This window comes from Anolis sagrei, chromosome 3 (assembly GCF_037176765.1).
Source record: "Anolis sagrei isolate rAnoSag1 chromosome 3, rAnoSag1.mat, whole genome shotgun sequence".
NCBI classification, from domain to species: Eukaryota; Metazoa; Chordata; class Lepidosauria; order Squamata; family Dactyloidae; genus Anolis; species Anolis sagrei.
This window is the reverse complement of record NC_090023.1, coordinates 225608824-225753002: the sequence shown is the minus strand read 5'-3', so window position 1 is coordinate 225753002 and position 144179 is coordinate 225608824. Positions and strand designations below refer to the sequence as shown.

The following is a 144179-nucleotide window of genomic DNA, read 5'->3' as shown; positions in this document are numbered from 1 at the left end:
CTATATGGCTTAGGTCCAGGTTATTTGAATGTCTGTCTCTCAGATACATACAATGATCTGGGGAGGGTCTTTTTTCTGTCCCACCACTCGCTCAAGTGCGTTTGGTGGGAACAAGGGAGATAGTCTTTTTGGTGGCTGCTTGCAGACCTTGGAACTCCCTTCCCTGCTTAGCTTACCTTCCTCAAGCAGCTGAAGACATTTCTGTGCCAGCAGGCATTTGGGGGAGGATGAGAGGCATGCTGCTGTGGAGGTTGTGAGAATGGTCAGTTTTAAATGTGATTTTAATGGTGCATATTGTATTTTCACTGTATTTAAATTCTATATCCACACACCAATATTTAATTATTTTAATTTTTTTGTTTGCTTTATTTTACATTATCATTAGATTGTGTAGTTGTTAGCTGCCTTGAGTCCCCACAGGGAGAAAGGCGGGGTATAAATAAGGTAAATAATAATAGTAATAATAATAATAATAATAATAATGTAATACCTTTTGCATATGGTTATGCACAGTATGAAAATAATGTTCTGTGTAATGTGTGAATATACTATGGTAACTTCCAGCAATGAAATTAGAGTTGAGAAAAATTGCATCGTCAAGATACTATAATGTACATATCTGTTGTAATTGGAAGTGACAGGTGAAGCTTAGCTTGCTTTGAAGAAGCATCTGCTGGCATTGGAAGGAGCAAAGAGATATGTTTTAGCATATTTTACCTTCTTTGATGTCTTCAATTCCTATTTCAGTCCTAAACTGAAAAATCTTAGGGCTTCTAGTATAACTTCACATCTCTCATTCACTCTTGACTTCTCTCCTTGGAGAGGAAACCCCTTGGTTTTGTTCTCAAGAAGCTTGGAATAAAAAAAAGTTCTTTATCAATAATAATAATAATAATAATAATAAGCAATAATCCAGCGTTTCGCAACCTGAGGGTTGGGACTATGGGGGGGGGGGGGGGTTGTGAAGAGGTTTCAGAGGGGTCACCAAAGACCATCAAAAACATGTATTTTTGATGGTCTTAGGAACCCCTTTAGCAGAGAAGGCTGAAGATTTCTCCTCCTGTCCTCTTCCATTTGGAAACAGATGGCAAATCCTCCCACCAAAAGCCCTCCTCCGCCATGATTGGCTGGCCTCTCAGCCAAGGGGAGGGCTGCTTCTGAGACTTTGAGCGGGAAGAGAAGAGCAGGCGTACTCAGCGCACGACAGCGTGGTGCACATACATAGGTGAAGGAGAGTGTGCACGGCTGGAGGGAGGCTCGTGCCAGTGAGTCCTTTCAAGGCATGGACATTCTGTGTGGGAAATTTGGCCCAATTCTAGCGTTGGTGGGATTCAGGATGCTCTTTGATAGTAGGTGAACTATAAATCCCAGCAACTACAACTCCCAAATGTCATTTTCCCCAAACTCCACCAGTGTTCACATTTGGGAATATTAAGTATTCGTGCCAAGTTTGGTCAAGATCTATCCTTGTTTTAGTCCATAGTGCTCTCTGGATGTAGGTGAACTACAACTCCAAAACTCAAAATCAATGCTGACCAAACCCTTCCTGTATTTTCTGTTGGCCATGGGAGTTCTGTGTAACAAGTTTGATTCGATTCCATTGCTAGTGAAGTTCAGAGTGCTCTTTGATTGTAGGTGAATTATAAATCCCAGCAACTACAACTCCCAAATGATAAAATCAATCCTCCTGAACCCCACCAGTATTCTAATTTGGGCATATTGGGTATTTGTGCCAAATTTAGTCCAGTGAATGAAAATACACCCTGAATGTCAGATATTTATATTACGATTCAAAACAGTAGCAAAATTGCAGTTATGAAGTAGCAACAAAAATAATTTTATGGTTGGGGGGAGGGGGTCACCACAACATGAGGAAATGTATTAAGGTGTCGCAGCATTAGAAACACTGTAATCATAAGGAAATGTGACTATACTTTCATTTTTGAGCTCAGAAACCAATTACAAGCAACTTGTTGTTTGTAACAGTTACTGATAAGCCCTTCTTCAACCAGACTGTGGAGATAGAGGAATATAACTTGCCTAGAGCTCAGTATAGCTTCTGTCAACATCTTGTCAACATTTTCTCTTGACAATTAGACCACCTGCATTGCCAGAAAGAGAAGGAGAAATAAAGAAGGAGGAAGAGGAGAGAATTAAAATTAATCTAACGTGAGAATTTAAAAGCAAGAAGTTGCAGTTATTGCCCTTTATGGATTTTGTAAAAAAGAGTCTACATACTCTTAAAGTTGCCACATGTTAAACCATGTAAGACATCAAAACAGAAACTAAAGTAGATTACAAAGACCAAATTGCATGAGTGTCCCCTGTGACACACAGTTTAACCATTCAAACCAGTTTTTCCCTCACCACCTCACCATCAGCATTCCAGCTAAACATTAAGAAGAAAAAAAAAAGATGAGATGAGTATGCTACGGAAACACTCAAGAACTGAACTGTCCCCATTTTTATATTTGGCATTCCCACATCCACAGTTCTCCATAGTCTTAATGTTGTTTATCAGTCTCTTCCAGTACTTTCATTTGTTAGATGAGGCCATTGCTTCTTGGAAATTGATGTGACTCTTATGGCTTAAGTTTTTTTAAAAAAAAAAACTTTAAAATAACAGTCTTGTTGGAGGAATTGAATGCAACATTGGTGAAAATATCTTCTCCTTCTAGTCTGTAATGTGTATTTTAGTGGTTTAGTAAGCATTCGCTGGAAAATATTTCCAAAATATCAATATGATATTGCTCTATGTAAAAAACAAAAAAACAAAAACCACATGCCGATGAGATCACGAGGGGCTTTCAGAAGGAATTTTATAGCAGACTCGTGCCATGATTTAATTTTTTCCTAGAAGCTTTGGCATGTAACACTAGAGAATGGTAAAAAGCTGAAAAATACAAGAACTAAGATGACTACATCTGGAGGAAATTTACATTCCCATCCATGACCTACTTTAGCCAAATTATGCAGATGGAAGGTGATGCACAGCCTGATTCTATACATGTTTGCTCAGAAAGAATTCCTACTGTGTCCAATGAAATTAATTCTCAGATAAACATCAATGCGATTGTAGGTCTAGTCCCATAATTTCAGTTCTAAAGTTAGACCCAACATTTTGATTTGCAAATTGATTTTTTTAGCACTTTGTGGCTTGTGACAACCCTAAGGCAAATCTATAATGTGTTTTCCCCTTTGAGAGAGAGAGAGTGAGTGAGAATTGCCCACAGAGAGAACTGCCCATGGTCACCTAGTGTGTTTTCATGGCCTAGTGGGGATTCAAACCCTGCTTTTCAGAGTCGGAGTCCAACACTTGAACTACTAGTTTTCCAAAACCAGTATGAAAATACCCCTTTCGGGCTAATGAAGTCAATACCTTTACAGACTTTGGTAAAATAATGCATCAATTGGTAAAGGAAAGAATTTGTTGGAAGCTATGGTCATTTTTAGATTTGGTCATTCTTATTTTTGTTACAGGTCTAGTATTTCTCCAAATCAGGACCTGTCATCCTTCTGAGTCTTAACTACAGTCTTCTTATCAGTACTAACACAACTAGATGCTTCTCAGAAAGCTTGTGATACAAGATATGACACACTGAAAGGATTTTCCTTGTGTCTATCCTGCCACTCATTTCATCCAAGACAATGTCAAATAATGGGATGTTAAAAGGCTGCTAATTCTAGGGCAGTAAATAGAAGACAGACAATACCAGCAACATTCCTTTCCAGTGTGTGTTTATAGCCTAACAAGCAGGGAAATGGGAAAGAGAAAGAAATGACAAGTTTCAACTTGACTGCTTCTGTATCTGCACTTTATAGTCTAGGACTAGTGAGTGATTTAATTGTCCAGCATTCTATATGGGAGGGGAGATTATAGTGGAGGGTTCTTTAAATGCTGTACTGCTGGAACTACAATAATCATTCCTAGCAAAGAGGAGTCCGCATCGAAATGTCTATGCTATTTTACGAGTCATTTGCAAACACTTGTGCTTTATTCATAATTGTAATACCACAAATCTAACACCACTCATAATTGCCTGAGAGCTTGTTAGTTTTCCCATTCCCATGTCCACCTTCCCACCTTCCTAATAATAATAAACTTTATTTATACTCTGCCACCATCACCCAGAAGGATTTGGGTGGCTCACAAAGCACTCAAAGGTGCAAACACACAAAATACAAAAAGTGCAAAGACAGTAACAGAAAAACAATAACAACCAACATAAACATCACCCCCCCCCCCCCCGGTTAAGATCAGTAAAATGCAACAATAGCTGCAGGAATAAAACCAATACAATCAATATCAGACTCATAAAGTGCATTTGTATTCATGGTATTGTCTCTTATCAGAGGAGTTTCTGAGAAGGTTTCCTGTATTTTCCTGGCCTCCCATCTAACCTACAGAAATATGTTTTGACATAGTAAAATAGAAGCCAGTGGGAAAACACCTTGGATGGCAAACTGGTGGATTTTTCACTCAAGGCATTTCTGTAGGGAAGCTGACACACACAATTTCAGAGACTCGTGCTTTTTCTCCCAGCATAGACAAACTATACCTGTGAGATGAATCTTATATTTGCCAAGTTAAGAGCACATTGACTTGTTCAGATTAAAAGAAAAGTATTGTGTTAAAGGATTCCTATCAGCTGTAAGAGTTCATGTTTCCGTGGGGAAACTATTCCACCATTATTTCGTGGGTTTCATGAAACTTCTCTTCCTGTATTCCCTTTGCCAAATGATAAGACCTTTCATGCTCTAAATCTTTTCACAGAAGCACATTCCAATTTTAACACCCGCAATCTGAGTAACATTTTCTAGCTTCCAAGAATGCCACTTCTGCAAAACAAAACCACTTACATAGCTGTAAGATGAGGCACAGACCAAGAGAGACAAGATCTTAATTGTTCCTGGTGTAAAATTACTCCATCTCTAAGGTTTTTTTTTCTTTTCACCAAAAAATGCAACCACAGCAGCATGAAGGTTTTGTGGGATACCTTAAGGTTCTGTCATACAATGAAGTGGTGTTATTCATGTCTCAGGGGATGGGACCACAGTCATGGAGGTCAGGAATGAAACCATGCTGGGATTTTGGAAACTGAAAACCAATTGACCTTGTTCTTTCCAATACTATGGTTTTATGACTCTGTGGCCATGTCCAGCCTCACTCTGGGAGATAGGCAGTCACCAGAATCATAAACGTATGGCACTTTCCAAAAGGAACTGACAGAAAGAAAAAAGAATAGTTGAATCTATAAAGTATAGATCAGTGGGGAAGTTGGAAAAATAAATCAGCAAAATGTTAATCTGTATGTCAGAGAACACTCATTCTTTGAGTCCATTGTGTGATTCCGCTGTCCCATTCTCAGTTCAGAGGTCTGATTGAGGATTTGCAGGGTGATTTATAGGGATTTGTCATGCATAGACCCTCTGATGTATGTTTACATTTGGTCATGCGTACTATGTCTGGATTGCAGTGGTCCAGCCAAAGGAGATAAGGGATGAACCTCCAGGTTGGACCTCCAAATCCCCTGCAACATTGTAGTGGATTCTGGACTGTGTTCTTTAGGTTTGCTCCCATCATGCTAAAAGTAGTAAGAATATGCTGCTTCCAGTAAAGGCAATTTATTGTTAAACAAACAGTAAACATTTATGATGTGAACATAAGCATTTATGAAGTGCATTATAGATTATTTCTGTGTCCCAGTTGTGGTATGTTTGCCACTTGTTGAGACTCACTGTCATATATCAAACAAATTGTTACATTGTTGCCGGATAAGTGATTGTACTATAAGGAAGGGGAGCCTCTTCTTCAATTTCATAGGAATGGACTGGCATTAGTACAACAATCTTTATGCTTGAGATTGAAGGTCTATAGCTGATATAGAGCTTAAAAGCCAACCATGATGTAAGGAACCATGATATCAGTTCTTTAGGCTGTGACTCTCAGGGCCCTTCCACACAGCCATATAACCCAGAATATCAAGGAGAAAAACCCACAATATCTGCTTTGAACTGGGATATATGGCATTGTGAACTCGGATAACCTAGGGCCCTTCCACACAGCCATATAATCCAGAATATCAAGGCAGAAAGTCCCACAATATCTGCTTTGAACTGTGTTATCTGAGTCCACATTGCCATATATCCCAGTCCAAAGCAGAAAATGTGGGATTTATTCAGCTGTGTGGAAGGGGCCCCAAGGACCTTCCACAAAGCACTGTATCTCAGAATATCAGGGCAGAAAATCCCACAACATCCACTTTGAACTAGGTTACCTGAGTCCACACTCAGATGTGGGGGTTTTATTGCATTTATTTTCTGGGATATAGGGCTGTGTAGAAGGACCCCCAGCTCAAAGCAGATATTTTGGGCTATTCTGCCTTGATATTCCGGGTTATATGGCTGTGTGGAAGGACCCTGGGTGCAAGGTATCTTTCAAATTAATTTTAGGTTCAGATCACAGTAAACCATCTCAATGAGATTATTCTGCAGTTACTCTTGTTTCCTTTCACAATTGCATTTCCTCCTGTATGGTAATTTATTTTCTTGCTCCATTTTCACAAGGGTATGAGACAAATGATGCCCTTTGAGGCACATCTCCTGGTCATGAAGCACAAAGGAAGAGTTTTCCATTCCAGAATTCGAGATAGAATTTATCTAAAAAACTGAGCTTTAGCACATCCTGCAGCTGGGTGGTAGTCATCTGATAAGGGCAAAGGCACCTGCAGGCATGAAGCTGAAGCTGTGTGAAGAGAAAACCCCCTCCGCTTTCACAGTTCATGCTTCTGAGATAAAAGGGCTTTGCTAATTGAAACAGGAAGAAAATATCCCCCCCCCCCCACACACACACACAAAACTCTCATTTCTCAAGATGCAGATGAATTAGCTCACAACCTTGTTTATTTCTCTTTTTTCTTGATATAGTGGTTCATCCCTTTGAGGTTAATACAATGACATTTAAAGTATAAGTGACACCCTCACTCAAGCATTCACAGAGAGGTCTACTTGTTGATCGCCTTTAAGTTGTGATTCTGTGCAATAGCATGTATGTATGTACTTTACTTTCAAATTACTTGGTGATGCAGTGGGTTAAACCATTGTGTTGGCAGGATTGAAGACTAAGAGACCAGAGGTTCAAATCCGGGGAGAGCGCAGATGAGCTCCCTCTATCAGCTCCAGCTCTCAATTCAGGGACATGAAAGAAGCTCCCCACAAGGATGGTAAAACATAAAAAAAACCCAAAACCAAAAATATCCAGGTTTCCCCTGGGCAGCGTCCATGCAGACGGACAATTCTCTCACACTAGAAGCGACTTGCAGTTTCTCAAATCTCTCCTGACATGAAAAAAAAATCTGTTGACTGATGGCAATCCCATAAATTTCATAGAGTTTTCTAAGGCCCCTTTCATACAGCTGTATAAAGTCCACATTGAACTGTAAATTATGAGAGGCAATTTAGAGGAGGGATAGCTGTTTCTTTGCACACTCAGACAAGATATTTAGAGCAACAGTTTAGACACAGCTGTATACAATCCACATTAAACTGGATTGTAAGGCAGTGTGGACTCACATATCCCAGTTCAAAGCAGATATTGTGGATTGTCTGCCTTGATATTCCAGTTTATATGATTGCGCTGAAGGGCCCATAGATGGGGGGAAAGAAGGAAGAGGAGGGATTGAGTGTGTGACTGCTTCTCTCTGTCTGGCAGCCATATGCTTGTTATGGTGCAGTTATGCAGTGGGTAGGAGAGTACAGACAGGGTAGTTAACCTAGAATTATGATGCTCAGCCATGGGGAAAATCAGACCACATTTTTCAGTGACACTATAAATAACAACATGTCAATGACAAATAATCCAGAGAGTTAATTCCTGGATTGCTGTATCAAGTCCAGTTGAGTTATCAGATTAATGAATAACTGGCCCACATGAATGACTGAAAGAAATAATGTAGTTCTCCCTAGGCATGGAATTATAGCTCAAAAGGAAGAAAATCCCCCGACAAATAGAACCACAGTTTCAATCTACCACCACCAAAAAGAAAAAGAAAAAAGAAGAGAGAGCAGGAAATAAATACGGGGTCAAGTAATGTGAGTAGATGTTCTCATCCACAGACTACACATCAAATCATAAAATATGCACAGAAGGAATTAAGCATGAGTACAGGATGAGATACAAAAAATGAGCTAGTTCACAGCACCGCCAAATCCTGGTCTTGAGTCTCCATTTTCATGGGTCATCTCTTGTTGGGAGAAAAGGATGCAAATTCTACAATGTAGTTCTACAGCTCATTTCCACCTCAGTCTACTGGGAGAGGTGTATAAGATATAAGGAGGAGGAAAAGACTATGTGCAAATCTTGGCTCAGTTAGTAGAGCACCAGCTTGCTTCCATTTGCATGATACGGCTGTTAATACTGTTTTTATTGTTTTAATTAATGTTCTATTTATTGTTTTAATTGTTGTTATATTGTTGTTATATGTAGTGGCATCGAATTGTTGCAAAATGTATGCTGTCCTGAGTCCACCTTCGGGGGTTGAGAAGGATGGGGTACAAATACTGGAAATAAATAAATAAATAAATAAATAATTATTTTCTTGTTGCTAACTGCAAAGACTTGCAGCAGTGGTGGTTGATTTCTCCCATCCCATCATGGGCTAACCTGGGCTCATCCTCCATTCTGCGCTGCGTCCACTTCTGGCTAGTAGCAAGTGGGCTAAATCAAAATGTTCCTTATTCTGTCTCCCTAAATAAGTGGGAAAGAACAATCCCTTCATTTCATCTTGATCTGGGTACAGTTATTTAAGATTTCTGTCCAAACGTATTTCCCCCCCCCCCCCCCCTCAATCATTGTGTGTGAACAAATGACAAGCTGTGATCAACTGTTCTGGGCATTCAATGCATGAGAGTATATGGTCTTAATGGCATCGCCGGGGACTGCCCCTAGGTCTCAGATTTTGGCCTGGAAACCTCAGGGGCTGGAATAATTCTGAACTGATAACCCTATCTGCAGATGAAGCACACAACAAATTTTAATTCTCTAAGTATGGTATTGCTGTATTGTCGAAGGCTTTCATGGCTGGAATCACTGGGTTGTTGTAGGTTTTTCGGGCTATATGGCCATGTTCTAGAAGCATTCTCTCCTGACATTTCACCTGCATCTATGGCAGGCATCCTCAGAGGTTGTGAGGACCTCACAACTTCTGAGGATGCCTGCCATAGATGCAGGTGAAATGTAAGGAGAGAATGCTTCTAGAACATGGCTATATAGTCCAAAAAACCTATAACAACCTATGGTATTTCTGTTGTTTTCTGTCATCGTATTGTGTTTTTCCTGCATAGCAGGGGTTTATAATAGATAGCTTATGCGATATCTTCCAGATCTATGATTCTAAGCAAAAGATTAAACACTGCTACTTTAAATTGGCTAGAAGTTTTATTGAAAACCCAGCACACCAGGCCAGAAATCTCCCCATCTCCACATTCATAGATGGTTCTCCCACATCTCTGTGTGAAGTCCTTTTGCAAGGCGCTACTTCTCATGGAATGTTTCCTGTCCTGCCGTGCCAGGACAGATTGTTCCTGTATTTCATCCAGAGGGTTGCTGGAATGGTTTTTGCCTCCAAGGAGCAGATCCTGGAGAAATTCAACTCATTGCTTTGGTTCACTGCTAGAGCACTAATAAATAAATAGCACACAAACATCCTTCCCTGTGCTGCATGTGAAAAATATTTACCACTAATGATGTTTTTTATATAAGGGCCCTCCTTTCTTTGCTTTCTACAGATGGTGAAAGTTTGTTGTGTGCGTTCGGGACATATCCGATTTCTGGTGATCCTAAAGTTTCAGAGGGTCGCTAAAGACAATATGAAAACATATATTTGTCTCCCAACCCTCGAAGTAAAGGACACACAAATAAAAACACAACAACCAAAGCATTGGGTTCAAATTGGGCAACTTTTATTTATCGTTACCTATTTAAATATCTAAACTAACTTAAAGGGGGTGCCTGGAACTGGTATAACAAAAACCCAGGTAGACTCTCTACCGATCTTAACAACAATTTACGGGCGAAGCACCTGGGTTTCCTGGTAACAACCTCGGACCACCACGTAAGGGAAATGAGTGAGGAGTCTCTCTTTTAAAGATCTTGGATCCTAACTCCTCCCATTTCAGGCCATTTTATTTCACTTCACCTTTTAACAACAACAGTAGGTGAGTGTTTAACTTCATGGCCTATCACCCCTTAAGGGGGTGCCTTAGGTGCACACCGACTAACAGGATTTTCCTAACTATTTAACGCCACGGATTGGGGGCAAATGTCTATTTCGCCCCCATCCCCCACCAATTCTCCCAACACCCCCTGTATACCCTGACGTAAATCTGCCAGAAACTGCTGGTTGCCCGTTTCGGAGAGGTGCACTCCATCTACTCGATAGAAACCTTGTTGTTCACGAGTGATGTCTGTGTGCTCGATGTAATAGCCTCTCTGACGAATCATGAACATTCGCATGGCCCTATTGACCCTTTTCCTAGCTTTTTCAAGCTTACGCACGTCACCTCCTCCCAACCACTTACGACGTGGTATGATGGCCGACCATGCAATGTGTACTTCGGGCCACGCTCGCCAAATTTTTTTAATATCGGCTCGCGCTTGCAGGAATAGTGCCTTTCCCGTCAACAAGCCCAGATCGTTACCACCGAGGTGGATAACGAGAACATCAGGAGGTGGCCCGCTCCTGGCCCTAAATAACAGCGGGCACAATCCGTACCATCGCAGGCCTCTCACGCCTCTCCATTCGATCGTCGCAATGGAAGACAGGCCCAAATGCTGGCCATAGGCAGTCTTAAGGGCCTCTCTTTCCGCCCAGAAGACGAAGCTGTGTCCACAAACCAGGACTCTTCTCCTATGCGCCAGCCCAACGTTACCTGCAACGATAACAATAACTATATTGAGCATGGACGAATGTAGCCTTTGAAGGCATTGGATCGCCATCGCCCCACAGCTTTAACTGCTTCCTTGTCATATCCCATTGCTGCTGCCGCTGAGGCCGCGCCAATCCTGAAGGAGTGCGTGCCAAATTTCAGGTGTCCCATCCCCAATGTGTCTAATGCCCTAGATGTAACTGACCAAAACTGGTATTTGGTCAGAGGTGTTCCGTCTTGGTGACAAAACAAATAGGTTCCCTCGGAGCCCCTTAGCGTTGCGAATTGCCGCATGGCTTGTACTGGGCATAAATCGTCATCCCCACACCTTTGTAAGCTAACTATTTGACCCTTCGACCCCTGGTCCGTCTTTGACATTCTGATTCTGATGTTAATCTTTTCCTGGAAAACCATGACATCTGAAACCAGCAAAGCACGGTGTGAGGTATCAGTCTTGGCCATCGACACCAATTCACTCACACGAAGGGCTGCAAAAAAGGCCGTCAATGCGGCCGCGTGAAACAGCGCCTGCTCGTAGGGGGAAGTGCATATGCGTGGCCAAATTTGTTTAAGTCCTTTTAAAATTGCGGGTGTCAGGGGCTGCCGATCGTCCTTTGGATGACCGCTGTGCCTAGCCCACCCTGTTAGAATTTTATGGATCCGGAAGTCATCAGTGGGGTCATTGAGTCCCTGAGACTTAAACCAGTATGCCAGCGCTGCCAACTTTGTTCTAATGGTCCGTGGAGTCAAGCCCCTTCTTTTGTGGTACACACAGAACTGGGCAATGTGCTCGTGTGGCACTGGCATGATTTCTGGTAACTTGTAATACTGCCTGAAATCTAGAAATTCTTGTATAGCCCTGGTATACGACCTCCTAGAACTGGGTGCTAATGCCATCGTAATACCTAATGCCGCCTCGTCGTTCCAGCCTTCCAGAGATGGTCTGGCATCCGCTCCGGCTGAACGTCCGCGGCGGGTGCCAACTGTCTGAACCGCTCCATCTGAAAGCGAGACAAAGCGTCAGCCAAGGTATTGTCTAAGCCCGCAATGTGGAATGCACGAAACAATATATTGAGATTTAAACACTGTAAAACAAATTGACGAATGGCATTCATAACCCTAGGTGATTTAGATGTAAGGGTATTAATGACCTGAACTGTGGCCATATTGTCGCACCAAAAGTGCACTGTGGAATTTGCAAAGCTTTCGCCCCAAAGGGAGACTGCCACTAAAATAGGAAAAAATTCCAAAAAGGTTAAATCTGATGTAATTTTTAACCTATGCCAGTCATCGGGCCACCTCTCGGCGCACCAATGACCATTGAAATATACTCCGAAACCTATAGCTCCTGATGCGTCCGATGAGACTTTTAAGGCATCTTTGATCATCAACTCCTGCCGCCAAAACGAAATTCCGTTAAAATGGCGCAGGAATTGCAACCAAATGCGCAAATCGGCTTTTATAGCTAGGGTAACTCTAATGTGGTGGTGTGGAGCCGATGCGCCCGAAATGGCATCGCAAAGCCTGCGAAGAAATGCTCGACCAGGAGCTATTACTTTGCAGGCGAAATTTAAATGTCCTATTATTTGTTGGAATTCCCTTAGCGTTGACTTATGTTTTGACAGAAATTGTTGTATCCTGACGATCAATCCTTCGACCTTTTCACATGGCAACCTGGAGAATTGATTCACTGTGTCTAATTCAATCCCCAAGAAGGTCAATACCGTCTGAGGGCCTTCAGTTTTCTCTTCAGCCAAGGGCACTCCCAAGGAGTAGGCCAGCTGCTGAAAAGCGTGCAACAGGGCGCCGCAGTCTCCTGATCCTCCTTTTCCTACGAAAAGAAAGTCGTCCAAATAGTGTACGACTCCCTTAAGGCCTGCCTTTGTCTTAACTGCCCATTCAAGGAATGTACTAAACGTTTCAAACGCAGCGCATGACACTGCACACCCCATAGGCAGAGCTCGATCCATGTAGAACAGCCCTTGAAACTGAAATCCCAGCAACTCAAAGTCGGCTGGATGAACCGGGAGCAGCCTGAATGCTGATTTAATGTCGCACTTGGCCAACTCTGCTCCCGTCCCATATTGCCGCAACAATCGCACCGCCGCGTCAAAAGACGTATAACTCACGGAGCATTGTTCATCAGGAATGGCGTCGTTCACCGATTCACCCTTGGGATAAGACAAATGGTGAATGAGGCGGTATTCCCCGGCAGCCTTTTTGGGCACTATTCCCAATGGGGAAACTCTAAAGTGGGGCGTGGGCGGTTCCGGGAAAGGTCCGAGGACCCTCCCCTCTCTTACTTCTTTGTCTATCTTCTGTTTCACTATTGCCTCTAAACCTATGACTGATTTCAAGTTGGGGGACAAACATGCTAAACGCGGCCCAAGCGCCGGGATACGAAAACCGTGGGAAAAACCTTGAAGCAAATAAGCGGCAGCAGTTCTATTGGGATATGTTTTTAACCATTCACTCAAAGGGGCCAGCTTAATTGGGCTGGGGCCCTTTTGGAATATTGGTCTGAGCCGGATTCTTTCTTGTGAACTGTGTATCTCCTGAATTAGGTCTGTTCGGCTTTCTTTTGAAACAGGTTTTGGCTGAGTGATTCCCCTGGCATATAGTGCAGGCATGTTGAAACTTGCAGTTTTTTCTTGTGCAAGATCCCCGAGCCGCATAATCCCAGCACATAAGCTTTCTTCCCTGCGGCTGTTGTGCTGGGCCGCCTTGCCGAAAGGGCTGAATTGCCTTAGCGTTTTGGATCGTATGGCCACTGTCAGCCTTCTCACCAGACACCGATCTGGTTGTATTCATCACCTCCATCCAGAGTTGACTATCAATAAGATCCCAACGCTTGTCAGGCTTTGTGGCGGCCTCAGTACGAAAACGGCTGTCATAAATGAGCCAGGCTTGACCTGTATAATTGACATATGCCCCATATATTATATTCTGGTACTTAAACAGGGACTTAGCCCTGTATGGATGAGCCTCAACTATTAACGATGCATAAATCGTGTAGCAGGCTATCCAGTTTTTCCAGTTATGTTCTACTCTTCTCTTTTTTATTTTTTCTTTGCGGTCCTCATCTAAATCCTCTTTTTCTTTTTTATCCAACTCCCTAAAGTATAGGGAGAAAATGTCTATATACTCATTTCTTAAAATTTTGTCAATGGTTTTCTGTGACAAATGGGCTCCCAAAGAAGCCGACGCCGCTGTGGCGATTACTGGCAGTACCCATTTGTCAGTTCCCCAGTATTGATTGTCTTCACCTGTTCTAGCCGTCTCTAATGTTATTGGAGTCACCGTGGCCTGTTGAGGTCCGGCCTTAACGCTCGGAACTCCTATTTTGGCTGAAGCCGCCTCGGCTGAGCTCAATGATGTGTTTTGTGTCTGGTTTAGTCCCCAAGGCCAAACCAGTGTGGTGGTATTACCTGATGATGTAGACGGTCCATCCAAGGCGCCGCGTTGAATGGATGTCTGGCTTGACCCCGGTGTTTCAGGTATGACCGTTGTTGTCAAACGGGCTGGGACCCCCGCCTCGGTTGGCCTGCAGATAGCCGTTGATGCTTCGTTCTCCGGCTGCGGTTCCGCCACGGATATTTGAGCCTGCGTTGGGACCAGCGCCGGCCCGGGCGCGGTTGTCACTGCTGAGTCAGCCCCTGTTCCACGCTCGTCTCCCTCTGGAGGCTGAATAACGGTCGGGGCCGGTGAACCATCTCTCCTCTGTCTGGATTCAGCTTGTTCGGCTTGTTCTCCTTCGGGTCTCACAACTCCTCGACCTGACTCTAGGGAAGACATACGAGATAACAAGTTCTTAAAAATAAGCTTTCTGCTGGCCCGGCGTGCCGGGCGAGGCCCCGCATCCCGTGTTTGGAGCCCCCTTTCCCTCTCGAACTTGTCCATTCTGGCTATCAGCGCGTCCAGGTCCTCGGCCGAAACGCCCTCCTCCTCCGATGATGTATCTAATGGAGGAGGGGGGCGTTTTGCCGAAGTCTTCTTGGCGGGCCCCTTTCCTTTGGGACCGCCCACGTTCTTCTTCGGCGGCATCCTGTAAGAGAATTAATGACAGGTTTGTCACTATAGGAGGTTTTATGCTGCAATGCTTATTGATGTACTCATATTTGTATAAATCTTTTTTATTTTTTTTTTATTTTTATTTTTTTATTTTTTTTTTATTTTTTTATTTTTTTATATTATTCGGAAAGCTGGAGCTAACACTGGGAGCTCACCCACGTGTTTAATTACGAAGCTTGCCGCCTGAACGTCCAATTTTTTCCGTCATCTCAACCTAAAGCCTGCTTTTTTAAGCGTGTTCCAATTAACTTGTGACATTCTTATTCACAAACAAAATTTTTTTTTTTTAATAAGACAGTTGAAGCTTACACGGGGAGCTCACTCGGAAGCTAGAATGTGAATTTTTTTTATTTTTTTTTTTATTATTATTATTATTATTATTATTTTTATATTATTCGGAAAGCTGGAGCTAACACTGGGAGCTCACCCACGTGTTTAATTACGAAGCTTGCCGCCTGAACGTCCAATTTTTTCCGTCATCTCAACCTAAAGCCTGCTTTTTTAAGCGTGTTCCAATTAACTTGTGACATTCTTATTCACAAACAATTTTTTTTTTTTATAATAAAACAGTTGAAGCTTACACGGGGAGCTCACTCGGGAGCTAGAATGTGAATTTTTTTTTATTATTATTATTATTATTTATTTATTTTTTTTTTTTAATATATATTATTCGGAAAGCTGGAGCTAACACTGGGAGCTCACCCACGTGTTTAATTACGAAGCTTGCCGCCTGAACGTCCAATTTTTTTCGTCATCTCAACCTAAAGCCTGCTTTTTTAAGCGTGTTCCAATTAACTTGTGACATTCTTATTCACAAACAAATTTTTTTTTTTTTTATTTTTTTATATATATATATATATAATAAAACAGTTGAAGCTTACACGGGGAGCTCACTCGGAAGCTAGAATGTGAATTTTTTTTTTTTTTTTTTTATAAAAACAGTTGAAGCTTACGCGGGGAGCTCGCTCGGCAGCTAGAATGTGAATTTTTTTTTTTTTTTTTTTTTTTATAAAAACAGTTGAAGCTTACGCGGGGAGCTCGCGCGGCAGCTAGAATGTGAAATCTATATATATATATATATATATATATTATTATTTTTTATTTTTTATTTATTTAAAACAGTTGAAGCTTACGCGGGGAGCTCGCTCAGAAGCTAGAATGTGAATTTTTTTTTTTTTTTTTTATAAAAACAGTTGAAGCTTACGCGGGGAGCTCGCGCGGCAGCTAGAATGTGAAATCTATATATATATATATATATATATTATTATTTTTTATTTATTTAAAACAGTTGAAGCTTACGCGGGGAGCTCGCTCAGAAGCTAGAATGTGAAATCTTTTTTTTATTTATTTCCAAAACAGTTGAAGCTTACGCAGAGAGCTCACCCGGAAGCTAGATTGTGCAGTCTGTGGCTTGAATGGCCGTATTTATTATTTCCATTATTATTAGCATATCCTAAATGCGCACCCGCATCAGCTTCACGCTGAGCATATAAATAAATACCTTGAATAAATTGAATTCACAGGGGGGGGGGGTTCGACGTGTGGCTTCGTAGCCACCATCACCCACCATTTTGGCGATTCCCCATAGGTTGTCTAGTTCGACCGACCTTTACAATGGCCAGCCCTGCGCCTCACAAAATGGCGCCTGTTCATAAATGAGGCTTGTACCAGGCGCCGCGTGACCCAAAAGCCACGTGCGGCCCTGGAAAAAGCCGCGCTGCAATTGTTATGCAGCAGCTCTCATGCAAGCCCGCGCACGAGCCGTCACGTGACCACTTCGAAGCTGCAATACGCGGCCTCCCAAAGACCCCCGACGCATCTCTCCGGGGGCCGGATGGCGCCAACATAGAGCATAATAGCGGAGAGGCTGCTCCTCGCCATTGTGAAATCAAGCCGAAGGCTGGTGGCGGCGGCAACAAAGCGGCGCGTGGGAAGACTTTTTAAGTAAGGAGGGGGGGAGGGGAGGTAAGGGTTACACCCTGGAGCCCACTACCCCCAGCCGTGGGCCCACCTATCACTCCCCCTCCCACCGGAGGGAAGAGAGGGGCGGCGAGAAACCCCTCTGTTCCCCCAAGGGCCCCTCTACCGACCTGCCTTCTGAAAATGGATTCTTCTTTTAATAATTTCCTTCTTCTTTTCTTCTTGGCAGCAACGTCTAGTTGGCTGCCTCTTCTGGCTTCTCTCTTCCCTCTTCCGACTTGGCTCTTCTGGCTTCTCTCTTCGCTTTTCCCTCTTCACTGGGCCCGTCTTCTCAGCCCAGCTTCCAGGCACGTCTTCTCCGTTCAGCTTCCAGACTCGGAATGAGTCTGGGTGGGGGCTGGCTTGCTCGTTAAGCCCCGCCCCCAGTCCTCTGGAAGGTTCCATTGGAACCTCCCCTTGCCACGAGGGAGGCAGACAAATCATTTTCTCCCTCCCCATTTCACGGGGAGGGGAAATTTAATTCTGATGGTCTTAGGAACCCCTTTGGTAGAAAAGGCTGAAGATCGCTCCACCTGTCCTTCTCTTCCTTTTTGGAAACAGATGGAAAATCCTCCCACCAAAAGTCCTCCTCCACTGTGATTGGCCAGCCTCTCAGCCAAGGGGAGGGCTGTTTCTGAGACTCAAGCGGGGAGGGAAGAGCAAGCGTGCTCAGTGCATGGCAGCGTGGTGTGAATGTGTGGGCGAGGGAGAGTGTGCGAGGCTGGGGGGAGGCTCACACTAGCGAGTCTCTTCAAGGCATGGGGGCTCTGTGTGGGAAGTTTGGCCCAATTCTATTGTTGGCGGGGTTTAGAGTGCTCTTTGATTGTAGGTGAACTATAAATCCTAGCAACTACAACTCCCAAATGTCAAGGTCTATTTCTCCCAAACTCCACCCGTGTTCTCATCTGGTCATTTTGGGTAAAGTTTTGCTTATCCAACATAAATAGCCTAGCAGAACGTTGGATAAGCGAAAATGTTGAATAATAAGGTGGGATTAAGGGAAAGCCTATTAAACGTCTAATTACATTATGATTTTACAAATTAAGCAACAAAACATCATGTTTTACAACAAATTGACATAAAAATAGTTAAATACACAGTAATGTTATGTAGTAGTACTGTATTTATGAATTTAGCACCACAGCAGACAAGGGTTCTTTCTTTCTTCCACCCTGGACATTATTCTGGGCATTAGGCTAACTGCATTGGATAAGGTTGGATAACCAAGAATCTACTGTATATGGCCACGTGTGTGTCTATAATTTATGTATGCAAATATTCTAATCTCGTATCAAAGCTAATTAGCTTTGACTACAAAGCTGCATTATACCTTTGCTGTAATGGATTTTACCTATGGACCCACTGCCAGTACACTGATCTTGTAAGACAATCCTACTCAGACAACGAGGGATCACCTAAGTTAGCCTCAGTTAACCCCAGGCCCTTTCCTACATTGGGTTTGGATCAATTTTAGACATTAGGGTGAGCAATGCGATATAGGGCAGTTCCTAAATATAGCTGATAACATGCAGCATCCCTTCCAGGTCTCTTGCCTTTCTGGAGTGTCTGCCCATTCTTTAGTGCAAGGAAAGGCTGAACTTAAGAAACAAGGAGTGGTGATATTAGGTGGTAATTTTTGCTACCCCTTCCAAGACCTTTTGGAACATTTACTTCCACTATATGGAACTGGGGACAATTAACTGGACTAGTGGGTGCCTCCCAGTCCAGGAAGTTATGCCCTATCAAAAAAACACATGCACTTAGAGTTATTTCCTGCTCCTTTCCATGGCCTGCCATTCCAATCTATTTATTTCATATCCTGCACTTTTACAAAGCAAAATCAGCATGCCACCCAATTCAAGGCAGGGGGAAAAACCATTCAAGGATTTATTAGGTGACAAGCATAAATCACACAATATTCTAGGGTCGCAATCTTATCTTTATGCTGCTGCATCATATCGTATTATGCTGCATCATATCTTTATGCTGCTGCTCAGCACTCTCCTAGAATGCTCTTAAGTTTACCAGTTATTTATTTATTTATTTATATTTGGTTTAGGAGACATATTTGGCGTAGCTATACTGACTGTGTAACAAAATGCAGCCAAATCCACAATCCACACAAGTGATACCTTTATTAGGCCAAGTCAAAGGTACAAAATGCATGATGCAAGCTTTTGAAACTTCACTGCCTTCTTCATTAAGCAAAGAAGTTTAAAACATCATAAAGGCCAAAAAGAGGACCGGCCTCTGCCTTTACTGATATCCCTTCAGACCGTCTTAACTGACGTCAGAAGTAGAATTTGAGACAAAATGTAGGTCCATGACCCTAACATCATAATTTTTTCTTCTCCTGTATGCTTTTTAACTCTTTTGCCTGATGATGAAGCCAGTGGAATTCCTAATGGTGTATTTTGTGCATTTGTGGTTGGCCCAATAAAAGTATTGCTGTTTTGTGAAGTTTGGATGTTGTGTCTTCCAGAGGAAGGACTCCCATGATATACTGGCTAGTACTAATATGAATTGTAGTACAGTCATGTCTCCAATGCCACACTTTCATCACATCGATTTTAATATTTTGTTTATGGAGTACTCTCATTCCATGGCACTCTTGTATCTGAAGGCATCTACATCTCTGATGCAAAAAAGTGTTTTGATTCAGTATCTATAGCATTCCTCCCCCAAGCCCCCCCCCCCTTTTTTTTTGGAAAACTAGGAATCTCCATAGCATTTTGGAAGTGTTACCCTTTTGGGGATTAATTAGTATTCACATTATTTGGAATAATCATAATTTTGTTGTAAAGTATGATTTTCCTAAGAATTAAATTCTTGTATTGTCGAAGGCTTTCATGGCCGGAATCACTCAGTTCTTGTGGGTTTTTTTGGGCTATATGGCCATGTTCTAGAGGCATTTCTCCTGACGTTTCGCCTGCATCTATGGCAGGCTTCCTCAGACCTCTGAGGAAGCCTGCCATAGATGCAGGCGAAACGTCAGGAGAAATGCCTCTAGAACATGGCCATATAGCCCAAAAAAACCCACAAGAACTGAATTAAATTCTTGTTTGAGTGAATCTTCTCCTTAGTGGTAAATATCCACTAGTATTCATACAAGGCAAATTAGGCTTCTTAGTTGTTAGACTGATGTACCTGGTTATCTCTCTGAACTGTTAGGAACAAAGATATGCCAATGCACAAAATATATAGCAGATCTTCAGAACTGTTACATATAATATATTATTTTTAAATCATGCTCTCAAGAGACCAAAAATAAGTCATACAGACTAACACTCTCTTCAGTCTAGTACATTACTGAACATTGACTCAATATAGGCTGACTACTCACTGCAGCATAATGACACTACCAATTGCATACTGTACTGACTGACTTCTAAACTGTACTGTACTGATACAAACTCTAACACATACTGCACTGTCTTCTAAAATGGAGTCTCAGTCTGAATAGTCCCAGATCTGGTCACATGGTCTGTAGTCCCTCCCACAACTTAAAACAACATAGAGTTCAGAGAAAACTACATACTAACTCGCATATATATAGAGAGGGGGGGGAGGGAGATATAGTAAGCAATCACAATTATATACATAGCAAATGACTAGTATAGGAGGCTTGTAGAAGTTTGCTATTTCCAATACCCTTCATCTTCTTTGGCTATTAATATATGAGTTTTGAAGGCTCATCTCTTAATGTTGGGGTGAAAGCTGAGTTCTGTGTGCAGTTTGAGATTTTAAATGAAAAGCATGGGGTGAACACAGAAACAAGGACTTCTTCTCTCCCTTCTGGGTAAGAATAAGCTGCTTTGTCTGCATAACATTCCAGAGCAGTAACCTGAATGTGAGAGATGCAGGGAATGTACCCAGTGAGGCTGTTTACTCCCTCGGGACATGGCTGGTCCGTGTTTCAAAAACATTTACACACTAGTAATGAGCTATGAAGCCTCAGGAATACTGCACTAGATACAACGGTCACAACTTTTCTGAGTGTAGTTTTTCATCTGGCATTCATCTTTTTCCTTTGCTTTTTGTGGGAAAGTACAAAGCTGTGTAAATCAAGGAAAGAGTCTTGGTTCCAACAGATGTTACTGGACTACTGCGGGCACCTTTCTATGCCTGTTCTGCTAAGAGTTGCCAAGCAATGAAATAATTTAGGTTGCTTAATCATTAGTCTTTTAACTGGTCAACTTTATGACATTCAGACGAATTTATGTTTATACAATCTTTTTCTTGAGATACCTTCCCAAATGAGACATTTCAAGGCAATTTTTTTCAGAAAGCACAGGGAGATCCACTATGGCAGTGGTTCTCAAGCTGTGGGTCCCCATATATTTTGGCCTACAATTCCCAGAAATCCTAGCAGCCAGTTTACCAGTTTACTGCTAGGATTTTTGGTAGTTGAAGGCCAAATCATCTGGGGACCCACAAGTTGAGAACCACTGCACTACAGTATTTACATAGAGCTTGGGGTGTTCAAATCCATTGGCTAGATAACAAGAAAATAGTTTAACCCTAAATTTGTGCCCATATTCAAATGTGTTTCTCCTTATCAGATTCACCTTAAGCTTATTTTTCCATCTTTGGCTAAATTAAAAGTTTCAGGAAACAATACTTTTTCTTCTATCAGAGCAAGACTACAATCTTATACACTGCAGGTAAGAATAAGATGATCCTCCAGATATTGTTGGACAGCACATCCCAGCTGCTGTAGTCGGCAAAACTAATGTTGAGAAATGCTAACAGTTGTAACTTAGCAATGCCCTTGCATTGTTCTCTTCTATGCTATCAAAAAAGTCCTTATGAACACAGTAAGATTTACCTCTGGGTAGACATGTACGTAAATTATTGCACCATGAAGACGGTTACCATGTGTCCATCTATATAAATAAAAATGTAATGTTTGTTTATGGGATTAACATAACTCAAAAACCACTGGACAAATTGACACCAAATTTGGACAGAATACACCTAACAACCCAATGAGTGACCATCACTCAAAAAATTGATTTTGTCATTTGGGAGTTGTAGATGCTGGGAGTTATAGTACACTTACAATCAAAGAGCATTCTGAACTCCATTAACGATGGAATTGAACCAAACTTGGCACACAGAACTCCCAAGACCAAGAGAAAACAGTAGTAGGGTTTGGTGAGCATTGACCTTGAGTTTTGGAGTTATAGTTTACCTACACCTAGAGAGCACTGTGGACTCAAACAATGATGGATCTGGACCAAACTTGGCATGAATACTCCATATGCCCAAATTTGAACACAGATGGAGATTAGGAGAAATAGACCCTGACATTTGGGAGTTGAAGTTATTGCGATTTATCGTTTACCTACAATCTTAGAGCATTCTGAACCCCACCAATGATAGAATTGGACCAAATGTTTCACATAGAACCCCCATGACCAACGGAAAATACTGTGTTTTCAGTGGTCTTTGGCAACCTTTCTGACACCCCCTCGTGACTCCCCCAGGGGTCCCAACCCACAGGTTGAGAAGTGCTGCCTTAAGGCCATCCAGTCCAACTCCCTTCACTAGGACAAGAAAACATAACCAAAGCCCTTCTAATAAAGCGTCAACCAGCCATAGATATAGAAAGATATATATGATTCACACACACACACACACACACACATGTATATGACAGATATAGTATAGATTAGAAAGGGACCCCTAAAGTAGGACAATTATATGTTGCATGTTCCAGAGTAGGCAAACCAGACAATCTCTACATCAACACTGACAAAGAAACAACAAGAAATACTGTTTACCCACAAGCATAAAGAAATTACATATATTAGAAACAAACACTTTCTCGTTACTTTATTTTCCAGATCACCAGACCGGGCCACAGGAATGCGTGGCAGGGGATGGCTAGTTATTTATAAGGGTGCCCCATCTGAAAACTGGAAAACTTTTCATTTTACACAGACTGAACAAGGTGCCAAAAATCTGGTATTTGAAGGTGTATGGGCCCTTCCTAAATACAGCCGCATGTGCATCACATAACTGATGAATGTGAGCAATGTTTTACTGAGAAATATGCAGCTAAGTTATTTGAAATCATTGTTTTCACTGGGTATTTAGAAAGAACATTAACTTGTAACTATCTTCTTCCTGACTTTCAATCCTGCATTGTTGTAACATGCACAGATATCTATAACAACAATTACAAAAACTGTAGATTGCAAATCACAATTTCTATATTCTAAGAATTTCTACATTGTGTTAACAAAGTATTGAAAAATTATCTTCCAATTATAAACAGTCTTTAATTAATCGTGTGAAATTTCAATCCTGCATATCATGGATTTTGGCTGAGTCTCATTACTAAAGGTAAATGCATTTTGTAGGCAAACACAATCTTGCAGGTAGTTGCTTCAGGAATCTCTCACTATGGGGTTTTAGATAGATGGCTATCCCAATGGACTATTGATAGCTATCAAGGAAATCTAGGCCACTTTTAGAGTGGGTGTTTACTGTGCACCTTTTTAAATTCTGATTTTATTTGGCATTCATACAGCAACATTTTCATTATACACACACACACACACACATTTATATCTTGTTATATATATCTATATATCTTGTTAGGGACCCCTGGTGGCACAGAGAGTTAAACTGCTGAGCTGCTGAACTTGCTAATCAAAAGATTGGCTGTTCAAATCCAAAGATCAGGGTGAGTTCTCACTGTTGGCCCCAGCTTCTACCAACCTAGCCATTTGAAAACATGAAAATGTGAGTAAATCAATAGGTACCATTTCAGTGAAAAGGTAATGGCGCTCCATGCAGTCATGTTGGTCACATGACTTTGGACACTGGCTTTTCGGCTTAGAAATTGAGATGAGCCCCCCCCCCCCCCCAGGGTCAGACACAATTAGACTACATGTCAAGGGGAAACCTTTACCTTACTATATATCTTGTTGTTTTCCTATACTGTTTCTGAATTTTTTCTAACTGCTAAATACTCAGATGCAGATACTTATAGCATTGCTCTTCTATTTTTAAGAGAAGTCGTTTTGCCATAGACATATCAGATATGTAAGTATCTCAGGAAGGTAAACCTATCATAACTTAGTACCCATTCATTATAACCTTTGAGAGGGTTGCCATCTCACAAGCGCAATTAGTGGGGACAAGAGACAGGGCCTTCTCAGTGGTGCCCCCTTGGCTGTGGAACTCCCTCACTTCCTAAAGACCAGGAAGGCAGGCCCCATCCTTCCCAGTCTTTAGAAAAAAGCTTAAGACCTGGCTTTGTATGTAGGCATTTGGCAAATAAGATATTACGGGATTAGACTTCAGTAGAATGAATAATGACTATGGATTTTGGGAAATGACTATGGATAAGTATGAGAGCTAGACTCAGCACTTTATATGGGTTTTAATCTGCTTTATTGATTATGTGTTTTAATTGTTCATTTTATAATTTGATGGGTTGTGTTTTATTGTGATAGCCACGCGGCATTGCATTTTGCTGGAGTTCTTAAAGCCGCCTTGAGTCCCCTGCGGTGTGAGAAAGGCGGAGTAAAAATGAAGAAAGTAAATAAATAAAAAATTATGATCTATCTCTGTTAATTTTTTAAAAGTTGATATTTTAATTGAAGCTAAAATATTCTCCCCAACTATATAAATATCAATGGAATAAGATTACAGAATGTTTTGGAGAACTCTTAAATCACCAATTTACCATAATCCCTGAACTCAAGGTCAATATGGGAGCAATTAATAAGTATGTGGATTCAGTGAAAAAGAACTTAAAAACTTATAACAAGACAACAATCATGCTTAAATAACAAAATGCTCATTTTTTGTTTTTGTTTTAAGAAGAGTTGAAATGTTTAGTCCCATTTATTGGACTTCCCTTCTCCCAAAACAACAATATCAGCCTCAGTTGTAAAGAGGGAATATTATTGGACAATCATTGGGAGGGGGCAATGTCCCTAAGAGCATGAACATGACATGATTTGCATTTCAAATTGAAATTTATAATAAAGGAGTAATGATTAATTAATGGTATCAAGATGCTAACAGTTATTCTCAACCTGTGGGTTCCCAGTTTTTTTGGCCCACAACTCCCAGAAATCCAAGCCAGTTTACCAGCTGTTAGGATTTCTGGGAGTTGAAGGCCAAAACATCTGGGGACCCACAGGTTGAGGACCACTGTGCTAGAAGCTAGCCATTCAAAAGAAATTTTAAAAAACAATAGTGTACTGTACAACTATCCATAAAGAAGCATATTTCTCTCTCTCTTTACTGGGCATGCCAGAAGAGCATTCATGCTCCTTATTTACAATCTGTCTTCCCATCACACACTCATGTTTTTCTATAAAATGAATTTCCCAGACTACTGATTAAGTTTATAGCTCATGCTAATCCACCCAGTCTTTATATTCTTTTGTGACGATCTAAGGCAGGTATGAGTAATTCTTGGAAGAAAGTGCTGTATGTCAACACAGAGACATAAAAAGAGGTTCAAACAGGGGTAGATAAGTTAAATAAGCACAAGACTTAGAGTTCTTGGAGCGTACCAAAATAAGGCTGAGAAAAAAGGGAAGGGGATCTGAGAACATTACGGATTTATGTTGTGCCCAGCTATTGCATCTCTGTCCAAAATTACAGGAACATGTCACTACTTTATGAGAAATTCAGGATAGTGCTAAATACTCTTTTTGAGATATTTTTCCATAGCTGCCATTATTTCATAGATGAAAATCAGGACATTCAAGATGACAAATGTTATTAATGTGGAAGAGGAGATGCTGCAGCAGTTTGCTTTTGCTTGAGTCTATTGCAGTGTTTCTTAACCTGTGGGCCATGGACCACCAGTGGGCCGCAAGGGCAAAGATCTGGTCCATGAGCCTCCTTTCTTTTTATTATATTTTATTTCATTTATTTTATTTCTGCTCCTTTCACACTGCCTGCCACTCCTTCCCTGTTGCTGACCAACCCCGATCCCGTGGATAGACCACGTCAGCTCTAGATAATTAAATATGGTTTTCTGTGGGTGAACAGATGGTAACTACTGGATGGCATATGTTGTGTATCAGAAACTAGAGCTGATATGGTCTATCGAATGCAATTTTCTGAATCAGCACCCCAAATGACCAAACCAAATCTAAAATTGACCAAAAACTGATTCGTAACCCTTTAGGTACTAATGTTGGAGAGTTGGTCAAAATAGTCTCTGGTCAAAGTGGTCCCTAGTCAAAAAAAGGTTGGAAACCACTGGTCTATTGCAAAGGGGAAGATTGTGATCTCTCCCCTCTCCGGATGAGTTAATTGAGTGAAAATGTCTTTTGTACTTCAAACTTAATTTGTACTATCTAAAATAAGCTGAGAACAAAAGGAGAAAGTGGGAGGAGAGAGAAACTGACATTTTAAATGCAGCTGAAAGAACCAGATGACAAATCACAAGTGTTGTAAGGAAATAGCTTTTCCTGTATCTGAAATGAAGTGTGTAAGAAATAATGCATTTCGGCCAATACTGCTTATGAGAGCTGACCTCGTACTTCAGATCTGCCATTGTAACCAGTAAATAACAATGCATCACCTTATCTCTTCCTGCATCTCACACTTTCGATCAAAAGAGTTGTGTCACCCAGATATGAGGAAAAGGTTCTGGTGAGGAAGAATCTGTTTTCAAACAAAGAGAAAGGCATTTTAAAGATGGATCAGAGAGGAAGCAGGTTATTCAGCTTGGTTCAGCCCTCAGGGATTTAATACTGAGACTGCACCTGAATGAGGGGGAACAGGTCATTTCAGAGTGTCATCTTCTGCAAAGGATGTTTACTTAGGTGAGCAGTATAAACTGTAGTAACCAGTTTCTCCTTTTTCTGTCCGTCCACCCCATGGTATCCTATCATGAACATAACTAAATGCGAGTCAACTTTACAATCTGTGCAATGTACTAACTTTTCAATTACTTGAGTAGTATGCAGCTTCCTTATCTTTCTCGCCATCTTCATTCTACACTTTAGTGAAGAAGTGGGATTGGAAGTAAGCAAAACAAGATTCATTCTTCTGACTTTGCAGGAAAACATCTGGCGGTCTCTGTTTGCCTGGGCTTGGCCCTATGTAAGCCGCCCCAAGTCCCTTCAGGGAGATGGAGGCAATAAAGTAGAAAAATAAAGTTCTTCCTTTTCTTCTCCTTCTCCTTCTCCTTCTCCTTCTCCTTCTCCTTCTCCTTCTCCTTCTCCTTCTCCTTCTCCTTCTCCTTCTCCTTCTCCTTCTCCTTCTCCTTCTCCTTCTCCTTCTCCTTCTTCTTCTCCCTGAAGAGATGGTCCTCAAGTAGCCTTCCTAGAATTAGAAGATACGTTTCAAGACCCAGGTAGAGACTTGCTGTTATACTGAAAATAGTCATTGCAGCAGATCTTGTGGAGATTAAAGAAGGGTATGCTTTCAGGACAAGTTAGGATAAGTGGGGCCAGTTTCATTTTCTCACGGGACACAATAGTCCTGGGCCTGTTTTTTGTGAAGTTTTTTTTTGCTTATGAATATGTTATTCTGTTTTCCAAGATATTTTAAAAAATAATGTTAGCCGAAAGACTGTTACATGCAGCACTGTTCCCCATATTTAAGCCTCCTTCTGCTCATAATCAAGACATAAGTGAATATGTTTTCTAGCAGAAGATGATCATGTCTTCATAATGGATTTGTGGGACATGGACAGATCTCTCCATCATCCCAAAGTAATCTGAGGAGAGCTACAGACATTGTTTTAATTATGTTCCTCTTTGCATAGTTTTAGGGAAAGTCAGAGATGCCCTGTTTTATTTATCTTTTGTAATGCTAGTGTTGAATGTTATTGCCTTGAGCCACAAATCAGTGCACCAGGCTGTACATATACACATGGCCAAAAGCAAGAATTAGTGTACTCTCTGTGGTGGAACAAATGGCTATATCTGAATAAAAGAGGCCCAGAAAGTAGAATACATGGAGAAAATGGGATCCAAATGCCAGGAGCCTGAGAAATACTGCCCTGTGGCAACACTCAGTTTACCAATTCCACCCCCTCTATGCTTCAGACCTTATCACTTAATTTCCCCTTTCCCACTCGGTTCTCCCTTTGATCTCTTAACACCTCTCAAATTGTAGCCTTCCAGCTAGTTAGAGTCTGCCTCTGATATTCTCTTTCCTGTTTCCTACTCCCAACTTCCCTATCTTTATTTCACAATGATCAATCACTTACAGCTCACTGCCTGCTTTCAGACAGCTGGCAAATCCTGTAAAAAAGAAAGAAGGTACAGGTAAAGCATTCCTTATATGGAATTTCAAAATCCAAAATACTCTGAAATCCAAAATGAAGCACATGAGTAGCTAAGATGGTTATAACTTTCCTTTCTGGTGATTCAATGTACAGAAATCTGGCTTCATGCACATTTTTTAAAAAAAAAAACATGAAATTACTTTCAGACAATGTTTATGAAATGCAAATTAATTTTGTCTTTAAGCTTGGGTCCTGTCTGCAAAATCTCATGATGTATAGGCAAGTATTTCCAAATCCTCCTCCCCAAATCCAAAATCTAAAACACTTTGGCTCCAAACCTTTTGGATAAGGGATACTTACTTACACCTGCTTTTGTTTTCATACTATACATCATGTCAGCTTGCCATTTTATTTAAATGCCTTATCATGCATGTAGGAAGCAGACCATTAGTGTTCATGTTTAGTAAATGGGCGAAGGTTGCTGAACCATATTGGAGACTCTTTGTCCTTATACTTTCTCTTGACCAGGGTGTCTTGTAGCTTCAGATCTGTGAAGGAACCAAAGTTGCTTTTACACTGTACGGTTATAGAACTATAATGCTTTTTAAATTGTTGTGGAAACATCACATAGAATCCTGGGGCTTGTAACATGATGAAATGCTTGGTTCCTGTACTGGGATGGACAATCACTTCACAGAGATTGGCCCCATTCATGATTTTTTGCCTAATTTTACACATTTGCAAAATGCTGACATTTCTCTTATAATTGTTTTTTTTTTCTACTGAGGAAGATAATGATGCTGGAGGAAATGGAAGGAAAAAGGAAGAGGGGCCAACCAAGAGCAAGATGGATGGATGATGTCCTTGAAGTGACTAGTTTGACCTTGAAGGAGCTGGGGGTGGCGACTGCCGACAGGGAGCTCTGGTATAGGCTGGTCCATGAGGTCACAAAGAGTCGGAAGTGACTGAACGAATGGACAACAACAAACTGGCAATAATGTATGTTTCTCCTGTAGAATCTCCATCAGAAATATTTCTAGTATTTATTATAATTTCTGTCCCAGTAGATGTCTCTATCAGTAATATTTCTAGTCCTTATAGTTCCTCTCATAATAGACACTGCTTGGTTGTGCTCTTCCCATTGCTGCTCTTGACCAGGACTTTTTCCACTCATGACCTCTTTATGCCTGAGCAATTTTGTTGTGATGATAGGTATATAAGTATATAAAATGGGTTTTGAAATCAAACATTTACTGATAATCAGTATTTGCAAGGCTTGCTAAAAAGGCTAGTTTACCTAAATGTTGTTGCTAAAAGATTTGTGTCTAGGTGGCATTCAAAAACCTTTTACTGTTGCCAATTTTTTGTGACCCAACATTGAGCTAAGGAGACCCCATTTGGGGTCTAAACAACCAGCTTTCGAACATTTGCTGTGTTCTTCCACAATTGGAAAACCTTACAATAGTATTTATACTGAGCTGCATATTGCAGTGTTATACTGATTTTTACAAAACCATCTGGCAGTGTTTCCAGATCAAATATACAGTAGCAGCCACCATGAGTGTTGAACTGTAATATCTTATAGATAGGTAATCAAAGCCTGGAAAACCCACTCCAAATGAGTTACAGTGTAGAAGGGGAGTGCTATATCTCTCCTATGTATTATTATTTTTGCTGATAAATCCATTCATTCATCTATTCTCATACTTCCTCCCACTTTCATACACACCATTTTATATATTATCATGGTAGACAAGTGAATGACATTCTGGCTCACAGTCTTGTTTATGAAAAGGGGTCTGGCCCATTAAAAGTTACTTTTACTAGGTGAGCAGGAACTCTTTTGCTTTTGGATACATGTGTAAAACACATGCACACAGTAGGACATGCAAACATTCCACACATACCGAAGGATCCATGGGATTATCATTCTCCAAACAGCCTAGAGAAAAATATTTTGAACATATGGCAGCAATGGAAAAAAAGAGCGGTTTTACCAGCTCATCTGTGCTATTAAAGAGAGACTGAACCACTAGTTACCTGAGAGAAAGAAAAAATGACCCATATCCCTTTGAATTCCAAGAAATTGCTATTAACGTCATTTGAAGACCACACATTTTTCTGGCTAATTTGATGGGGATTTGTATTGCCTTAGTTCCTTAATGACTCAGTGGGTGGTCACTGCTGTGTAAGCCCTTAGGATCTTCTAAAGCCTATTGATGTCAGTGAAAACATCAACGTTTTTACATTAGGACAGCATTCCAACTCTGTGCAGATGGCTGGACACTTGCTACTGCCTTGACTGTTATCTTCAACATAGAGAGTAAAGCTCTACCTTTGGGAAGGAGCAATGCACAAAAACTCAGTCCCAACAGTGTTGTTTGACATTAATGCCTTTTTCTCAGTGATCAGGACTGCCAGTATTTTTTCTCACAGAGAGCTTGTGTATTTAACAGCTGCCCGAGGCAGATGTTATTTATTTATTTAGAGCATTTTTATCATGCTTTTCAGCTGAAAAGGCTCCCAGAGCAACTTGAGTATAGCCAAGTTTTTTTTAAATAGCCCTCGCTCACAGACCAATAGTGTAAACCATAACATACAACAACACAACACCAACAATGACAAGAAAAAAGTAAGAAAATAGGGCGAAATGCATTTCAGCAGGGAATGTGGAAATGTGGCTTCTTGTTTAATCAAATGCAGCTTCCGGAAGTTGAGCAAAGAAGAAGCCTTTGCTGTTGTTACATTTCCATTTCAGAGAAAAGACTGAGACTGCAAACAATATTGGCGTAATTTCTCTTAAGAGCAGAAGGCATCTTAGGTTTTTTGTTCATCCTGTTGCGTCAGGAATGCTTACAGATATATTGCAAATTTTTCATAGATCTCCTAATGGATCCCAGTACTGTTGAACCATATTTTGGCTGGAATGTCTGCCTAAACCCTTGGAGGCATCAGATTTTAGTTGATCTTGGATGCTAAGGGAGAGCGACAGTGATTATGAGGTGCTACAAGTTATATTAAATGTAAGACAACTCTTTAATAAGGTTTCCATGAATCCAATTTGACTCAAAGTAACATAATAATCTCATCATCGTCATCATTTTCATCATGTCAGAAGTGAATTGAGAATATACTGCAAGTTGCTTCTGGTGTGAGAGAATTGGCCATCTGCAAGGATGTTGCCCAAGGGACGCCCAGATGTGTTACTTCCTGTGGGAGCCTTCTCTCATGTCCCTACGTGGGAAGCTGGGGCTGACAGATGGGAGCTCACCTAATTTTCAGATTATTATTATTATTATTATTATTATTATTATTATTATTATTACGATAATATGCATAAATGGAAAACTCCAGGTACAAGTCTTTATTCATCTTTGAATTTCACTATCAGACTAACCAATTCCACAAGCTGCCCTGTGTCCCCCCAGACAGATAGGGCAGGAAAGAAATAAAGTTTTAGTTTCTTCCTTACTTACAAGGTTGTTGTGAAGACAAAATGAGCAGAATTGGTAGAGAAACTTCACATACTGCCCTGAGCTCATTTGAAGAGGAGTGCAGTGAAGAAACAATAAAGAAAATGGACATGTTCCCCTAGGACTTTAAGGGAATGGAGAAGTAAATGCTGCTTTCTTTTAGAGGACTTCACAAATATACCTGAAGATAACATGAAAATAGATGGAATTCATTGCACCTTTCTCCCAGGTAAATGGAATAGAGTAGATGACTGGGAAAAGGTTACAGCGTGTTACTCATCATCTATCCGAGAAAGCTATGCACACATCTGTTGCAATAATGCCAGGGGCCAGATTTGGCTTTTTTCCTGAACAAACCTAAAACACAAGCTGAACATGCAAAACCAGTTTGACCTGAGACTGACAGGCTAGAAGAGAAAAGTTGCACCATGGATATAAATGGCCCTGTAATGCCTTCTAACACTCTCCCTCAATGAAACTATGGCTACCACCTGTATATCCTCTTCTACTACTAAATATTCTCTTTAGTTGTTTTCATGTGGGCCTTCGAGTAGTTTCTGACATAGGGAAGACCTAAGGCAATTCTATAATGGGTTTTCTTTGCAAGATTATTCAAAGAGGGTTTGCCATTGTCTTCCACTGAGGTTGAGTGTAAACTTGCCCAAGATCACCCAGTAGCTTTCCATGGCTGAATGGGGATCTGAACCCATGCCTCTCAAGAGTCTAATGCTCAAACCACTATTCCTAAGTCACTGGGGAGCAAATAGTACATAGTAATGCACACCCTTTACCAGTATGTATTGGACATGTTTTGCCATATCTTATTGGCAAAGTGTCTATGGGAGCAGGGAGACTCAATCCTTTTGTGTGCACAGCAAATAACAAACGTTGTTGTCTTTAGTTACTAGCTTTTCATCTTAAGAACAGACCAGCATCTCGAGCTCTGAGAATTATCTGGGAAGGAATCCCACTGGAGCATTGCAGCACACCCAAATACCTGGGAGTTACCCTGGACTGTGATCTGACCTACAAGAAGCACTGCTTGAATATCAAGCAAAAAGTGGGTGCTATAAACAATATCATACGAAAGCTGATTGGCACAACCTGGGGATCACAACCAGACACAGTGAAGACATCTGCCCTTGTGCTGTGCTACTCTGCTGCTGAGTTTGCATGCCCAGTGTGGAACACATCTCATCATGCTAAAACAGTGGATGTGGCTCTTAATGAGACATGCTGCATTATCACAGGATGTCTATACCCTACACCACTGGAGAAATTATACTGTTTAGCCAGTATTGCACCACCTGACATCCACCAGAAAGTAGCAGCCAATAATGAAAGACCAAGGCAGTGACATCTCCGGCCCATCACCTGTTCAGATATCAGTCAGCATGCCAATGCCTTAAATCAAGAAATAGTTTTCTAAGATCTACAGAAATACTTTCAGGAATATCTCAGCAAACAAGAGTCCAAAAGTGACAGGCTGAAATCTGGAACCTCAACTCATGGCTGATACCGAATGAGAAACTCTGCCTGGCCACATAGGAGACTGGGTGATTTGGAAGGTGCTGAACAGACTGTGTTCTGGCACCACGAGATGCAGTTCCAACCTTAAGAAATGGGGCTACAAAATGGAGTCCACAACATGCGAGTGTGGAAAAGTGCAAACCACAGACTACGTATTACAATGCAGTCTGAGCCCTGCCGTGTGCCCAATGGAGGACCTTCTTATAGCAACACCAGAGGCAATCCAAGTGGCCAGCTACTGGTCAATGGAAATTTAGTATAATGCCAAGTTTTCTAAACTTCGTGTTTTTTAAATACATTATAACTGTATCCTCGGTTCACTTCTGATATGATAAATAAAAGTTACTAGATTGTGCTGAATTTAGGGTGCACCTACATTATAGAATTCATGCAGTTTGACATCAGTTTAACTGCAATGTATTATTTTATCATTTAAACCAGTCTCGTGTTTTCAGTTAGTAAAAATCACACTGTTATGCCATTTATATTAACGTAAATCAAAAAGTATGCCGAGTCAAAATATGATGGAAGATGTCAAACTTCAGGATTTTGGTGCTAGATAACAATTCGTCCCATTTTAAAATGTCCCTTTAGGAAGGACTTTAGGTTCTGTATCTGGTGCTCACTGGGGTGAGTCTGCACTGTAGAATGAAAATGGTCTAACACCATTTAGACTGCCAAGATCCAATGCTATGGAATCCTGGGAGTTGTAGTTTGGCGAGAAACCAGCACTTTTTGGCAGAGAAGGCTAATCAACTTGTAAAACTACAATTCCTGTACTCCATAGTCCTGAGCCATGGTAGTTAAAGTGGTATCAAACTGCATTCATTTTACAGCGTTGATCAGGCATGGGCAAACTTTGGCCTTCCAGGTGTTTTGGACTCCAACTCCCACAATTCCTAACAGCCTCAGGCCCTTTCCTTTCCCCCCTCAACCGCTTAAGCGGCTGAGGGGGAAAAGGAAAGGGCCTGAGGCTGTTAGGAATTGTGGGAGTTGGAGTTCAAAATTTGCCCATGCAAAAAATTTTGCCCAAAGTTTGCCCATGCCTGGTGTAGATGCACTCTGGGGCATTAATATCCAAATTTAGAGTTTCTGGAAGAGTCGTGTCACTTAAAGTGGTGTCAAACAGCATTAAATGTGCACTGTAGGTGCATCCTAGGACAGTGATATCTGAGTTTGGAGTTTCTGGAAGATCAAGGACCCATTTTAGCCCGCTTTAGGGTCCCAGTGCTTAAATTATTCTCTAAGCCATGCTTGTGCCCCTTGGATAAGCTTTTATTTTCCTCGCTCCTTTTAGAAAGAGAGAGCTGTTCCTGCCCCAGTGAGGCCTGGCTGGCGATGCTGACATTCCTCTGCCTCTGTTTGTTGCTCTCCTCGTGGCCGGTTTCCATGGCGAACCAGATTCCATGCGAGCTGGCAGCCGGCCTAGCAAAACCCCATCATACCTCAAGGTCTCCTTGGAAAAGTACCTCCCCCTTCCAAAGAAAGCACCAAATAAATAAATAGAGAGAGAGAGAGAATAAACACACACCCCTGCCTTCCCCACTAGGAGAAACATGCCATCATATTTCTTCCTCCCTCTTTTTGACATTGTGTACTGGGAGTGAGGTAGCATGTTGATTGTTGTTAAGTTTTAGGGCAACAAGTACCAACAGCTCACTCCCCTGTTCCCTGGCGTATACCCCAAAAAATTACCACATCGCACTGATATTTCAACGTTAGCAAATACTCCAGATGGTCCACATTAAAATTCCAATGCCGTCTCATTTGCTGACACCAGGCTTGCTCCTTAAACAATCTCTTAAATAGAACATATCTGAACATTACCAGTGGCCATGCCGCCTTGAGTACCTGTATCAAGAAAATAGACAGGATAAAAATAAAGATATACTTAAATGTGGATGAAAGAAATCAGTGGCAGAGAAAGGGCTTTTCACACTATATAAAAGTAAAGGTTTCCCATGATGTTAAGCCTAGTCATGTCTGACTCTGGGGGTTGGTGCTGATCTCCATTTCTAATCCGAAGAGCCGGCATTGTTCGTAGACTCCTCCAAGGTCATGTGGCCAGCAAGAATGCATGAAGCATTGTTACCTTCCTGCAGAAGCAGTACCTATTGATCTACTCAACCTTTGCATGTTTTTGAACTGCTAGATTGGCAGAAGCTGGGGCTAACAGCAGGAGCTCACCCGGTCCCCAGATTCGAACTGGTAACCTTTTGGTCAGCAAGTTCAGCAGCTCAGTGGTTTAACCTGCTGCACCACCAGGGGACCCTTCACACTACATAGAGTGCACTTTTAACTGATGCAGTTCTATCTTGGGGTTTGCAATTTAGGGAAGAATATTTGGAATTATCACCTTGAATGTTCTCGTGTCTCACCAAACTACAAATCCCAAGGTTTTATAATAGATCCGAATGGAAATTAAGGTGGTAACATAGTGCTACACGAGTGCCATGTGAAAAGAAGGAAAAGGAGTTGGGACTATTTCCATTTCCTTGCTTGAATTCAACATTTCCCTGTTTATATTATGGATAGAAATTAGGAGTACAGGTTGAGACTCTGTTATCCAAAATGCTTAGGGTTAGAAATATTTTTTATCCTCCCCTATTTTGGAATGTATGTATTTGCATGCACAGTAGAGTCTCACTTATCCAACATAAACAGGCTGTCAGAAATGTTGGATAATAAGGAGGGATTATGGAAGCACCTATTAAACATCAAATTACATTATGGTTTTACAAATTAAGTACTAAAACATCGTGTTTTACAACAAATTGACAGAAAAAGTAGTTCAATACACCGAAACATTATGTAGTAATTACTGTATTTACAAATTTAGTACCAAAACATCACAAAGTATTGAAACATCTGTGGATCCGGGCAGGTAGCAGACTGCGTTGAATAATACAGAACATTGGATGAGCAAAGATTGGATAAGTGAGACTCTCCTATAAGTACATTATGAAATATCTTTGAGGTAGGGCCCATGTTTCAACACAAAATCAGTTTATGTTTCATATATGCCTTCCTATACAAATAGCTAGAAGGCTATTTTATACACAGTGTTTCTAAATGAAACACAGGTTGTGTACACTGTATCATCAGAAAACAAAAGAATTTCAGGATTTCAGGGAAGAGATACTTTACTTGGATCTGAATTGTATTTAACTTTGTTACATTATATCCATTTCCTCCAGCTCAATTTGAAGCCAATGGTCTTGGAATGTATGATCTATAAAACACTGTAAATAAATAGATTCCCATCTTAGCTTGGAATTAGGGTTGTCCCACATTTGATATCATCTACCATATTTTCACATTGCCTTGGTGTATGTTGTTAAACTAGTTTTTCCCCAATCTTTTTACCTTGAAGGGACATTTGAAATAATTTTCACATCTCAGGGAACTCCTGCATAGAAATTATTATATCTACAGCAAACACACACACACTCCCCCAGTTATGACTTCTCACACCACCATAAGGTTATGGAGTACTCAGGATGAGAAACCCTGTACCAAACAAGCAGAGTGAAGGGAATTTTTTGTGTTCTTTTCTTGTAAAGTGCCATGTAAAGTGATGGGACCACATAGCTGAAGATGATGAGGATGGTGATGAGAATGATGGTGATTATGACAACCAGCATGGTGTAGTGGTGTAAGTGTTGTCTTAGAACTCTGGAGACCAAGGTACAAATCCTCAGCTATGGAAATCAAGTGTATGACCTTGGATAAATCACACTCTCTCAGCCTCAAAGGAAGACAAAGGAAACTCCCTATGAACATAACTTGTCAGGAACACTCTGTGACAGATTTATCCTTATGGTGACCATATGTTGGAAGCAACTTGAAGACACACAGCAACAAAAGTAACCTCCCATTTCTCTGCATGTTTGATGGGTGACTATCCCTTTCTTTCCCTTTGTAGTTTCCTACTAAGGTTAATGTCTTGATCATAGGATCACAGAATCATAGAGTTGGAAGAGATCATGAAGGCCATCCAGTCCAACCCCATCCTGTCATGCAAGGAACACACAATCAAAGTACCCAACAGATAGCCATCCAACCTCTGCTTAAAAACCTCCAGAGAAGGAGACTCTACTATGCTCTGAGGCTATGCTGCCACTGATGAACAGCTCTTACCATCCTAACGTTTAGATGGAATCTTTTCCCCCCTACAATTTTAATCCATTACTCTGTGTCCTAATCTCCATCTTCTCAATGTAACATCCTTTCAGATATTTAAACATGGCTATTTTGTCCCCTCCTAGTCTTCTTTTTTCCAAGCCAAACATATTTGGTTCCCTCAGCCATTCCTCATAGGGCTTGGCTTGATAGACCACTGTTTTACTACCATAATTCTGAAATATTATTAGCTGGGAAGGGAATATTGTTAAAAAAGAGAATGGGAGACAAACTGTATAAAGATCCACAGGAAGAGCAATGTATGTTATCATCTTCTGTGCTAAAATCTAGGAAACCACATTAATGAATATATTATACAGAGTTATTATTTAGACTTTGTAGTACCTCTACCACTACCACTCGTTGCCATCCATAATCTTGAAGAAGTCAAGTTAGTATTTAACTAGAGATCTTTAGAAAACATGGTCATCACCTCATTTAAAAATAAAATAACAGGGAGTGTGTTTTCTTTCAAACTTTATCTGCTGAGATGGGAAGCTAGGTTCCTGCAGAGACTTAACTTACAGGTAAAGGATTCAATCTGCTATTGATATATTTTACCACTTATTTTTTATTATGGAAATATTGGAATGTATGGCACAACTTTACCTGCTTTCCTCAGCATGAATTTAAGTTATAGTTATATGTAATAATTACTTATTATGATGTCTTTGTTTTATTGTATGTTAGCATTGAATTTTTGTCATTGGGATGTTGCAAACTGCCTTGAGTGAGAAAGGAGGTATATAAATACAGTAAATAAAATAAATAAGTAAACCCGCTTCCACCCAGAATGCAAATTAGAAAATAAAAATGGGAACAGTAATATTAAGAGAAAATATTTTGTTACCTTGATTATTTACAATTGTTTTATTAAAGAATGTTGTTCTACTTTTGCAATGTACACAGCAGCTCACAGAAGTAAGAAGATGGCCAAGAGGGATGAACTTGTTTGCTTCAGTCCAGAAAACCTCTTAATTTTGGGCACTTGCTTCAATACTGAGAATTTTACTTATTTATTTTATTTACTGTATTTATATACCTCCTTTCTCACTCAAGGCAGTTTGCAACATCCCAATGACAAAAATTCAATGCTAACATACAATAAAACAAAGACATCATAATAAGTAATTATTACATATAACTATAATATTTAGGGCTTTTCATGATGTAATTATTTTTTCTGTAAGATTTCCTTTTTTTTTTTTTTAGGGGAGGCCAGTTCAAGTGTAGAACAAAAATGAGACCCTTTCTCCTCGTGCACTCTTCTCTCTCCCCAGCCACTCAGATGTAAAGACAAATCATAATTTTTCATTATACTCAACCAGGAAAAGTGCTATTTCCATTATATCTGAAGAGGAGGGGGAAAAAGTAAGACTATATGAGAGGGAGGAAATGTGTAAACCAGAGCACAAACTTATTAACATATGTTAATTAATAGGTCCAATGTTTGTTTGTTTTTAAATACATGCTGGGGGGCGGGGGGGATCATTCACAGGTTAGAAAACCAGTGTATTCTGCCTTGAATCATCAAAGCATTAATAATTATTATATCTGAGCTGGATCTACAGTTCCTCTTTCATGAATGAAAACAAAAAAGATAAGGTTTAGGCTTCTTCTTAAGGAAGGAAGTAATTTCTGCCACAACCATTAATTTGCATATAATGCTGGAGGCTTCCAAAATACCCCAGATACATTTTCAACAAGATATAGACCAGAGTCTATAGCAGGATGGAAGTAAGATCAAAAACTGCTTCCCCCGTTTTCTCCAGCAGCACTGCCTTGCAAATTGAATTCCACCTGCAGGAACTCTGGATCCCATCCAAACCCTATATGGCTAGAATATCTGAAAGACTGTTTCCTCTATATATGAACTTACCTAAGATTGAGACTCCAGGACATGTCTTACCACCAAGAAGCTAGTCTGGTGAACACGTAAGACAAAACTTTCTCTATAGTAGCATCAACTATGAAAGAGGAGTCAAGCTAACTCCATCGTTACAGAGCAAGTGGACAAATCTGTATTGTTTTGCATGGCATTTGGGTACAAAACCAGTTTTAGATTTAGCGTTTGGGATTGTTTTAATTCTTTGGCTTTAAATACTGGTTTTAAAATGTATAATTGGCTCATGGATAATGTTTTCGTCTGGGGTATGTCTCATTGGGAGCTTTGGCTTTCTTGACTTTCGCCCTACACATGTTTGAATAGCTGAGAGGAAATAAGCCAGAGGTAAAAATCATGGGGACCTTCTGTAGCCCTGTACAGAGCCCTGTACCCCTCACCATTTGATATCGTGGCTGAAGGGCTATATGATCCCCGCCTCTGCCATAAACAAACATCTCCAATAATAATTATAAATAATTTTTAAAGATTGTTAGATTTTTATACAAGAGATATACATGTATGGGTGTATTCCCCCATTCTCCAGCAGAACAAACCACCCAGTATTCCAAAATATCTTTATCTCACCTGAATCCTTTCCAAAATTGTGTCAGGAAGTGATATTGTATTACTTCCTCCCACAATTTTGAGGACTTTGTGGTTTCTGTGTGAGGGCTGTAGGGGACACAGAGGGACTTTAGGGAATAGCCCACTAGCCCACCCCAGCTTCGAGTAACTCTGTTGGTAAGCTAATGTTTGGTTCAAGTTCAGCATGCCAGAACTGCTTCCATTCCTCTCTCTCTATTGACATATGATTGGTCAGTAGTTATAGTTCATAGAAAATGTCAGAGCCTTGTTTGGTCCACAAATCATATTGGATCACCATCTATGGCTGCTAGATCTCAGGGTCAAGTTTGACTTTGTTTTCATGAGTTGTCTCCAGGTGGGTGACAAAGACACAAATTCCTTTGTTTTGGTGGATATATCTCCGGGGAAGAGAAAGGGTCTGAGTGCAAATCTCCAAGTCAGCTAGCCATACAGTAGTTTGCTACAATTTACAAGGATCTTTGTTGATGAAACTTGCAAAAATTCTCCAGGGGATATATATCTTTAATTGACCCCCTCCTTCCTTGCCAGTCACTGTGGCACCAGGGCTCACCGTCAACTATGCTCTGCATCCAACTTCTGGCTAGAAGTAAGTAGGCTAGGTCATGTGTCATCTCCCGGAGAAAGAGTCATTCCTTCATCTCACTTTGATTTGGGAACAGCCCTTTAGCTAAGATATGTTCTCATTTTCAAGTGAGCCAAATGTAGTTCTCAGGACCTGGGACAATTCTGAATTGGCAACTCTATCATTACGATGTTAACAGGAGACTGCAGATAAACTTAGTTCTTTGGGACATGCAGATATAAGGCACATGGAACAATACACACAATTTTGGCTTACATTCCTGTGTTTTAGTCCTTTATACACTTGTAAAACATTTGATGTGCACCTGACAACATATATTGGGGATTTTAATCTCAAGTGATTGTGAGGACCGATCAACAAAAAGATGGGAGTTCACTAGAAGACCTTTTCCTTCTTGCTCTTGGACATGAGCCCAGCTGCAGCTGTTCAGTTGTTGCCTAACAGTACTATTGTCCTACAGGGCTTAGAAGACAAGATGGACATAGACAGCAGAGGCGTGAAAGAGAAGTTGTCTTCCAGTGGTTTGGTACAAATAATCTTGTGTTGCTATATTACAACAAACTTCTCAAGTTAAGCCAACACCACAATTTTCTTTCCCCAAAGCATTATACTTAAGGACTTTTCCAAATCTTAAATGGTTATACTCACTCTTAAAAATATTACTGTGGACAATAGCACACAGCAATAGATTTTGATTGGAATTGGCCAAATGTCTGACTGACAACTAGAATCTCTGATAGACATCTAGGCTCTTCTAAGATATCCATAAACTTCTTTTCTTTTTCTCCACTTCAGTATTAAAAGGCTCTTGTAGACAGTAATTTTCTTGCCATATATCCGTCTGCAGTTTTCCATATTCTGGTGGCCTGCAACTCCCATCTTTGATATTTCTGATTTGAAAATTTAAGTTGGGAAATCAAATATCAGAAATTGCCTTATATAATACAGGGTTAGTCAAAATGCATAGGCCAATCTGCCATTCAATTGAATGGCAGATTGGCCTATGCATTTTGACTAACCCTGTATTTCTATTTGCACCAAGGCCTGCATTATATAGACTTCACACACTATGCACTACACATTTGCAAATGAAGCCTATTTATATTTATAAAATCAGTTTCAGCCATAAATAGGCTGTTCCTCCCGAAAGCACAGCTAGCGGCATGTCTAAATGTACATATTGAAGTATGACTCCCTAACAGGAAAATAGGACTAACAGCATAAGAATTAGTTTTTATGTAAAGAGAGCTTTATTGCCTCCTATAAAGATAGCCAGAAGCATTGTTTGGGACAGAAAACCAATTTCTTTAAACATTTATGTAAGCTTTCTTATGGTATGCTTCCTAGAGGAATCAGAAGGGACTGAAAGTTTACGTTACTTTCACTGCCAATGTCCAACCCCATCCATTGCTTAAACTGAAAGGTGAAGAGATTAATTTGATTTATGGCTAACCCACATAAATTGAACTGTCAAGTTAGTTCTATTATGTAACACCTTACCTGCATATCCACTAACTGGTCAGTATGATTAAATCAGTGGCAGCATTGTTCAACGTTACTATATATTTGATACATCGGAGGAAAATTACTCCATACTATAACTGACTTGAAGAGATTTGATGACAGGAAACATGGCAGATACTGCAAATGCCTGTTTGTTCCTCATGGTTGGGACTGCCATCCATCGTTGCTTGGGTTCCTGGCAATGTAATCCATCTCTATCCTGGGGGAAAAATTCAATTGTTCTTCTTTGAAGACAAGATACGAGGGATATCCAGAAAGTAAGGTTACAAGATTTTTTTTAAATACAAAGAATGAATGTATTTTAATAAAACTTAAATGGATTATAGCATAGATATTACATTATTTTCCCACATAATCACCATTAAGTTCAATACATTTTGTCTTCTGTATGACAAGTTTTTTTTTTATGCCGGTGTCATAGAAGTCTCCTGCCTTTTTCAGCTAGTTTTCAGCTAGTTTGTCACTTCAATTTTCACCTCGTTGTCATTGGAAAAGTGTTTTCCACCCAGATGTTCCTTCAACTTACTGAACAGATGATAGTCACTGGGTGCAAAATTGGGACTGTGAGAGGGGTGGCTTAAAACATCCCAACCAAATGAAGACAACAACTCTTGTGTTGCATGAGCGGTGTGCAAATGCACACTGTCATGGAGACAGACAGAAGGGAATGAGGATGGTCATCTCTAACCTTCAGCACAATGCCAGCCGATGAGCTACTGACTGGCACTGCTCGTTCGCTTCCGCTGGCTTTTTTTTTAAACCTCTCCTGTGCTTATATTGATCCAGAAAAGGCAAAAAATATGATGAAAATGCTTCCAAGATCTCATGCCCTCTTTGGATATTTTGGGCCAATTAGTTTTTCTTGTAAAAATTGTTTATGACTGGGGGCCAAAAGATGATGGAAATTCCCTCCATAGCTTCATGGTGGAAATGTCCTCCATACCCTCTAGAATGCATACAGGTGCATTCTGGGAAAAAAATTGTTTTTTTTTTTTTAAAATACATTGATCCATGAGATGGCACTTTTTTCCACTCCCAATTTAAACATGTGTTACCATACAGGTCAGAAATTCAAGGTAAGATATTATCTGTTCGTATGTATATACTTTTCTTCAGACAAATCATGGGATGACATGTTTCACTGGAAAAGACAATAACCACATTATAAATTGATTCCAAAAGGAAGGATGTCTGAGTTTGCAAAACGTAGGACAGGGCTATGGATGACTTGGGCTCTGTACCACCTAGTCCTAAATGCATATTGAAGCAGCATTTCTCACGATGTGAGGACAAGGGCTGGGGACCCTCTCAGCCCGCATTAGAACCGAAATGCCTCCGAGATGTCATATTGACTTAGACTCAAAGCAAGGCACAGGGTAACAAAACCAAGCTCCTGGAAAAGAAGACTACAGAATATGTCTGTTAAAATAAGAATAGTCCTGGGAGGACAATGTTTTATTAAAGCTGCATCCAAATTTTAGCACAGCTAAGCACACATTACAATTTTCCACTATTATATAAATGGCAAAGTATGTTGCATGCCTTAACAGCAGCCACAAATCCCCAAAGAACCTTCGGCATGTGGAAGGCTTGTAGGTCCCCAGCATGGTTTTCAACTATTTTCCCTGACAACTACTCCCTAGTGGTATAAAGCAAAATATTTCTGACGTCCATTAGAAATGGAAAAAGCAGCAGAATGAAGGGTTTGAGGACAGGGGAAAACATAAAAGCCTTTTTGACAGTAGTAAACTGTTTGTGAATGTTTTTGAATTGTGGTCTTATGTGCCAATCTTTTTTTTAAAACCCTAGACTTCTCTCGAACCCAACCTAGACTAATAGATGGTAATTATGTAAAAATTAATAATTAGTTCTAATGTCACTTATTTGAGAACAAGAGCATAATGTATTTCTAAACTAATGAGTAAAAAACTGAGTGATGTTTCTTTATTGGTGAAACTCTTAAAGTTTTCTTATCTTTGGACTTAAAGGCTATTTTTAGAGGCATTTCAAATTTATTTCCTTTTCTCATGAGTCCTAGGGGTTTCTTTCTCAAACGATCTTCTTTTATGTGCCAAATGCATCATGTTAAAGAAGTAATGCAGCTTCTTCTATCATCTTAAACCCAGCTTCTACATCTTTGCTCTGAAACCCTCTACTGTCATACCCACTAAAGTCAGTTTTAACACCCATGCCTGATGAAGAAGTCTGTAAGATTTGAAAATATGTGCCATGTATTTTGTATCTTTTGGTTTGTCCAGAAAGATACCATTGCAATGTCTTTTTAGGATGTTGCTCATATTTAATATTCTTCCTTGGAACTCTCCTCTAAGCTTATCAGCCTCCAGGAGAGTAGGAAAGAATTTAGGATACTGGAGAAAATCAGTGATTAGAGAGAAACTATAAACCTTATTATGCAGGTTGATATGTAATATGTAGTACCCTCAACTCATCTACTAAACAATCAATAAAAGATAATCAGATACGGCTTTGACCCAGCAAGCTTAATTTCCTGTGAAATCAAAAAGAAGTGGAAAAATACCCCCTAGCAAATAACCCTGAAAGTTCTGATAATGTGATCTTAATTGTTTATAAGCTTACCAAAAGTTGTTCATATTCAGGTAAATTGTGGTACTTTTGCAACCTCTGCTGGACAATTCAAAGAAGTGTTTGAGAACATGAACAGCCTAAGAAGCAGTAGTTGGATAGTAATAAATGACTGCACAGCACCCTCTGCTGCATTTCAAGTTATTGCTCTGCCTAAGCTTACAGCCCCCACCAATGGCACTATCTTCCAACAATGGTGGGATTGAGTGCCCCTGTGAGGCAAGGTTATCTTGATGGCAACAGTGCAGCTGATAACATCTCCCATGTCAGACAGGCTTTTGCTGAGGAGCCAGATGAACTGTCCCAAACAACTATTGATGGCAGCAACAGTACTGTGTGTTTTGGGTGGGAGGATGACACTGGTCAAAGATCTCTCAGAGAAAATGGCAGCTAAGATTTGTTTGTAATGTGTAGAAGGAGGCACAGAAAAGCCCCTTTGAATGGATTTTATAACAAAACTTCTATGACGAGACAACCCAAAATGTGAAGGAAGAGATGGTGCTAGAAGATGAAAGTCTTAGGTCAGATGGTACTCATGGAGTGAACAGGATACAACAGAAGACAACCATTAGTAGCACTGTGGCTAATGATGCAACTGGACTCAAGTAAAAAGAATGTTCAACTGTTGACATATTTAGAGGTAAAAGGAAAATTCCAGTTTGCACAACACATATTATAGGAACATGGAAGGTAGGAAACATGAACCAGGAGGAAGTAAACATAGTAAAACAAGAAATGGAATGTACAGGTATTTACTGCTCATTTAACAGAACACTGTCAAAACCCAGAAACAACTGAAATGGAACACCCTACATTGTGTTTTCCTGCTCAATTTGTTGAATATTGATTCAATTTTATTCTAATAAATGATAAAAGAGAGGATCATGTGTAGTAACTGAATGCATTTTAATCCCATCTTTTCTCAGCCACAGTAAAATACAATTATCCTAAATAATCAAGTCTGTTATAAGTATACATAGGACACATGATGTCAGAGTTGTTCAAATTTTGTGGGTTTAGTTTACATGGGCTGTCAAATACAGAAAAACAAAACCAAGCTGTCGGATGTTCATTTGAAATAACATACATTTTATTTTGTTAAACAATGTAAGTGCCACTGCAACTCATTTAAAGAGAAACTTGACACTTCAGGAGGATTCTAGGAGAGGCATTTTATTTTTTCTTCCCAGAAAAGGTAATCAAGGGAATCCAGAAGTATCAAGGCCTCAAACAGTGCCATCCGGTGGCATAAGTCATAATATGACTTTCAATTCCATTGGCAACAGGATCACCATGTAACTGTACAAAAGAACTCATTTTTTAACAGAGCAATGGGTTTGCAAACTCTACTATACAATCTAGTCCAGAGAGATTAAGTAAAATGTCTTATTTTTCTTCTGAAGTATCAATCAGCAGTGTAGAATAAATTTGAGACTTCTACGAATAAAAGAGGGAAATACTAATGGTAAAGATAAATTCTGGCCTTAATGTAAACATAATATAAAATGGAGTCAAGCACACAACTTATCCCTGTAAATGTTTTTATCCAAATCAAGACACAGAAGCAGTTTGGTTAAATAGATGCAAATTATATCTGTAATAAGCCCCCAGTGGTGCAATGAGTTAAACCCTTGTGCTGGCAAGACTGAAGACCAACAGGTTGGAGGTTTGAATCCAGGGAGAGCGCAGGTGAGCTCCCTCTGTCAACTCCAGCTCCCCACACAGGGACATGAGAGAAGCCTCTACACAGATGGTAAAACATCAAAACATCTGGGTGTCCACTGGGCAATGTCCTTGCAGAAAGCCAATTCATTCCCAACAGAAGCGACTTGCAGTTTATCAAGTAACTCCTGACACGAAAAAAAATTTTTTTTTGTAATTCTGTTTTATTTATTAGCCTTGAATAGAAATCTGTCTGTGTCTTGGTACCAATTTTTGCCAAAGCGGATTGCTTTTTAAATTTATCCTAGATATTGGCCTATCATAGCAAGTTGATGGTTACAGATAGAAGAAAGACAAAGCAAAGGAGAAATGTAAATGATGTAGCGTAAGATCTCTGAGACTATGGAATTAAACTGTCTTCTCTCTTTTAATACATCTCTTGCATATAGTCTGGAAGTAAAAAAAGGCGGTTAAAATCTTACTCTGGGATAGGAAGTTTAAGATTTAATTTTTGGAGTATTTTACCTCCAACAAAAGGAAAACAGTTTCACTTGGCAAGTTTTACCTATTCACACAAAAATAAATTAAAAATGAAATTCAAATGCCAAACTGAGCTGACAACTACCACCTAGTTTGGTCATTGTTTAATATTCCTGTGATCAGACTTCAGCTTTGTGGTTCATAGCAAAGAGCATAATAGTAATATATATTATTAAAAATGGATACCTGGAGCGTTTTTAGTGTGTGCCAATTGTGATATCCTTTAAGCATTGATAGGAATTGCGTCAGTAGCAAAGGACCTATGACAATAATTTCTTGTGATTTAAGCCTAGACATTTTCCACATACACCTTCCTTCCATAGCAAAGAAGGCTGAAAAGAACAATAAGAAATACATTTGCAGAGAAATTGCTGCACGAGACATTGACAATAGACTAGTTTCCTGTTGGAGGAATATTCTCATGAAGATATTGCAAAGCCAAGTCAGACCATTTCATTTCTTGTTCTTTTACTGATTCTGTTGTTCCACCATTGTCTTGCTCTGGTTCAGGAAGCTCATTCTGGGTGCAGAAATATATTAAAACTGTTTTAAAATGCTGAGAAAAACATCTTTGCACTGATGAACATAGGAACACATAGAACAAAATAATCACAAACAAAGAAAATCTTTTGAGTAAACATTCTTAGAATTCATCTGCAGTGGCTTGCTGACAAAAGTTCTATATGTACACACACAGTAATCTTGAAAGCCACTATGCATTTCTTATGAGATGTAGTGAGAAGTAAAATGCGCCGATCTGGGAATGAAACTGAAATAGATCTAGGCTCTACTTATGAACTATCCACACGTTCATTCATCTGCACTGCCACTACGGTTTTGTTTTGGTTAATTTATTAAGGTTTTTTAGTTTTTTTAAAGATTATTTATCTTTGAAATTTCGATGTCACCTTTCTCACAGCATGGGAAATACGGTGGTTTACAATATTAGAACTTATTGTTGCAATAAGCACTGGGAGCGGTTTGGACGAATGGTAAAATATATGGTTGTAAATAAAAAGGATGGGGAATATCAATTCAGAGTCATACCTGGAATATTTACTTACCAATGGGATTGCCACATCTTCATACGGTAATTTATCTTCTCTCCATGCATCGTCAATCAAATCTAGGATCCTCCCATCCCTCTGTACCTCACTGTCCATCTTTGCTTTAAAGAGAATGAATAAGATTTGTGGTGCATAGCATTGATGTTTTACTGCCTCATGTACAGAGGAAGAAGTGTTGGAGGCTACAGACAATGCCGTTGTTGTTGTTGTTGTCCTTTTTTGGTCAAAACATATTTAGCTTCTTGTGCTCCTATTTTTATCAGTTTTATACTAATTTATGCAATGCTTTTGATACAAAATAAAAATAAATGTTTTACTAGTCGTTTATCTTTCTGGAATGTGTCCAGAGGAGGGTGACTAAAATGATCAAGTCTGGAGACCATGAACTGGGCCTTCAGAAGTGAATTTATTTATTTATTTATTTCCGGTATTTCTATCCCATTCCTTCTCAACCCGCAAAGGGGAACTCAGGACAGCTTACATCTGGCAGCAATTCAATGCCACTACATATAACACAGCAATAGAATAACAATTAAAACAATAAGTAAAACATTCATTAAAACAGTAAAAAACAGTATTAATAGCCGTAACATCGTTCCAGTCAATTCCATATCCAATTCCATGTCCAAAGTGCTATCTATGCCTGTTGTCCAAAAGCCTGGTCCCAGAACCACAACTTCCATTTCTTCCTAAATGACAGGAGGGATGGAGCAGATCTTACCTCAGTGGGAAGCGAGTTCCATTGATAGGGGGCCACAGCCGAGAAGGCCCTGTCTCTTGTTCCCTCCAGACATATTTGTGACGTTGGCGGGAGCAAGAGCAGGGCCTCCCCGGATGATCTTAAACTGAGAGGCGGGACGTAGAGGGAGATGTGTTCGGACAAGTAAGCTGGGCCAGAACCGTATAGGGCTTTATAGGTCAAAACCAGCACTTTGTATTGAGCTCGGAGAACATTGTACTCTGAATTATCTCCTCCAGCGGCTTCATGTAGAAGTGAAGACTGAGAGAAGACATGATCACCATATTTAAATATTTGAAAAGATGCTATAAGGAAGAGGGAGCAGGATTGTTTTCTGCTGCCCTGGAGAATAGGACTTGGAGCTGTGGGTTCAAATTACAGTAGAGGTTATTTTACATAAACATTAAAAAGAATTTCCTGACTGTTAAGAGCTGTTCAGCAGTGGAACTCTCTGCCTCGGAGTGTAGTGGAAGCTTCTTCATTGGAGGCTCTTAAACAGAGGCTGAATGGTCATCTGTTGGGGGTATTTTGATTGTGCTTTTCCTGCATGGCAAGAGTTTAGACTAGGTGGTCCATGCGGTCTTTCCAACTCTATGATTCTCCTAAATACATTCCTTCATAGGAACTCATGGTTATGTAAATGAAACATACATGGAAAAAGCTTATTATAGATTCCTGGGAAATACCAACACTATCTTTCATCTCCATTTTTATATGCTTTCCATTTTTTCGACGAGTTACCATCTATAAAGATGTCTGCCCCGTTGTTCCATATGTGGTAAGTTTACTTAGGGTCTTTGGTGGCAGTATCAAAAACTTTTTGTGAATACAGATTTTTGATTCCCGCAGATCCCTCCCTATTTATTACGAGAATGATACCAATAAGATAATTCCACTGAGTAGTAGCCTTACAGGGTGGCTCATAAGGAATAGAATCATAGAATCATAGAGTTGGAAGAGACCTCGTGGGCCATCCAGTGCAACCCCCTTGCCAAGAAGTAGGAATATTACATTCAAAGCACCCCCGACTGGTCATCCAACCTCTGTTTAAAAGCTTCCAAAGAAGGGGCCTCCACCAGACTCCGGGGCAGAGAGTTCCACTGCTGAATGGCTCTCACAGTCAGGAAGTTCTTCCTAATGTTCAGATTTATTTACTTATTTATTTATCGTGTCAGTATCAACCAAACAATTGTATTACATTTTTAACAAACTTTTAACAAACAGACAAAACAAAGTTTGCAAGCTTGGTAGCTGATTAAATGTCCTTTGACCAGTAGCTGGCCACTTGGACTGCCTCTGGTGTTGCTGCAAGGAGGTCCTCCATTGTGCATGTGGCGGGGCTCAGGTTGCATTGCAGCAGGTGGTCTGTGGTTTACTCTTCTCCACACTCGCATGTCGTGGATTCCACTTTGTAGCCCCATTTCTTAAGATTGACTCTGCATCTTGTGGTGCCAGAACACAGTCTGTTCAGCGCCTACCAAGTCGCCCAGTTTTCTGTGTGCCCAGGGGGGAGTCTCTCATTTGGTATCAGCCATTGATTGAGGTTCTGGGTTTGAGCCTGCCACTTTTGGACTCTCGCTTGCTGAGGTGTTCCAGCGAGTGTCTGTAGATCTTAGAAAACTATGTCTTGATTTAAGTCGTTGACGTGCTGGCTGATACCCAAACAAGGGATGAGCTGGAGATGTTCAGATGGAATCTCCTTTCTTGTAGTTTTAAGCCATAATTCCATGTCCTAGTCTCCAGAGCAGCAGAAAACAAGCTTGCTCCCTTCTCCCTATGACTTCCTCACACGTATTTATACATGGCTATCATGTCTCCTCTCAGACTTTTCGTCTTCAGGCTAAAGATGCCCAGCTCTTTAAGCCACTCCTCATAGGACTTGTTCTCCAGACCCTTGATCATTTTAGTCGCCCTCCTCTGGACACATTCCAGCTTGTCAATATCTACATATCTACAATAAACTACTGTGTTTCATCTCACTGGTCATCCAGCCTCTGTTTAAAAGCTTCTAAAGGAGCCTCCACCACACTCCGGGGCAGAGAGTTCCATTGCTGAACGGCTCTCACAGTCAGGAAGTTCTTCCTAATGTTCAGATGGAATCTCCTTTCTTGTAGTTTGAAGTCATTGTTCCGCATCCTAGTCTCCAGAGCAGCAGAAAACAAGCTTTCTCCCTCCTCTCTATGACTTCCTCTCACGTATTTATACATGGCTTTCATGTCTCCTCTCAGACTTTTCGTCTTCAGGCTAAAGAAGCCCAGCTCTTTAAGCTGCTCCTCATAGGGCTTGTTCTCCAGACCCTTGATCATTTTAGTCGCCCTCCTCTGGACACATTCCAGCTTGTCAAGATCTCTCTTGAATTGTGGTGCCCAGAATTGGACACACTATTCCAGGTGTAGTCTAACCAAGGCAGAATAGAGCATGGGTAGCATGATTAGAAATAGAAAACATAGGACTGGTACATCTGAGCACTTAACTATTACAGTTAATTGATGTCAAGCTGCATTTACACAAGGCATAGGGAAACTTGGGCCCTCCAGGTGTTTTGGACTTCAACTCCCACAATTCCTAACAGCCTCAGGCCCTTTCCTTTCCCCCCTCAGAAGCTTAAGCGAAGGAAGGGGCCTGAGGCTGTTAGGAATTGTGGGAGTTGAAGTCCAAAACACCTGGAGGGCCCAAGTTTCCCCATGCCTTGTGTAAATGCATCCTGACTTCCCTATGTGGATACTTGTGGCCACTTGCCTGCCTATGGATTTTTCAAAGGAAGGAAAAGGTAACTTGTGGAGCAAGCACTTCCCACCCTCTCACCTGAAGCGCCTCAACACCACTGGCCTCTCAACCTCAGGAACAGAGGACGTGACGTCACAGGCGGCCACTCTAGGCGGCGGTAACCACAGAGAGACAGAAGCGGCGGCGAAGGGGCGGGGCTCCAAGTCCGCCCCCAAACACTATCAACGGGGCTTCTTAGACCGCACGTAACGGATGAAGGAGTCGGTTGCAGCTTCCGGTGTCTGCCAGAGCGTGAACGGAAGTGAGGCACTTGTGTTGAGAGACTCTTTTTTCTCTCTCTCTCTCTCTCTCTCTCCTCCTGAGAAATTTGAATCTTCATTCCCTCGCTCTGGAGTGTCTCTCTCCTGCGTCTTTCCCTCTCTATGAAAAAGGGAGCCATTGCCCCACAATGAGCTCCTCCTCTCTTCCTAATGGGAGCTCCAGTCTTTCATCTCACTGACCACAAGGACAACTTTGAACTTATTTCAAAAGGGAGGGGGAGAGAGGGTTATTTCCAGGCCTAAATCCATATTGTTAACCGCAACCCAAAATATACCAGTGGGAATTTGGTAAGTCTGCATTTATTCAGTTGTTTAGTTACACAAATGCAACCACACTGACAAATTAATACTGTTGGATACCACTTTAAACTGCCTGGCTCAATGCTGTGTAATCTTGGGAGTTGTAGTTTGACAAGGTATTTGGCCTTATCTGCCACAGAGTGATGATGCCTCACTAAACTTGGGAAGTCAGATCTGGCCACAGTGGTCTACGCTCTTGTTACATCCCGAATAGATTACTGCAACACACTCTACGTGGGGTGGCCTTTGAATATTGTTCGGAAACTTCAACTAGTCCAGTGGGCGGCAGACAGATTACTCCCCAGAGCGTCATACAGGGAGCATACCACCCCTCTGTTATGTCAGCTCCACTGGCTGCCAATCCAGTTCCGAGCATAACTCAAAGACCTCACCTCTGAGGATGCTTGCCATAGATGCAGGCGAAACGTCAGGAGAAATGCCTCTAGAACATGGCCATATAGCCCGAAAAAACCCACAAGAACTGAGTGATTCCAGCCATGAAAGCCTTCGACAATACATAACTCAAAGTGCTGGTTTTGACCTACAAAACCCTATACGGTTCCGGCCCAGCGTATCTGTCTGAATGCATCTCCTTCTACGTCCCGCTTTGAAGTTTGAGATCTTCTGGGGAGGCCCTGCTCTCGGCTCCACCTCTATCACAAATGAGATTGGTGGGGACGAGGAGCAGGGCCTTCTCGGTGGTGGCCCCTCACCAGTGGAATTCACTTCCTGGGGAAATTAGGTCATCGACATCCCTCCTCTCCTTTAGAAGGAAGCTAAAAACATGGACGTGGGACCAGGCCTTTGGGTGATCTGGCAGATAGACAAAGGACAACAATGACTGGAATGGATAGGATTTGACAATGTGGAATGAATTTATGGATTCCCGAAAAGCTGATGAGTTCTCAGGAAGTACTAACCAGGCCCCCTCTGCTTGAGCAATAACAGATTGTGTACTACGGGTTGAATATCCCGTATCTGAAGTACTTGGGCCCAGAAGTGTTTGGAATTTTAGGATACTTGCATACACATAATGGGGCATCTTTCAGGTGGAACCCAAATCTAAACATAAAATTAATTTACATTTCGTACACACCTTATTCACATGGCCCAAAGGTGATTTTATGTACAGTATTTTTAGTAATTTTTTTAATAGAACAAACTTTGTATATTAAACCACCAGAAGGCAAAAGGCCACAGTATCTCAGCCACCCATGTGAATAGGTTTTGGTTTTGGAGTATTTCAGAATTCCAGTTCCAGAGAAGGGATTCTTACCTGATGATATGTCGGTTTTGAAATAAAACAAACCTACAGTTGAATACAAATGCTTAGAATCAAACTATTCTGCAGTTCTCTCCAGATATGGAGAAAAGCCAATTCGACTTTTCAAATAAAGACATTTAGTGATTGCAATGTAGACTTAACTTTGTATTTAGTCCATATGAAAATATAATATTATATAATTTCTTCAGAAGCATGCACATGTCTTCATGTACTGTGAATTGATTTGTACAGCGTATTTTATGTGTTCAAGGTCTAACTGTATAAAGATAGGAGGAACTTTGTGGTGATATTAAGGAATAATAAGTAGATGTGATGCATTGTATTAGTAATTGGGGCTAAGTAGCACTTATTTATTTAATCTGAAACCTACCTGTTGTGTATTTATTTATGACATTGATTTGAATTCAGGAAATGACATTCACTTAAGAGTAGGAGCACTGTACAGGTTGAGAAAAACTCACCATTGAGGAATGGGCAAATTCAGTAGGCAACAGTAAAAGCTGCAGTCTGCGGAATACAATGATGCACAACTCAGTGCATTATTGAATACCCAATCCAGTTCTCCCCAAACTTTTTGTGATAATTGGATTTTAAAAAAAAATTGGCTTGTTGTGAAAACAGTGGAGAGCCCTTTTCCCCATGATAACTCTTTCAGGAGTGAATTTCCAATCCAAGGGGTACATTTCTCTCATTTCCTCTTGTCTCTCCCCCATCCTTAACTATGAGTCATTAGTAAGTCGGATGTTTGTAACTCGGGGACTGCCTGTATTTGAATTGGATGCAGAATCATAGTAATTAATCTATGATTTGTCTGTTAATGTGTGAATATTGACATAAACACTGGTATGATATTACATATATCTACTTCTTAATTCATGGAGGACCCAGATCATTTATGTTACCATTGAAATCAGTGCAGTGGGTTTTTAAATGTATTTTTTCTGCACCTATCCATGTTATGAAATGATCAAGACTTAGATCAGGTTGGTCAGTATGGGCAGGAGTCTTGATTTTGGTCTGAGAATTGTAATGTGAAATCAGTGCTGGGTTTGTTGCGATAGTGTGGTGGTATTAATACAAAGCTGCCACTTCTAGAGATCCCCAAAAACAGTAGTGGGGTTTTTTAATTGCCCAACCAACTTTGGATGCAGTGGCTTTGAAGAGGTTTTTTTTGGAGGCGGATAGATGTTGAGAGCTACACAAAAGGGAAATGAAAACCAAACTGACAAGTGAATCTTTTTTATTTCCATGTGCTTTGTAAATAAAATGTTTGTTGGTTTTTAATATGCTGTACCGTAAATGTGAGCTACTTATAACTCAAAACAGAAGGAGATAAACTAGACATCCTCAAACAGTGGACCTCCAGCTGTTTGGGCCTCCAATTCTCAGAATTCCTGACCATTGAACAAGCTGGCTAGGGCATCTGGGAGTTGAAGGCCCAAATGGCTGGAGGGCTGCGTTTTGAGGTCACCTGAGAAAAATTATAGTGGCTATGAAAGAATTTTATGAAAACTGCAATTCTATAAAAACCTAAGGCACACCATTGCTAGTAACATCACACACTGGCCGAATGGGGAGATGTGTGGGCAACACAGGATGGAGGCACACATTTTAGCTGCGTTCTATATCTGTTCTATCCATTATTGTGCTTTTATCAACCGGCAGCTTAATATTTACCCCCAAACCTGGCACAAATAATATCAGCTAAAGACAGTAAGGGATATTAATTACTTGTTGCCTACGTGTAAAGCCGCCTTGAGTCTCCTTTGAGGTGGGAAGGGTGGGGTACAAATATGGTAGATAAATTAAATTGCTACACTTTTGTTGTTAATTGGTCCTCTGGTGGCACCAACCTAGCAGTTCAAAAACATGCAAATGTGAGTAGATCAATAAATACCACTTCTGCAGGAAGGTAACGGCACACTATGCAGTCATGCTGGCTACATGACCTTGGAGGTGTCTATGGACAACGCCGGCTCTTTGGCTTAGAAATAGAGATGAGCACCACCCCTGGAGTTGGACACCAGTAGACTTAATATCAGGGAAATATTTTATCTTTACCTTACAATTTTGTTGACAGGTCACAAATATGAGCCTGGTGTCAAGTGAACTCCAGGTATTGTTAAATTGCAATTTCCAGCAGTCCTAGCTGGTATAGGCACTTGCAGTAGGTCTAACCAGCACAGCCAACAGTGAGAAAAGCTGGGTGTTTCAGTATAATGTGAAGGGCAACACAATTTCTATTCTTGGAGGAAGTCAGCACTCAGTTATAATAAACCCCAACCAATATTTAACATTTAGCATGGGAGAACATAACATAGCAGGCATTTATTTCTCCCTGGTTCCACTCCTTGTTTATACTCAGTGGTCGTTCCTGAATGGCTGTTGGTCCCCGAATGATTGGCAGCAGATTCCTGGCAAGTTTTCAGAAAAGAAACAATTGTATTCAGTAGGCACAATGATGAAAAAAGTATTTGCAAGTCCCCCACATCAGATAGTTTGAGAAACATCGATGTACGTATGAGATAGGAAACGGAGAAACAGTACTAGGCACGAAACAACCCAGCTTCACAACCCAGTGGGAAACCTGAGGAGGTTGCTAACTGCTATGAGACCCAGTGGGGTTCAATCTCCTCTGTATTTCCTAGCTCTCCCCCTTGTGGAGACTTGCTATTTTTAGTGCATTTCTGTGACTGCTTTATACTCCGAGGTGAAACAGTGTTTCCTTTGGCTGATATTGAAACAGTGTTCCCCACAACTACTTGGTTTACTCCTTTTTGCAGAAGGGCTGTATGTGCTGTTTGCGCTTTATTGCCCAGGCAGCTGTGTGTGTTGTGAGTTGTGTGGGCTAACCTTCCTCTACGAACCAGTATGGTGTTGTTAATTAAGCATTGAATATGACTCCAGTCCTTGCTTAGCCATGGAAAGCCACTGGATAGCCTTAGGCAAGTCACATGCTGTCAACCACAGAGGAGGAGACAAGGGCATCTTCTCTGCTTTTAAACAAGCTTTGCCAAGAGAACCCCATGACTGTTTTACCTTAAGGTTGTCATCGGTCGGAAATGACTAGAAGGCATCACCACCAACAAACCTTCCTCCCCTGCCCTAAAACAGTGATTATATAAAGAACAAGGAGTTCATAATACTTGCAAGTAAAGGTGCCTAAAAACTTTTAGTAGGAGGGCCATTGCCTTTGCTTTATTGGCGCTGACCCTTTTATTATTTTTCTGACTTAACAATTGCTACTTTGTGGGGACAAAAGTGAGCCAGAAAAACAATGGTTCTGTTTGGACTATCTAAGTATTAAACACTGGAATGAAGCTTTCAGGTAATTTTAATTTTGGATAGTTGATCAAACAATGACTATTTGATATTCAGATTGTGCATATCTAGACAAATTTGTGTAGAGTCCACGTCAGCAACTCAAGATTGATTCATACTGCTTAAGAATTGTTTTTCTGTGAATTGAGCAAGCAGGTTTGCAAGATCCCTACTCCAGAGAACCTAAGGTAGGGAGCTGAGTGCTTCACATATACCTTTGTTTTGTGCAATGGTTTCCATACTGAATGTAGAATAAAGGGAGATCAAATCAAGCTTCTAAAAGTAGAAGCTTGTAGAACTCTTATCCTATCTGAAAGTACTCAACCATGGACATCTAAATGCATGAAGCAGCCCCTAATATATCAATATTGTAGCAAAAGCTTTTTTTAAAAAAACATGGAATGTTTTAATGCTGTCATTCATACACATGCACACACACACAGTAGTTCATTATTCTAGAAAGATATTTTTCCCATTGGAGATACGTAAGTAAAAAAGGCAATCTTTGACTTAAAAAAGAGTATTTAATAATATAAGAATATTTTTATTCAATGACATCTAGTTCACAATATTGAATCAGTCCATTAAGATGGACACATAGAGCGGATGCATATCTAAACCTTATTCTACATAGATTTCTGGCATCTCCATAATAACTGTTCTCACAAAGCAAAAGTGGGCATAGGTGTAGCAAAATAATGTTTCTTTTCACCTATTTATCTGGTATGCCTGTTTTTGGATATTGCTGTAATGTAATTTCCTTTATTTTATTGATCTAAAACAATGCTAGACACTTGCCTAAAATACTCACAACATTCTGGAATGATTCGAATGATAACTCTGGTTTGCTTTCATGTGATTTATTTTTGTATTTATAACCTGTCCAATGTTCAGCTGTAAATTTATTGAAGTGACAACTAATCCCTCCATCCTTATTGTAAATTGTGTAATTCTTCACCTTCTTTTTCCTTTTCTCAGTTGTCAGACAACTCACACATGCCGCAGTCACCTAAAGTGGGATTGGGCATAGTGATGAATTGCTGTGGCATAACCTTTTGCTTTGTTTGTTTTTTCAGCTACCCCAAAGGATGTGATTTCAGAATGGAGGCATTGCTAGAAATAATGCAAAAGCAAGGACAAGGCAGGTATGTGTAAACCAATTCTTAGTAATGATATTCAAACACATACAAAGATTGCCTTGTACAAGGGCTTCATGTGACAGCTTCTGCTTTCTAGCCAATTCAACATTTTCTTTTAACATTCATTGTACATGCAGTGTCTCTTTCTCTGGAATGATGTGAAAGCATAGTCCTTTTAAAAATGTGTATGCTCAGGTTCATATTGCTATTCTGAGAGAAAACCCATACCCACAATCTTTTAACTGTTGTTATCAAGCTCCTTTTTCTTACATAAAATTCTCCAAAATTTGGATTTTCATTTGATACCAGTTTTTCATTTTTTAATTTCTGACCCCAGTTTTAGCTAAGGCCTAAACCTGTACTGTAATTTAGTAGCACTTCAGTTTCTTTAGTCTTTTCCAGATACTCAGTATTGTTTGCTGTGCGTTTCAGTACATATATTCATACACTTTGGTAAAACCACAAATGCAAGGGTTGCTTTGAAAGTTGTCAAAGTTGTACCTTGAAAAGTTGCTATAAATAATAGGCTGATTTGATTATGGGGAGACTTATGGAGCTTACTTTTCTTCATATCATATTTAGTGGAAATTACTAAAGATAAGTGTGCTTAGGAGTCAGTCCTATATATCTCTTTATTATTTCTTACCTTATGCAGTTCTGATGATTGGCAGATCACTACCAAGACACAATTTTTTTTGCTTCAAAAGTGCAAGGAGCGCAGAGAGACAAGTGGGAGGTCTTGTATTACCAAACACTACCATTAACATTTGCAGCATCTAATAAACAGTGTCTATTTGCGTTTCGAGTAAGGGTTCAGTTGTCTTGGACAGAACAGATTTAAAAGCTTCCCTCATATTTCCCTCATATTTATTGGCTATATTTCTGGAAGTGCCAGAGTCTAAACAAAGAACTAGTCAAGGCATTCATGAGATTGGGAAGTTACCTAGCTTCCCATAAATACTTTTACCCCTTCCCCCTGATTGTGTAAGTGTCTCTCATTTATCTAGTACCAATGAATGAGAAAGCAAAATGCTAAGGATGTTTATGATGTATCAGTGGTCTCTATATATAAAAGTTAAAGTATGTTTGTTGATTGATTGGTTGGTTTGTACTAGAAATGCTTCTACATGGCGTGATGGATCTGGTCCAAACTTGGCAAATGTACCCTTCATTATCCAACTTAAAATAATTGAGGCGTTTGAACTAAAAAGACCATCCCTTTTGGGGGAAAAAAGAAATCAGATTGGCTATTGCTAAGTGTAATGGCCCTCTGTTATATGACTGGGAGGGAAGTGAAGCAGATTGGCTGTTGCTAAGTGATGTGTGTGAGAGGAAGGAAGGAAGCAAGGAAGGAAAGACTGGAAGAGAAAGGAAGGGAAGAAAGAATGATTAACTGGAGGGAGGAAAGAAAAACAAGGGAAGATGAAGAAAGAGAAAGGAAGAAAGGAAGGAAGAGGGGGAGGTATATGAGAGAAATCAAGAGAAAAGGGGAAGAAATGGAAGAAAAAAGAGTGGGAGAAGATGTATGAGGGAAAAGAAGGAAGAAAAGAGAGAACCATAAACAAAATGCAAGCCCAGGCAATACCAAGTATATACTAGTAGATGTATCCATTAAATCTATTTGTCCTAACAACTCTCAATCTAAATGATATAATCATGCTTTGGGAAGAATTACTTAATGGTAAGTGATGCTCTTAGTACTTGAAATGTCCTATATTCCATGATTAGCTTCCTCTAACATTTCCAGGTCAGATTGCAGAAGCCTCAGGAGAACTGATATTAGTCACTGTTGACAATAGTTGACCAGACAGATATTGTTGTGATATGTATAAAGATGCACCTTCTATATTAAAACAAATATTTAATTTTAGCCTGATTGTGACTTATTCCCAGTTCCTTTGGCATGAAAGTGAACAATGCAACTATAAAGTTAACTTCTTCAAAAGTATTTTCCCCCTCCAGAATAGCTGTCAGATTGTCAAAAGTGTGTGGACACTCTGGAGAAAATGAGAAATTTCAATCTCTTAACCTATTGATTTCCATTCCTTTTTAACCTTTTGTATTTGGCAGACAAATTAGAAAGGATAAAGATCAGCAAGACCTTCTCTCTAGGGTTCCATCTTGAATTTCTTAGCATTGTCTCTGGTCTAGCATCTTGCAAAGTTCCAAAGAAGTTAACTGGGCAAGTTTAATTGACTTCTGTGCCATAGCGGAATCCAAAATATCTGGGGAGCCAACTCTTAACAGTGGATGGCTAATGTTTTTTGCCTCTTTATTGTGGTGTCATTCATGCTGTTCTGTCTGAGAACATGCCAGTGTATATGGTTTAAATTCTGTTTTCTGAGTTGAGAGAGATTGTGTATTGTGGCGTGTGAAACTTAAGTCTAAATCCAAAAAGGAGAGCTGTGCGCTAAATATTCTTTTCTATTTTCCACCAGTTGTGCAGTGGTAGTGCATTCATATTGTTTGTGAAAATGCTGTCATTTGCACAAATAGTTGTATAACTGATTAAACTGCACTGGACTTTTCTTCTGCACCTACTCTGAAACTACTTATGCTTCAAATACGATTAGAAACTGTCCATAGTGTAAAAAAATATGTGTTTTGCTTTAGAATTAAAATAAACAATAAAAAACCCTCCAAGACATGTTGAATATTCCCAGATTTGAAGTATAGTTGTATTCATGATTGTAGTTACTAATTTAGTTATGGTAATATTTTCAGTTTGTTGAGAAGCTCTTAGATTTTAACTTAATCTTGTTCTAATTCACAGTAAGATGCTTTGAACCTCATCTTGAGATAAAAGCAAGGTATAAATTCAGTAAATAAATAAATAAATGGTAAATACAAATGTTGTTTGCATTTCAAGTTTATACAAGCATTCAGCTTGGGCATTAATTCACTAGGTAACTTTCAATGACTGTGATAGTATACTAAATGCAGAATCCTGGCTATATGTTAATAATCCATTATGCTCAAAAGGGTGAAACTGTTCCCTGAGGAGCTGCATGTAGTTGCTCCTAAAAATGGTATCCTGACACCTCTTTCTCTAAAAGCATTGTGCTTCCAGTTTAACTCGCAGAGCTGGGGTGGGGAGAGAAGGGAAACAATCTTACTTTTAAGTTCTACATTTTACAGCATATTGCTTTGCTGTGGTTTTATAGGAAGGGTGTCAAAGTCTTTTTCACTGAGGGCCACATCATCCTTATGGGCCATTTATAATTATCAGAATGTATAAATGTAACTATGTTGCCCTGGCATTGAAAGCCTTGCGGGCCACAAAATGATCTTATGTTTGACACATGTGTTGGCTTAATTTCTTGTTCTGAATAGTGAACTCGACCAGCTGAGCAATTTAATTTGATTTACATTTTAAAGAAGCTAAAAGAGAAATAAATCAAAGAGTGTAAAGTTAGAAGTAACTTCTCCATATGTCTGAATGATGTACTACTGAAACAATATACTTAGGATGTGAAAGGGCTTTCAGAATTATCTAAGCATTTAAAATTACTGGTAGCTAATGCCAGGTAATTTTGATTGATTTAACATTAAATTACATGACATGTATTTAAATATATCGTTTTGATTGACATTTGTTTTCTTAGCTTTTGTTATTTTTCAAACTTTTAACTTTCATTGTTTCTAATTTTGTTTTATTTTATGTCATTTACAATAAAGAAAAGCTTTATGTTACTGAATGTTATTGTGTACCTCCAAGACATTTGTGGCTTATGGTGAACCTATTACAGGGTTTTCTTGACAAGATTTGTTCAGAAGGTGTTTTCCTTTCTCTGAGGCTGAGAGGGTGTGACCTGGCCAAGGTCACCCAATGAGTTTTCATTGAGTGGAGATTTGAACCTTGGCCTCTGTAGAGTTATATTTTAGTTCTCACACCACTACTGTATGCTGTTTCACTTAATACAGGATTCTGAATTTCATATTTGCATATTGTGGCAAAGCCACAGTATGTCCAAATTATACTACCCTGCTGCCGTACATACTCTTTCTATTCTTACTTTTTGTATAATGAAACACCTTTTGACCTTTAAAATTAAACTTGTTTTTTGACTGTAGAGGATTGCTGACTTCATGTGAGGCTGAACTACAGGAGTTAATGAAGCAGATAGATATCATGGTGGCTCATAAGAAAGCTGAATGGGAAAGCCAAACTCAGGCACTAGAGTCTTGCTTGGATATCCGAGAGCAAGAATTGGCAGCTGTCAAGAATACACTGGAAGAGAAACACAAAGAGGTAATTTGGGGTTTTGTTATCTTTCCCACCTTGAGCCTGTTTAATACTATGTCATTGCAAGAGTTCTAAATTCATATATTAGTTTTTTTCAAAACCGAGTCATTGATAGGAACAATTGTGAAGAAGGATAACAAACAATCAATGGAGTGTGACAACTTGCTGCAGTTTGACAATTGTGCAAACAGAATGTAAATCATATTCACCCTGGAAATGACCGAAGGAGTTCCAGTAGAATAATAATCTCAGTATCCTTCAAATTGAAACTTCTAAAGGGCTTGAGTCTTTACCCGGCTCCAGAAGTGATATTAGATTTGGCATCAGGTGAGCGTCTCTAAAGACATCATTCCATAAAGGGGCACAACTACATAAATAGCTCTAACCATGGTCACTGCTCAGTTTGATTCCAAGATTAGTGGGACTCCTAGCAGGACTGTCTGAACTTATTAGGTAGGTTCACATCAAAAAAGGTCTCAAGTCATTTTTGGCCTTAAAAAATTGAATTGGTTGGAAATTTGGAAACAGACTGAAAGCTAGTCTGAGAATTGGCAGCTAGTCTCAGACAGTAGTTCTGCCTTTATACTGGTACAAGTTGATGTTTCCTGCAGCATTCAAGAGTTCTATGTGTAAATCATTACACATGTTACTACAATATAAATAAGACTATTCCAGCTATGTCTGTTCAGGGAGAGTTACAGCTGGTATACTGTGAAAGCTGGAGAACAGTGCTCTGGGCCTGCCTGGATAGTGTTTGTTTCTAAAATATCCCCAGCCTGTGAACCTGAATCTTTTAAGGGCAAGTGGTCCTATCTAAAATAGGCTGGATTTCTGAAACCAGATGAAGTAGACACCAGAAGTCTATCCATCTAATGTGGGTTACGTTTCAGTTTATTAGCCCACATTCTGTCCAGTACTGACTCTAAAATCATTTCAGCAACTCTGCAAAGCAAAAGGAAAAGTAGTATTGGATGTCATTAGCAGACCCCTACATTAGACTGTTAATCTGGAAAGATATCATGTCTCATGGTATGTAAATGTTCAGAAAGGTCCAAAAAAAAAATTACATATACACTCTCCCCTTTCCCCTTAGCGTAGTTGTACCACCAGGCTGTTATAGCAGTGGTTCTCAACCTGTGGGTCATAGAATCAAAGAGTTGGAAGAGACCTCATGGGCCATCCAGTCCAACCCCCTGCCAAGAAGCAGGAATGTTGCATTCAAATCACCCCTGACAGATGGCCATCCAGCCTCTGTTTAAAAGCTTCCAAAGAAGGAGCCTCCACCACACTCCGGAGCAGAGAGTTCCACTGCTGAACGTCTCTCACAGTCAGGAAGTTCTTCCTCGTGTTCAGATGGAATCTCCTCTCCTTTAGTTTGAAGCCATTGTTCTGCATCCTAGTCTCCAAGGAAGCAGAAAACAAGCTTGCTCCCTCCTCCCTGTGGCTTCCTCTCACATATTTATACATGGCTATCATATCTCCTCTCAGTCTTCTCTTCTTCAGGCTAAACATGCCCAGCTCCTTAAGCCGCTCCTCATAGGGCTTGTTCTCCAGACCCTTGATCATTTTAGTCGCCCTCTTCTGGACACATTCCAGCTTGTTAATATCTCTCTTGAATTGTGGTGCCCAGAATTGGACACAATATTCCAGGTGTGGTCTAACCAAAGCGGAATAGAAGGGTAGCATTACTTCCCTAGATCTAGACACTATGCTCCTATTGATGCAGGCCAAAATCCCATTGGCTTTTTTTGCCGCCACATCACATTGTTGGCTCATGTTTAACTTGTTGTCCACGAGGACTCCAAGATCTTTTTCACACGTACTGCTCCACAGATGTTTTGATGTTCAACTCCCAGAAATCCCAACATCTAGTAAACTTGCTGGGATTTCTGAGAGTTGTAGGCCAAAACACCTGGGGACCAGGTTGAGAACCACTGTGTTAGAGCAATAGAGGCTATTTTTTGTTGGAACAAATTTTAAAACCAGGATGAAATGGATCCAAACAATAAGCAGTGTTATCCAAAAGAGTCTGAAATTGCTCAACAACAACCTACTTTCGCATCTTTAGCAGGATAAGATTGCAGTGATCTGAATAGTTGATAGTGTCCTCAGGCTTGGGGGTATGTGGGGCTTCTCTGCAGAGTGGCCTGTCTCTGAACTGAGTAATCACCAGACATACCTGGGCATGAACTTTCTTTATGAACAGATAATGGCTGTGGAAACTAGCTTAATTTGTTTCCCTCTATATGGCATAATCTGTTTGAACATTTGCATTTGTTTTATTATCATTGTATAGAGTTGACATATTCTGAAAATTATTATTCTAGTTCCTTATCCGAGTATAATATTTTCTTACTTGTAGCAGATTATAAACAAGAAAATATTATATAGTCTAAATGTAATGACTGCCTCCTTAAGGGAGCATGAGTAATTTCTAGGAGAGGCAAAGCTTGTTCCAGTACCTTTCCTTTGCTCCTGAACTGGAAAGGGTTATGTGAACCAGTATCTTAGGCCAAGAAGGAGACAATAAGATGTACTCTTTTCCTTTCTTTTTTTAGTTTGTGATCACACACTAACATTTTTCCAGTTGCATGAGTTTTGATATTATGGATGCTCATAAAGCAGTTTTGTTTCTGTTGTAAATATTTTTTATCCCTGTACTTCGTGAGCCTGAAAGCATATCACGACTTTTGCTCCATCCCTTCTCACGCTGATCAGCCAAATCACCCACACAGCTTATTCATTTTTATAGTCTTCAGTTGTATTTGAAGCAGCTGAAATCCTTTAATTCTTTGAAGTGACAGGTTCACTATATTACAGCTACTGAGGATTAGCTACTGAGGATAATAATGAGACCAACAGAGGGGACAACCTACAGCTCTTATTCTAATTTCATGCAGTTGTAGCAGAGCCCAGAAGAAAAGAAGGTGGATGGGAAGGAGAACACTGAAGTAGAAAAAAACTAAGGCAAACAATGGAATTGATAGACGCAGTCTTATGAGTTTAGATATCAGGCAGAAGAAGGATGTCTTCCCTTCAGCAGCTTGTTGGGGAGAAAGGGGCTTGTTTTAGTTTTAGCTCCTGGAAGATGATGTGACACTTAATGAGAAAAAGTATCCCATCTCCTGTGTAGAGAATCCTGTCTTTTTGGTGCTAAATGGAGTGATTTTGACATTGTCAGAACTGTCTTGCATTGTCTTTTCCTTCATCAATTAAGGTTTTCCTTTAAGATTGTTTATATTGTTGAACTAATGTGTTTTGATGGCTTTCAGATTGAGAGGCTGTGCCAGAGACTTGAAGGGATGGAACAGCTGAATCATGATATGACTATGGAGTATGAACAGGAGTTAAGCAAAGTCCAAGAAGAGGTGAGCTTCTATTAAGCTGTATATGAAATATTTCAATATCTCACATAATTTTTTGTGTATGTCCAGAGATTTTGCAGTGACAGATTCCACCATCCACAGCAAACATTTTTCCCCACTTTATACAAGGAACACAATTTTACTACACCATTGTTCATTAATAATACTTGAGCATCCATAGATTTTAGTATCCTTGGGGAGTGTGGAGACTAGAACCAAACCTCAGTGGATACCAAGGGTCCACTGTACTACTGACAGCAGTGGCAAACTGAGAAATGGTTAGAGATGGAACATTAGAAGTTTTGCAACATCCATAAGTTCTTCCTAAAAACTTTAACTATCCTTATTTAATTGTTACAGAATCCAGACAGATAATTTGAAATCACTGCAATTAGTCAATGACTATACCATTTCAACTGGCATAAGGAAGAAGCATTCCTTCGGTGTATAATTACAGTAGGGCATAAAGGAGTCTTGTTGATACACAAATATTTTGCTGATACGCAATTGCAATCTTTCTCTGTATGTTTGTATATGTTTTATATACAGAGGAAAGTAAAATTGAAATGAAAGGCAAGTGGTATTGACAACGCAGTGTTCAATACATATGTTGACTTATTGGTAAAATGAACCTATTTAAGGTTTTCTAATGATAGAATATTTGGTTGCACAAACACAGCCTTTGATATTGAATATGTAGTTCATTTATGACAACAGGACAGGTATTGCTTGAACACTTCATGTTTTTTTAACTCATCCTTTTCATAGTCTGCTTTAGAAACAAGTTTTGCTTCAGGATAAATTAACCCATATCTTTCTTTGTGAAAGTTGCATCTGTGGTTTAGTGAGCTTTGCTGTTTGTAGCTTGAAGCTTAAATCCATTATGTCATCCTTCAGCTGATAAGAAACTGCACTTTGCAGTTCAGTCTTCTATTTGATGGAGCTAATATGCTATTGCAATGGCCACTGAGTTCCTTTTACAAAATCATTTAATAGCTTCAGATATCTTGTCTGCCTGGTTGGGTTGGTGGAAGGAAAAAAGCTCAGGTCAGAGAAATAGTAGCTGTTGATCGAGCATGAACAAGGGTTTTCATTAGGCTAGCAGTCCTTCCAAATCATAGCTGATAGATTGTGTTGCTTACACCGTGGAAGTTTTTTGTATATTGTTTATGTTGGGAAACAAATGCATATTCTCCTCTTTGGCCTGGCAACATGGCATTTGTAGAATATATAGGGCCTGCACTTGATTATTTAGAAATAGGTCCTGCTGTATTGAATGTGGCACAAGTAATTGTGCTGCAGATGGATTGTAATCTAAATCTGACTTTAAAAATCTTTGTTAAGAGAATAAGGGACAAAACAACTTGATGTACTGCAATATTTCATTGTAAGGTCTTGAATGCTGTGAAAGCAGTTTATGTTTGGCCTTCCTTTTTTGTCCTGCTTTCTTCTTACTTGTCAGCTGCTATAAGTTAAATGCCATAAGAGACTAGTAATGCATTAACCTTTTCCCTCTAGAGAGTTGGTTCAAGTCCTGCTTTCAGTAGGTTATAAATAACATTACTTTTGCGCTCTTGCAAGCTGGAGACATCTATCTGTATTTTTACAAGTCTTTTCATTACAGCATGAATAATGGTGCTTCTTTAGAAGGTGCCCCTGATGCATTTGTAAGGAGTTTGCCAACCATGATTGAATTGCAGTGGAAGATCTCTGCAAAGATTGGAAGCTATTATGACAACAGTATGACTAGCATGACTGTTAACCTCCTTCAGGAAGGCTGAAGAAAGTTAGTAGTTCAGGGGGCATAACAATAGAAGGCAGTCTCCAAATATAGCACTATTAACATGCATTGCATAATGAAAATATATCAATACTCCATTGTATATTAGTACAAGGCAACATTGTATGTTTCTCCTCTTTCTCCTCAAACCTTCTGATGCCCATCTCATTTCTTTTCTTTCCCAGATGCAATTCATTGGCTAATTTAGCTTCTGAAATGCAGTTTTTATAAAAATCTAGTTGCTGTGTGGTAATCTCTTGTTTATAAAATACTTTTGTAAATTCCCAAGGCCTAATTAAGACAAAAATGGCCTTAATTGGCCTCTTAGAAGTTGACAATCGCTAGATTAAATGCAATATTAGTTCAGTTTAGAGTTAGACCCATTGAAAAATGGAACTTGTTAATCACAAACTATTCCAGTCCCTCTGATTTCAGGAAGTCACTTTGAGGTAGAATAAATAATTAGATTTAACTCTTTGTAGTGTTTTTCATTGAGAAGGACTACCTTCTTTTCTTTATTATTGTGATTGATATTTTAACTTCATTGAAAATTCCAAATAAAATGCAGAAATTCTCTATTAGAAACATATCACACAGTATGGCTATAAGAGTATTTCGTATATGTCCACTGGCTGCCGATAAGCTGCCAGGCCCAATTCAAGGTGTAGGTTATGACCTATAAAGCCATAAATGGTTCAAGCCACACCTACTTCCATGATCGCCTCTCCCCCTATGAACCAGTGCAGACTCTTAGACCTTCCGAGGAGGTCCTTCTCTCGCTCCCACCACCGTCTCAAGTGTGGTTGGTGGGGACGAGAGAGAGGGCGTTCTTAGTGGTGCCCCCCCCACACTTTTGGAATGCCCTCCCCAGAGGGTTAAGACAAGCTCCGTTTCTAGTTTTCTCCTGAAAGGACCTGAAGACCAGGTGGTTCCAGCAGGCTTTTGACAATGATTAGCCCTAGGTCCTATCCTGGCCAAAAGTTAGGTCCCCGCATTGCACTCTACCCACTTCCCTGTCCTTCTGCTGCCTCATTGCCCTTGATCTTTGGAATTTGCCCAAGTCCTTTGGAAAGCATCAAGTTAGAAAGTGCCATTTTCTTCAAACGCTCTGGATACTAATAGTCCCAGGCACAAACGCCCTGGACACAAATAGCCCCAGGCACTACCCTGACCATTAGTTAAGGCCCTGTTCTACACTCTACCCACTTCCCCGGCCCTATATCTCCCATTGGCCCAGCTCTCTCATCTGTGTGCCTCAGGCCTTGAAAATAAATAGCTCCATGTCCCGCCCTGACCATCATGCGGGATCATGCTTGCACTTTATCCACTCCTCTGGCCCTAGTTTACCTCCTTATATTAGTCCAGCCTTCCCATGGTTATTGAGACCTGCTCTCGGATTTTGGTCATTGGGAACTGAACTTGCCCAATGGAATTAGCACTGAACTGGTTTTTATTTTAAATATGTATGACTGTTTTATAGTACTATGTCTTTGTTTATAATGATTATTTGTATATTTGTGTCTGTAATTGCAATGTTTGACCTATGCTGGAAACTGCTCTGAGTCCTCTTGGGGAGATAGAGTGGTATACAAATAAAAGTTTATTATTTATATTATACCCATAAAATGTGGTTTAAACCTTTTATCTTCAAACGTATCAAATTAGAGATTAATAAACTAAATTTTCCATTACTTCTGTTATAGTTATAATTCTTCTAGCATTTAATTGGATATATGTGATAAATTTGGACTTTCAGTTATTAGGATGCCTGTGTCTGTAAGCCTTTAGGTTAACATAAATTGCCTTGCTTTGTTTGCAGCTAGCCAGACTAAAGAGGAGTTATGAGAAATTGCTGAAGAAACAATTGAAAGAAGCTAGGCTGACTTCCAAGAGCCAAGAAAATGATCAATCTGATGTAAGCATGCTGACCAAGAAATTAGAGGTAAGTGAATATAATATAGTTCTGGCCATCTTTTATAAAATTTTAGTAGCTCCAAATAGTTGACTGGATTGGAAAAATCTCAAGATTATTTATTTACTTGCAGCTATGGCTATAAGAGTATTTTTCAAGAATAAATCCCATTTAGCTTAATGGTGGTTTATTTCTGCAAAGGTTTATGTAGAATGTGTAGAATGGTGTCTCATAAGAGCTCATCAAGACATCCCCCTTTTTATTTTTGTTTACATTTCATCCTTTGCCTAAGGATTGAACTTTGCTATCCTTCTGTGTGCGCGCGTGTGTATGCACTGTTTAGGGACTTGTGTCTACAACTTCCTCTATGAATGGAGGAAAACACTTGGTATGAAGAATATTCTACATTATGCCAGGTTGTATGGAGATAGTAGCTCTTCCACTGAGCCACTAAATTTTATGTGAAGCAACCAGGAAGCTGAATTCTAATTATAAACAATATGTGGAAAAATTATTTATTATCTGCACCCAGTCACTGCACTGTTTTTAGTTAAAGATTAATTGAAAATTAACTGATATGGGTATATTTTTGGAATCTATCCACTGGAAGCTAGCTTAATCAGAAATAGTATTACAAACTATTACAAACATTGTCCCCTGTGACATCAGCGCCCCTCCCCCAACACCAACGGCCACTCTGGTGCCAGAATAAAGAAGGGGAGCCGGGAGGACATTGCCATCTTGTCCCCTGTGACATCAGCGCCCGTCCTCCAACACCAACGGCCACGCTGGGGCCAGAATTGTTTTTATACTATGTCTTGAATTTTGTTGTTCCTATGTTGTACACCGCTGTGAGTCGCCCCTGGACTGAGAACAGCGGTATATAAGCAAAGTAAATAAATAAATAAATAAATAAATAAACTATATTTAATGTACCTGTGGCACTTAGTTACATTCCGCAAAGCAATAATAACAAGACTGAATATATTACTCAGTTGGGAATACAGTACAACTTCCCTATCTAAAGGTTATACATTCCTGAATTTAGCTTGGGAACAGGAAACCATGAAAAATTGCTAACCCTATAGAAATGAACAACTTACACTAAAAATATCAGAGTTGCCCTTGAGGATCTAGAAAATTCCTAGACAGATACCCTCTCAAGGAATTTTCTGGGTCATCCAGAGTGACTGGTAATGTCTGGTGGAAGTATGTTATAGAATTGCCTGGAGAAGACACATTTTATTGGATGTGGGTAGGTGAAACCACAGGAGTCACATATTAATGTGATATGCCTGCAACAGAAGCATTGCCAATGAGTAAAAAAGTATGCTCATATTTGGAACATAGTATATTTTTCAACTAAATAGATAGCTAATGACAATTTTCTCTACAGGAGTTCCGCCAAAAATCTCTAGATTGGGAGACGCAGCGTTTGCATTACCAACAACATGTGGCATCACTGGAAGCCCAGAGGAAGGCGTTAGCTGAGCAGTCTGAACTCTTTCAGGTTGGGTCAGTGGATGTTTGAAAAGCAGGGGAAAGGGCTTAGAGAAATATTCTGGGTCCTAGTATAGATCATGGTACAATTGAAATAATCCTGATCCAAAAATCAAAATGTATTTATTGATTAGAAATCACTTTACCTTTAATAATCAACAAGGGAAAGGCTGTAAAATGGCTCTTGTAACAAAATTGCATAGTGTAAAAATGTTAAAACTGTAGCTCTTAGGTGTGAGAAAACACTTAAGTAGCGCTTTTACAAATGGTGTGTTACCTACAAAGGTGTATCTGGTGAGATAACCAGATCAGTGTAAATTAATAGTTTTTTCATTTGTGTCTCTTTAAGCAGGAGAGCAAAACTTCTACTGTTCTTGACAAATTAATCTGTTCATTGCAGTAGTTCTGCCCTGGCTAAGTTTAACTGACTAGATGCCAACTGTGAAGAAGCTTGCTCAATCACAGCTGATGCTGATAAGAAGCTCTTGCTAGGAGCTTTGCATTTAATGAACTCCAGAGTTTCTATCAAGTCTAAGTTCTGCATGGCAGAAGTTGACAGTGATGGAATTGGAATTGACACTGATGGGAGCTTTGGAAAAGGTAGATGCTGGCAGATTTTCTTGGACCGAGCAATATACTTTTTGAAACAAATTCCTCGTTGCAGCTGTGCCTGTATTCATAATGGTTTACCTTCTAGCAGGTAGACTTTCTTGGAGTGTTGGCTGGCATGCTTTGTCTGTCACAGCAAGCAAAAAGGGAAATGGCATTTTGATTTAATATATTTGAAAGAAGATGTGCAATTGTCCTATGCATGTTGACTTGGGAGGATTATTTCTTCGTATGCCACAAACTTGGATCGTTTTGGGGAAAATCTGCTCCTCTGAATGTGGTATATACATGACTAGAGTAGATTCTATCTCTGCAGCCGCCTTGAGAAAGGCAAGGAGAAAAGCAGAATAAAAATAGAAAAAATAAATTAGAAAATAGACACTGCTCCAGGGGATGATGATACCTGCATCAGATTCTGGTGTGTCAGAAAAGGCGGAATTCTTGTTCATAACTGGAATGTTGTTCCTATTTTAAATATATTTTGAGGGTGTAATTTTTGTAGAATCTATATTGGATTTTATATCCTCTATGTCAGTTACAGTAATCATCCTACCAGAGTACAAAATTTATTTGATAGCCTTTACTGCAATTGGAAAAATGGCTCTAGCAAATTCCAAGATGCTTGTTTCCATCAATGTAATATAATGTTAAATAGTACTAAAAGTGGACTAAAATAAAATGTTCTTATTGTTCATTCACATGCCTTTAGTAATGCGAGTTTCTTTTTCCTGATCCCCTAAGTGCTCCCATGTGCACTGGTGTCAAAATGGTGTATATTACTTTACTGGGTACCAAGGCCGTATCAGCCTTCTATGCTCTGTTCAGTTTTAACTGCTTCCTCAAAGCCCAGGATTGTTGTGTTTCTCAGTTTTCTTGTTAAGCTGATACTGTGAGGAAAAACTGTAAACTTGTGAAGAAGCAATGGCAATTAAGGAATGTGGCATGTAATATTCCCCTGCCATTTACAACATGTTCTACTACTTTTAAAAGATGCACCTAATTTGAGTGTGTGAAACTATAATTGCTGAACAGTGTGGCTCATAGCATCATATCTTGTATTCTTAAACAGGTTTCTTGGAATCAGTCTAGTCGGTTGGTCAGTTTAGTCAATGAGTTTGTTTAAACATAAAACTACTTAGACTGTAGAAGGCCAGCAGTTTCCAAATTTCTAACAGTCCCAGCTAGGTAAATTTCATTCTTGTTGTTAAAGGTGTCCCTCTTTTGAAAAGTAAAGGTGGATTATTAATCAGATGCTCTACTGTATATTATGAAGCCCAGCACTAGAGTCAGATCCTTAGCCCAGAACTGTTGAAGAAGTCAGGGACTCATCGCTGTCATGCTCTGCTTTGAAGGCATTTCTGAGACTTAACAGCTACAGAGAGGAGAACATGTACTTCTCCCTTCAGTCATAATCTACATACTTTCAGGTTGCTCAAATCACCTCCATATGTAATACTGCAATTTTAGAACTTCTCTCTGAAAGAACTGAGATATTGGAATCTTGGACTGATAGTTGACCTCAAAAAGTGTCTCTTTCTTGATCTCTTTCTTGATCTAGTAGAATGGGATTTTAGATGGCAACATTAATAGCCAAAGATATACATTAAACATATACAATCTTGTGATTTTGAGAATTTAGTGATGTCTTCTCATCTCTGCACTGGAAGCAAATCCTAGAAATGTTATCTATCACAGTGGAAAACGTGATGGTGTAAAGTGCAACATTTGTTGCACTTTATTTGTGTTCTTTTACACATTGCTTAATTCTCAATGGGTAAGTGTACTGTGTGTTACAGGCTCAGTTGTCCAGTCGGAAGCAAATGCTTGAGTCTGTTGAACTGGCAAGCAAATCTGAAATCCATCATTTAACCAGCAAATTGGAAATAGCCAATGATACTCTCTGTGCCAATGAACTGGAAATGAAGCGACTGAATATGAGAGTAGATGCTTTGACTGCTACCAACAAGAAGATTTTGGAAGAACAGCAAAGTCTCACAGAGGAATTGAAACTTTCCCAGCACTCACTGGAGGTCTGTGGCTGAATTGCTTGGAAGCAAAGTCATGTACAGCTTGTAAGAGAAGTGGGCTGACAAGTCATTAATTAAATGGGCTTTCTGCCAGCTTTGTGCTCAGCAAAGATGGTTCAAGATGTGGAACAATAGTAGGGAGGGGTTGTTCCTAGTCATCCTCTGTTTGGCATGCTTGCTTGACAATACTGTTATTATCTTAATTTCATTTATTATGAAATTAAGTGCATTTTGCTGTTATAACGTTTTAATTGAATATGTTATATGATGTTTTTAATGATTGTTTTGTGATTTTATTGTTGGAAACCAGCCCAAGTCCTCCGATAGAGGGGAGAAGACCGGTATACAAAATTGCTAAATAAAATAAATAAATAAATATATCACTGTAACAGTAACTTTTGCTGTGCTTCTTGAAGGTTCTGAAGGATGAAAAGATGGAACTCAGGGCCACTCTTTTGTCTCAGGAGGACTTCATTAATAGCTTACAGGTTCATCATGAAGAGTTACAGCAGGAGGTATTCAGGTTATCTGGAATGCTGCGATCTAAAGAAGCTCACCTCTGGTAAGCCTCTTGACATTAGAACCTACCTAAATTATTACTTATACTTGGGCATTCTTCTCTCCCTAGGACAAGTCTGACATGCATTTTCTGTTCCACCTGAAGGCCTTCGACAAGGTCCACAATGACCTTCTGGCAAACAAAGTAGTCAAATGTGGATTAGGCAAAACTACGTTTTGGTGGATCTGTAATTGGTTAAACGAATGAACCCAAAGGGTGCTCACCAATGCTTCCTCCTCACCCTGGAAAGAAGTGACGGGTGGAGTGTAACAAGATTCCGTCCTGGTCCTGATCCTGTTCAACATTTTTATTAATGACTTAGATGAAGGGTTTGAAGGCATGATCATCAAGTTTGCAGACAACACCAAATTGGGAGGGATAGCCAATACTCCAGAAGACAGGAGCAGAATCCAAAATAATCTTAACAGATTAGAGTAGTGGTTCCCAACCTTTTTTTTTTAACCAGGGACCACTTGATCAGGGATCACTCCCCAATATTAGTACCAAAAGGATTATGGATGAGTTTTTGGTCAACTTTAGATTTGGTTTGGTTATTTGGGGTGCTGATTCAGAAAATTGCATTGGATAGACCACATCAGCTCTAGTGTCTGATACAGAACATATGCCATGGCCAGCAACAGGAAAGGAGTGGCAGGCAGTACAAGAGGAGCGAAAATAAAATAAATAAATAAAGGGAAAGGAGGTATGCGGACCAGATTTTCGTCCTCGCAGCCCACTGGTGGTCCGCAGCCCACAGGTTAAGAACCACTGGATTAGAGAGATGGGCCAAAACTAACAAAATGAAGTTCAACAGTGAGAAATGCAAGATACTCCACTTAGGCAGAAAAATGAAATGCAAAGATATGGAATGGGGGACGCCAATTGAAGGGAGATTTTGACAAGCTGGAATGTATCCAGAGAAGGGTGACTAAAATGATCAAGGGTCTGGAGAACAAGACCTATGAGGAGAGGCTTAAAGAGCTGGGCATGTTTAGCCTGCAGAAGAGAAGATTGAGAGGAGACATGATGAGGGCCATGTATAAATATGTGAGGGGAAGTCACAGGGAGAAGGGAGCAAGCTTGTTTTCTGCTGCCTTGGAGATTAGGACGTGGAACAATGGCTTCAAACTACACAAAAGGAGATTCTAGCTGAACATTAGGAAGAACTTCCCAACCATGAGAGCTGTTCAGCAGTGGAACCCTCTGCCCTGGAGTGTGGTGGAGGCCCCTCCTTTGGAGGCTTTTAAACAGAGGCTGGATGGCCATCCGTCAGGTGTACTTTGAATGTGATTTTCCTGCTTCTTGGCAGGGGGTTGGACTGGATGGCCCATGAAGTCTCTTCCAACTCTAGGGTTCTATGAAATCAAGAATATATGGTCGCCTGTCTCTAAAAGTTAAATAATGAATCTTGTAAATTCCCTATGAAGGGCCCCTTCTCTTCTGAGAATTCTTTCAGAAGAATAACACATACATTTGCTAATGTAGTATACCACTAGTTGTTTCAGTATTGCTAATCCTACTTCTCTTGATTTAAAATTATTAAATCAACACATGCATGAGTTTTGAATCACACTTTTTGAGAGTACATTGTTACTCTGAGTTTTTACTGCTGTCCAGTGGAACATGGGACAAATGACTCAACTCTTCCTTAGTGCTTTTGAGCATCTAGTTGGTTGTTCCCTTCCCGTCTTGTTTTGGTAGGCAGCTTGACACCAACAAGGTCTCTCACCTGAGGAATGATGGATGAAGTATTGTCTCTGATATGATGCTGAGCTTGGAGCACTTGGGGAGTGTCCAAAGTCTAACACAGAGAGCAGGGTGGGCCCTTCCTCCTCAGCTTTAATTTTGGGGAGTGAGGCAAAGGCTCTTTTTTGGTACATTTGAATTTCTCTCCCACAGCATTGGAGATGACTATCACACAAACTCTAACAAGCAAACCTCTGTCTCCTGCGATTATATGACCCACTTTAAAGTAGCCAACCAAAGTATCATTAAAATAATCTCAGCTTTCTGTGTGATTACAAGAATTTTTTACAAATTTTGTAGCAGAGTAGAACAAACCATAATGGTCTTCCAAGTTTTAAATGCAAAGAATGTCCAAATTGTTAGTGTCCTGCATTGTAATACCACAATGGCTTATAACATACTTTGTTTTTATCCATTTATTGTTTTAGCTTGGGATCTACAAAAGCAAAGGGCAACCAGTCAGATGACCAACTAATGGAAAAGAGCTGGGAACTACAGCTGACTGAAGAGCGCCTCTATCAGGCCGATGTGGAAATGAAAAAGGCAAGAATTTCCTTTTGAAAATAAATAAGTGGTGTGGATGGTAATTTATGAAATTAAACTGGAGAATTATAGCAATTTGTTACAGAAGCTTAGATATAAACTGGTCATGTCATAGATTACTAAAGATGAGATACAAAGTAAACTAAAAATTACACAGACTTGCTTTGTATCTTGTCTTCTGATCTCCAGAGCACCTATTTGAAAATACTCTCTCCTGAAATTAGAGGACCTTGCTGTATTTCATGTAGGTATGAACAAACTGGGAAAACTTGCAGAATTTCAGAAGAATTAAGTGAATGCAAAGAGCTGTGAGTTGACTCTAACTCAGCATTGGTGTTAGAAATGAGTCAGACTCCTCCCTACACCCATGTGCAGTGAAACATAAATAGGAAAAAAAAAACACTAGCTTCCAAATCTGGTTGGAATAAAGGATTGTTACAGTTGTTTGTGTCAATGTAGGATAGTGACGGTCTTCCTTAACTACTCAGTCCTTCCTTTCAAACCCCTTCAAGTATGTTGGAGAAGAGTAATTTGTGGGTTCTGTATACAAGATGTGAGCAGGATTCTGAACTGGTGAAATGAAAGAAATGTATAGCAACAGAAGGTGACATCATATGTCTAAAAGACAATTTATATTGTTATTCTTTAATAAATGTTTTTGTATTTCTGTCCGGGATCCCTGTGTCTCCATTCATCCAGTAACAACTAGCGAGGCAGAGGAGTGGCCAGATATAAGTGGACACATTTATTTGAGATAATAAAATAATTATCTGATTTGAATCAGTTGTGTTGAGAAAGATGGGATATAAATTCAATGGATGGATAAAAATAAAAATACAGGTACTCAGTGCTTAGATTTGCATATAACAGTAAGTCAAGTTGATGGCTGTTGAAGTCTGATCTATTGTTTCATCAGAATCATATTCCTACAAACAAATCATAATTTGTTAACCTCTAGATTTGGGCTGGTGTTTAAATCATTATCTGATTTTATGTCCAAACCTAGCAATAAGGCTTAATCATAGAATCACAGAATTGGAAGAGACCCTGTATGCCATCCAGTCCAACCCCTACCTAGAAGCAGGAAAATCACATTCAAAGCACCCGCAACAGATGGTCATCCAGCTTCTATTTAAAAGTCTCCAAAGAAGGAGATTCCACTACAGTCCGATGCAGAGAGTTGCACTGCTGAATTGCTCTAACAGTCAGGAAGTTCTTCCTAATGTTCAGGTGGAATCTCCTTTCTTGTAGTTTGAAGCCATTGTTCCGCATCCTGGTCTCCAGGGCAGCAGAAAACAAGCTTGCTTGTCCATGACTTCTTTCCATAACTACCCGACTTGAGGCTGAACCTGACAAGGGGAATAAGAAGCAATCAAATCACAGATAGGCAAGCCTATGTGATTAGTTAATTTTCCATTAATTCATGGCTAATACAAGAACTCAAAGACAGCATACAGCATGGCTTGCCATGAGTTGTAAATGCAGAAATTGCTGTGAGAAGTAAAAATATATAATGCAAATCACAGGAAACAAGATTCACCAACAAACTGTTGTTTGCTGAAATGTCAGCGCGCCTTGAATGGAGGCAGTCCCATTTCTCCTTTCCTTTCCTGTGCTTATTTTTATTTTATTTGCCATATTTATATCCCGTCCTTCTCACCCTGTAGGGGACTCAAAGGAGCTGACATATATTGGCAGCAATTTGATGCCATATGGCCATACATAGTAAAATCAACATATACATTAAAACAACCATTAAAACATATCGAACCTTAAAACCACTTATTTAAAATCACATAATCCAATATCATAGTCCTAGGCTATGCTTGATATCAGAAGAAACTTCTGATTTCATAAACCAGTTTCCAGATGCCACAGAAAACTGTTGCAGTAGCAACAAGAGATCTCGTGTAGGCAGAGGTATAGAGGAAAGACAGAATGCTGGTACCTCTTCTTTGTTCATTTTCAACAAATGCATAGGGGCTAAAGCACCCCTCGCTTCTAAGACACCATCATTGTAAGATGCACACCAATATCAGTACCAGCAACAACAAGAAATACCTAACATGCACTTGTGATTCTAGGACATGCCCTGTTTTTAGAGATGTTTATATGGGGGGAAAAGTATCTTAGAATTGAAGAATTATCTTCACAGTCTATATTCATGTATAGCTTACATATAAAACCTAATCTGGGAGGTAGCTATCTTTCTCAGCTCTTAACATTTGAACATTCTTCTGGCATTTTCTGGCAATGTTCTAAAAATATGGAGTAGGTTTCCCTCAGAGCCTATAGAGCTTATTTAGGAAACATGGAGGACGTGGGGTATAGAGGTCCAGGGAGGGAGAGCCTTGGAGCCTTCCTCCCCTTGTATGCCTTAAGTACAGAATTCTTATTCATGTATGGATTTGAATAAGATTGTAGGCTACTTCATTAGCTCTATGAAGTATTTCCAGTATTTCTCTCCCCCCCCCCCCCCCAATCATTCTCTTTCTCACACCTTCAGAGTACAGCATAGTTGTACTGATGAAGTCAACCATGGTCCAGAAAAGTTCCTGTTTATGTTATCACAGGACTGTATTCTTTCTACTAGGATACTTTCATTGTGTTTAGATTTTTAATGATCATGACATTCTTACCAAAATTCTAGTTTCATTTCAAAAACCATTGTCTGTTTCACTGCTATTTCTCTGTGCACATTAAGGACAAGTTCCTATTCTGTTCCTTTAATGCCAGTACTAGTTTTGTTCCTGATATCCATAGACCTTCAAGAATGTATTTCATCAGTATAATTTGTACTTTGTTGTATTTGAACCCTTTTGTTTGACAGAAAATTGTAGAAGCCCATTAATAGTCATGTAACTTCTGTTTAAAAATGTCAGAATATGGCTTTAAAAATGTCAGTGTGTCAGTCCATTTATAGCAAGCTCACCATTTCATATGAATGAGTTGATGATGCAACTAAATACAACCATCCAAATGTGTGGAAGATAAAAAAAATATATACACTGCCTTCTGACAGAAGCATTATGCTGTTTTTTGTTGCTAAATGTATTCTGCTGCAGAGTAGGATTTGATAGTGAGGATACTCTGGAACACATGCTTCCAGGGAGCCTTGTATCGGTCTGTGAAACTACATCCAATTTCCTTTCTGAAGTGTTAACCTATAAATTTATATACTGGTATGTCCAACTGAAGGAGAAACTATTACAGAAGGAACGAAGTCATAACTTGAAATTGTAGGGAGTGAAGCATCACTGCAGTGTTAACCTAAAAAATCATATATGTTTTTGTTCAGCTAAAGGAGCAACTGTTGCACAAGGAACAAAGTTATAACTTTGAATTGGAGGGAATGAAACAGGAGGTTGCCCAGCTAGCAAGGGAACTGCAGCAGCGCGACATCACAATCGCCTCATCTAGCGGTTCTGCTTTGAGCTTGGAGCAACAGTTAAAAACAGAAATTGAAAAAGGAGAGCGGAAAGCAGTGGAGCACAGGGTAAAATGACTGCTATACCTTGAAATGTTTTGATGTATACAGTTAGAAACCATGGAATTCAGATTAATGATGCATGACATCTTTTGTTTGCTTGCGTTTTTGCTGATCCAGCTTCCTTATTCTTGTATTGTATGTTCAAATTCAGCTATGTGGGTTAAAAACTTGCTGAGATGAAAGTTGAGATTTTTGCACTTGAACTGATTTATGAGCTGAACAATACATGCCTTTGTAAAAGGCATACACCCAAAAGGATATATGTATCTGCTCTATACCAATGATTAGAAAAATCAGATGATAACTTTTTTTAACCTGTTCCTTCAGGCTATCCATGCTCAGTTGGAAACGCTCAGACAAGAAAATCAGCACCTCTCTGAAATGCTGCAAAAGGTAGCGTCTGGCATATTCATTCCATTGTTATGTATTCTGTGCTATCTCTCTGAATGGTGCTTGCTTCTGTATTTTGAACTGGCAAGTGTTATCATTCATGTATTTGTATAAAGTTGAAAATGGTATGATTTTCTTCTGAAATTGCTAGGTCAAGGTGCTAAATGTGTGTGTTTAAGTTAAAAGGCTTGGTGGGACTCAAATGATATTATCTGGGTTTATGTTGCAGTAAGCATTTTAAATTTAGGAATAAAAAAGTGACAAGACTGCATTTCCAGATAGACTGAAGGAGAATATGCTTATTATCTTTTTCTGTGACCACTAGGTGTCAGTGCAAGTAATCTTACTGAAACTTAGTGAAGAATACTGCTACAAAACATTGTTACAAAAAGAGGCATGCATGCCACTTGACACTGTAGTTCATTTGAACCACTATACATAGTCATGTAGATAATGTGTAGTGTTGTCATTGTTGCAGGCCTCCAAGTCATTTCTGACTTATGGGGACCCTACAGAAAACCCATCATAGGGTTTTCCTAGTAATATTTATTTAGAGAGGTTTGCCTTTGCCTTCTCCTAAAGCAGTGTTTCCCAGCCTTTTTTGACTAGGGACCACTTTGACCAAGGACCACTTTAACCAGGGACTACTTTGACCAGGGACCACTCTCTAACATTAGTACCAAGAGTGTTACAAATCAGTTTTTGGTCAACTTTAGATTCAGTTTGGTTATTTAGAGTGCTGATTCAGAAAATTGCATTGGACAGACCACATCAACTCTAGTTTCTGATACAGAATATATGCCATCCAGTAGTCACCATCTGCTCGCCCACAGAAAACCATATTTAATAATCTAGACCTGATGTGGTCTATCCAAGGGGATGGGGCTGGTCAGTGACAGGGAAGGAGTGGCAGGTGGTGTGAAAGGAGCAGAAACATAATAAAATAAAGAGAAAGAAGGCTCACGGACCAGATTTTCGTCCTCGCAGCCCAGTGGTGATCCGTGGCCCACAGGTTAAGAACTACTGCCCTCAAGCAAGAAAGAATTTCCATGGCCAAGTGAGGATTTGGACCCTGGTCTCCAGAACTGTAGTTCAGTGTGCAAAGTACTACACCACACTGGCTCTGGATTGGCATACCTTATATTACGTTGGTTCAAGTCTCAGAAGACGACTGGGATGTAGTAAAGCTCCTGGCAGTGGGGATTTTGAATCCTGGGCTATTGTATAGCCAGCAACATTGTTATGAAGACACCGTGAAGCTCTAGTGAAAAATGTTGATCACATGACTAAATGCATCTTAACAGTTTCTTCTCATTATTGGAACAATTCCTGTTGCAATTAGACTTTGATAGACATGGATTATATGAACATGGGATCAGTCTGGATTTTTCAAATTCAACTGGCCAGGCAGGATTTCTAGTTTGGATGCTCATGTATGCATCTGGTGAGGGGAGCTAGAGAGAAATCCACAAACCCAGTGTCCCTCTCTGTAGCTGCATAGAGGACAGAGAGACTCATGTCCAAAACTTCCCATGTGTGGAAAAGTGTTCTCCATAGAAGCATAGGATCACAGAATTGGAAGAGACACCAAGGGCTACCCAGTCCAACCCCTTGCCATGCAGGAACACAGAAGCAACCCCCCTACAGATGGCCATCAAGCCTCTGCTTAAAAACCTCCAGAGAAGGAGATCCTACCATGCTCTACTGTCTACTTTGTGGTCCACATATGTTTTATCTCCAAGTGCAGTGAGCATAGACTTTGCATTATGAAATCCTAACATGGGAAATATATTGTCAGTCTTGTAAGCTAATTATAATTTGGGGGGGGGGGGGGAGAGCAGTGAGATGGGGAAGAGGTTAGTTGCCTGAGTTACATTGCTTTACAAATTTAATCATTAATCCTAATTAAAAACACAGAACTTCAAAAGGGAATGCTGTTGCTCAAAGCTTCAAAGCAGGCCTTCCTTAAGCTCTGATTTGTATTCCTGCATGTGGTCAGTTTTGTTTCTAATAGGATCTTGGACACGTTGTTCTAGAAGAGTCAGTCTCAGCTGGTTATTTAAGCTTTGTTCTGCAACTCTCCGATGCACTAATCACACAGTAATTTTAAATGAATTGAATGTTAGGAGGTTTTGGGTATACCCATCTGAAGGCTGGCATTCCCATTGGTTCGGGTGTAAATAGTGTGCTTTACAGCTGGAACTCATTTAATGTGACTGACGTTTAAGTGGTCACAAATTGGTCTTGAAGTTCACACCCAATTGAGACGAATGAGGAAAGTTTGTACCTCTGTAGGTTTGATTAGTTCAGTCTGTCAAGATCTAGGCTGGTTCAGATGTTTTCTGATTGATTTGCCCTCTGGAGGGATTTTTTTCCTAGTAGGAGGCTTGGAAAGTATACCACTTCAATCTACAATACAGAGCTACATTTTAGGGAGACTTAGACTTATAAAATGAACAAGACAGTACTAACAAAAGCATTTTGACATTAAGGTAAGAAACACACCTGTAGCAGAACTCCAGGAAAGTTATACCAAGGCCCTAAATAAAGTGGAGTCTGAGAAGCAGCAACTACAGAAGGAACTAGCAGAAACCAGAGCTCTCTTGCAGAACTCATCTCAAATCTCCCAAGACCAGTATGATAGTATTGTAAAGGAGTTGCAGCATCAGGTGATTGAGCTAAAGAATAAAGACAGCAGGTAAGAACCTATATAAGTTTGGAAACTGAGGCAGCTTTCTGAAATGAACAGACACCAAGAAATACTGCTGCATTCTAAAATACTTTATTATATTGTGATTTTAAGTACTTCTCAGATTGTTATTCTTTGATTGTAAATGAAATCTGCTTCAGCATTCATTTGATGCTGTGTTTATCAAAGCAAATTAGAAGGAAATGCTTCCTTCTGATGGATACTGCTTCTGTGTTTACTGATAGTGGTCATATCAGGATATACAATGATTTTTTTCTTTGGATATGTGTCTTTCTGTTTTTGCCTGGGCCATGTGTTGAGCACCGAAAACAGCCAGTTTGGTACATTGTCAAACATTATTTGATATTTGCACCTGAAAAGAGCTTGTGTTTTCGGATCTGACCTACTGTTTCTGATCATCATTTAGAAAAATGCAAGAGCTACAGTGCAAGCATGAGGAAGAAGTAAGACTTCTCCAGGTTAGATTTGAAAAGGCTGTTCAGCACTATGCAGAGGAAATCCAGAAGATGCAACAATTATCAGCCAAAGTCTCTCCTTCTAGTCCAGCCATTGAACTCTCACCTCCTATCAGTAGGAGCCATTCTGTGGAATCTCTATCCTATAGTCCTCTACTGAGATCGGATAACTTGCCACATGGAAACAAGGAATTTACTTGCGATGCAGCAAACTACTATGAGAAAGAACTTTTGCCTTTGGTAAGCATTATAAAATAAAGAATGTTCTATCTGACCTCATCATATGTTGAAATTTGTGTTTTTACTTGAGTAACCTGTTCAAAAAGATTTTCACCATTCAGGCCACAAAACCTCTTTTCACTTGAAGGCTGTAGAGCTTCCTTGATTTGACACTTGATGGCAGTAGATGCTGACTAGTGGGCATAGAAAAGGATAACCCAAGTTTGGTTGACAACACTTTCCTTCACATAGACCAGTAATTTCTGTGCAGGGCTAGACTTACCTTTTCCTTTTCAAGAGCTGCTAACGTCAAATGCATGAAGCCATGGAAAATCACTTCTCCAATGTTTCTAGAGGGTCTGCAAGCATCCATATGCCATAGTAAGATGTACCTGTGTAACACTAGCAGCTAACATTCTGCCGCAACCTCTTCTGTGGAAGAGTAGGCTTACTTTGGAGCCATTTGTTGTGTTAGATATTCTTCCTGTGCACATGTAGATAGTGCAAGGGTTGCATATACTGTAGATTAGGGCTTCTTAAATTTTTTTCACTCACAATCTCTTTCCACCTGAGAATTTTTAATGTGGCACTAGTCATATAGGTATATAAAATAGGTATTATAAAATTACTGATAATAAATCAGCATTTGCAAGGCTTGTTAAACAAGGGTTTTTTTCGTGCAGTGGATCTGCATTTCCTGCAGATCCACTGTAAACACGGTTCATTGTTGCTAACTGATTTGTGTAAATGTATGGTGTTCAAAAATCTTTCCCTGCTGAAATTTTTTTCATGACCCCAACACTGACCTAAAGGAACCCCATTTGGGGTTGGGAACACCTGTTTAAAAGACAGTGCAGTAGATAATTGTGTGGATATGAATACGGGCACGTGAATATAGAGTCAGTGTGGGTCTCATAATTCTTATGACAACTGCATCATATATGTTACACAAAAGTTGAGTGATTAGACTAAAATTGTTGTAAATTAATGAATGCATGATCTTATTATTTTATGTTCAGCAAGTATTGCAAGGCAGGGTAGTTGGGGTATCAACCATTTTTGTCCTAAAGCTAAGTGTGTGTATGGATGTAGTGGATTGCTTTGATGTTGTATCTTATGATACATTCTTATGGCACATGCATCTCTGCAATAGATCCAAAAGAGGCAGAATGTGTCTCCTTATTCCATGAGTTTGTACATACAGCTCATGTATCCCTGAGTTGTCAGTTGTGCAGCTCTCATAGCCAATTAGCACTGAAAAGGGCCCTCTGCTCTTGGCAGCTTCTAGAACAAGTTTTGGATTGGAACAGGTTCTCCCTTCAGCTGTTAAGAAGGAATATGTATTCATTTATTAGAGATAAGGGGCATTCAAAAGACATTTAAAATTTTAATATTAGAAGCAGGATATACATGAGTGATATTTGCGTGCCTCACTGTCATTGCTTTGGTGCTTACATCTGAGTGCACATGCATAGAATTGAAATGTGGTTTTCAGGCATTATGGGGGGAATATTGAAAGTTGTGGGCCTTTACTTTTGCAGAGGTTAGGGGTGCAGTGGGGAGTGATGACTTGTCTTTCCTCTCTCCTCCTGAGGACAGAACTGCCATGTGAATGTTCACACGGCAGATCCATCTTTGGGAATTGGGTGTACTGTGAGTGAGAATCCCTCACCTCTTCACCACCTCCTGAGAATGGGGCTGCTCTGTGAATATCCACACAGCTGTTCTGCCTTTGGAAAGTAGGGGCGGCTGTCCAAGATGGTGAATAATCACAACCGTGTATTGTCGAAGATTTTCACAGCCAGAATCACTGGGAAGTTGTGTGGTTTCCAGCTGTATGGCTGTGTTCTAGCAGCATTTTCTATTGACATTTTGCCTGTATCTGTGGCTAACATTTCTGAAGAGCTGGCACCTTTTTTTCCACCTCCACCTCCTGTTTGCACAAGCCTGGAAATAATGTAGCCACCAATATAATAAAAATTATGCATGTTCTGCACTCCAGTAGCATTTCACCTTAGTTTTGGAAGAAAATTGAGTTCTGGTTGGAATTACCTTGGTAATATTTTTTATCCCTGCATTGCATCATTTGCTGAAAAGATGCTGTGCTGTGTAGATGTGTCAATATATCATGAACTGGTGTTGTCTAGTGTTACTGCTTAAGAATAAAATAGAATTAAGGCCAGATATTTTTGGTTCCTGAGTACTGTTCAATATATGTATATTTTCTTTTCAGAGCCCCCATCACATTGCAAACCTTGGGGCCGTTGTTGCCAAGTTTTTCAAAGAAGAAGAAAAACGAACTTACCATATTGTGGAATCCATAGATGCACATATTGAGGAACTGAAAAGAGAGAGTGAAAAAACAGTGCAACAGTTTGTGCACCAAAAGTGACATTGCTTCATTTCCAATGGATTGGAGAATTTGCTTAATTTAAGCTGCTTTCGACAAAGGGCATGAAGTGGTTATCATTCAGGGAGCACCAAGGAATTCAGTAGTAGGCTTCCTCTTTCTTTGTGCTATGTTTTCAGTGATCATGAAATTGCGATAATGACACTTGGGACAAAACATGGCAGCAACTGCACTACTCCAGAAAGCCTTATTTGCCTTAAATGTGTCCTGCAGTCCTTGAGCATGCAGTGACCTTCAAATGGGAATGATATAGCCAGCTCTATCAAGAAGAATGTAAAGTTTATTTTATGAATACATGCAAAGAAATAAAATGAGAAATATACCTGTTATCCTCCTTTTATATCTCTATAAACTATGCTGTTAACCATTTTAACATATTACTTTCTCCTTTCCAAGCTGCTCACTTTATTAACTGGTGTGAGAAAGTGGCGCATAGTATTGCTGGCCTTCTAGTTTTTATGTTATGTAGGTGAGTATTTCCCATGTCAGTCTTACTTGCATATCAAATACGAAATTAATCATTGGGGTTCAGGTTTATTACTGAGTTGTTTTCATGGCTGTTGGAGATGAAGTACAATCAAATCGCCATTACATAAAAAGAGAGGCATTTTCTTATTGAAGAGAGGTTAGTTCTAAAGGTGAATCTCATTGTTAAGTGGTAAACATCTTTACGTGACAGCAATTTCATTTGGCAGATGCCTTATGAAGTATTGAGCAGGTGTTCATAGCAATAAGAACATATTTAAGAGGCTGGTCAGTGTACTATACTGCCTTTAATTTTTTTAAAAACTTAAGCAAGAAATGAAGATCTTAAAAACATGTCCTTGGACAAAAACCAAGAAGCCAGACAGTGTTCTTCCATATGCACAACTTGTCCTTTCTGCCTTTTACTTGGTAAAACACTACACATTTCTAATAAGATTTCTGACTTTTGAACAGCCAGATTTAAATTCTTGTTTTTAGTGAAAGTAAAAATAAAGGATTTATTAGACTTGCACTAGTTGAATCTTTGACTTATCAGTCTCATACAGACCTTTAATCTTTAACTTTCCCTTTCAGAAACATCTGCTTCTTTGGGTTGCTGTGAGTTTTCTGGGCTGTATGGCCATGTTCCAGAAGCATTCTCTCCTGACATTTCACCCACATCTGTGGCAGGTACACTCAGAGGTTGAGGGGTCTGTTGGAAACTAGGCAAGTGAGGTTTATATATTTGTGGAATGTCCAAGGCAGGAAAAAAAAGACCTTTTGTCTGTTTCAGGTAAGCGTGAATGTTTCAGTTGGCCACCTTGGACATTCCACAGATATATAAACCTCATTTGTCTAGTTTCCAACAGACCCCTTAACTTCTGAGGATGCCTGCCATAGATGTGGGCAAAACATCAGGAGAGAATGCTTCTGGAACATGGCCATACACAGAAAACTCACAACAACTCAGTGATTCCAGCCATAAAAGCCTTCAATAACACATCTGCATCTTGTCACATGGCCCACCACATGATCCATTCTGTGTTGCTTTCCACATGAGAAAAAAGCCTCTATTTTGGCCCCTTTTCAAAAAGCCCTGGCCTCATGTGCTTTTCCTCTCCTATCCATAATGGTATTAATGCTCATGTCCCCATTCTGGATAGTGAATTTGAGAATATCTCATCTAGCTCAAGGACAAGGTGTCTGTGAACTCTTAGGAGACAGCAGTTGTTAGAGTTTCATTAACAGCCATTCCACCGCCTGCAAAGGCTTCTTACCACCTTCATTTTTGTAATTGTAAAAAACTTAAAATGTCCCCCTCCCTCCTCTAAGGGACTTGGGAGCAATTCTGCCATTTTCATCCCAATGGTAAAGTATAGCGAGTACAGCCTTCTGAGAACTGCGGAGGGGTGTATGGGGCCCCCAGGCTTCAGAAAGTTGCCTATCATGACTTCCATTTTGATTGAAGCAGTGGCTTCATGAGTACATCAGTACATATAATCTTAGCATGCATTTGCTATAGTATCCATGCAATCCTTTTCTGAGATTGCTAATGCTTGTGTTTGCATTGTAATGCTTGTTTTTAATGGCTTCATGCCACTCTTCTCCAGCACTTTACCCTAATTTTGATGGGCCATATGAAAACAAGCTCAGCATGAAGAAATGTGAAAAGGACATTTTGATTTATGCTGTTCCATCTGGATGGTAAATAATCCATGTCAAAATGCATACAGCCTTTTATTTAGTTGAAAACTAGTTGTTCTCTATATTCAACAAAATGAATACATGCTACTACTTCTTATGAGAGTAGATGTGTATAGAAGGAAGCATGTTCCTTTTACGTTGAGCAACTCATTACAGAGTCACATCCTAAAAGCCAGGATGAGTGCAAAGGAATACTATTGCAATGCACTCTACGTGGGACTACACTTGAAGACAGCTCGGAAACTCCAACTGGTTCAACGCTCAGCAGCCAGATTAATAACCGGGGCAAATTAGAGGGAGCGGTCAACTCCCTTGTTTAAGGAGCTCCGTTGGCTGCCATTTTCCAGTCCCAATTAAAGGTACAGGTCATCATCTATAAAGCCCTAAATGGTTTGGGACCCGCCTACCTTTGTGTCCGCATCTCCTTCCACAAACCTGCCCAATCTCTTCGATCTTCGGGGGAGGCCCTCCTTTCGCCCCTTCCTTTATCACAGGCCCAATTTGTGGGAACGAGGGAAAGAGCCTTCTCCTCTGTGGCCCCCCGACTCTAGAATTCTTTGCCCGGTGAGATTAGGCAAGCCCCCACTCTAGCAACCTTCATGAAGGATCTCAAAACCTGGCTTTTCCGATGCGCCTTTGGAGAGTGACCTTTTACAACTTCTTTTGTTTGCTCCCCCAAAATGTTTTGTCCCCATACTGTACTCCCCCCTGCCTGTTTGAAGGCCTGTCTCCACTACTCCGTTTCCAATGAGTTTCTCCCTCACAAATATTTCCGTTCCATTTCTATCTCATCCTGTGTTTTTATCATTTTATCTTGTACATGTGGCTCGCTCATTGTGATTGTGATTTATTTCTCACTGTATTTTTTGTACTGTTTTATTGCATTCTTATGTTTTATTTATTTTATTGAGATGTTTATTCTGTGTTTTTGGTTTTATTCTGTTGTAATGCACTACTGGGCTTGGCCTCATGTCTCCTTTGGGGAGATGGTGGTGGGGTATAAATAAAGATGATGATGATGATGATTAAAGGAAGAGCTTTCCTTAAGCGACACACCTAGGTTGTGCGGATTGTTTTCCTTGAGATTAATTTTTGCTGCACTAAAAGGGGCAATACCCAAGTCATGGGATGGGCAAATAGACTTGCTACAGTCTCCTGAGAGGACACAATATTAATATGTTGGAACCAAATTGGCAAGATCTTGTGGCACTTTAAAGATGAATATATTATAGTATAAGTTTTCATGGACCAGAGTTGCATATTGTGCAGACTTGAAAGTTTAAGCTGTTACAAATTTGTTAGCTTTGAAGGTACTGCAATGCAACGTTGGTTTCAACACAAATAATTAAAAGTGCTTCTAGTTATACATTTAGAATAGTGTTGTGATTTGTTATTATGAAGATGAAATATTAAGACAGCAGAAACAGATCTTTTTTGTTACTGGTGGACAGACAAGATAAAACTGAAGAAGCGCTGAAAGACTAGTGAAGAGAGAGAAGTACATATATCAGCGACAGTCTTGACCTTCTGACAATATTCCCCTGATGCCTGTTGTTGCGTGTCAAACATTTAGAGATATGCCCTGTCATTTCTATGACTAGTTTGTTTCTACATTGTGTGAGACAACTGTGTCATATTGGGTACAGATTCTGTTAAGGCAGCACTGAGATTGTCCCACAAAGCAATTCATTTTCTGACTGGTGTACCAACCGTTATTTCTATCATATAATCTCATCAGATTTTACTTGCACTATGTAGATGCAAGATTTACTTCCAGTACGTTAGCAATCCCAATTGGGGAGGAAACATATTGCCATGTATAATGTTCTGCAGTTGATGGTGGTTGGTGGTTGCAGACCTAGCAGTTGGTGATGGAAGGGGTTAATGTAAGCCTTAGTTCTAAAGGACCGAGTAATCTGTAAGTAAGAGTTTATCAAGTGAAACAATTAAGGGTGGAGGCATGCAAGAGAGAGATTGCAGTGGGTGTTACTGGATATAAGGAGCTAGCCTGGGGATTGATCTTTGGAGAAAAGTATATGTCTTATTTTTGGCTGTGAATGCTGCTGGTTTCCCCCCAGGTTTGTGGATTTTTGGTATCCTGACCTGTCTCCTGAACTCTTGGAACCCTGGAACCTTGAATCTCTAGACTGGCTATTGACTGCAGTATAGACTCTTGAACCTTGGACTTTACTCATTGAACTCTTGGCATTTGACTGCTGGACAGGACTGAACCTTTTTCACTATGGTGTTCTCTTGAACCTGCATCAGAATTTGTTATCAGTCTTTGCTTTGTATTCTGTGGCTGAGTGCTATCTTTATGTTTTATATTTTGGACTATGAAAACAGCCAGACAGTAAGTATTGCTTTAATTAAACAGCTTGACACCAGCTGGGTGTTTGTTTTGGTTCACCTCTGCCTGCATACTGGCAGAGACCTGGCAGCGTGACACATATGTTTCATTATAAATGTGTGCCCTGCCATTAAATATAAACTATTTTTGCATGAATTTGAATTACTGTAAAAGACATCGTTTTATCAATTTTGGTTAAACCCAGCAAGAATGTCATGTATACAGTCATGGCATACACCATAATTTCCTTAGATGTTATCATCTTTGACTTTTAACATGTCAAAGATGTCAGAACCTAAACACTATAGGTGTGCATTTTTTTCATTTGTCCTCGTAAGTCGTATCAAATTTGTTAAATTTGTCCTTATGAGGTGATAGTTGATATGTGGGCATGGCCTGCGCCAAAAATTTAAGAATCTAAACTTACCCCATACTTTTCTGTTTCGGTTTTGTAAATCTCGGAAGGCTCCCAAAGTCAGTTTCATATTCAGTGCAAGGAAGCAGAGCTGAAAGCAAAGCCACAAAGGCTGCCTTAGTGCCTTGCATTTCCTCTGTAAATTAATGGAGTCTCACTATTAGGAGCGGGGGAAAAGAGAGTCAGCATTTGCTGGGAACAGCATAGAACTCTGGGAAATGTAGTTTGGGAAGGGAGGAGCCCTATGCCAGAGAATTCAAAAGGCCATGCTTTAAACTACATTTCCCAGAATGCAGTGAAGTGCTCAGCATCAGAGAAATTTGCCCCTTCTTTGTCAACCAGAGTTCCAATCAATTTAATATTCTGCACTATGATTTTTGTTCCTGTGTTATAAATGTCATTTCCTAATTGGTTCTATCATAAAAAAAACATGGCAAAATCTTTTTCTTTGTGTGAGAGACATCGGTTATAGCACATTTTGCTATCCAGTCCACCAATTTAACATCGCCATCCACCCATTTAACAAAGTTTTTTGGTGTGACAACAAAGTTCCCGGTGTAGTGCCACTACTTTCAAAGTAAGGACTACACAATTGAACAGGAAATAGTATTTTAAAGCTAGGAACATATTTACTTTATTATAAAAAATGTTATTTATATAAACTTTGAAAATTTCCCCAAAATCCATGGATAGGTGAAACATTCTGAAATTTGGTGGGCTAAGAGTGGTAAATGTGTTCTACCATTTTAGTGAGTTTCACTCGAATAGCTGTAAAAATGAAGGAAAAGGGACCCCCTGAAGTTTCCCCAATTATAGTAATTATGCACAATTACTATAACGAAATAGTAACCCCATTTTGTTAGTCCCGTTACAGCAATGAATTTTTCACTAAGTACTTTTGAAACACTTTAGAAACAAAACGCCAGTGCCCCCAGTTTTGTAATGACTTTTGAACTATTTTTGATGGATCACACATGCCTACTAAACACTCGTCTTTAAGATAATCTTAGGCACCATTATGCCATTCCTAAGAACCTAATCTACCCTCAGACAATTATGTAGTGTTGAGAAGACAAGTATTCGATTCTGGGTCACTTCCCATCAAAAGTTTCACTTGAAACAGCCTTAAAGTTAACCAATAACTGGTCTGTTATAATTTTTCAAATGTGTTTGCACTCATATCAAATCCAAAAAGATATAAAAGTAAATATTCTTCTTCATGCCTGTTTCCAGCTGTTATGGGATTACAGGAAACAAACAGGGCCAGCTAACACTTTCCAACAAGGGATTCCCCCAGGCAGGAAGCAGCCAGGCTCTGAAGCTGCAAGGCCATTCAATGCGAATCAAGGTGGCCAGTTGCAAAATTCACACTTGTCTCAAGCTAACAGGAGTTCTTTCTCCCACCCTGGATATTCCACAGATATATAAACCCCACTTGCCTTGTTTCCAACACACCTCCCAACCTCTGAGGATGCCTGCCATAGATGTGGGGGAAACATCAGGAAAGAATGTGTCTGGAACATGGCCATACAGCCCAGAAAACTCACTGTAACCCTGTAATGTGATTGCTCACTGTGTTCCTTAATACTGAGGAAACACTGATTTATTCTCAGAAAGGGAGTTGTTGTGACAGAAGTGCCAAGAACCTGAGACCATTTTATATTTTGGCAGGTCAACCTGCTCGTTCCAAATGGACAGCAATCTGAGCAGTTGGCACATAGAGATTTTAATTTATGCTCTTTGCTCCCCCTTCTATATTAGGTATAAAAATAGTAGGTGTGGGTGATCAAGGACAATTTAAATAAATAGGAAGATATGTGTGGCTCATGGGCTGCATCATCAGATTTCTCTTGAGTGGCCTAATATGTGTTGAGACTGTAAATATGCATGTTTCAGAGGTGGAGGAAGGTTGTTTATCCTGGAGGGTGATGACAAAGCTACTGCAGACTTCTGAGGCCCTTTTATCCGTGGCTGCAGGGTTTCCATGCCTTCATCTATGCCTTGAGAATGTCGAACATCCCTTTGGAATAATCAGTTGGCCTGAACAGTTTTATAATTAATGAAGCTGGAGGGGATTTTTTTTCTTTGAACTGAACATTTTAATAACTCCAAAGAGTTTCTTTTTTCCCTCCCTCCCTTTGCAAGACTGAGCCAGATGTGATCTTTTTAATTTACATGCTTGCTTTAAAAAATCTTTTGGAAACCAGTTTGTAATATGTTAGTAGATTTAGCTAGTAGTCTGGAGAAAGTTTAAGGATTTCACTGTGGCTAATCTTTGATAATACTTTTCCCTCAGGACATAGAAGATGGCATCTAACAGCTGAGATTGTCACTACAATCCTTCGAGTTGTCCTGCACCAAGCAACATCTTTCTGCTTCATAAAATATAGTATGGTTCAGACCAGAGAGATAGTATTGTAGTTTGCATTTTGTGAAATTGTTATTCCAGCATGCTTGTCAGTCTATACACCAAAGCTTCTTAACCTGGGGATGGGGACCCCTGAGGGAGGCGCAAGGGGGTGTCAGAGGGGTTACCAAAGACCATCAAAAACACACAATATTTTCTGTTGGTCATGGGGGTTCTGTGTGGGAAGTTTAGCCCAGTTCTATTGTTGGTGGGGTCCAGAATGCTCTTTGATTGTAGGTGAACTATAAATCCCAACAACTACAACTCCTAAATTTCAAAGTCTATTTCCCCCCAAACTCCACCAGTGTTCACATTTGGGCATATTGAGTATTTGTGACACTTTTGGTTCAGATCCATCATTGTTTGAGTCCACAGTGCTCTCTGGATGTAGGTGAACTACAACTCCAAAACTCGAGGTCAATGCCCACCAAAGACTGTGACAGCATCTTGTGCCAACAAGATGCAACTTTGGCAGTAATTTTGGGGTGTTGGTCAGGCAAAATATAATCCACATAAAACAGTGTTTCTCAACCTGGGGGTCAGGACTCATGGGGGGGGGGGGCTGAGGGGGTGTCAGAGGGGTCACCAAAGACCATAAGAAAGCACAGTATTTTCTGTTGGTCATGGGAGTTCTGTGTGCCAAGTTTGGTTCAATTCCATCATTGGAGAAGTTCAGAATGCTCTTTGATTGTAGGTAAACTATAAATCCCAGCAACTGCAACTCCCAAATGACAAAATCAATTCTCCCCAACGCCACCAGTATTCAAATTTGGGCGTATCGGGTATTTGTGCCAAATTTGATCCAGTGAATGAAAATACATCCTGCGTATCAGATATTTACATGACGAATCATAACAGTAGCAAAATTACAGTTATGAAGTAGCAATGAAAAGAATTATATGGTTGGGGGTCACCACAACATGAGAAACTGTATTAAGGGGTCACGGCATTAGGAAGGTTGAGAAACACTGGTATACACAATAATGGTCTGGAAGAGCATCAGCACACTGAAAATGAATCATGACACGATGGAGGTGATGTAAGTAAATGGTATCATTTCTTGGAAATGGGTATTTCTCCCACTGTGAATAGGATTGTACTCCTTAAAGAAAAGTGTGGGACTAGATTTCAGCATTGCCCTTGCAGGCTCAGGTGGGTTTGGTGTCGTGAAATAATACCTTTGCTATTAGGTGGATTTGTTGCCGACAGCCATTTCTGGACAATTCTAGCCCCAGTGATTCACTCTCTAGTAATCTGGTTGAATTACTGATATGCATTTGCTACGTGAATCTGCTCTAGAAGATGTTTGATAGGTTTATTATTTAGCTGCTCCAGTAGGAAGAAGGCAGGTAGATGAATGTTTTCAATTAACAGCCCTTACACATTGGGGCCTTGGGGGGGGGGGGGGATTTAATGATCCAGTAGAGATGTGAATAGTGTCTAATACAATAATGGTAACATTTGGCATAAAGAGTTTTGAAAGCCCTTCACAAGGCACTTATGCGCTTGTAATCTGGTCATTACTATTTTCCCTGTATTGCTGATGGGGCTGAGAGATAAGATAGTTTGCCAAGCTTCCTAGCAAGTTTATGTCAGGTGCAAAATTTTAATCATGATTTTCCTGATTTGTTGTACAGTTACTTCACTATTGCTAACGCCATTACATACTATAAAATGAAGAGGTCAGGAGAAAGGGGATTTTGAGGGTTTTTTTTTCATCCTCAGTGGTAAGAGTCACCTGATGGCATGGACAGACTATATATATATATAGCTAGGTTGACCACTGGAAAAGGAAGCATTTCTTGCACAATATAATGCATGTATAACAGTGGTTCTTCCTAAGGCCATGACCCCTTAATAGAGTTTTGCATGTTGTGGTAACCGCTGACAATAAATTAATTTTATTGCTACTTCATAACTGTACTTTTGCTACTGCTATGAATCATCATGTAAATATCTGACATGCAATATTTATTTTCATTCATTGGACCAAATTTGGCACAAATGCCCAATATGCCTAAATTTGAATACTGGTGGAGTTGGTGGGGCGGGGGGGGGGGGGGAGGTTTTTGTCATTTGGGAGTTGTAGTTGCTGTGATTTATAGTTCACCTACAATCAAAGATCATTCTGAACTCCATCAACAATGGTATTGACCTTGAATTTTGGAGTTGTAGTTCACCTACCTCCAGAATGCACTGGACTCAAACAGTGATGGATATAGACCAAACTTGGCACGAATACTCAATATGCCTAAATGCGAACACTGGTGGAGTTTGGGAAAAATAGACCTTGACATTTGGGAATTGTAGTTGCTGCGATTTAAAGTTAACATACAATCAAAGAGCACTCTGAACCCAGCCCACAGTCGATCTGCACCAAACTTGGCACACTACCTACATGGCCAACAATGAATAGTGGGGGGGGGGGGGGGGGGAAAGGGGGCTGTTTTTGAATTCTGGAAGTTGTACTTCACCAACACCAAAAAGAAAAAGGACAAGTGGAGAGATCTTCAGCCTTCTCTGCCTAAAGGGTTCAGAAATATGTGTTTTCTGATGGTCTTTGGCAACTCTCCCGACCCTCAAGTTGAGAAACATGGATGCATAGGATTAATTAAAAGATGATACAGCAATTTGATTCCTAAGCATTAGAAAGAGATGAGATAAATTCCCATTAAGTACAAGTCTTCGCTGTGACAACTTGAATAGAACCTCCATGATTGGAAGAAATGGTATTTTGAATAACAGCCTTTACTATAATCTAATGGTGAACTCCTCCTTTATCCTTGCATACTTTGTGAAAACCCAGAGACTAACTCAAAATAGATGAAAGAAAGTAGGATTAATGTGTTGCCGAAGGCTTTCATGGCTGGAACCACTAGGTTGCTGTGAGTTTTCTGGGCTGTATGGCCATGTTCCAGAAGCATTCTCTCCTGACGTTTCACCCACATCTATGGCAAGCATCCTCAGAGGTTGTGAGGTATGTTGGAAACTAGGCAAGTGAGGTTTATATATCTGTGGAATGTCCAGGGTGGGACAAAGAACTCTTTGTCTGTTTGAGGCAAATGTGAATGTTACAATTGGCCACCTTGATTAACATTGAATGGCCTTGCAGCTTCAAAGACTGGCTGCTTCCTGTCTAGGTGAATCTTTTGTTGGGACGTGTTAGCTACTCTTGATTGTTTCATGTATGGAATTCCCCTGCTTTTTGAGTGTTGATATTTATTTACTGTCAGATGTTTTATTTTCGGAAATGAGTAATTTTGTCTGCCTTTCTTGCTCCCAGCATTTATAATGGTCATTCATTTCTCCTTTTGAATCCCACATTCCCTCTCAAGATATCATGATGTTTTCCACTTCACCATCCTCTTCCCCATCTTTGTTTTGCAACGTTTGTCCTAATAAAAAGAGCTGGAGCTCTCAATAGCTTTCACACAGTTTTGTGGCTTTCTCAGTGGCCTAATAAAGGTGTTACGCTGTTATAGATTATGGGTTTCTTTTTGTCTTGTTGGCAAAACAGCTTTAAAAAACAGTTAATGATAGTCCACCCTGAAGCAATTTCAGTTGCTGGGGCTCCTATCTCTGTTCCATTTCAGTAAATGGGTGAAGATGGGGAAAGGTTCTCACTGGAAATATTTTAGAGGATGTGATATATTTAGCCCAGTTCTATGGATATTATTTTTTCATTTAGAACAGTGAGCTATAGAGAATGATTCATAGTCATGTCCACTTTCATCCGCGTTGAATAGCTGTAACAGCTAGCATTGTACTTCCATTTCAATATTGCCAGAAACAAACACTAACACATTTTGAGCTTACTCACCACGAAATGTGGGGAGGACATCGGGATGCTATGGGCTTCATTTTAGGAGTGGGCATACTTCAGATTTAGAGCCAATTCAAGTTCCCTCCAGCATATTCAGTGATAAAAGGCATGTTAACTGCCTTACACATCTTATGACGGAAGTGAGTACACTATAGTATATATATTTAAAATGTATCTGCCACTCTTCCAAGCTGTGGAACAACATTTTGGGCACTTTTCTTGTATAAATGCCTATAGTTTTGAAAATCCAGCCACACTATCATTTGGGGAAAGCAATAAAAGAGTAATTGGCATTATTTGGTGGGGGAGGTTATCTGTGTGGCCAGTGAGAATGCTTATGTTGCTGTCGTCGTTCACCATTCCCAAGACTTAAAACTCACCTGGGTTGCTAGGAAACTGCATTTCTTCAAGCTCTTTTCCCTGCAAAATACTATATCTAACCTAATTGCTGTATGGCATATGGTTGTACAATCTATAAAAGTGACACAGGCACATATTGGATAGTTGTGACTGTTGACAGCACCAAATTTTTCTTCCTACATCATTAAAACAACAAAACAAAGCACAGAAGCCAAACACTTTCCTATTACTACCTCTTTAAAGACCATTCCTTGCAAGATGAATGTTTTCATTCACTAAAAATTCTGCAAAGCCCATTGTGGAATATGCTTTACACTTTATCTGTCTATTTTAAATCACATTCTCAGATGAAGTTTGCAGGAGTTGCGTGTTTGTGTGAACCGCAGACGTATGTATATATGTATGATCTGCTCTTCAGAACTAGTCAGTTGGTTGCAGTAACAGCAGTCTTTCCTCAACTTCCTCTCTAGCACATACTATTACAACTGTGTGTTTTGTCTGAAAATCTCTCTCTTTAGCAATGCTACTGAGCAATGTCACTGTTTCCATGTTTCTACAATATGGAGTATGTAATGGGGATGTTGGGGCCTTTGGAGTATTTCCAAACTAAGCTGCCTTTGTGCCCATGTGGGTGCAAAATACAAAAGGAGTACAAATCTCCTTGTGAGAACCATTTTCAACAAGAAACATCCCGATTTTATGATTGCCAGGCTTTTAGTGAACTACAATGGAGGCAAACCATCACAACTCACTTTTTTATCATTGCAGAAGTTAATTATCACTATCAGCCATGCAATGAATAGCATCCAGCCTGGTCTGTTAGTGTAAAGTAAGAAACAAAGGTTCAATTTTAGTTTAGTTTTATGTCAGGAGCGCCTTGAGAAACTGCAAGTCGCTTCTGGTGTGAGAGAATTGGCTGTCTGCAAGGATGTTGCCCAGGGGATGCCTGGATGTTTTGATGTATTACCATCCTTGTGGGAGGCTTTTCTCATGTCCCTGCATGAGGAGCTGGAGTTGATAGAGGGAGCTCATCCCCACTCTCCTCGGATTTGAACCTCCAATCTGTCGGTCTTCAGTCCTGCTGGCACAAGGGTTTAACCCATTGCTCCACCGGAACTCAATCAACTCTATTTGGACAGTTTGCGTCTCCTCGTGACCTATAGCCCTGTCATTTGTGCTAGAAATGCTATACCTGCAAAATAATGCACTCAGGGCCAACAACCAGAAGATATGGTCACATACAATGCGAGACCCTGAAAACATCCTCTTAAAAAACAAATAAGCCATCGTTATTTTTTGTACTGGTCAGATAGACCTCAGATAAGGATTACCATGTAAATATTAGATTTCCGCAGGCATTTGTTGTCTGCATAATTCTGGAGTTTTATATAATAGTGATGCTTGAAATAAACGTTATATATTTCAACCATTGCCATGAAAAAGCTGGATGTGAAAGCAGTTTTGGGACTTGCTAAATCATTTGGCCAAAGTCAAATGAACAAATCCAAGGGGTGCTTACCAATGCTTCCTCTTCATCCTGGAAAGAAGTGACAAGTGGAGTGCCGCAGGGTTCCGTCCTGGGCCCGGTCCTGTTCAACATCTTTATTAATGACTTAGATGAAGGGTTAGAAGGCATGATTGGGAGGGATAGCCAATACTCCAGAAAACAGGAGCAGAATTCAAAATGATCTTAGCAGAGAGATGGGCCAAATCTAACAAAATGAAGTTCAACAGAAACAAATGCAAAGATACAGAATGAGGGACACATGGCTCGAGAGCAGTACATGTGCAAAAGTCTTGGAGTCCTCGTGGACAAGTTAAACATGAGTCAATAATGTCATGCAGCAGTTTTAAAAGCCAATTGGATTTTGACCTGCATACATAGGAGTCTAGTGTCTAGATCCAGGGAAGTCATTCTACCCCTCTATTCTGCCTTGGTCAGACCACACCTGGAATACTGTGTCCAATTCTGGGTACCACAATTGAAGGGAGATGTTGACAAGTTGAATGTGACCAGAGGAGGGTGACTAAAATGATCAAGGGCCTGAAGAACAAGCTCTATGAGTAGCGGCTTAAAGAGCTGGGCATGTTTAGCCTGCAGAAGAGATGGCTGAGAGGAGACAGGATGGCCATGTATAAATATGTGAGGAGAAATCATAGGGAGGAGGGAGCAAGCTTGTTTTCTGCTGCTCTGGGGACTAGGATGCAGAATAATGGCTTCAAAGTATAGGAAAGGAGATTCCACCTGAACATTAGGAAGAACTTCCTAATGATGAGAGCTATTCAGCAGTGGAACTCTCTGTCCTGGAGTGTGGTGGAGGCTCCTTCTTTGGAGGCTTTTAAACAGAGTCTGGATGGCCATCTGTCAGGGGTGCTTTGAATGGGATTTTCCTGCTTCTTAGTAGAGGGTTGGACTGTATGGCCCATGAGGTCTCTTTCAACTCTACAATTCTATAATAGTTTGTTGTCTGTTTGTTTTCCTGCTCAGATTCAGGGCTCATTACAGTTCTGTATCTCACTCAGAAGACATAATGGAGCTAATATTTCCGTCCTACCCGACAGCCCAGCCTAGCCATGTCCCAGATGTTGGGGAGCAGGCAGATTGGGGGGGGGGGGGAGGAGAAAGCAGGCAAGTGTCCACCTATTTTCTTGTGTCAGAGGAAAGCAATGTCATTCTCTCCAGGGACCTCTAGAAGATCCCAGGATGTCACAGAGCATCCAGCTATAGGAAGATAGTGGGTACAATTGTCTGGTGCTGCCTTCACTCTTTACTAAAGAAGGAAATCAGGTTCAGAGGATTGAAGGTGAGAAAAGTTAGATTGAGAATTTAGATGAGAGACTATTATAAATATGTCTCCTAATGTAGAGTCATTGTCTATAGTATACACTTGATCAGTTAGTCAAGTAGCACAAGAAATGTTTACCATGTGAGAAACATCAAGAGATTCAAGACACAGAAGAAGAGGCATGTTATGCCCTTTTGGCATCAAGGCCCACGATAGCGAGGGGCTTAGAGTAATTGCATCACTTTGGCTCTGGGATCTAGTAGTGCACCATAGAAAATGTTTCTGGGCACAAAATTGGATCAACTCCATTAGTACTTGAACTGATATTTACTAGTAACCTTCCAACAACAGAGAAAGAAGACTTTCTTGTTAGATAAGGGCATCTTGTGATATTCTACGTTGCTGCAAAAACTGCAGAGAAACTATTCTAATGGCGTTCTGGAAAATAAATTGCTGTTGGCTTTTCTGTATTTGGCTGAGGCAAGGAATCCATACTATTCAACGAATATATGAAACCTGTAATCAAAAATTAATGTTATAAGCCTGAAGACCTCCAGAATGATCGAGTCAACTCACTGCATGTTTAATTAGATAAGAGTTTTCTTCAAAGCAAAAAAAAAAACAAAAATGCAATTTATTAGATTGTAACGTCTGTTTAAAGAAATTTATTTTCTGACTCAGTAAAACCACAGATTTTTTTAATGCCAGTCATATTGAACTCTGAGAATCTCTGGGGAATTAAGCCACCTATTTAAAATACAACTTTGTATATATGTTTCACGCAACACACTCATCAGAATTCTCTTTGTGTATCCCATTTCACTCTACAGGCAAGTTACCCTTTATGAAGTATCATTTCCCAGAGCAAGTAACTTTTACATAGAGTAAAGGTAAATGTTTCCCCTGACATTAAGTCTAGTTGTGTACGACTCTGGGGGGTGGTTCTTATCTCCATTTTTAAGCTGAAAAGCTGGCATTGTCTGTAGACACCTTCAAGGTCATGTGGCCGACATGACTGCATGGAGCGCCATTACCTTCCCACAGAAGTAGTACCTATTGATCTACTTTCATTTGCATGTTTTTGAACTGCTAGGTTCGCAGAAGCTGGGCCTAACAGCAGGAGCTCCCCCTGCTCCCTGGATTCAAATCACTAACCTTTCAGTCAACATGTTCAGCAGCTCAGTGGTTTAACCTGCTGCGCCACCAGGGGCCCTTTATATAGAGTAGATAACATTAAATTGCACCTTTTTCCAAAAACATTTCTTAAGCTTGATGTGACTTAAAAAGCACCACAATCCAATGAGATAAAAACTAGCATTTAATTGAATTTAACATCTGGTGTAAAAAACTTATTTCGCAGTATTGTTTTCCTATTTGTAAGACAATGAAGTGCATACAAGAAAGATTTCTTTTAGTTGCAAGAGCATTTGTCTTGTTTGGCATTTGCAGCTACTCTTGCACTGATGCTTGAAAATGTATGGTCCTCCACTCTCCCTGGCACAGAATGAGTTATAGAATGCCTCCTTCCGATTCACAATAATGTCTTTTTTCCCTCAACACAGCCATTCAGAAATCACCTGTTGGGAAATCTGCATCACAGAATAATAGGTGGGTGAAAAGATGTGTATGAACTCCTTTTTTAATGTGCTAGACTATTACTAGTTTGCAATTAAATACAGAACACCTTGTCTTTCTTTACACAGGTATGGAAGTTACATTTCCTACAAACTTCACTCATTATACATTATAAGTACCAATGAAAAACCATGAAGAAGTTTTTCTGCTACTTAAAAGAGGTAAATATTGTTGCCCAGCCTTAGGGTATTTATATATTTATCATATCAGGAGTGAACCAATGTATTTGAGAAAACACAAAGTTTAAAAACTTGGCATTCTATTAAATGTCCTTTGACATGAGAGAATCCTCCCCGCAGGATTACAACACAGCTGGGTGTCCCCTGGGCAATGTCTTCGTAGACGGCTGATTCTCTCACTCCAGAAGCGACCAGAAACCTTAGGGTGAAATAGACTGGTGCTGTATGGATTGTAGATATACCCAATGTTCCTACTCATCTGGACAAATGAGAAGTGCTGGAGTGGCCTTTTCACTGTGCCTCGACGTCGTATTTCAAGATGCGTGAGTAGAACTTGTGGTTTGCATTCTCCAACACCATCACATACACCTCTGTGCAACCAGAAGTGCTACAGGATCCTTCCCAGTAACCATTCTTACTTAGAATTAAAGGGAAGGTTTTTTCACATTGAACAAATGCCTTGGCAATGCTGTGAAGCTTGAGTTTAAACTTGATGTTGCAGTTAGCTGGTAGCAGTGCAGCTAAGGGCTCGAGAAGCTCATAGCCTTCTGCCCACTTGCTATAATTCTGGGGGAACATTGGCCACTTGACCTCTGCATTTGGGCAACAGACGAGGTAGTTGAAGACATAGTTATAGTTGCCAGGATCAGACTTCTTCTTAGCAAAAATTTTGAAAGCAAAGTTTCCTGTGTAGGGAAGATGGATCTTAAAGTCTATCTGGTTCCCTTGACAAACTTGCAAAATATACCGTCTACTCATGTCCTCGCTGAGGTTTAGGTCATCTGAATGCAGTGAGGCTAGAACACTCAAGTCTTTACTGAGGATGAAGCTGACATCAAAACGGCCATCATTGGTATGAATAATAGGGGCTTTTTGTGAAGGTTTGAGGAACCCCTGTCTCTCTGTAAACCAGCTGGGTCCAACAGGCTGATGGAGCTCCTTTGGAAAGCATATGTTCCTGTCCACAGCAGTGCACTCTATGGTGTATTCTAGCACACAGTTGTAGACTTCATCTGAGCCCTTGGATGGTTTGGCATAGATCTGTAGCTTGTGACTCCCCGTCTTCTGTGGATAGAGTTCCAGACTCATCCCATTCCTCTTCAGCATCATCAAGCTATATGCCTTTGCCCCTTTCAACTCAAACATGAACAGCATTGGGAAACGGCTCTCCACTTCTATTGCTACTTTTCCATTTACTGTGACATGCAAATAAAGAAGGCTGGTTAAGATGCTTCCTCCTATTTACTGAAAAACACAAATCAGTCAAAAGCCCTGTAGAAAATGACCTAGAGAATTGAATATCCTGCTGTATTGTCAATCATTTTGGCAGTGAAAGGGAGGATATTATGGTTGGCTGGTTAGAATTTGTCAAGTGTCTGTCAACTCCAAATTCAGAATAAATAACAAGGGGGCTGAAGGGTGGGGAGTTTTTAGTTTGGGATACTTGTTTGCTTCTATTTTATTACAGATGCAATGGCACTACTCATCATTCTGAGAAAAGATTAAAGCCTCTGTGGATTTCAGATACAGCTCGAGCAGCATACAGTTTTGCCGACAACACTTGAGAAGCTGTCAGTTTCAAAGAAGCAGAGAGAGTTCAAAAGACAGGATTCCAAAATTAGGTTCTGATTCTGAGACACTCTGAAGGGGGAAGCCAGGAGCTTCTGAAGCCCCATGTAATTACAGGCACCACAAAAGGCTCTGAATCTCCAGCCCTCCCCTCTTCTGAAACCTTTCTCATTTTTTGCATTTATGGTCTCCTTCAGATAGTGTAAATATATCAGGAGGTTGCTGGAGACCATGGTGTGTGTTTGATTCTACACTATTCTTCTTCTTTTTAATCTCTAAATATTATTGTTATCCTGAGCAATTGTCTGGCAGACTCAAATTGTTCCTTTTTAATTGTGAGACATACTGGAACAACACACAACTTTTTTTCCTCTGTTTATCCCATTTTTCAAATTTTTGTTTTGAGTTACAAGTTACACCACTTCAATGCAATGATATTTTCAACCACAACTCTAAAAAAACATATTTACAAAATCAAAGAGGACTATAGAATGACCTCAGAAAACCATACTCTTGATGAGAGAAAAAACCTAGAAGAGTCTGACCTCATCAGATGAAGGCAGAGAAGCATTTTCTTCTCGCTTCTCTCCCCTGCTGGCATGGAGTTTCTCGGAGCCCATGATGCAGGGCTACTTCTGGCATGGCTCCGTGCCAGCAGTGTTGTGGCAGCAGAGTCTAGAGGAGTCGGGTGTACACCCGACTCCTCATCCAAAAAAGGCAGAGGAACCAAAGAAGAAGTGGGGGACAATGGGGAAACGTTGTGTGAAGGCAAAGGACAGACCACAATGTTAGGGAACACAGCCAGGAGGGTTCTCTGTGCTGCTCCATGATTTCCCCCCTGCCCCCCACTTTATAAAGGGCCATCTGATGAGGTCCCTAGTGCAGTTCTAATACATCACTACAAACACACACACACCCTCCAAGAATGGAATGTGTGAGGACGACTAAATGAAAAATATGGGGAAATCTCAAATCTTGTGAAAAATTGCTGGTGTTAACTGCCTTCAAACTGACTTTGACTTGTGGCAACTCCATCCGCGAGATACCTCAAAGTTATCCTGTCATCATCAGCCCTGCTTATGCTACTTTAAACCAGTATGGAAGAGCCCAGTTTCAAGTTAGAAAATTCCAATATTTCTAGGATCTCATGCAGTCTGGCTGTGGAATAATGCTTGAAACGTATATAGATTGGGATTCATACAGTGAATTACAGCTTAAATTGACTGTATAGCTCTGCACTAGAAAGTAGAGCTTTAAAAAATAAAAACAAACAAACAAAAAACCCTCCCAACCATCCAATTCCTAGCATTTGCTGCTTAATTTTTTGCCCCCCTCTCTCCAAAGCTGGAACAGTTTGGTATAATATTGGCATATAGCTGGAATGTTTGTGACTGTACCTGTTTGAATAATTGCTGTTGGTGGATGGGCTGCCAGCAATCCCATCTTGTAGAAGTCACTCTTGTACAACATGTTGCTCTCAAACTGTTCCAGTGTCACCACTGGTTTGAGTAGCTGCCAATTGCTGTTGTCTGGGAAATGATTATTAATAAAGAGGGCAGGGTGTGTGAGGAAGTAAAATTCATTGTATCTGTAACAAGAAGGGAGAGGTCACTGGCAACTGGCATAATGTCCAACCTTGTATCAATGAGACTGTAATCCTAGGCAGATTTGTTTGGAAGATGAAATCTGTGGGTTTTGCTTCCAAGAAGGAAATCTGATGTCTAGAGAGCAAAAGATCTGTAGAGTTTCGCTGACTGGGTAATAAGTACTGTGAAGTATAGCCAAAATCAGTGGTTTAGAATGTAATGCCCATGTCTTAATAAAGATCTATGGAGCCCCCAGTGGTGCAATGGGTTAAACCCTTGTGCTGGCAAGAACTGAAAACCAACAGGTCAGAGGTTCGAATCCAGGGAGAGTGCAGATGAGCTCCCTCTGTCAGCTCCAGCTCCCATGCAGGGACATGAGAGAAGCCTCCCACAAGGAAGGTAAAGCATCTGGGCATCCCCTGGACAATGTTCTTGCAGACAGCCAATTCTCTCACACCAGAAGCAACCTGCAGTTTCTCAAGTCACTCCTGACACTACACACACACCTACCTACCATTCCTTCAGATATTTAAATATATTGAAAGACTTTTGACCATCTTGGTTGTCCCTCTCTGGACATTTTCCAGCCTTTTAATATTCTTCTTGAATTGTGTCCAAGAACTGGGCACAGTATCCCACGTGAAACCTGAGCAAAGCAGAAGCGAGAGGCACTATTTCCCTCCGATCTGGATACATTGTGTCAATCTGCATCATCTGCATTTCTAGGGGAACCAAAGACTATATGCAAATGTTCTGCCTCTGTGTAGAATTAGCACATGAGAGCCATCCTCATTGTGCTCCAGACATAAGACGGAAACATTTTCAGCAGGGAGCCTTTTGTATTCATTTCCCCCCTCCAGTATTCTAAAACACACAAAGAGCTACACTTGTGTATAACACTCTTTTTCAGTTCTATTCCTCCAACTAGCAGGCTCTTTTTGTGCTTCCTCCAGTATTTTCATTCTACATCAAAGAAGAAGGTCTGAAAGGGGTTATGTGTTCTGTAGTGATGTGGGATCAATGTTAAGGGAGTGGACACACTTTTGCCAGATTTCTTTCCTCTTCATGCATACAAGCAAGAACAAAAGGAAAAATGTGCAGAAGGCGGCAGAGAAGGGAACTGAACAGCAACCTAGAATGCAGCTTCTTTGTCTTCCTGCTAAGTGGGATCACATCCTACAACAGGGTTTGGCAAAATGCAGCTTTCCAGATGTTGTTGGACTGCAAGTTCTAGCAGTGAAGTGCAAGGAATGTTAGGGGCTTCAATTCAATAGTATTTAAAGGGATACCTGCTTCCAACCCTGTTCTGAGAACTCTAGTCTGGGCAGAAGTGTGTGTACTTTGTAAGAAAAATTGTCAATGAAATCCAAATGTTTATATCTACCCAAACGATTCCATGGATATTCATTTGCTTATACTTTCTGTACTGTTTCACTTTTGTAATTTAAATTTTGTCTCAGTAAGTAATGGAAGGCAGAGTTAACCAAGACACACACATTTCTATGTCTTCTTATGTAGCCTTAGGACTAGAAATACGTTTTTAAATCAATCAAAACTCTCTCAAGTGGATGTTCATATGATTCATATGGCTGACTTTCTATGGATGCTGAATTTTGTCACCCATGCACTTTGGTAAATCTGGCATTTAAAAATGCAGCACTTTGGAGGGAAACATCCTAGCTCTAGACGTTGAGTGATTTTTTAATGTGTTTTTGTGGAACTTAAATGGGTAAATCATCCCTAATGCCAGAATAACCACTCAGTGTTCAGTGGCTGGCACATGTTTAAGTCACTCATTTTTTTAGTAATACATTACTAAAGAGGTTATTGGTAAATTAATTTTCAACAGGATCTAGTTACTATCAAGCTAAAGCTTCTCAATTGTCTCATTACTACAAATCCCAATTTTTCTCCCCCCCCCCTTTATTTCATGTCAGGAGCAACCTGAGAAACTGCAAGTTGCTTCTGGTGTGAGAGAACTGGCTGTCTGCAAGGATGTTGCCCAGGGGACCCCCGGACGCCTTGATGTTTTACCATCCTTGTGGGAGGCTTCGCTCATGTCCCTGCATGAGGAGCTGGACCTGACAGAGGGAGCTCATCCATACTCTCCCCAGATTTGAACCTGTAACCTGTTGGTCTTCAGTCCTGCTGGCACAAGGAATACCAATGGAAGCTAGGCATTTTATCTGTCAGACTGACGTCGGGAAAAATAAAAAGCTACTTTTTATAGATCTGAAGCTCTTTTGAAAATGGGCCTTTGCCCCTTTTCATTTCAGTCTTCAAGATGCAGAGCTTGTCTTGGAAGAGTGAGGTAAGTGCACTCAGTTGTGATGAATTAATGATGAGGACTGCACCCGACAATACTTCACAATACATTAACACCTATGACATGGCATGGATTTGTTTTAAAATAATGATGTAGAAGAACCTACAAAGTTTAGCCTTTCATCTTAGGTTTGACAGAGTCTGGATTCTTGTGCTATTGGGGAAATTTGCACTCAAACTTTACTTTTGTTGTTGTGTGCCTTTAAGTGATTTGGCTTGGTGACCCTAAGGTAAACCTAGCATGGGTTTTCCTTGGCAAGATTTGTTTAGAGGTGTTTAACTTTGCCTTACTCTGAAGTTGAAGGAGTATGATTTGTCCAAAGTCACCCACTGGGTTTCAATGGCCAAATGCGGATTCTAACTCCATTCTCCAGAGTCATAGTTCAATGCTCAAACCATAATGCCACGTTGGCTCTTGCCTCACCAGGTGGAAAATAACTGAAAACACCCATGAATCTACATGGTGGGAAGACTGTTGGTATGTACAAAAAGACCTCAGTGTTCCTGTCTCTGTACCCCCAAGTTTTAGAATAGGGAGATAATAATTGTACCTGAAGGTAAATTTGCTGAAACAGTCATCAATGGAGCCACTCCCCCATGTGCTATCCACCAAATGCCACCGTCCATCAAGGTAAACAGCATTCCAGGCATGGTCATACTTTCCAGAAAAGGTCTGTCCAGATCTGTACCCATGGCCTTTAGAGTAACCAGATAAATTCATGCACTGCACTCCTGCGATGCTGAGGGAAATACAAGCATAAAGAAACTCAAGTAGCCCTTCAGACATGAAGACCTCTCTTTCCCCCCTCTACTGCTCCAAAATCACACATTAAACAGTTACACTCTTCCATGCTTATATCAAAGTTCCATAAAATGTATCCCAAATGATGGTTATCTGCCTATATTACTAGTGATTCTTGTGAAATGCTACTATCACTACTGAATATATCCTGCTTTTTGCCTTTATTCTCATGCCTTGTGTAGGATGTTACTTTGTGTAGGATGTTACTAACAGGTTGCAAAGTATGGTATTTTGTAGTTCATCTTCAAAGAGCGGTCATAGGCTTGCATAAATGAAGAATGCTGAAAACTACATCATCACTTTCTTAAAGGAAATCAGGAAGTACATGATTCTTTCAAAGTCTGTGATGGAAAGTGGCCTTGTTTTCCCTTTCCTAGACCAATAGCTGTTCCATGTGCCTGCTCCCTTGGGCAATTTCCCCTTTGTCAGTCCATCAGTAATGTTGTATCTAAACCCTCCTTTCCTATCTGTTCAGGCAAATGTAATCTTGGCTGGTGCTGCTCGTAATGACTCAGTTTCTCTGAACATAACCTCTAGAAATCAGTTCCACCAGATCAATTGTAGCAGTGATTGGATTCTAGCCCTGGCCAGCTCTGAGGAACTTATATTAGTGCAAAGAACAAAGGTTTGCTGCTTTGTACATGTATGGTATCATTGTTTGTACTCTTTCCCAGGTTAGATTATTGTAATACGTTTTCATGGGACTGTCCTTGAAGACAGTATGGAACATTCAATTGGTGGTTCTTAACTTGTGGTCTAAGGATCCCCGGGGATCTGCAATATCCACACAGGGAACCTGCAAAAGCTCAAATCCATCTTTGACAAGGACCACGAGTGCTTCCACATCATCTGGAAGCTTAATAAGCTCCAGTACATGTTTGTGTTGATCTCTTTGCTGCCTCTTTACACCACTACCAAGATTATGGGTAATAACCCTGTCACAAGTGGGGAAGGCAGCTCACCATCTGCTGCAACATAACAATGAATGGCTGAAGAGGTACATCCTCCTCACCTGTGGCCACACTTTTCTGAATTATTTCCATAATATTTCTCCTCAAATCTAGCCCCAAGGGAGAAAGTGGCATGCAAGGATAATATGTAGGAAGAGAGAGAGAGAGAGAAGATAGAGGACTTGTGTTGGGTTTGTTTCTCTAACAAGATCAAAGCAATAATGAACAAATTATAACACACCGTGGTTCATGGTTCAGGCATTATTGTTTTTGCTGTTGTTATTATGCACTTTAGGGTTTTAAACTTGATTTAAGTCTTGGTAGTCTATAGCAACAGAAGATATTAAAAATGGTCAATGCTAAAAAAAAGGTTAAGAATTGCTGGTGTAGATTATTTGAGAAAACATTTTTGGGAACCCATTTAGATCATGATACATGACCTCGATGGATTACCACCTTGTTGTGGTGAGTGGGCTTTCATGTTCTAGTGAACTTGCAGGCATAACCACCAGAGTCATGCACTCCTGGGGGTGGGGGGAGCGCAGTGGAGGTTCAAGACAGAGCACAATCTGAAGACCTCAACAGTGGATCAGGTGGAATATAACATAGTATATGTTAGGCGGAAGGAGGAAGGTTGCAACAGATTGAGAAGCCACCATCATTTTGTTAACCACGCCACTGGTTGGGACCCTCACTCTGTGAAGACTGTATGTTGATTGGCCATGCACCGACCTCTACACATGAAAAAAGCTCATTCTCAGGCATCTTCCAAGAACTTGGAAGGCCATCGTACTCTGAAAACGAGGGATCGTCTAAGTAAGTAGATGTATCTGCCATCTTTAGTGGTTACCAGTGGAGTCCCGGTTGCGCAGTGGGTTAAACCCCTATGCCAGCAGGACTGAAGACCGACAGGTCACAGGTTCAAATCCGGGGAGAGTGCGGATGAGCTCCCTCTGTCAGCTCTAACTCCTCATGCGGGGATATGAGAGAAGCCTCCCACAAAGATGATAAAAACATCAAATCATCCGGGCGTCCCCTGGGCAACGTCCTTGCAGACGGCCAATTCTTTCACACCAGAAGTGACTTGCAGTTTCTCAAGTCGCTCCTGACACGACAAAAAAAAAAGTGGTTACTAGTTTGTTTCTGGGCTTGATTTAAGTGTTTGCTTTGACTTTATAAAACAGGGATCCACTAGTCCAAGCTAGCAAAGCTAATGGTGAAAGATGAGTGTTGAAATCCAAAACACTGGTCCACAGTTGCTCAGGCATGGTTTAAAGCAGAATTTAGAAGGGATCCTGTGGAATAATACAGTTGGAATTTTTCTGTACTGAATTTAGGACAATAAAGATTTAGACACGTGTGCTCTTGTATGTTCTGATTTTCACTCTGTTTCTAATATTCAAGTGTGAGTGCTAGAGGACTTCATACTGCAAGTCAGCAAGACTTATATTGTTATTTGTTGTTGCTAAAATGAGTTGCATTTTATGTGATACTTTATCTTATCACTGTATTATACTGGCACCTTTTATAAGCTGTCATGTATAGTTCAATTTAACCAAAGGGTGGAGTATAAATTTAAAAACCACAGCAAAACAATTATGAACAATCCTATGTGGTATAGAGCTATTCCTATCAGGTTCCTGCCTTTTATGGATAACAGCTCATCAATAAGAAGCAAGTGGCAAGCAGAGGGATGAGACGAGCTCCCTCAACACTCAGCTAAGGCTGTTGCTTGAATAGCATGATGGTAGATGAAATTAAATTTGTGGTGACATGGATTGAAAAAAACAATTGGAATTGATTGCAGACACTGATACAATCACTGCAGACAGTTCAGCAAAAGCATCTGCTCAATGCATGGAGATGATTAAAAGCAAATAAGATGTTAGCCTGTGTTTCAAAGGGGAATTGAAAATAGTCTGCAAAAACAGTACAAATTACAATGGTATTGCGTGAATAGCATGACCTTCCCTTCAATACTGTAGACAGATTTGGTCACTTCACTGTGAATAAAACTTGACAGAGAAGGAACAAAAAACATAAAGCGCTTGAGGAAAGCACATAAGGTAAGAGAGTTCCTTCAGTGAGACATGTGGGAAAATTAAGATAATTGTCTGTGATAAAGTGTAAGCCTGGAGAGAAGGCGAGTCTATATAATTGATGAAAGAGAAAATGACCACTTGGTTGGCCAATTCTTTCCCATAATGTCTCTGGCTGGGTCAATGCGAGAGGCAACACTGATTTCTGATTAAGCTCCCACAATATAAAGATTCCTGCATGTTGCCATGTTCCTCTGCCAAACTTGTACTTTGCTTGCCAGTCAGAGCTGCCCTTAGTCAATTAACTTTGCTGTTGTGAGTTGTGGGGTTGCCAACCCAGACAGCTGCCCAAGTCAGCAAGGCTCTGGAATTGAGAGCAACGACTGCCTCAGTATGCCAAACTGGAAGTTCAGTGTAATTTTACAAAATGTATTCTGATGAAATGGGGTGGCGGTGGATTATAATATATACTTGAACAATAGTGATTAATGGTGTCTTGTCAAATACATTTGTTTCGCAGACTATTTTTGTGTTTAAAAATCACTGAGGTAATGGAGGGTGAGGGAGATGAGGCTTTCTAGTGTTCAGTTCCTTCAGAGAGTTTATTATTCTCCATGAATGTCCTCTATCTCCCCAAAGTAGTCGGATCGTTGGCAGGACTGCCAAGGAAAGCAGCTGTCAGAGCAGAGACCCAACACCTGTCTCCGTGCTCCTGGAGTTAACTCAAATGCCGAGGCTAAATAGCATGTGAGTTGTGCACATCAGAACATGGAATGGGATGCAGCAATCTAAGCACGTCATATATCCTCACTCTGAATCCTGACTGAGGAACATATGGCTTCTGGTTGCTGTTGGGTTGTTGGAACAAAATGTCCATCATCCCTCAGCATTGGCTATAGCATCCAGGACCAATAGAAGTTACAGTTCAATAACACCAAGATTATATTCCTAACCTGTGTTGTGTTCTCACTTCAACTAATGGCTCAGCAACAGAGGTTGGAAAACATACTTCTTTGGATTGCAGTCTCCATGATTCCTCAGCCAGTGTGTCCATTGACCATAGTAGCTGGGAAAATGTAGGAATAGTTATCTAAAAAGTAATTTTTGCAAGCTGGACTGAAGAAGTATTGAACTGTGAAAAATTTAAACTCATCTTGCCAAATTTGGGTTTTTTTCCACCTGAAATCTCAAGGTCTAGCAACTAGATCTAGGCAAAGATGTGTAAATGGGACCAAAGAGCAGGGTTCCTCTTAGCACAGCTGAAGTCTAGGAATTTGTTTTCATTAACAACCCTGAATTGATCTCAAAGTCCTTTTGCATAAAAGTCAATTACTAGCTATACTTTCTCCATCTTACTAATTTAGATGGTGAGAAATTTTGTTGTTGTTCTTGTTGAATAATTGAAAGTTGAAAGGTCTTACCAATCTACTGCAAATTATTCAGCACTACAGGCAGATTCAGATCCACTTTCTGCTCATAGCTGAGCTAGATGCATAACAAGGCATTACTGAAAGACTGAGAAGAGCTGTTTACTTAGTAAGAATTCTCACCCTCATTATGGGAACATTAATGGCAGACCATTTTTGTGTTCAGCAACCTCCCAGCAGGCTACCACCCATTTTTATTTTAAAATTGCCATATCGCAAGGCTTTTGATTCAGAGCAGTGTCTTAACAATTGAGTGTCTCAGTGCCCAAGCATGGCTTTGCCTTTCCTGTCAACTGCAGTAGACTAATGCTTTGTGGTTAAGGAAGACAGGAAAATTGGTCTGGAATGAGCAGGACTTAAAGGCTCCTCAAGGATGGCAAAACGTTTGAGGATCTGCTGGAAGTTATAGTTGTACTTGCTGAAGGTTGACATTCTTCTTCTCCTAGTGTTTGTCTTGTGAATTTTTCATGAATTTCTGGTCTGCAAAACAACTTTCTCCCCTGTTCTAGGACCTTCAGATGCAGCCTGGCATAAATGCCACATGTCTGTATCCAATACTTTGGTTCTTCCTGATGTAGTGAGAGAACACAGTAATAATGTTTCAAAGTGTGTGACTTTTGCAATGGTTTTCTGCTGATCATTGTTCCCTTGTTATGCTCTTGGTTACTAGACTGAACTTCTTTTTGGAGTTATACTACTGAAGTCAGATGGACAGTAACAACAATGGCTACACAGTCAAATCTTATGTGTGAAAGGGTCCCTGTGTTCAGTGGGTGGGGCCATTTGCACAACATGTGTCCAAACTCAGTGTGATGGTCTGGTCCCCACTGCTTTGCACTGGAAATTGCTGAAGGGGGACTGTTGTTCTTTTAACCTTCAGATATTCCAGGAAAACACAGGGCTTCCTCTAACTAAATTATCACAATGTACTCATCTGCCATTATGTTAATGCAATGCGAGCCTCAGCAGATGGCACAAAGTAAATTATAGGGGAGGGGGGGGGGGCGAAGAGAAGCAAAATTGACCTTTCGAGGATTTGCTGCTACTCAATGGTACAGCTTCAAAATGACGTTTCAGATCCTAGTTGGTGTAAATGGAGACAGAATTTGTACAGGGGTAATGGGGCAACTTAATCTTCCTTTGGCTTTAAATATTTCTGAGCAAATTGTTACCTGCACATTTGTTCAAAAAGCCCGGCGTATCCTTCACAAATGCTCTTGCCGCTCTGAAGGACATCCTTGGGCTTGAAAGACAGTTTGTCTTTGTGAAAGAAGCCCACAATATCATATGCTGGAGGAACAAAGGTGAAAAAGTTCAGAGACAAGTGTAAAGGAAAACTAGAGGTGGAAAGTTACAAGCTTAACTACAGTATATCATAAAGATAACATCTGCCATATGTGTATATTGAAGAGCCTATGACCATACCACCCTGAACACACCCCATCTCATCTGATCTCAGAAGCTAAGCAAGGTCGGGCCTGGTTAGTACTTGGATGGGAGACCAGCTGGGAATACCGGGTGTATATCGAAGACCACAAAGACGCATAACAAGGAACTATTCAAACAGAATACAGTAGAGTCTTGCTTATCCAACCTTTGGCCATCCAATGTTCTGTGTTATCCAACACAGTCTGCCTCTCACCCGGATCCACTGTTGTTTCAATACATTGCAATGTTTTGGTGCTAAATTCATAAATACAGTAATTACTACATAATGTTACTGTGTATTGAACTGCTTTTTCTGTCGGTTTGTTGTAAAACATGATGCTTTGGTACTTAATTTGTAAAATCATAACATAATTTCACGTTTAAGAGGCTTTTCCTTAATTCCTCCTTATTATCCAACATTTTCGCTTATCTAACCTTTTGCTGGCCCATTTATATTGGATAAACAAGACTCTACTGTATTAACCCTATTCAATGAGCCAAAGGATGTATCTTCTATAAATGTTTGCTTTCAAAACTTAAGTGCATACAGGGATAGATGAAACTGTCAATGTCAGCTTCTCTGTTTGGCCTTTTTCCAATCCCAATTTCATTCCATCCAGTTTCTGCATTAGTTTGTTATTTTTAGACATTCACATAAAATTCCGTATGCATTTTTTTCTTGAGCATTTGTTCCATTACACACATTTTGCTGTGCATTATTGTCTAAGATGCACTTTTGGCCAATAATTTCAATTGATCTAAATACATTTTGTAAGTTGTTTTCTTTTGTGTGTGTTTTAGTCAGAGAAGTGCAAATACCAAAGAAAAACAACATTTCATGTGAACTAGATTAGTTTGCCTCAGAATGCAAACCTGACTAATTTCTTCCACATTTGTATAAACAGGCAAATATTTTCTTTGGGGACATTTATTAAGTTTCTAATAGCTGCATGTAGAACTCTCTTACTTCTCTGTCAGACTGTTGCCTTTAAAAAAATTCCCCTTAAAATTGCAAACATAAGTATTCACACATGCTACCAGTTCATCTGCTATTCTCTAACGTAGTATAGAATATTATGGCCCCATTTTCCCTAACTTGATACAGCAAACCTGCTGTTATTTGAAGGAATGGCACAATTTCAATCCTGGTCATGATATTAAATCAAGAAGCTAAGAGCAATATGCTAAAATATGATGGAGAATCAAATAGACTTTTGTACCTCCAGATGCTTTTCATTTCATGAGATGCACATTTGAAGGTGTAGCCCAGGTTTTTCTCTGCAATCACAAAGGCTAAAAAGGTATCCTTTACTACTGACATGGGCTGTCATGACTCCTATGAATTACAAAATTTTCCCTGCAGAATGTACATGTTTCTCAAACAGCAGCAGTGTCAATGGACAGTAAGGTCTCTTTCACACCATATGATTATACAGGGTTAGTCAAAATGCATAGGCCAATAAGCCATTCAATTGAATGGCTTATTGGCCTATGCATTTTGACTAACCCTGTACTACTTTCTAGCTCAGTCCTTCTCAACCTGGGGATCGGACCCCTGGGGGGGTCACGAGGGGATGTCAGAGGGGCCGCAAAAGACCATTAGAAAACACAATATTTTCTGTTGGTCATGGGAGTTCTGTGTGGGAAGTTTGGCCCAATTTTATCATTGGTGAGGTTCAGATTGCTCTTTGATTGTAGGTGAACTATACATCCCAGCAACTACAACTCTCAAATGTCCACCAGTGTTCACATTTGGGAAGAATGAGTATTTGTGCCAAGTTTGGAACAAATCCATCATTGTTTGAGTCCACAGTACTCTCTGGATGTAGGTGAATTACAACTCCAAAACTCAAGGTCAATGACCACCAAACCTTCCCAGTATTTTCTGTTGGTCATGGGAGTTCTGTGTGCCAAGTTTAGTTCAATTCAATCGTTGGTGGAGTTCCAAATGCCTTTTGATTGTAGGTGAACTATAAATCCCTGCAACAACTCTCAAATGGCAAAATCAATTTCTCCAACCCCACCAGTATTCAAATATGGGCACATCGGGTATTGTTGCCAAATTTGGTCCAGTGAATCGTTACATACATCCTGCCTATCAGATATTTACTTTATGATTGATAACAGTAGCAAAATTACAGTTATGAAGTAGCAATGAAAATAATTTTATGGTTGGGGGTCACCACAACTTGAGGAACTGTATTAAAGGGTCTTGGCATTAGGAAGGTTGTGAACCACTGTTCTAGTTGCTATAGCTCCACTCTGTAGCATTCTGGGATTTGAGGTTTTGTGAGATATTTCAATTCACTGTCAGAGAGCTCTGTACCTCACCAGACTACAGTTCCCAAGACATCATAGGCTGAAGCCCTGGTAGTTAAAAAGGGATCTAAATATTGTAATTATGTGACATGAAAGGAACTGAAGTGTTGAGAAAGTCCTTTGCTGTGGAGTTCCAGAAATCTAAATAGTGACAGGATATCATTTTTCACTCTCAATAACCTACTGAGACCCAGATTAAGGTATATCTTTGTTGCACAATTACAGCAGTTTGATACTTCTTTAACTGCCACAGTTCCATCTTCTGGTATTCGAGGATTTGTAGTTTCATTTTGTGTGTCATCAAGTCATTTTTGACTTACAGTAATTCTAAGACAAACCTAATTTAGGGTTTTCTTGGAATGATTTGCTCAGAGGTATTTTATATGTTTGCTTCCTCAGAATAGATAACTCTTGGAAAGGAACACAGACACTGAGGGTGTATCTGTCTTGTAGAATAAATGCAGTTTGATACCACTTTAACTGCAATGGTTCATTGCTGTGAAATCCTGGGAATTGTCGTTTGGTGTCAACAAAACATTTGTTGTCAGAACAGGCTAAGGCTTCCATCGATGTTGCCTTTGAAAAATCCTGCAAATATCTTGAGAAGACAGGCAGACAAACATTAGTGTTTTGGAAAAAGCAAAAACCAGTAACATTGAAATGATGATCTTCTGCCATCAACTTAATGGAATCAGCCACATTGTCTGAATGCCTGATTTCATTCTCCCAAAGTAGTTACTTGATTCGCAGCTCAAGAACAGAAAATGTCGGTGGAGAACAAAAATAAATAAATAAATAAATAAATAAATAAATAAATAAAGATGGGCTTAAAGCTAACCGTAAAGAATGTGACATAAACACCGAGAACTGAGAATCCCTGGCACTCAAGTGCTGTGATCTAGAGTCCAGTTGTTACCAATAGTGTTTTGGATTTTGAAGAGGGATGAATAGAAGGCCACAGGGAGAATTATGTCAAGAGGAAGACGCATCAAGCAAACTCTTGTTGGGTCCACTTTCTATTTGGAAATGTATGTCCTCACTGCGGAAGACCACGTGGATCCAGAATAGGTCTCTACAGTCACTTATGGACCCACCACCAAGACTCTACCCTTGGAAAGCAATCATACTCAGCCACAAGTAATCGCCAATGATGATGAATTCCATAGCATTGATCATTGAGTTAAAGTGATGTCCAACTGCATCCATTCTATAGTATAAATACAACCTGTGATTATAGTTTGGAAAACATGAAAGGAAGACTTGTAACAACAAAACAAAATGAATGGACTATTTCTTAGAACACAGTTTTTGTGGCCTCAGGGGCACATTTTCTTCATTTGCTTCATCTCTTTATTAGCCACACAATAATGTTTAATTTGGAGTTCGAAAATCAGTCACACCCAAGCAATAATTCAGCATTATCCTCTGGTTTCAGAAAGAACATAAATCCATAGCTTACCTATATGGTGGCATATCCATGTCCAGATGGCCCTAACTTTTTCCAAATCAGTATGTGCAACACGGAGCAAGGTTTTCACTAGCTCTTCCACACTATCCTTGGCAGTCACCTGTATTGCAAGGTGAAAATAAGGTGGTTGGTTTGAATTAGACAACACAGTGGATTTAAACTAGCCGTACACATTCCCCACATATGCATAGTTTTAAATTATGTTAACTATTTAAATATGTTAACTGTTTTAAATTATCTTGTTCAAAAGTACTAAATAGGCTTTAAGTCTGTTTAAAATATGTTCACTATTTTAAATTTGTTGAGTTGATTTTACTGGATGTCACCTTGTCATCACAGCACTGAATTTTGGCAGAACAAGCTGTAACTTCAGTAAGTGGTGCTGGAGTCCCTAGTGGTGCAATGGGTTAAACCCTTGTGACAGCAGGACTGCCAACCAACAGGTCAGTGGTTCGAATACAGGGAGACTGGGTTGAGCTCCCTCTGTCAGCTCTAGCTCCCAATGTGGGGACATGAGAGAAGCCTCCCACATAAAAAAGTAATTGGTGCCTCCAGAATTGCCATATTCATTTGAAACAAGGCATTCAAAGAAAAATTGCCTCATTGCTTACCATGGCCAATGGTGAAGGATCCTGGGAGTCACTGTTCCAAACATCTCAAAAGTACTAAGTTGGGAAAGGTTAATAAGTTTTTCATCAGCTTGGCCAAGCCATTTTTAAAATAGAAGAACTCCTTTACAAGCTTTAAAGATACTACTGGGTAGGATTACTCTCCCTTATTCTGTCAATCATCTTTGGACATGTACAGGCACTAACTAGTGATGATAATTAGATTCTACTTAAATTGTTCCCTTTCTCTTTGTATGGTTGTCATCAGCTCAACCCTCAGGCCAAAGATTACATTTTATTCCTGTAGAGTTTCCTTTGCCAGCCAATAAAGTGTGTGTTTCAAAGTTCTGGAAGCCACAGGACATTTCATCTTGGTCTGTGTAAAATATTTAGCAAGTTGTTTAAGATCAGAGCTGCCAATGAAATTCAACCTAAAGTGAAACTGGAGGCAAATTTTGGAATTACTCGTCCAATGAAACTCCTAGGGAATTTTGGGGGAAGGATTTTTAAAAAGTATTCTGAGAATAGTCCTTGTGTTTTTGAAGGGGCTTTAAGCTGATGCTTAGTCTGTCAGCCCATTTTACATACAGCAAATTTTGAAGCAAATTTGAAGAGTCTTTCTCATTAAAAAGTCTAGCAATTTCTCCCTTTCTAGAGAGTAGTAGAGCACATGATTTTCAGGCAAAAAGTTTCCAAGTTCAATTCCTAGCAACAAGTAATAAAGCATATGTAAGACCTCTGCCTGAGATAATGATGATTCAGTCATAAAATGACAATAACTTTCCAAACACTCTGCATTTCTGGTTCTTTGTGTTCTTCCAGGGAGCCAAGGGCTCAAAACTCCCAGTGATCCTGGGCATCTTGGCTGATGGATAATGCCAGAATGTGCTAATCTTGCTCTTTCCAATCCCAGGACAACAAAAGTGATTGCACACTGTTCCGAACTGGAACAAAATGGGCAAGAGTAGGTTAGAAGAGCAAAGAGTTAAGCTATGGTTTTAATAAAACAAGCAAAACTTCATGGGAGGGGGTAGTATTTCCTGAATTAAAGCTACCATTCTATATAAACTTTGTGTAGAAAAACAGTATGACTTAAGCTATATTTGGGCATGACTGTGTATTTATTCAATACATGCTGAAAGGTGATTTGTTAGTCCTGCCCCCTCCATCTCTGTTATATTCTGTGCATGGAGAGTCATGGTATGAACCAAATTGTTTTTGCTATCCATGCAGTTTCTCCACATGAGCCAGAACTTTAACATTCCAATAAACACAAAGAGCTCCCCAATTTAGATATAATCATGTTTCATGCATAGAGGGTGACAGAAGTGATAACAAAAAAGGGGGTGTAGGCTCATGTACCCCTCTTCTATGCAGGCTGAGTAAACATACCTCCAGTAATGCCTAAATAGGACTCTACAGGCAACCATAGGTTTACACTTTGAGTTTTTTTTCAAGCAGCCTATATCTCTGTGGAAATTCAGTTTCCAGTGTGTTTCCAATTCACATATACAGTTATGTGCCTTGGGTCCCATACTGGGAGAAAGGTTGGGTATAAATAAAATACAAATCAACAAACAATAAATACAAAACGTTGGTGGCTACAGAATCTATTTTGCACAGTTTCCTCAATCCACAAACATATTCCCAGGTTCCACAATACATAACAAAATCATGCTAAAGGACAACTGTCAAGGCTTCCTTGCTTAAGTAAATGGTTCAAAAAAATTGACACTATATAGTAGGATAAATTATATCCATCTGAGGTCTTTTAGAAATAGTGGGAACTCAATTTAATTTCATAATGCTATATTTTCATATTTTTTTACCTTTTTTGCATATGCATCTAATTTCTCAAACTGCTTCAGGTCAAAAGGCATGGATTTCAGGCACAACCTGTCCCATGGATAAGCTGGAAATAGACATGTAATCAGGTTAGCCAACTGGATCAGTCCAAAAGCCTCACTAACATGTCTTCTGCACAATGGTTACAGTGAAGGAGTTCTGTCCTCTTTTACGTCTTTACATCAGTCACCCTTCCCCCAGAACAATCATTCTGGAAAAGAAAGTACACCTCTAAACCAGATCTACTCCAGGAATCAATTTGTTGTGAAGCTTACAACAATTTGCTCCTGCTTCCTTGCTCAATTGATCAACTCAAAAACCCAATAGCAATAATGGGGTATAAGATCTATAAAGTTTATTCTAACTACTCTCAAATGTGTAGGAGTCCTGTATTCTTTTGCACCAATCTGCTCTCATTTGTTGATATGCCTTGTCAATGTCCACTTGCCTAAGTACCTGTTTCTACACAACTGTTAAAAGATGTAGCAATCCTAACCAGGGGCGGCTCAACCCATTACGCAAAGTAAGCATTTGCAGTATAGTTGATTTTGCCCAGGGGCGCTCTTGAGGCACTCTTGGGGGAAAATAGACCTTGACATATGCGAGTTGTAGTTACTGGGATGTATAGTTCACCTACAATCAAAGAGCATTCTGATCTCCACCAGTGATGGAATTGAACCAAATATGGCACACAGAACTCCCAAGACGAACAGAAAATATATATCAGTGATTGGTTGGGGGGGCAGAGGGGCAGGACCAAAATACTGTTTGCTTACCGTTGAAAATTACCTAGGGCTGCCTCTGATCCTAACACACTTTTAGCACTTTGCTACTAACATATAAATTGTCCTAAATTGTTTTATTTTTGATATGTCACCCTGAGACCCTCAGATGTAAGATATGCTATAAATATTTTAGTTAGATAAATAAATAGATACACATTTGCTCAGATCTAGTAAGCCTGGATGTCTTGATGGACTGTGAAAGATCAGATCTGGAGATTAGTTTTGCATTGAGTTCTCATTAATACCTGATCAGTGTATGCCCTTTTCTGGCAAGACAGCCCAGCATTGAGGAAATCCTCCAGATGGACTGCAATCACTCATATTAGCCAGGTGGGTTGATAAACACTGTAGTCCAAAAATATCCAAGCGACCACATGTCTTCCAACTGAACTGAAGCACAGCTGATTTAAACAAACTGATATTCCAAATGGGTCTTTATGGCTCAAAGTTTGTCCTGGTATAGGCACATGTGTTGTGCCATTCCTGAGTTTAAAACCAGGGGGCACACAAGCCTTCCTTGTACTTTCTCTTGTAGTGGAACTGCTGGGGTACAAGCCAGACACAGCTGAAAGAAACTTCAATGCCAAAAGCCTGGCTTTCAGAATGCTACAGTTTGGTTCAACCTCATTCCCAGACTGTGATAAGTGAAGTAGCAACCAGAGACAAGAGCTGGTGTGCTGTCACCTAATGTACTGAGCAGCCATCTGTCTGTCTCAAACCAGCACTCAAGCATAAGGCATCTGTCTTTTTAACAGGCTTGTTTGTTTATCTGGCCTTTTGCTGAAGAGGGCTATTACAGTGACCTAAAGAGAACTAAAGCAGATTTACGCACTTAAAAGGTTCTCGCTCTATACAGCTCAGAAAATTACTTTTTGCCATTTGGGAGCTGGGTAGTTTCTTCAAATTGGTGATCAGTTTTAGTCTTTGTCAGGCTATAACCCGAAAGGCTCCCTACAGCTACAGAATGCACAATAACTCTCATGGTCGTACACTGTTGCTATTAGTAGCTTGAATTGTGTACCAGGTTGTTGGTACGTTGCTTTAATTTGAGCAAGGCAATATTTAAAGAAGTCTAACACTTGTAGATGTGACTGCCCTTATTTCAGTTACTGAATTGGAAGCCAATCTTAAATGTGGTACACTTGGCTAAAACAGCTGCTCATTCCTTTCTGAAGAGAAATAGTAATGCAGTGGAGAGATCAGGCAATAGTGATATACATCTTCCTGCTGGCTAATCAACACATAATAGATTCATCTCTACTATGGTTATTGCCTTTGCTACTCATATTCCAATGGTGGAAATCATGTGACCCTCCATACACTACATACCCTTCAATTATCCCAACTGGGCAAGGACAATCTCAATTAATCCCCTGCCTTCCCACTTTCCAGCTGCTTTTAAAATGCCCCAGTTTCTCTCTCCTGCTTTCACTTCTCCCATTTGTCTTCAGATTATTTAAATTACAAACTGAGTTCAAATTGCAAAAATAGTTTACACTCATGCCCAAGACATGCTTCTGTACAATAACCCTGGCTCAGTTAATTTCCATTGATAGTGACAGTCAGCTAGATTCAGCTCTTACTGGTGCCTTATTTGGCTGAATCAGTGGAATTGACAGAAGTATTGGCTACCGACCGTCAAAAACAACAACAACAAAACAAACCCCAAACAAACAAAAAACAAAAAACACCCTATGAAATCCAAGGGGTCACCATAAATTGTCAGGCAACCTGAAAGCACATACATCATATGCATTAAATACTGACTTTTTGTAATAACTTGCTATATCCTTTTACTTTAAGTATATTTGATTTTGAATATTGTATTCCAGCTATAGTTACCATGTTGGTCTTTTAATCCAGGTGGACGGGTTCTCCGTTTTCCATTCTCTTGAAAACCTGTGAAATTATAAAAAGAATGTGAGAAAAAGAGAGAGGAAAGTTTAAGATGGAGGAAAAGAATGGTTAGGAATCATGTTGGCCCTTCCTGGGAACCTGGGATAACTAAACCCCTACAATAAAATTTATTTTTCCTCAATGACCTCTGGATGAAATGGGGGGGGGGGGGTTATATGTATTTTTGGCTTTTTTGGGGGGGGGGTATATTAAGCACTAGCTTAGAAGAAGCCAATGTATAGGTCACTTCTCTTTGGAAAAAAAGACTTCTTTGAGATTTTTTTTGTGTTTCAGGAGTAACTTGAGAAATTGCAAGTTGCTTCTGGTGTGAGAGAACTGGCCACCTGCAAGGATGTTGCCCAGGGGACACCTGGATGTTTTGATGTTTTACCATCCTAGTAGGAGGCTTCTCACATGTCCCCACATGGGGAGCTGGAGCTGACAGAGTGAGCTCATCCGCGCTCTTCCCGGATTCGAACCTCTGACCTGTCGGTCTTCAGTCCTGCTGGCACAAGGGTTTAACCCATTGCACCACCGGGGGATCCTTCGAGAGATAAATGAGATCTTTCCCAATACCCAAATTGCCTTCTGCATTCCTTAGGGGTATTTGAGAGGGGATAGGCACAGCATTTTTCAAGAAAATGGGCTCCTAAGGGACACAAAACCTCCCAAGCAGCTGAATGTAATTCACAGACCCTATTGTTTCCACCCTGGTACCAGATAACTAATTGTTTCACTAGTAATAAACTGTTCAAGAGGCTATCACATCAATGTCCAACCTAACTTTTCCCTTTTAGTTTTTGCATGGGCGAAAAGGTATCCCAATATGTGTTGTAAAGATGTATATTGTTATGAATATACATGAGATTTCTCTTCTAATCTTCTTTTACTCTTATTCACAAATTTACAAAACTGCCATCTCAACTGGAAATGAGTATTGTTTCATACGAAGATGCCTTTTGCTTATTTGATACCTTTCTTTTGGCTTTAGTAAATCTAATTGCATAGAAAAAAAGCTGGAACAATTCTCTAATAACTAAAGACACAAACTGAGCAGACCTGATAACTTGACAGCCTTCTCTCTTACAGTAAGTAGCATTCATCAGGACTACAGGGCGCTTTGGCAGCAGCACTTCCATGTGTACTGTGTGGCATACTAGCTTTTAAATACTCTCCCCAAACCTGACACTTTAAATGATCCTCCCTGTAGCTGAAAAGATAAACTCTTTGGGGAGGTAGACATCTTAACTGTCTTTCTAATGTTTTGTTTAGAGTTTTGGAGCACCGAGAGCCAAATGTCACAGTTCTGCATGGCCTAGTTCATTCTGCATCACTCTTCAATGGCCTTGACAGTTCCATGATGGAATGATTTGCAGTTGACTATGTCTGCAATTGGTTGCTCCAGTCAGTACTGTTGTCAAACACGAGTATCTGTTTGATGGTGTGCATTCAATTACCTCTTGGTAAAAGAGATACTATTTGTGCAGCCTCGTGCACTCTTCCTCTTCTTCCCCCAAAGTATCCCTTTGTTCACCAAATACATATTCCTAATTAGAACTATCTATGTTCTATAAAGTATGCAGTCAAAAGTCAGATATCGCTGCTTGCCTCGGTTGGAGAGAGGGAAGAGAAACAGTCCCTATCACTTTTTTTGAGACACTTCCTTTATAGTCGATGATCAAACAATTCAAACAATATTGTGTTGACATCTTCTGTCTGGCAGACAAAAAACCTTTTGTTTGGTTGAATCATCCTTGAGTTTAGTCTGCAGCTGTATATCAGGATTTGGGAAAAGTGCAATAACTGAGAAATGGTCCCTGTCCAACAACCATCTTATACTGGTGCAGAACATTGAAGTATTCTTGATTTGCATCTAGATATAATTCTTACAGCAGTCGTTTAAGACAATAGTTCTCAATCTCTGTTTCTCCAGAAGTTCTGGAATTCACTTCCCAGAAGCCCCCACCAGCATGGCCAATGGCTAGAGATTCTGGGAATGAAAACACAAAAGTCAGAAGAACCAAAGCGTATAAATTCCTAGACATTTCAGGTATATATGGGTAGAGGGAAAACAGTTTTCCTTAAGATTGTTAAGAGAGTGCGTAGTAACAGACACAAAAGTCAAACAGGAGGCAGTTGGAAGGACTTCTTGTTCATTGTTCAACCTTTTGACCACTATTATCATGCTACATTGTTAAAATGCTACTACTCCACTTTAAATCCTTATGGCTGCCTCCTATGGAATCTCAGGATTTTGAGTTTAGGGAGGGGTCTTTAAAATTCTCAGCCAGGTAGGCTGTGGCTTCATTAAACTACAAATCCCAGAATTCTACAGGAGGCAGCTGTTGGATTTGAAGTACAATATGAACACTTTAACAGCGTCATGTGATAATCTCAAAAATCTCACTAAGGACCTCATCACGTTGATGAGGTTCCCTGGTCTGATTCACCAGTCTCCGTAGCAAATTGGCAGGACAGTGGGGCAATCCTGGCACTCCACACCTCACCCACGGCAATGCTTCCCTATCCCCATCCCAGCATGGGGCTTCTTCCCACACTGGCCCCACTATTTTGAAGAGAACATGGGAAACCTCCTGTGTTCAAAGGGAAGCTTCCTGCCATGCTGTCAGGATGCTTTCTCCACAAAGCCACGCCAAAAGTTGCTGTACGTTGTGTGTTGGGCTCCAAGGAGAAAGTGACCTGACAGCATCCTAGGATGCCAAAAGCACCTTGTGTGATAAGGTGGCAAGTCCAATAGAATATAATTTGAAATTTTACATACCTTTTCCCAAAGAGAGTTTCTTGAATAACTGTGGGGTAGAATTTCTGGCATGTACCTCTACAGTCATATGGGTTCCTGCAACAGGATATTTTTAAAGATCTAGTTAGTCCTGAGAAAAGTAATTCTGTATGTGAATCAATCAATCAAACACTTTAACTTATACCCCATTTTCCCCATAAGAGTAGAACTCAAGGCAGCTAAACATGTTGGTTGTATCCACTGCAGTGCAAGTACAAGATGCAAGTTTCCACCCACTCTGCACCATTACAGCCCTTTACATACATGGGAAAACCTGAAGTCAATCAGGAAATGTTTGAGACATGAGGCTGTAAACTAAAATAGACCCGCGAGGAAAGCCAAGTGCTTAGGTTAGCAGTTACAATTGTCCATACCACTGTATTTCTCATTTCTATGTATACTTGTAAAAGTTAGTGGCAATGAAGGAAGCTGCTAGGAAGAAAACTCATTTGAAATGTGGTGCAAAAGGAGATTTAAAAAAAGACAGGATCCTAAAGCAAATCAATCTTGAACACTTTCCAGAAGCCAAGATTACTCAACAAACATTATTGTATTTTGGACATACCATGAGAAGACATGACTCACTGGAAAAAAAAATAATTATTGGGAAATTAGAAAGCAGTATGAAAAGAGGTAGATCCCGCTAGAGGTGGTTTGACCAAAGCAAGGAAGCTAGGCCATGAGTTGGCAAGATATAAGAAGAGCTGTTGTTGATATAGTAACTTGGAGGTCTCTCATTCATAGGGGTTGTCATAAATTTTAAGCCCTGATCCACCACGGACCATGGCAAATCTGGCAGGGCCTGGCAATGGGTGTGGAGAACCCATTGCCCCACGTCTCACATCACCTGCCTTCCCCCTCACCTCATCCCGCGGGGAAACCATCACCTCCTGACTTTCCCTAGTTGTTTTCAATGTAACACAAGAAACCTCCTGTGTTGTCGCTGTTGCCACCTATGCTGATTTCACTCCTCTTCAGGCACAGAGCCCTGTTGGAAGTAGATCAACATCGTGTGATGGGAGCTGGTGAGCTCCGAGCCTGGAGAGGAGTGAAATCAGCATAGGACAGGCAATTTTGCCCATCTGATGAGGTGGAAACTCAATTTAACAGCAATTAACAACAAAAGCAGCAGCAGCTTGTGTAATAAGCAATGGGTGTACTCATGAGAGCTGCATCCATTCATTTTCCCACTTCTTTCCTTCTGTTACTACAGCTTCCTATATTACATTTCAGGACTTTCTGGAAGAAAGGGCATTTCAGCAGGAAGTAGGCAGTGGGAAAGCTTTTTGAGCAAAAAGGCTTCTACTTGCACAGTTTCAAAGACATCTAGAAAATACCATGGCTGGAATTCAATATAAGATGTACACCTTTGTAAGTTGACTTACATGTCCAAGAAACAGCACTGAACAGCTTCAAAATGTCTATATTCATCCAAAGGCTGATGCAACATGAAGATGGATGGGTGTTGATTGTACAATAGAAGACAATTCATATAGTGTTTTGAATATTGGACTATGACACTACAAACCAGGATTCAAATCCATGCTCAGTCATGGAAACTCCCTGGGTGACACTGGACAAGTTACACTATCCCCCACCCCCTCAGAACAAGGCATGGCAGGAGGCTGGCTGCATGGCAGTGCATTGGACTGGATGGACTTGTGGTCTCTTCCAATGCTATGATTCTATTATTCTAACCCCTCGCTGTTAAGATTTAGGATTATCATATGTTGGAGATGACTTGAAGGTACATAACAACAAGCTGGTGGAGTGTCTGCTGCACAATGACTCAATGAACAAAATTTGTCAGGAAGCAGACTAAGGACCTCATCATACTGATGAGTCCCCCCCCGCCCCATCCTGTTTTGCCAGCAATCACTGGTGAACTGAAAGGCACGTGTGGCAACTTGCGGCAGGCCAGGCACTCTCCCTTCATTCCTGTATCACATGACAGAATCAAGGCAAGGCATGTTGGTACCCTGTCGCTTTCCCCCTCAGATAAAGGAAAGTCTGGCAGAATTGAGGCAAGGCATGTTGGCGCTTCCTCCATTAAACAGGGGAAAGCATAACAACTGTGTGTAGCTCCGTTGGATCTACTCAAAAGACAGGAGACTCACCATAGTGGCAAGGAAGCTTCTTGCAATGCGTCCTCGCCACTTCTCTCACTGATGGGGCAAGGCTATGGCCTACTTCATCTGATGGGATACTTCCAGATCTGTAGCTGAAGAGGAGCCCCAGCATGTAAGGGGAAAAAACCGCTTTGTGATGAGCAGGTTAGAAATTTTGGAGCACAAAAAGGGTGCCCAATGCACAATATAATTGCCTGATTACCACCATAGCATTTTTGTCTAGATGCACGTTTTTGCAATTCACTAACAGGCTTGGCTGCATTTCTCCAACGTAGCTGCACATTTGTAAAGTTATGAAATGTAGAACGTGATGTAGAATCTTGGCCCATTTTTGCAGCATATCATCTCCCTTTTGCTTTTAAATACTTCAAAAACTCAGCTCCTCTATTTTTTTCTCCTTCTTTTTGATCTCTACTCCCTGCTGTTCATTCGCCTGTCCATCACTTTGATACTGGAAGACAAAGTATGATTCTTTATCATCTAATTCCACACATGACTATGCTACCATCATGCATGCTCTCTCAATAAAAGCTATCTATCACAATCTAGTTCACATTTCTCACACTATCTTAGAAGGGGCCACGAGGGACTAGGTAGCATTCCTGAAGTCAAGGCATATTATAAAAGTTGTGTCTCTCTAGTGTTTGATATCATCTTGTCAAATAGAGAAATTTGGCTGGAAGCCTCTGGGCATTTCCAGATGTACAATATGATTTTCTGTAACCTCTTTACAGGCAATGAAGTTAAATAACTACTTCCCCCCATACATTCTTCTTCTATTAAAGAAGCAAATCCTGCCTGCCTACCTCCTTCCCCTCCTTTTTCTGTAGTTTAACTAATCTTTTCCCACATTTATAATAGGAGTGGACCAGGGAGGTCCACTGAATGAAACATGCAGAATAATCACAGGATGTCTCAAAGCTACACCTGTTAATAGACTCTACAAGCTAGCTGGCATTGCCCCCCTCCCCCCCCCCCCCCCCGATGTGTGATGGGAAGTTGGTGCTAACTGTGAGAGAAATAAGGTTGAACACTCAGAAAAGCCACCCACTGAATGGCTATCAACCTCCTCCCAGTAGACTCAAATCTATGAAGGAAAAGCTTCATGAGAACCACAACTCCTCTTAATGTTCTCCCAACAACAGCAAGAGCATTGCTCTGGGAAGCTAAACCAGGAATTCCCAATTGGATGCCCCCTTCCCCTGCCCACATGAGTGTCTTCCTCCAGGGCCAAACCAAGGATGGGCAACTTGGAAGTCCCTGAACAGACTCAGAAGTGGAGTGGGCAGAACAAAAGACAACCTGGTAAAATGGAACTACCTAAAAGAATCCTCCACCTTGTGTGACTGTGGAGCAGAACAAACAACTCTGCACCTGTATGCTTGTCCACAACGCCCTGCCTCATACAGAGGAAGAATTGTTTAATGCTACAGACAATGTGTTCACTATCGCCTGGTTTTGGTCAAAAAATATTTAGCCACTTGTGCTTCTTCTATTTTTAACAGTTTTTATACTTATGTATACAATGTTTTTAACACGAAATAAAACCTGGAGAGGTGCACTGTCCACCCTAAAAAATTGTACCCACCCTGTATTATGGCTTGTTGAAAAATGTGTTTTGCTTACAAAGAGATTCAGGGAAGGGGACTTCTGCCCATTTTGCCACATTTTGACTTCATTTTTAGACCTTTTAGAGGCATTCATTCACAAGAAGATACCAAGCAAGGCTGTTCCTTTCTTATGTTAAATTTTACCACATGTGGTGGACATGCACATACCTCCCTTAGAAGAATGGGAAAATACATTACAGATTTGCTGATAATGGATAAAATAACTGTACTCTTAAGAGGAGAACTATTAGTGAACTTTGTTAATGAATGGCAACCAATGATTCAACATTTGAATGTAGAATTAAACTAAAAATGTGCATAGAGCATCCTATAAGACTGTAGACAAGGAAGAAGTGGATATTAATTTAGAGCCTATGTTACCTTTATATTTACTATTTAAATAGAACACTGTGGCCCCTTAAAGAAAATTTATTTTCTGAGAAATGATTATGGAACACTAATAGCTGGAAGATATTGCACTGTACGCAATAAACAGAGAGAAAAGGGGCACAAAATAATGAGCTGAATCACTGGGGTAATCTCAATTGGACTGATGTAGAGAACCTACCATCCAGATTTGGATAACTGGTTGTTGATTGCCTACTTTGGGTAAAATCTGCTCAACAGCATGTTGTTGGGCACACTTTAATCTGTTGCAGATTGAATCTGTTGCAAACTTTGATTCATAGGATTGGATTTACAACCTGTGATTTACATAGTTCTCCATGCGAAACATGAACTTTATATGATACTGGACTCACAAACCTTAATTATAAGAGAGATGCCTTCTATGAGTATGTTTGTTTGTAATACACTGATCATATTCTTTTGGATTCTGCTTCAGGAATCATTCACCTTTCCCATGTAAGGAAGATTTTGTGTTAAGATACTTGTATTTTGTGTTAAGATACTTGTATTTTGAATCATTGTGAAGTATACTTTGAACTTCAACAAGCTTTGTTTGTACATTGAATGCTCTATGAGTATAGTATATACATGAAAAGCATTCTTATGGTTTATATTATTGGATTATATTATTGTTTATAGTGGCCTCTTGCCCACATGCAAATATAACATTTAAATAAATGTGTGTGCTTGCCATTAGCATGAAATTTTGTATAGTCTTGACCACATATAATTATAGAATTATATGGTCAGTAATAAGCTACAGATGCTGGTATTTTTTAAAACAAACTTCTCAACACATCAACATACAATACATGTTTTTCCCGGAAACATTTAAATTTATATTTACATACACTGGCAGATTTGTGCAGATTCAAATATCTTATCAAAATGGTCTTGAGAAGGGACTGCCTGTCACCCACAGGCTCCAATTTCAAAAATTACTTGTTTACAATCATGCGTACAATGTAACTTCTTTTAAAAAATAAAGCTGGTGGAAAATGCCATGAAATGGAAATGAATGAATCTTTAAAGGTCTGTCACCAAATGGGAAAAAGAATAAAGGGCAGTGGCTATATTTAGTGATTTAGTAACTGCCCTTTATTCCTTTGCATTTAAAAATGTTTGCGTTTGAATTTGAAAATGTTTGATTTATTGATTGTATGCCAGAGATCAGAAGCTGTTGGAAATGGGGAAAGAATGGAGTGTTGCATGAATGCTGATCAATGGGATGTTTTAGGTGGTTTCCAAGCCAGCTAATGTATGACAGCTGGGCTTTCAGAATGAGAGAAATTTGTAGATTTGAAAAGAGTGCAATAAGACAAAATATAGTTTATAAGGGATTTGAGTTAGGCTATGGGTGGAGAGAGTGTAAGGAATTTGAACACATTGATTGCTAAGGGTCTGATTTTAGCTTAGTGAGGAGTGCTTTGATGTGTTATAATTTCTGCTGTGTTATGTTTTACTTCTGCAAATAAAGTCTTTATACACTTTTGGTCTACAGAAATGCTATTATTCTTTGAGCTTAGATTCAGACAAGGTATCTATAGTAGGCTTGTACATTTCGGGCGAATAGCTATCTGTTTCTGCATTCCAGATACTGGAAGCCTCCCATATCCATTTTCCAGTGCCTCCCAAAAACAGGCGTTCTGCCGAATGGGTGTTTTCATTCCATATCTGAAAAAAAGTGGCTCTTTTCGGCCCATTGGTGGTAATGGGGAACTGAGAAGGCTCCCCTTTTCCCTGGGAGCCTTTCTTTTCTTCCCTTCAAGGAAGCCTGGATGCCAGTAAAAGGGTTAAAGCACCTACCCAGCCCATTATGAGCCACAGGCTCCCCTTCTATATCCTTCATTAAGACCTGAATTTTAAAAAGTATCAGTTCTCACTCTTAAGTTTCTGGACCCTTTCCCTTCTGTTTGTAGAGAAGGAGACTGGGTTTAATGCTTCTTAAAGCTGTTCTACTCTAGAGGAGAGGAAGGTGCGCATGCTTTCTCTCCCAGAAACAGCAGCACACCATATAGCTTTCCAAGGCATTTTAAGGAGTAGCAGGAAAGGAAGAGTGATGACATGGAGCTCAGTGGAGCTATCCTCACTGGACTAGCTTAAAAATCCCCTCTCTTATCTGCAAGGCTGCAATCTTCTTTTTGCTTGGGGCTTTGCTTCCATAATGCTGTTTCTTTTGTTTGCTGGAATTACTATTATTATTAATTATTATTATTGTCTCATGTATAACATCCTCTGAGGCCTCACAACCTCTGAGGATGCTTGCCATAGATGCAGGCGAAACGTCAGGAGAAATGCCTCTAGAACATGGCTCTATAGCCCGAAAAAACCCACAAGAACCTATTATTATTATCCTTTAGAATTATTTTCTGAAAGAGAGGAAGGGAAGGAGCAAAAGAAGCTAAAAGAGTTACTCTCCAAGCCTCCAAATGTATGCGAGCACACACCACACCCTCCATCCCTCAGGTTCCCAACTCCCAGTCAGTCTCACTAAATAAAAAGAAGCAGGAAAATGAAGGAAAATAATAAAAAAGATTCAACTGTGATGCTGAATGGGGAGGAGGGGCCGAGATAGGCTTCCTCTGGCTTTTGTTGCAGGAGGGGGTCCTTACCATTATGTGTTCTCAGAGGTTTCGAAGGAAATGGAAGAAAACAAATCCACACAGAAGTCTAATCTATAGTGGCAACAATACATTTAGAGGAATTGTATCCCTTGAAAAGTTGCAAAATCCTCACAAGGACCTTCAGGGCATTTTGACAGTCATTGAAGTGAGCATAAACAGTTGGGACAAGTTTTTACATTGTGGTAGAGTTGGGGATCAGGAAAGCCCTCACTCTTGATATTTGTAGTAAGGACTGAGAAGTCTCCCCATTTGGCCACAATGATGAAATTATGTGAGAAGGATGCTCACAGTTCCTGGCACTTGGTATATATAGTGGTGGGATACAAGAGGAAATCCCCCTCTAGACACTGTTATGACTTTTAAAAATCACAAGAACATAGAATGCTGCCTCAACACTGAGACCATAAATCCATCTAAGATCAATAATACCTACATCACTCTTTCTCAACATGGCGCCCTTCGGAATTTGTTGACTGACGATAGTGGAAACATAGTCCATACATAGAGAGGACAACAGAATGGGAAAACCTGGTTTATTTTGTCTGAATTTCAGATATAAACCAGGATTCTGCATAGGGTTTTTATATTAAGTGTTTGATTATTTTTAAGTGTATACTTTTAATTTGTTTTACCATGGTGAATATTTAGTTCTATTTTAATTTTGATGTTTTTGGTACTGTAATAGTTTGAATTTATAAGTTGCCTTGTGTCCCAATCCTGGGGTAAGGGTGAGATATAAATAAAGATAACAATAAAAATATCTGCATATGAATATATGTTATCTTTGTGTTAAATGGCAATAGTCTACAATCAAATGTACCACTGAATATGACTTGCCCAAGGTAATCCAATGGGTTTCCATAGCTTAGTTAGAATTTGAAACCTGTGTTTTAGAGTCATGGTCCAGTACTGAAACCACTGCATCATGCTGGCTCTCGCTAACCAAGGAAGCACTACTGCCAGTTTTAGCAGAAGTAGACATAAATGCATTGACTGAAAATCAGCATCCCTGTGCACAATGGCACTGCAACTCCAATCTCATGACCCTGAATTAATTGTGGATGTTATACATGAGACAAAAATCATATGGAAATGTATGCATGAGTAACACCCTAATTCAATTCAAGCCATGATTTCCAGGTATGAGGTTTCCTGGGATTCCTTGGGAGAGGCCAAGGAGAGGCCCTTTGACGTGGAAATGTGCTTTATTGCAGTTTAACAACAATGCTACTGTTGCAAAAAGCTGGAAAAAAAAACCAAAACATTTTTATCACAATCCATTCTGAGGAATATTTGAAACTGGCTTGGCCTGGAGCCCCCCGCCACCTCCCCCATCTGTTTGGCTCTCACCCAGTGAGAGAGCACATTCATAGATTATTGTCATAGTGTGTCTTCTCGCTTCTGGATTTTATTTGACCTCAGAGACTGATTGTCCCCTGAAAAACCTTGGGCCTGCTGACTCCAATAATGCCCAAGCACGGTTATAACGATTTTCCAAAAAACATTTATGATTTCAAAGTCATAAAACAGTGGAAACATACCTTGGGCTGAACAGGAAGTAATGACTTGCTGCATCCGAACTGCAGAGCCTGGAGATGGAAAGGAAACAGTAAAGTGACAAAGAGGTTTTGATACTCTGATGACCATATCTGTCCTGAGAAAGTAAGTTAAATAAAAACAAGAGTCAGAAATGCTGCCTCCATTTTATATTTTTCTTTCCTAATTGAAACAGCTGCAATACTATTTCTGTAACAATTTGGATTGTGATTTTTACTGTAGGAATACTGACTGCTTCACAGTGTCAGACTTTGTAAGTATAGTATTGCAGTGAAATTGATTTGCTGACACCTCCGTGTTTACTATGAGGAAATTCAGGAAATTCATTATGCAACTACAGATTATCCATAGATACCTAAGAGGTGGCAGATCCAATGGTTAAACTTTCTACACTTTGGGAACCTCAAGGTTGGACTTCTATACAATGTGCTGTACATTAGGATACCTCTGTACTAAGTTTGGAAACGCCAATTAGTTCAAAATATGGCAGCCAGATTGGTTACAGGAACATCTAGGAGTGAGCATATCACATCCATACTAAAATCACTCCACTGGTTTCCAAACAAAATACAAAGTGTTGGTTATAACTTTTAAAATCCTACATGGTTTGGGTCCAGGTTACCTACAGGATTGCTTTCCTATGCACAATCTGCCTCTTAGGACACTTCTGGGGGATGCTTACTTTAACCAGCTGGAATCTGACTGGCAACCATCACCCAGAGAACCTTTTCACTGGCCACCCCACAACTGTAGAATGACCTGCCAGAAGAGCTTCGATAACTAAATGAACAATCAGAATTTAAGACCAATCTCTTTCAGCAGGCCTACCCAGTCAACTTTGAATTTCTATTGAACTTTGCATTATGTTGTCACTGTATGTTGATCTTTGTATCATATGTTTTGATGTATGTTTTTATAATTGTGTGTTTGAAATATGTGCTTTATTATAAGTTTTTAATGATATATTTTGCCTTTGTTGCAACCCACCTCAAGTTATTAGGGGATAACAACAACAACAACAACAACAATAATGAAAATGTCTTATCCAGAATCCTGGGTAATATGTCTCGCATAAAATAAAGAACAGAATGACTCCAAGATTAACAGGACCTTGAGAGGTGGGGAATCTTTAGGTCTTGTAGTTCAACTCCTATTGACTTCACTTAGCATCAAGCCAATTGTAAACAGATTATGGAGCTAGTGCTCCCTCTGGTGCCAGTGCTTCTTTGGGGCCAATTCTTAACTCAACATGCTGCTAGTATATAAAAACAAAACCTGAGTTTAGTGATGTTCTTAACTCAAAATGCTCTTAAGCTGAGATGTCCTTAAGTCAGAACACCCTTAAGTCGAGGTTCCATTGTAAACCTTAGTTGCTACTAAGTGGTATCAGAATGCAGTGTAAAACTTTATTTCTCACATGAAATACCAAAATGTATTAGAAAGTGACATACCATGAATGCCATTTACTTGGTATTGTTCTAGTTCGTTGTTTCCATTGCCATCCCCTTGGAAGCCTATAAACAGTAAATTATAGCATGACATTCCAAAAATCAATTTGAGCTTGCAGAAAAAATAGCATACCCTACATCTCTCTAAACTTTTCGCTTCAGAATGCAGATGGCAGATTTGTACATGCTGCTTAGAAGGAAAACCAGGTGAATGTGTATAGTACTACAATTCAACACACACACATATGCCCTGCCTGCTGCATAATACATGAGAACTGCAAGGGAAATCAGCCAGCAATGTTTGAGTGTTGTACTAGAACTGCAAGATCAAAGTTTGAATCTCTGCTCAGCCATGGAGACCCACTGGATGAACTTAGGCAAGTGACACTCTCCCAGCACCAAACAAAGACAATGAAAAATCCACTCTGAAAACAATAACAATAATTCACGATAAGATCATTTTAGAAACTGATGTCAATCAGGTTGGCATCACTCAGTGTGGTAACTCATGGTGTCAAGATTTCTAAAGTTAACATGGGAGATGTCTGTCCAAGATTGTTGTAGTATTCCTTCAAGTCAACTCTGACATCGGTCAAGCTTATAAGTTTTTTCTTGGCAAGATTTATTCATGGGAGGTTGCCTTCCTTTTAGTATGAGACAGTCTGATCTGGGCAGGATCAGACTGTGGGTTTCCATGGCTAGATTTGCTCTCCCAGAGTCTGAGACCAAACCTAAGATCATTACACTACACTGGCTCTCCCATTTGAGGATCTCCTGTTAAGACTACCAAGATAAAGCCTAAGCATCTTGAACATTCTTCGAAAAATGCCAAAGATTTTACAAAACAATCACTGGAATTTCCCCTGTGATCTCCCCCAGTTCTCACTTCTCGGATTGGATCAAGACACATTGTGTAATGAGTAACAGGTAGAAAAACTATTCCCATTACATTGAAAAATAGTGAACTACAGTTGCTGTTTCAACTCATTGCAAAAAAAAAAAGAACTATCTAAAAGAGTAAATTGCTAGAAAAATCAGTTATTTCCTAGCTCTGTTCTAAAATTTGTACTTTAATTAATTAAGAGACTTAAAAAAGTCATTTATCATGTCACAAACAAGTTGAGGGTAACTTTTAAACTAAAAAAAAACACATTTCAATTGTTTTCAGATTGTTCTGTACCTTTTCGCTCTGCATCTGCTCATTTAAATAATACACAAGACCTTCTCAAAGGAGTGAACAAACCAAAGAGCTGGCCAGAAACAAACAAAAACAAAAATAAAAATCTCCCCAGGGTAACATCTGAAATGTGTCAGCTCAAGGGAAAAATCACTTTCCGTGTTTGGTTTCTGACCCCACCGCTGTGACTCTTCCTTGTTTGGCAACAAACACACAGCTGAGCGTGCTTTGATTGATCCTCCCTGCTGCAGCTGACCAGCACAGAACACAGGGAGCAATGAGAGAACAGACTGCTGATAGGGCACTGGGATTGTTTGATTCTGCAAATGAAGCATTTTCATGACAAATAATAGGCACAAATCAGCACAGAATAGACCATTTATTTCATGTATTTTCTCTCTCAACTCCTATTCCCAAATCTGCCCAAATTTGCAGAAACTAAGAGGTGGGGACCAGGTTTAATGAGGTAGAGTGGCACTTTGAAGCCTGAACTTGGATTGAACCCTTTTTAAATAACTATAGACTTTGGTCACATTTACTAAATTCCACTGAGTGCTACATTTAAAATCCAGGAAGCCATTGTTCTCATCACATTAGTTTGGCTTAAAGTGTAGGATAGAGCATTCTTTGCGTATTTTAAGCATAGGGGACAGCGTTCTTTTCAAATGTTTTAGGAGACTGATGGGGAAGTAGATTTTTTATAATGATCTGGATGTTTGGCCAGTTCTCTAATGTGATGGCATTTGTTGCTCCCAGTACCCTTGTTAAGGAAAGCATTACCTTTTGCTCATCGGGTTTTTACTTTGCCAGAACAATTTCTTTTTTAAAATATAGTTTTTATGGGTCCTTCCCTTCCCTTTCCTCCTTGATATATCTGTGTCTTGTGTTGCATGGGAAAGCCAGGAGAGGAGGATTATTATTATGCCATGTCTCCATGCTGAACAGTCCTGGCAGTTATAGTTTCCTAAGGTCCATACCCTTCTCTTGGGTCATTTACACTGAAATGAATGCTCTTAAACCTCACTTTAAATATCATAGCTCCACACTATGCAGTTCTGGGAGTTATAGTTTCCCAAGCTCCAGTTTGACTATTAAATCCAGAGTACAACATCATTAGCCACAACCTTGTTGATATACTGCAATATTATCAATTGCACATTTTCCTAGATCAAACAGTGATGATGATGGAAGACAGACAGAGTCTATCAGCTCTAAGTAACTTGTTTCTCTGACGCATTCCTTCCTTCATTCCTGCAACACCCATGGCTTCTCCTTTCCTGCTCTTGCCACCTGTGCCAATGCATTTATCTCCACATAGAGCATCAACAGGAATCCACTAGATGTCTGCTACATCCTGAAGTTAAAATTCCAGGCCTGAAGCTACTAATGTTGTATGTTTTGTGAAAGCATTTCCTTATTCACCAAAATGCACAGGCAAAGTCTAACTTTTTCTGTCTAAGGCATGGGCAAACTTTAGCCCTCCAGGTGTTTTGGACATTAACTCCCACAATTCCTAACAACAGGCTGGGATTTCTGGAAGTTGAAGTCCAAAACACCTAGAGGGCCACAGTTTGCCTATGCCTGCTCTAGATCATAATTCTGCTCCAAGGGCATCCTCCTCCACAGCTGGGATTAGCCATTCAGGGGAACCCTCAGACTTTCAAATGAGCAAGGCTCACTTCTGGTGCCAGAGATCAGCTGCAGGGAAAATTACACTGAAGGATACAATATACAGTGGGCCTTTGGTATCCACTGGGGTTTGGGTCCAGGAACCACCATAGATACCAAAATATGTGAATGTCCAATTCCCATTACAGGAAGTCCCCAAATTATGAACAAGATAGGTTCTGGGTTGTTGTAGGCTTTTGGGGCTGTATGGCCATGTTCTAGAAACATTCGCACCTGACATTTCACCTGCATCTATGGCAAGCATCCTCAGAGGTTGTGAGGATGCTTGCCACAGATGCAGGTGAAACGTCAGGAGAGAATGCTTCTAGAACATGGCCATACAGTCCAAAAATCTTAGGTTTGCTCTAATGTACATCACACAGTTCAGTAGGGCTCACGTCAAACTCTTTATTGTGCTTCTAGGACTGCTGTGTAGCTGTTGTATATAGGATATAGTTGTAGAATTGCTAATAATATCCTTATCTAGAATGATTTCATGGAGATCAAGGCAATGATTTAAAAGTATGCAGGTTGAGAGCTGACATGTGCATTAATTTTCAGTCACAGTGTAATTGTTCAGTTTTTGTTGGCAATTAAATAATTTGTCTCTCTGTCCTTATATCACATTAGTTAAGGCTATTTTTTAAAATTGTTAACAGCCATGTGTGGTAATTTTCATTAAGGCTCTGGTGCATGTGGAAAATGGAAATTCTCCTTTCTCTTGCCAAAGTCAAAGCAAACCACCCTTTCTCTGCTGTGGAAGGTCAGCTACCTCCCTGTACTTAGAAATCCAATCCACACTGATCAGATACTGAGAAGAATCTTTCACAGATACTGAGCAGAATCCACCACTACTTAATACTGCACACTATTATGGTATTGCATGCAAAACTGCAGGTTCTCCTTGGAGAACATTTGCTACAAGCTCCCATGACAAACCAAATGTACAAAAAATGCCAGTCTTAGACATTTGCTTTAACATCTTTGATAACATCTTTGATAACAGAAAACGCAATGTACTTATACTTAGGATGCTGGTTTGATTCTGGCTCAGGTATGAAAACCAGGAAGTTGAAATGCTCAGACAAGGACTCGGGAGATTGAAGTTCAAATCTCTACTCAGCTATTCAGACTGATGGAGAAATATGGACCAATCATTTTCTTTCAAACTCACTTACCTTGAAGTTTTGTTGATCAGGTAGAAATGTGTGGAGGGAAGACAACTGTATATACTTCTCTGAATTCCTTGCAAAAAGGGTATACATACAGGTTGAGAGTCCCTTATCCAAAATGCTTGGGGGCAGAAATGCTTTTGATTTTGGATTTCCCTCATAATTGGAATAATTATTATTTGCATATATATGCATAATGAGATATCTTGGAGCTGGAAACCAAGTCTAAACATGAAATTCATTTATGTTTCATATACATCTTATACACATAACATGAAAGTAATTTTATACAATTTATTAAAGTAATTTTGTGCATGAAACCAATTTTGTACACCGAGCCATCAGAAAGCAAAGATGTCACTATCTCGGACATCAATGTGGACAATTTTGGAATATTTGGGGTTTCATAATTTTGGATAAGGGAAGCTCATCTTGTTTGCACTAAGTAACAAAAAATGCCTGGTTTGCCCAATTGCAAGGCTAGATAGATAATCAAATCTTGGTGGTGTTGGTGATGATGATGATGTTACTAGTGTCATGCCTTTTGATGTATTCAATACAATGAAACAGAGGTACTTAAGTCATGTCTATAAGTGTTCACTCTGCATAATGTGATTCACAGTTTTGGCTTTACTGTATTTATAAATGGCTCCATCCAACATTCCTTGTATTAATCACACACACATACACAGACACATTCAGACACACACAGATACAAGCATTTGTTCCCTTTGTTTATGATGTCAGCAAACTGGGGGTTGAGTGACAGACTCATTGTCTGCTTCAGCCAACCTGCTCACTGGCTCTCCCTGCAGACTAAGGGCATTATGAATGGGACCAGAGGTTTCTTACCCTGCACACCTCACATTATGAACACTGGGCACAGCTCACCCTGATAATAATGAGGCACTGGGTTGTGCTTCATTTCTGTGTCCTGCTGCACAGGTTTACTCCCTGGGTACCACACAGGGATGTCTCCTCATTCTGCTTTGTATACATCATGCAAAAGCATTCACCCTTTCAAGCCTGATGGAAGGGAAATCAATTGAAAAGTTTTCAGAAGGAACAATGCAAAGGGTTTGTCCATGATCTGTTAAATTAGTGTGTGTATGTCTCTGTGTGTGATATACAAATGAGTATGTGTAAAAAAAAATAGTTGCTGTTATTTTCTTGATTTCCCCACTCTTTGTCCCGCTCCATTTAACACTTGCTCACTTGTCTAGTCTGCATATACTGCCCATCCCTGCAAGAGAAACTAACTACCCCGTCATTACGGATTTCTTTACCTTGGCTTTGGAGTGAAGCATGGCTCTCCATCTGTTTGTCTGTCTGCAACCTCTGCACAGTCTTCCTCTTCTCAGGCTGGACTATGAGAAGCATTTCTAGAGCTACCGGACTGGAATCTTTTTTAAACTCCATAGTACCCATCAGAACATTGCTTTTCTTCCTTTCTTCTCAAAGTGCCAGTTGCTGCTTACTGCTGCTGTTGCTGCTACCACTGCCAAGTACTGTGGATATTCCCCCCACCCGCACCCTTTGACAAGCAAGTACTTCCCCCCACCCAAATTACACACATATGCACACAAACACACACACAGAGAGACACAGACACAGAGAGCTTTTGGCTGACCCTACCAAAGACACTCTTTCGAGTGTCGTGCAGAAATTGACCCTAATGAGTAGGTTACAAGTCACCTTTGAAAGGAAATCCCAGCAGGGATCCATTTCCTGAACCTGAGGAAGGGAACACATATCAAAAAGAGGCACACACACAAACGCACAGAGGGGTCTAGTTTCAGAACATATTCTCTTTGAAACCCCCTCCCTTTCTGGCTGCCCTTTCAGCATTAAGCCCTTGCCCACATGTAAATCCCGCTAACACCACTGTTGCTCTCGGAGAATTTGCTTTGTGAAGCTCATACAGCCCCTAAAAGGACTTCTCCTTGATTGCCAGACCTGATGTGGAAACCTAAAACAAGACTTGGTGTCGGGAGGGGAGTGGGGAGGAATCAATTATTGTAAGTGCAGCAAAAAGGACAGCAAGGACAGAAGGTGCACTTTGTGAATGAACATGTTTAGAACCACACTGTGTGGGTATTTGATTAAAAAAATATGCATAATTATTTTTGACAAGCAATGACGTTGCCAAACACAATAATAATGTCTTTGCATTTCAAAAACACACAGTCTGTTTCTCCCACAAGGCACCCTCTTCTGCAACAATTTGTATGCATGATTCAATTTTTATTAGGGACCCTGGCAGAGAACATGTGATATGTGGCCATGTAGCTGGTTTTCTCCAATCTTTGAACCCAGAAATGGGGTTCAAGAAGAGGCATGGTTTAGCAGTTGGGAGTGACCTACTTTAGTTAGGCACTGTGATGGGCAGAGTGTGCTGGCTTAAAAATCTTTTCTAAATATATCTTGAGCTTCCATTCTGTCATAGCTCGAGCTGGCAGATGAGCAATGTTTGGCTCATGGTGTCAGTAGGGATTGAAACACCTGTGGGATAAAGCTATGTAGTTTCTGAACTTTTGCAGTTCTCATTCAACTGTTGAATGTGAGCCCACATGATTGATCACAGATTACCAAGGATTTTAATGCTACCACTCCAGAGTTGTCAAGTACCAGTTGGAGTCTGCAAGAGAGAAAAATTCCATGTGCCAATTCTGTGTGTTTCTAGGAAACCCACAGACAGAGATGAGCTAGATTTCTCCCTGTGTAGCTCCCCAGCAACTAGGACTCAATCAGAGATACAGAATCTGGAGCTTGCATGCAACTATCATGACTAGCAGATATCCTCCATTAATTTCTTTAGCTTCCATTGAACCTATTTAAGGCCTGGTGTTCTTCTACACTACAAACATATATCACCATGATTCCATTGTGGCAACATCTTCTGAAATCCTGGAGATTGTACTTTGAGGAGACACCAGAGTTCTCTAGGTGGCAACTGTAAACAGCCCTACCCAAACCGCAGACCCCAGGATTCCATAGGGTGGAATCATGACAGTTAAAATGGAGTAATAGTAATGTATTTATGGAGGGTGAAAAAGCCCATTTTCATCACATTCAAAGGTGTAAGGTTAAAAGTCAATTAAAGTATGTTCGACTACACCCCAGATCAACTACACCCCAGAGTATTGAAGGAACTAGCGGAAGTCATTTCGGAACCATTGGCAACCATCTTTGAGAGTTCTTGGAGAACGGGAGAAGTTCCAGCAGATTGGAGGAGGGCCAATGTGGTCCCAATCTTCAAGAAGGGAAAAAAGGATGACCCAAACAACTACCGTCCGGTCAGCCTCACGTCGATACCGGGCAAGATTCTGGAAAAGATTGTTAAGGAAGTGGTCTGCAAACACTTAGAAACAAATGCAGTCATCGCTAATAGTCAACATGGATTTATCAAAAACAAGTCATGCCAGACTAATCTGATCTCTTTCTTCGATAGAGCTACAAGCTGGGTAGATGCGGGGAATGCCGTGGATGTAGCGTACCTGGATTTCAGTAAGGCCTTCGACAAGGTCCCCCATGACCTTCTGGCAAGGAAACTAGTCCAATGTGGGCTAGGCAAAACTACGGTGAGGTGGATCTGTAATTGGTTAAGTGGACGAACACAGAGAGTGCTCACTAATGCTTCCTCTTCATCTTGGAAAGAAGTGACGAGCGGAGTGCCGCAGGGCTCCGTCCTGGGCCCGGTCCTGTTCAACATCTTTATTAATGACTTAGATGAAGGGCTAGAAGGCATGATCATCAAGTTTGCAGACGACACCAAATTGGGAGGGATAGCCAATAGTCCAGAGGACAGGAGCAGAATTCAAAACGATCTTGACAGATTAGAGAGATGGGCCAAAACTAACAAAATGAAGTTCAACAGTGACAAATGCAAGATACTCCACTTTGGCAGAAAAAATGAAATGCAAAGATACAGAATGGGGGACGCCTGGCTCGAGAGCAGTACGTGTGAAAAAGATCTTGGAGTCCTCGTGGACAACAAGTTAAACATGAGCCAACAATGTGATGTGGCGGCAAAAAAAGCCAATGGGATTTTGGCCTGCATCAATAGAAGCATAGTGTCTAGATCTAAGGAAGTAATGCTGCCCCTCTATTCTGCTTTGGTTAGACCACATCTGGAATATTGTGTCCAATTCTGGGCACCACAATTCAAGAGAGATGTTGACAAGCTGGAAAGTGTCCAGAGGAGGGCGACTAAAATGATCAAGGGTCTGGAGAACAAGCCCTATGAGGAGCGGCTTAGGGAACTGGGCATGTTTAGCCTGAAGAAGAGAAGGCTGAGAGGAGATATGATAGCCATGTATAAATATGTGAGAGGAAGCCACAGGGAGGAGGGAGCAAGCTTGTTTTCTGCTTCCTTGGAGACTAGGACGCGGAACAATGGCTTCAAACTACAAGAGAGGAGATTCCATCTGAACATTAGGAAGAACTTCCTGACTGTGAGAGCCGTTCAGCAGTGGAACTCTCTGCCCCGGAGTGTGGTGGAGGCTCCTTCTTTGGAAGCTTTTAAGCAGAGGCTGGATGGCCATTTGTCAGGGGTGATTTGAATGCAATATTCCTGCTTCTTGGCAGGGGGTTGGACTGGATGGCCCATGAGGTCTCTTCCAACCCTATGATTCTATGATTCTATGACAAAGAAGTCCTCCTTTAGTAGTCTCTCCTCCATCAGAGTTAACCCTACTTGAGTTAGATAGCTGCTTCGGTGAACTATGAATCCTTCAAGTTAGCCCACCATATTTCCTTAATCTATCCTGATACATGCATGAGTAAATGGC

General features: G+C 40.1%; 4 protein-coding genes and 1 pseudogene across 10 annotated transcripts; 2 read left to right on the top strand and 3 right to left on the bottom strand.

Annotated features, from left to right (window-relative positions):
- Positions 1-9938: 9938 nt before the first annotated feature.
- LOC137096507 (uncharacterized) lies at positions 9939-15026 on the bottom strand. 4 transcript variants are annotated; one of them, XM_067465926.1, is made up of 3 exons: positions 14355-15026; positions 11832-11927; positions 9939-10929 (listed from the first exon to the last, which is right to left on the bottom strand). In XM_067465926.1, exons 1-3 carry the CDS (start codon positions 14968-14970, stop codon positions 10289-10291), a joined length of 1353 nt encoding a protein of 450 aa, XP_067322027.1. In that variant the 5' UTR covers positions 14971-15026; the 3' UTR covers positions 9939-10288. The 4 variants fall into 4 exon arrangements, with proteins under 4 accessions (XP_067322027.1, XP_067322026.1, XP_067322028.1 ...); XM_067465925.1 differs by having other exon boundaries at positions 9939-11927; XM_067465927.1 differs by lacking the exon at positions 11832-11927.
- Positions 15027-45451: 30425 nt separating this feature from the next.
- ANAPC13 (anaphase promoting complex subunit 13) lies at positions 45452-51523 on the bottom strand. 2 transcript variants are annotated; one of them, XM_060768004.2, is made up of 3 exons: positions 51378-51523; positions 47831-47929; positions 45452-47286 (listed from the first exon to the last, which is right to left on the bottom strand). In XM_060768004.2, exons 2-3 carry the CDS (start codon positions 47927-47929, stop codon positions 47161-47163), a joined length of 225 nt encoding a protein of 74 aa, XP_060623987.1. In that variant the 5' UTR covers positions 51378-51523; the 3' UTR covers positions 45452-47160. The 2 variants fall into 2 exon arrangements, with proteins under 2 accessions (XP_060623987.1, XP_060623986.1); XM_060768003.2 differs by having other exon boundaries at positions 47831-47934; positions 51378-51485.
- On the top strand, positions 51513-85954 carry CEP63 (centrosomal protein 63). Of its 3 annotated transcripts, none has more exons than XM_060768001.2 (14): positions 51513-51600; positions 57602-57670; positions 61739-61916; positions 65183-65278; positions 68875-68997; positions 70364-70477; positions 72873-73106; positions 73520-73665; positions 75837-75951; positions 79250-79447; positions 79769-79834; positions 82324-82529; positions 82948-83236; positions 85449-85954. In XM_060768001.2, exons 2-14 carry the CDS (start codon positions 57627-57629, stop codon positions 85605-85607), a joined length of 1968 nt encoding a protein of 655 aa, XP_060623984.2. In that variant the 5' UTR covers positions 51513-51600; positions 57602-57626; the 3' UTR covers positions 85608-85954. The 3 variants fall into 3 exon arrangements, with proteins under 3 accessions (XP_060623984.2, XP_060623985.2, XP_060623982.2); XM_060767999.2 differs by lacking the exon at positions 51513-51600 and adding an exon at positions 51616-51907; XM_060768002.2 differs by lacking the exons at positions 51513-51600; positions 70364-70477 and adding an exon at positions 51615-51907.
- A 14631-nt stretch (positions 85955-100585) lies between these two features.
- KY (kyphoscoliosis peptidase) lies at positions 100586-140904 on the bottom strand. The gene is made up of 11 exons (XM_060768005.2): positions 140676-140904; positions 135376-135438; positions 133909-133956; positions 125579-125653; positions 122743-122799; positions 120100-120182; positions 117654-117762; positions 113620-113737; positions 107781-107969; positions 104716-104906; positions 100586-102945 (listed from the first exon to the last, which is right to left on the bottom strand). The coding sequence occupies exons 1-11, from the start codon at positions 140815-140817 to the stop codon at positions 102041-102043; spliced, it is 1980 nt and encodes a 659-aa protein (XP_060623988.2). The 5' UTR covers positions 140818-140904; the 3' UTR covers positions 100586-102040.
- On the top strand, positions 113859-113981 carry LOC132772430 (5S ribosomal RNA; annotated as a pseudogene).
- Positions 140905-144179: the final 3275 nt, after the last annotated feature.

What these genes read in the sequence shown, in the direction of transcription:
- LOC137096507 (XM_067465924.1), bottom strand. Translation starts at nt 13,601, where the DNA reads ATGCGGCTCGGGGATCTTGCACAAGAAAAAACTGCAAGTTTCAACATG.
- ANAPC13 (XM_060768004.2), bottom strand. Translation starts at nt 47,929, where the DNA reads ATGGACAGTGAGGTACAGAGGGATGGGAGGATCCTAGATTTGATTGAC. An exon ending in AAGATGTGGCAATCCCATTG is followed by an intron (nt 47,287 to 47,830) that starts GTAAGTAAATAT and finishes TTCTGCACCCAG; the next exon opens with AATGAGCTTCCTGAACCAGA.
- CEP63 (XM_060768001.2), top strand. Translation starts at nt 57,627, where the DNA reads ATGGAGGCATTGCTAGAAATAATGCAAAAGCAAGGACAAGGCAG. An exon ending in TTTCCCAGCACTCACTGGAG is followed by an intron (nt 73,107 to 73,519) that starts GTCTGTGGCTGA and finishes TGCTTCTTGAAG; the next exon opens with GTTCTGAAGGATGAAAAGAT. An exon ending in CCGATGTGGAAATGAAAAAG is followed by an intron (nt 75,952 to 79,249) that starts GCAAGAATTTCC and finishes GTTTTTGTTCAG; the next exon opens with CTAAAGGAGCAACTGTTGCA.
- KY (XM_060768005.2), bottom strand. Translation starts at nt 140,817, where the DNA reads ATGGGTACTATGGAGTTTAAAAAAGATTCCAGTCCGGTAGCTCTAGAA. An exon ending in TGGATTAAAAGACCAACATG is followed by an intron (nt 120,183 to 122,742) that starts GTAACTATAGCT and finishes GTCTATTTCCAG; the next exon opens with CTTATCCATGGGACAGGTTG. An exon ending in CTTTTTGAACAAATGTGCAG is followed by an intron (nt 107,970 to 113,619) that starts GTAACAATTTGC and finishes TATTTCCCTCAG; the next exon opens with CATCGCAGGAGTGCAGTGCA.